Genomic DNA, 141,398 nt, shown 5'->3' on the forward strand with positions numbered 1-141,398 from the left:
GCAATGGGACTCACTCCTGTTCCCTGACACTCACTGACCTCTGGAACACTGCTAGTGTCTTCCACAGTGAAGATTAGTGAAAAATATACATTAAGTTAATCTGCCATTTCTTTGTCCCGGAATAATACCACAGCAGCATTGTTTTCCAGTGGTTCAACATCAACTTTCACCTCCCTTTTACTCTTTATATAACTGATTTTTTTTAAAGTATCCTACTTAATAATATTGGCTAATTTACCCTCATATTTTATCTTTTCCCTTTTTATAGGTTTTTAGTTGGTCTTGTTTGATTTTAAAATCTTCCCAATCATTCAACTTCCCACTCACTTTTGCTACCTTATATGCCCTTTCCTTGGCTTTTATGCAGTCCTTAACTTCCTGTGTCATCCACAGTTGCCTACCCCTGCCATTTGAGAACAACTTCTTCTATGTGACACATCTATCCTGCACCTTGTGAACTATTCCCAGAAACTTCAGCCATCTCTGCTATGCCATCATTCCCAGCAGTATCCTCCTCCAATCCACCTGGGCAAGCTCCTCTCTCATGCCTCTGTAATTCACTTTATTTCACTGTGATACTAATACAAGTGACTTATACTTCTCCCTCTCAAGTTGAACCTACTCAGAGAAAGGCTAGCTTGAGATAAACTTTCCCCAAGTAGTTTCAAACACAAGCTGCTCTAAAAAAACCCATCTCATAGGCATTCAAGAAATTCCCTCTTTTGCAATCTGACACCTACCTGATTTTCCCCATCCCTTTGCATATTGAAATCCTGCCAGTACCTCCAGTTGAACTTTGTCTTTGTTTTCCCCCAGCTGTCAGTCTGTGGTTTTGTATTGCCATGTGCTCCCGCTCTACTCCGGCCCCTGTATTACTGAGTACTCCCGTCTCTCATCCGTTTCCCGTTATTACCTATATTGCTGCCACCTGTGTCTCATTGTGCTCCACCTATCATCTGCCTCACTGTTTATTGCTCCGTGTATTTCAGTCCTGTGTTTTCACCTGTTTGTTGTCAGATTGTACCAGTGAATTTTCCTGAGCCTTTCCAGCATTTGTATCTATACTCTCCATCTGAATATTGACCTTGCCTGTTTCCTGATTTCGGCCCGAAACGTTGTCACTACCTCCTCCCATAGATGCTGTCTGGCCTGCAGAGTTCTACTAGCATTTTGTGTTTTTATTTATTTCCAGCATCTGCAGATTCACTCGTGTTGCTTGTTTCTTGATTTCTGATTTTTGGATTTTTCTGGATGAACTTTGACGCCGACTTTGTTTGCACCTCGTGATTTGGTACTCAGTTGATATCACTGTGTTCACAGTACTGAGTCTATAACTGGAACCCAGCTCCAGTGACTTGACAAGCCCCTCATTACAATTGTGTCATTACCCTCATTACATGCCTTTTCCAGCTCCCTTTGCATTCTCAACCCCACATCTTGGCTCCTATTTGAAGGCCTATATATATATGATTCCCATGTTTTTTTTACCCTCGCAGTTTCTTAACTCCTCCCACAAAGATTGAACATTCTCTGACGTCACTCTTTCTAAAGATGTAGTTCCTCCTCTTATCAACAGAGCTAAACCACTTCCTGTCTGTCCTTTTGATACAAAGTATGTCCTTTGATATTGAGCTCCCAACTATGCGCTTATTTCAGCCATGACTCAATGATGCCCACAACGTCATACCAATAATCTCTAATTGTGCCACGAGTTCATCCACCTTATTCCAAATACTACGTACATTTAAATACAGCACCTGCATTCTTTGCTGTTTTGAATTTTGCCTCTGTGGTACAATTTAACTCTTTGTTCTTTCAACATTTGTACCCAGTCATTGGCTTGTCCCTCCTTACATTCATGTTACACCCATCATCTGCTTGAAAACCTGCTGGCTCATCCTCAGCTCTATCATACTGGTTCCCATCCCCCAGCCATATTAGTTTAAAGCACTCCCAACAGCTCTAGTAAACCTGCCCGCAAGAATATTGTTCCCCCTTGGATTCAAGTGGAACCCATCCCTTTTGTACAAGTCACGCCTGCCCCAGAAGAGGTCCCAATTATCCAGGAATATGAATCCCTGCCCCCTGCTCCAATTCTTCCACCACATTTACCTGCCACCTCATTCTATTCCTATCCTCACTGTCATGTGGCACAGGCAGCAATCCCGAGATCCCTTGAGGTCCCTGCTTCTCAGCTTCCTTCTGTATTCTGTTTTCAGGACCTCCTCCTTATTCTACTAATGTCTGTCTGCTCACACTCCCTTTTCAGGATATTGTGGACACGTACAGAAACATCGCAGACCCTGGCACCTGGGAGGCAAACTACCATCCATGTTTTTTTTCCGCATCCACAGAATTGCCTACCTGTTCCCCTAACTATAGAGTCCCCTATCACTGCTGCCATCCTCTTCCTTTCCCTACTTTCTGAGCCACAGGGCCAGACTCTGTGCCAGAGGCATGGCCACTATTGCTTCCCCCAGGCTGGTCATCCTTTCCCCCTCCCACAACAGTATTCAAAATGGAGTATTTATTGTTGAAGAGGGTGGCCACAGGGGTCCTTTCCACTCTCTGATGTTCTCCCTTTCCTCTACTGACAGTCACACATTTATTTGACCCCTGTAGCCTTGGGGTGACTACCTCCCTGTAGCTCCTGTCTATCACCTCTTCACTTTCCCTAACAAGCCAAAGGTCATTGAGCTGCAGCTTCAGTTTTTTAATACGGTCTCTAAGGAACTGCACTCAATGCACATGGTACAGATGTGGCCATCGGGGAAGCTGGTCATCTCCTGGAAATCCCACATCTGATACTCAGAATAGAACAATAGCCCTGTAGACATAACCCTTGTTAAATAAGAAAATTAAATAAGGAATAACTTACCTACTTACCTTGCCTCCGCCTGTTCTTGCCGAAGCCCTGTTGAGCAAAGCCTTATCACTCTGACTCAGACCACTCGAACGACCACTCCCACAATGACTGCTCCGCTAGATAGTTCCCCTCTTTTATGGAGACTAGGTTTTTAAAGCTCTTCGACAGACTTGTGCAGGAATGCTTCTCCTGCAGCTGCATAGTACATACTCCATCATTACTAATGCCTCCACAATCTCTTCAGCCACCTCCTTCAGAATCCTGGAGTGTAGACATTCTGGTTTGGGTGATTTATTTACCTTCAGACCTTTCAGTTTCCCAAACACCTTCTCACTCATAATGGCAACTTCACACACTTCTGCCCTGACACCCTTGAACTTCCAACATACTGCTGGCATCTTCCACAATGAAGACTGATGCAAAATACTTATTCAGTTCATCTGCTATTTCCTTGTCCCCGATTGCTATATCTCTAGAATCATTTTCCGGCAGTCTATAATCTACATTCACCTCTCTTTTACACTTTATATATCTGAAGGAACTTTTTGTATACTCTTTCGCATTTTTGGCTAGCTTACCTTCGTATTCCATCTTTTCCTTCTTTATGATTTTTAATTGCCTTCGGTTCATTTTAAAAGGTTCTCAGTCTTCTAAATTCCACCAATTTTTGCTACATTATTTGCCCTCTCTTTGGCTTTTATGTTGGCTTTGAATTCTCTTGTCAGCTATGGTTGGACTATCCTGCCTTTAAAATGCTTCTTTGGAATTTATCTATCCTGCACCTTCCAAGTTGCTCCCAGAAGTTCCAGCCATTGCTGCTTTGCCATCATCTCTGCAAGTGTTCCCTTCCAAACAATTATGGCCAACTCTTCTCTCATGCCTCTGTAATTCCCTTTACTCCACTGTAATACTAATATAACTTTCTTTAGCTTCTCCTTTTCAAACTGCAGGGTGAATTTCATCATATTATGATTACTAACCCCCAAGAGTTCCTTTCCCTTATGCTCTCTAATCAATTCCATTATCAATTATCATATTAGGGATCCATTTGCTATTCTTATAATGGTGGGTTAGGAACTGTCCTTGAGCGTGGTGGCTGTTGTATCTTTTGCTCAATGGGAGCAGGAAGAAGAGAGAACATCTGGGATCTTTGATTACGGTAGCTACTTTACTGAGGAAGCAAAAAGTATATAGCGTTCATGGTTGAGAGCCCGTGATGTGCTGACCCGTCTCATCTCTCTACAGTTTATTAAACATAGAAAATAGGTGCAGGAGTAGGCCATTCGGCCCTTTGAGCCTGCACCGCCATTCAGTATGATCATGGCTGATCATCCAACTCAGAACCCTGTACCTGCTTTCTCTCCACACCCCCAATCCCTTTAGCCACAGGGGCCATATCTAACTCCCTCTTAAATATAGCCAATGAACTGGCCTCAACTGTTTCCTGTAGCAGAGAATTCCACAGATTCACCACTCTCTGTATGAAGAAGGTTTTCCTCATCTCGGTCCTAAAAGGCTTCCCCTTTATCCTTAAACTGTGACCCCTCATTATGGACTTCCCCAACATTGGGAACAATCTTCCTGTATCTAGCCTGTCCAATCCCTTTAGAATTTTATACGTTTCAATAAGATCCCCCTTCAATCTTCTAAATTCCAGCGAATATAAGCCTAGTCGATCCAGTCTTTCTTCATATGAAAGTCCTGCCATCCCAGGAATCAATCTGGTGAACCTTCTTTGTACTCCCTCTATGGCAAGAATGTCTTTCCTCAGATTAGGGGACCAAAACTGCACACAATCCTCCAGGTGTGGTCTCACCAAGACCTTGTACAACTGCAGTAGAACCTCCCTGCTCCTGTACTCAAATCCTTTTGCTATGAATGCCAACATACCATTCGCCTTTTTCACCGCCTGCTGTACCTGCATGCCCACTTTCAATTACTGGTGTACAATGACACCCAGGTCTTGTTGCACCTCCCCTTTTCCTAATCGGCCATCATTCAAATAATAATCTGTTTTCCTGTTCTTGCCACCAAAGTGGATAACCTCACATTTATCCACATTAAATTGCATCTGCCCTGAATTTGCCCACTCACCTAACCTATCCAAGTCACCCTGCATCCTCTTAGCATCCTCCTCACAGCTAACACTGCCGTCCAGCTTCATGTCATCCGCAAACTTGGAGATGCTGCATTTAATTCCCTCATCTAAATCATTAATATATATTGTAAACAACTAAGGTCCCAGCACTGAGCCTTGCAGTACCCCACTAGTCACTGCCTGCCATTCTGAAAAGGTCCCATTTATTCCCACTCTTTGCTTCCTGTCTGCCAACCAAATCCCTATCCACATCAACACCATACCCCCAATACCGTGTGCTTTAAGTGTGCACACTAATCTCCTGCGTGGGACCTTGTCAAAAGCCTTTTGAAAATCCAAATATACCACATCCACTGGTTCTCCCCTATCCACTCTACTAGTTACATCCTCAAAAAATTCTATAAGATTCGTCAGACATGATTTTCCTTTCACAAATCCATGCTGACTTTGTCCGATGATTTCACCACTTTCCAAATGTGCTGTTATCACATCTTTGATAACTGACTGTAGCATTTTCCCCACCACCGATGTCAGGCTAACTGGTCTATAATTCCCCGGTTTCCACATTAGCCACCCTCCAATCCTCAGGAACTAATCCAGAATCTAAAGAGTTTTGAAAAATTATCACTAATGCATCCACTATTTCTTGGGCTACTTCCTTAAGCACTCTGGGATGCAGACCAGCTGGCCCTGGGGATTTACCTGCCTTTAATCCCTTCAATTTACCTAACACCACTTCCTTACTAACATGTATTTCTCTCAGTTCCTCCATCTCACTAGACCCTCGGTCCCTTACTATTTCCGGAAGATTATTTATGTCCTCCTTAGTGAAGAGAGAACCAAAGTAGTTATTCAATTGGTCTACCATGTCCTTGTTCCCCATGATCAATTCACCTGTTTCTGACTGTAAGGGACCTACATTTGTCTTAACCAATCTTTTTCTTTTCACGTTTCTATAAAAGCTTAATTGGGGAAACAGCAGTTGCCAAACCAAGTCTAGAATGCATCCAGATAGGATGCTTTCTATGGTGCATTAATAAAAAATTAGTAAGGCATAAAGATACATGACAAATTTATTTAGCCTCTTGAAGCAGAGTCACTAGTGAGTTTTCTTGGCCATGTCATGTATGTGGCTGGATTGGGACAGGTAATTGGTGGTGTTCATTTCTTGGAAGTTGAATCTCTCAACACTCTCAGACTCAGCACTGTTATGTCAACTGAAACGGATCCCAACAAAGAAAACTGGTAGTTGCCTAACTTTGATGTTTATCACCACCTACAAATTGTCTTTGATTCAAAAGCATATCACTGAACAATGTGATCTTGCAGGGTCCAGAGCTCTATAACAGTCTGCTCAGGGTCCTTATGCACTTCAGAATGGAGTCTGTTACAATGGTGGCAGACATTGAACAAATGTTCCACAGCTTCCCAGTGAGAGAGCATCATTAAGACTATCTCTGATTCTTCAGGCTTCATGACCACAAGATTCTGGAGTACTGCATGTGAGTTAATGTATTTGGTGATGGTCCCTCACAAGCTGTGGCAATTTATGGCTGTAAGAGGACTGTTACCATGGGAGAGAAGGAATTTGGGCCTGAAACACAGAGATACATAGAAAAGTTTTTCTGTGTTGATGATTGTCTTTTCTGGTGTAGAAGCAGTCAGTGTGCTGAAAGCAGAGCAAGACATGTTAGCACAGTCTAATCTCAGACAGCATAAGATTGCATCCAAAAGTGCTGAGGTCATGCAATGTTTCCCTTCTGGAGATCTGGTCAAAGGTCTACAGAATCTTGATCTTGGACAGGAACTCCCTCCTATGCAGCGTAGTCTGGGCCTTGGATGGGAGCTCATTACTTACACCCTTACTTTCCAGGTTGCTGATATTGAAAGACCCTTTGTCTTGTGGCATGCTATCGACTATCAACAGCATATTTGACCCTCCTAGATTTGCTGCTCCAGTCAGTATCGAGGGACACTTCATATTTAAAAGAGAGTTGATTTTGGACACTTGTGGATGGATGCTCCACCCCGTCAAACTGGGGTTCCCAATCTGGAGCCCATGGACCTCTTTCTTAGTGATATTGGTCCATGGCATAAAAAAGATTGGGAACTTCTGCCCCAAAGAGAAACATGAGCAGTGGTGTTCTTCCCTTCATGATCTTAAAGATTTGAAGAGTCCATGAACCTACAAAACATTACTATTGTCTACAGCTCAAAAGAAAGAGGTCTGCATCTTCTGTAGTGCATCAGCTAAAGCTATTGTTAATGTTGCATACCTATGATCATAGACACTGCTGGATATAGTGAAGTTGAATTGATCCTGGGTAAGGCAAAGCTTGCTCCCAAACCAGGTCTCACCATAATAAGGCTTGAACTCAGTGCTGCTGTTCTAGCAGATGATGAAGCAGAGATGATATTTGAAGAACCAGACACAGAACTAGATGATGCCGTGTTTTCTTACAGGCAGCAAGGTTGTGCTTGGTTATATATTTAATGAAACATAACAGTATCCAACATTTCAGCCGATTAACCCAGAAGAACCAATGGAACTTATGTTGCTACTGATCTCAACCTGACTGATCATGCCACGAGAGGGCTCCAAGCTAATCAGCTCTCCCTCTCCTCATGGTTAATTTGCCCAGCATTTCTTGTTGATCCGCTGTAAGAACATAGTCAGCAGGAAGCTTTCGACTATGTCCTCAAGTCTCGACTAACATCACTCTTCATCACCGGTCCAACTTGGCAATGCACATTTTGAGCATTTCTCAGCTGGAAGTCACTTACCAGAGCAATTCTCCACACTCACATGCTGCTCATTTCTTTGCAGGAGTAGTCAAACACAGTCTTTGCATATTAGTAAGCAACCTCTCAGCTCAGAGCAACTGAATCAGGCAAAGGTTAGACTCCTTGTTGTTCAAAGACAGATTTATGCAGAGTAAGTACAGTGCATCACAAAGCAGGCATCTCTCCCAAGACATCTCCTTAGTAAACACTGTCCCTTTCTTGACTCTGAGGAGCCAATGCAAGTTAGAGGATGTATTAAGGCACAACTCATTTCAGGGGAAACTCACCCAACCGTCATTCCGAGTATCATTTAACCTTTCTGTTCATTAGACATTACTATGAACAAGTATGTCATCAAGGCCGGCATTTTGCTTAAGGAGCCATACGAACAGAAGGTTTATGGATTGTTGGAGGGAAGTGAACAATCAGTAGCCTGATCTACAGTTGCATGACAATGCAAGACCAGAAGATGGCAGACTTGCCAGCAGATCACTTGAACACTGACCTTGGATTTACATTTCTGGATTTGGATGTGTTGGCCCATGGTCCATCACTGCAAGGAAAACACATGGAGGTCATGCAAATTCTAAACGTTGGGTCATCATTTTTATGTGCTTGAACACATATGCTATTCACATCGAAGTGATGAAATCAATGGCCATGTCAAGTTTCATCAATGTTCTCTGACACATCTTTGCAATCAGGGGACCAGGGAAGTGGTTACCATTCAACTGTAGCACCAATTTCACTGGAGTCTGAGGAGAGCTTCAAATCAATGCCAAAAGCTGCAACAATAAGCATGTGAATAACTACTTCTCTGATCAAAGCCGCACATGGATTTCCAACCCCCCACATGCTTCATATATGGGTGGCTCTTGGGAAAAGATAATTAGCATTATGCATCGGATCCTTGATGCAAAATTCTGTAAAATTGGGTCTTCGAAGCTCATGTGACAACCTGATAACTTTCATGGCCAATGTTACAGCTATTGTAAGCTCCCAACCACTAATTTCAGTCTCTTAAGATCCAGATGAGCCTTGTACTTTGACCCCTACTATGCTTCCTTCACTCTCCTCCTTTTCAGCCAGGTCATTTTAACAATACTGACCTATAATGGCTATAATGGAGGCAAGTCCAGAGTTTGGCCAAAACTTTTTGGCTAAAGTGGTAAAAAGAGTAAATTAGCAATTCCAGAGAAGCCAGATATACAAGCAGGTGATGTCACCTTACCGAAAGACAAGCCAAGAGATATGATTGGACTTCAGGGTTGGTTGCACAAACTTTCCCTAGCCAAGGTAAGAAAATTAGGAAACACGAGTGGCAACGCTTGAAGATGATGTAGTAAGATGGTTTTCAAGACCAGTTTCTGAGATTATCCTTCTTTTGCCAAAAAGTTAATAAAATGATAATTTGACTTTTAGTTTTAATACTGTAGTTAAATGTGACATCCTATGTATGCTAGGCAGGGAATAATCTGGACTCTAGAGATGCAGTTCATTTTGTATGAACATTACTTCCTGTACACAAGCTGTTTTTATTTACATAATTTCCTGCGTAGGTCACTTTCAATTCAAGCACAACTGAAAGACTTTCATCTCCATCCTCTCTTTATATGCCCTTGAAACAGCAATATGTGTGAGTACAAACAAGAGAAAATCTGCAGATGCTGGAAGTCCAAGCAACCCACACAAAATGCTGGAGGAACTCAGCAGGCCAGGCAGTATCTATGGGAAAAAATAAACAGTTAACGTTTCAGGCTGAGACCCTTCATCAGGACAGGGGAAAAAAAGGTGAGAAGTCAGAGCAAGAAGGTGGAGGGAGTGGAGAAATTAGTACAAGGTGGTAGGTGATAGGTGAAACAGGAGGGGGAGGAATGAAGTAAGGGGCTGGGAAGTTGATTGGTGAAAGAGATAAAGGGCTGGCGAAGGGGGCATTGAAAGGAGATCAGTGATAAGGCGAGAGAGGGAATGAGAATGTGGAATGGTGAAGGTGGGGGGGGCAATTAATGAAAGATCAAGAAATTAATGTCTATGCTATCAGGTTGCAGACTAACAAGATGAAATACAAGGTGCTGCTTCTCCAACGTGAGGCCTCATCTGTGAGGAGGCCCTGGAATGACACGTCGTAATGGGAATGGGAAGAAAAATTGAAATGGGAGGCTACTTAGAGATCCCACTTTTTCTGCTAAGTGCTCAGCAAAGTGGCCTCCTAATCTGTGTTGGGTCTCACTGATATACAGGAAGCCTCACCGGGAGCACCAGATATAGTAGATGACCCCCAACAGACTCGCAGGTGAAGTGTTGCCTCACCTGGAAGAACTGTCTGTGGCCCTAAATAGTAGTGAAGGAGGAGATGTAGGGGGCAGGTGTAGCACTTGTTCCTCTTGCAAGGATCAGTGCCAGGAGGGAGATCATTGGGGAAGGACAAATGGATAAGGGAGTTGCATAGGGAGCAATCCCTGCAGAAAGTGGAATGTAGGGTGGAGGGAAACATTGTGCTTGCTGATGGGGCTCCATCCGAGATGGCGGAAGTTACTGAGAATTATGTGCTGGATGCAGACACTAGTGGGGTGGTAGGTGAGGACAAGAGGAACCCCATCTCTGGAGGGGTGGTGGGAGGACAAGGTGAAGGCAGCATTGATGGAGAAAGGAAATCCCCTTTCACTGGAGGAGGAGGACACCTCATTAGTTCTGGAATGAAAAGCCTCATCCTGAGAGCAGATGCCACAAAGATGGAGGAACTGCAAGAAGGGGATGGCATTTTTATAAGTGAAAAATGCGAGTTTTAAGTTTTTGTAATATTGGTAAACATTTAGTAGCTATGTTTTGTTCATCATTATTAAAATAACATTGCATCACGAGTTACTCTTGTTTCTGTGGCTTAATTATGGACTTTTGCATGCGCATTACCTTAGTTAACTCTGAATGTGAGAATAATTGACACTCTTAGCATATTCAGGCATGTGATGATTTTGTATTGGATTTAATATGTATTTTACTCAACTTTCTGCAATTTCATATTACAGATTATCAGAAACCCTAAAGAAAGCTTCCATACCAGGTGATTTTTGATAAGTTGTTTAACTTGTTGCATAGCTGTGTAGAGATGCATTGCGAGGGCAGTAGAAATATAAACATTTGGTGCATGCACTAGTTATATCAAAAAAAAAAATTGGTGTTCAATTTCTACATGTAACCAAGGACTGAATCTTAATTTCCAAAATGAATAGAATTGCAAATACGAATCACATCTGCATCTGAATTTGGTTTACATGGAAATAGGGAGAATGATGACCAATTTAATAACAAGATTAAATTATTTAATTAAAGAGCAAGTTTCAAGTAACTAATTAAGTAACAAGTCTTTTTAATATGTTATTACCTCCCTCTCTCCAACACTTGTATTCTCTCTATGGGTCCCCATAGTCTTAACCTTGCCAGCTTCTTGTGGCCCTGTCGCAGAATTATCCAGTTAATGCATCTCTAGCCTAATCATGCTGGCTGATTGTACATCTCTCAGCTGCACTTCAAAGTTTAGTTCAAAGTAAATTTATTATTAAAGTATGCATATATCACCATGTACTATATTGAGATTCATTTTCTTGCAGGTATTCACAGTAGAACAAGAGAATCAATGAAAGCCTACACGCGAAGACTGACAAACAACCAATGTGTAAAAGACAAACTGTGCAAATAAATAAATTAAAATAATACTGAGAACTTGTGTTCCAGAGTCCTTGAAAGTGAGTCCATAAGTTGTGGAATCAGTTCAGTGTTGAGGTGATTGAAGTTATCCACACTGGTTCAGGAGCCTGATGGTTGAACCTGGTGGTGTGGGACTTCTGCAATGGCAGTAGTGAGAAGAGAGCATGGCCTGGCTAGTGGGGGCCTTTGATGATGGACACTGCTTTGTTGTAACAGCGCTCTTTGTAGATATGCTCATTGGTGGGGAGGGCTTTTCCTGGGATAGGCTGTGCTGTACACACTACTTTCTGTAGGCTTTTTTGAAGCAGGTTTAATATGTTGTGATATTTGTTAACTTTACAGCAGCAGTACAATGAAATGCATGATAAAGATAGAGAAAACCTGAATTACAGTATGTCTAATAGTTCAAAGATTCATTTTATTAACGTACAGTATGCAGAATACTTCTGAGATTCATCTTCTCCAGATAGCTATAAAATACAGAAAAACCACAGAAGTGGTTGAAAGGCATCTTATCTCCACCCTCCCCCACACAAAAAGAAAAATAAACAAATACTCAACCCCCAACCCCTCCCTCACACAAAAACTAACAGATTACCCACAGGGAGAAACAAGACCAAATCCCCACCCCACCAGAAAGAATGAGTGAGAACATTAAAAAAAAATAGAACTGAAAGAGGCCAAAGTGAGCTACAGTTAGTTTGAAAATAATAATAGTTAAAATTATAATAAAAGTTAAAATAACTAACTTCAAACTAATAATAAGTTAAAATAAATAATACAAAACAAATAGAAATAAAAAAGTAGTGAGGTAGTGTTCATAGGTTTAATGTTCATTTAGAAAATCAGGGACAAAAGGTGTACTGAATCAGTGAGTGCATGCCTTCAGGCTTCTTTACCACTTTCCCGATAGTACAATGTTCCTGGATATTGGTCTTCCTTATCAGTTCTTGATGCACCAAGTTAGGATATCCTCCACTGTGTATCCAGAAAAGTCTGACAAAGTTTTAAATAACATGCCAATTCTGTTAAAAACTTCTATGAAAGAAATGCTGCTGTGCCTTCTTTGAAATGGCACTTACATTCTAGTCCCAGGACAGATTCTCTAATATAGATAGATGGATAATTTATTGATCCCAAAGGGAATTACAGTCACAGTAGCATTACAAGTGCACAGATACACAATATACAAATATTAGAAGAGAATTAAGAATAAAAAAATAAGTTACTTCAAACAATCTAACAGGAAGGGTCATCACTTCCCTGGCTATAGGTTGACTCATTATAGAGCCTAATGGCCGAGGGTAAGAATGACCTCATATAGCGCTCTTTGGAGCAGCGCATCTGTCTTAATTTGTTACTAAAAAGAGTTCCTCTGTTCAGCCAAGGTGGCATGTGGAGGATGAGAAACATTGTCCAGAATTGCCATTATTTTCCATAGGGGCCTTTGTTCTACCACAGCCTCTAGAGTGTCCAGTTTGACTCCTATATCAGAGCCAGTTGGCATCACCCGAATTGACGCCATTGCCGCAGCACATCTCTGCATAGAAGATTGTACTGTCAACAGCAGACTGGTAGAACTTGCGAAAGAGGGTGATATGATAATGCCAAGGAAATTTAATGTTACGGATTCCACTTTTGAACTCCTAATGAGGACCGGCTTACAGAACCCCCCCCCCCATTTCAGCCTCCTGTAATCAATGATCAACTCTTCACCCTAACCCTAACCCTGATATTAAAAGATATTAAATATTAAGAGAGAATATTAAAATATTAAATATTTAAATATTAAAAGAGCTGATACTAAAAGAGAAGTAGTTGCTGTGGCAAGACTCAACCAGATTTTGAACCTCCCTCCCAAATGCTGATTTGTCATTTTAAAACTTAAGGTTAAAGATACAGGGATGTTCTCTATGGAAATCTCTTAAGTTTCACAGTACTAAACCACATGATGCATGAGGCAGTGTTCAATAAAACAAAAATAAAATCTGTGGCTATTACTCACCACTATGTGTAAATTGAGCACATCTACACATAGGTCTGCCACAGGAAAGCAGCATCCATTATTAAGGATGCTCACCATCCAGGCCACGTTTTCTTCTCACTGCTGCCATCAGAAAATTACAGGAGCCTAAGGACCCACACCTCCAGGTTTAGGAACTGTTACTACCCCTCAACCATCAGGCTCCTGAACCCAAGGAGACAACTTCACTCACCCCATCAATAAACTTCCCACAACCTATGGACTCACTTGATATTTATTGCATATTTATGTATTTATTATGATTAATATTTTTAATTTCTCTATTTTTGAATTTGCACACTTCACTTTTTCTCTTGCACAAAAGCCCCTTTGATGCAAATCAAGAATATATACAAAATGAGATACAACACAATCACCATTGGGGAAAGTATGATTTATTTATTTACCATCAAAACTTTGATAAAGTAAATGTCAGTGAAGTCAGAGTTATAATTATCTTGTGACTTTTAAAATGAATTAATCTAATCGCTGCAGTTCAGCACAAACTATTCATTTTATTTGAGGTATTTCATCCAAAAGTACACAAGGACCGACAAAGTGACACCTGATATTAGCCATGAGTTTTACTATTTGCATCATTAGAACAGAAGAACATAGTCAATCAAGAGCTGATAGTTTAGAGTAGGAGTCTTTTGCACTGTTATAATATTGCCAAGTAAATTGAACTTGAAAGAGGTGTTGTTATTTATCCAGTGATTCAGTCCAAGTAATTAACTTCAGATTTATAAAACAATAGGTGGTTTTATTGAAAACTGTATTTGTTTATGAAATAGATAAATATGAAATGTAATTTACAATGTCTATTTAGAATAATGAATTATACAGAATTTACAAAAATAAAAGGATCCAACATTTTATACTCATCTACAGATTTGTACAATGGTCTAAATAAATATAAAATTACAAATGATGTAATTATATAAAAATAATAAAATAGAAATCCAGGGGTATATTAATATACATACTTATATACATCACGATGCAATTATTTTTGATTGATCCAAAGATTGCAGATGCATCACTTGTGAACTCTGTTTGCTCTTAGCTTTTCCAATGTTCTCTTTAATGGGGAAGAATGGAGTAAAGAGACATTTTCAGTAAATAAAATCCAGAAGTTTAAAAACTACATGTACTTATAACATTGCATAGCACTATACATATTTTAAAAAATACTTTCCCATTGAGGTTTTGGAAATTCCCATTTCAGAAACAAGGCTTAGTTGATGGAGCACAAGTTTCTCCTGGGCCTCTATTCATGATGTTATACAAGTAACGGTTACTGAGCCAGTTATACAGTGCAGAAATACACCCCTCAGCCCAAATGGACCATGCCAAAAAGGATGCCATATCCAAGCTAGTCCTGTTTGCCAGCACGGAGCATATAATCTTCTGGACATTTCCAATCTACATACCTGTTCAACTGGTTTAAAAGTTGTCTCTGTACCTCTATAACTTAGTCCCTCAAGTCCTGACAACAGCCTTGTAAATCTTCTTTGTACTCTTTCCAGTTTAATAACATCTTTCCCTTGGCAGGGCAACCAAAACAGAACATGATACTCCACCAGCACCATAACCTCCCAAATTTTACACTTAACGTCTTACATGCTCTTGGCCATTCTCCTGCCCGTCATCCCTATTCAACTTCCTATCACTGACTTCTGCATCATTTTTCATCTTCTCATTAGCCTTCCGGATTCTTGGGACACCACCCACTACCCTCCCCCCCCCCACCAATCTAGTTTTAAACCCACTCTGATCGCGCTAGCAGATCTGCCTGTGAATTGTGAAATGAAATATCAGCCATATTTTTGTTTATGGAAACTACCTGATACCCTTCAGCTCTGTAAAACTGTTCCAGCTGCTACCATCCAGGAAACTCTTCAACATAAAAGCCAGGACCAAGAGGCTCCAGGACAACTTCTTCCACCACATTATCAGACTGCTTAATTTATGCTGATGCAACTGTATTTCTATGTTATATTGACTGTCCTGTTGTACATACTATTATAAATTACTATAAGTTGCACATTTAGATGGAGACGTAACCTAAAGAATTTTACTCATGTATAATGAAGGATACAAGTAATAAAGTCAATTCAATTCAAAGCTTAAAGATCAATAATCTACTAGAGAAAAAGAAAAGTCAGGAAAAGTGTAGATTTTGGGGTGGAAATGTTTTAAATTACGCCAAACCAAGAGGCCTCAGCATTAAAGGTTGTTGGTTTCATCAGCATGATCAGGCAAATGTTAATCTTACCTCCACAATACCAGATAAAGTGAAGAGATCAAAGCCAGATAGTCAATTTCCCTAGCAAGCCCTTGAGGAAACCCAACAACACAGCAAGACTTCCCAGAAACTTCAGAAGAACATGTCCATTTACTTTCAGATTTACCACTAATCACTCTGATGTTAAATGATTCAATGAAAACTAATTTTATGGAGGAATCTCTAGCCCTCGAATTTACAAAGGATGGCCAGAGGGATAGCAACACTGGTCTCATTACTAAAATAGTTTGTATCGTGGCCACAAATCAGAGTTGATAAGGCAACATCCAGGCATTCATTTTATGACTTGCCATCTAATAATATTAATAGGTAGTGGAAGCCCAAATAAGGTAACTTACAGGTGACTCTTGTGTTAGGGTCTGGGGGGGAGAGAGAAGTTATTAGTTGTGTTCCTAGAAGATAGTCTGTAATCTGAAACCACATGATTTATATTTGGGTTAAGAAATACAACTTCTAAAACACACACAAATTTCATCAGTGAATTTTATTTCATACCTCAGATGTATTGGGAGTGATTTATGAATTCTGAAGGTGAATTTCCATTACTTGAGCTACAATATTATACTATAAATATCTAGCAATCACATAATGAGAAATGTAAACAATGGAGCAAGATAGTTTGAAGCACCATTAAAGAAAGTTATTCGGATGGATGGTAAACAATGTTAAAACCAAAGTAAGCAAGGCATATAACAAGCAAACCATCCCAATGTCTCCAATAACAAAGGATGAAGTGGTGGGAAGATTAGTATTACTAAACTTTATTATAATACCTTTGAATTTATTTTTATTTAGAAGCAAAAATGGACAGGCAGAAAAATTACCTTCTGAAATTCTTTTGCTTTTTCTCGATTTCTAGCACAAACTGTTTGTCTGTTCACTTCCCTTTTCTTGTTTTTCACTTCTTCAAGCTGACTGTAGAGACTGAAGAGAAAATATTGTTTATAGAAGGGTAAATGCAAACTGGCAAATGTAATTGCATTGTTTTTCCAGGTATTCAAAAACAATTGTATATCTAGAGTTCCTAATTTGGAACTTAGTATGCAGGTGAAAATAGTAGCTTTAATTGTACCAGGGCCAGGACTGGCATTTTGCATTTGCCTGCAAGTTACACTACATAGCAAAAATGCTTCCTCCTAACCCACCAAATACATATGTTAACTTAGAGATATGAAGTTATCTTTCTACTGCTGAAGATCCTCTCCCACATCTAGATAGATAGATAGATACTTTATTCATCCCCATGGGGAAATTCAACATTTTTTCCAATGTCCCATACACTTATTGTAGCAAAACTTATTACATACAATACTTAACTCAGTATAAATCTAGTATCTCCATGCCCACTTTTTCATTGGCTTAAGCCCAGAAACAACCCTCCTACCTCTCTTGCTAGTCTGCTGCCAAAGCCAATGTCAGCCTGACAACCTCTTAACAAAAATCAGCACATTAGTAATCGTCTTGATTTAAATTTGACAGGTTTCAAGACAAACTCATTCTTACAGGTTTCCTTAACAGCGCCTTCCTGTTTACTAATAACTCATTTTTCCAAGAATCTACTGACAATAAAATACAACTAGTAGAAACCTTGTTTATCCTTTTCCGAATCCTTTTTATTAACCTTAAATATACGGATAGAGGAGCGGAGTTATTGACATTATTGATTGTATCCGATGTAATATAATAGCCCAGCTTTGTTTAGTTCTGTTTAATTTTTTTTGTTTTCTAATTTGGGTTTTTTCTTTACATGTTTTCATTTTTTCCTACCATGTTTAATTACATTAAGAGTTTGGGAGACTTAGTATATTTCTGTTATCTATAGCTTTTACTCGTATATATTGTTTACCAACAATGTAATCCAAATCTCTCTGTACTATTATCGTTATTATGCTTATGTTTTTGAAAATTAATAAAAAGATTAAAAGAGAAAGAAACCTTGTTTTGAGCAATAATACATCATAGAAAAATGAACTTGCATTAAACCTTTCATTGGACATACCCAATTCAAAGTACATTTATTATCAAAGTACATATACATTATACAACCTTGAGAGTCATCTCCTTACAGGCAGCCACAAAACAAAGAAACCCAAAAGAACCAATTTTTAAAAATATGTCAAACACCCAATGGGCAAAAAGAAGAAAATTGTGTAAACAATAAAAGCAAGCAGAAAGCATTCAGAACTGAAGTTTTACGAAAGCCACGAAGCCAGGCATCACTGCAGCCTCAGTTCATTGCAGAGCTGAGTAAATGTCACAGGGCCAGACAGAACAGCCACTCATTACTGCAGCTAGAGCAGGCCGCAGACCCCAGTTAAGTGCAGAACTGAGTAAATGTCATGGATCAGAGAGTAGAACCAGGCAGAACCAGACTGTCCCTCACCTCCAATCTCAACACTTTGACCTTTTCAATCTGGCCCAGTGTTTAAATCACTCAAACATTGAGTTGCCATTTGTTCTTGGACAGCTCTGGGGCCGTGCTTTGGCCTGGAGCTTAAATCAATCAGACATCAGGACGTTCCTCGCTCCTGCCTGCACTAGCCTCTGCCATGCCTCATCTCTCCTTCTATTGCTAGTGGTAATCATTATTAATAAAGTATTGTTCATAAGGCATTTAGTAGTTTTCTTTGTTTTGTATTTTGCTGACTAAGTAATCGCTGGGCATCACCAGTGCCATCTTAAACTGGAACAATTTAAACCATCCAACACATTCAGCTATTTCCTTACCTCTTCGTACTTTTCTTTTAAGTGTTATTTAAGGGCACTTCATCAGCTGAACTTTTGGTCACTTGATATACCTTTTGGTAAGTGTGTGGCAAATTTAACACTTTTATAATCTGAACTTTAATCTTGGAAACACAAGCTGATAATAGTGAAAAACTACAATTTGAATTAAATCTAGTCAAATTTCAGGCCTTTTAAGGTTTCCATGTATGTCTAACCATTAGTATATAATCCAATCCAAAGATATTAAGTGAAATGCTATGTGGCAGATATGTCTCAACTCTAATTGAAACTAAGTTTTTTTATCCTACTGTACCGGAGTGTTCTTTGTCGCATCTCGGCTTCTACAGCTTTCCTGTCCTCTGGAGTGGTGACTTTTACTTCTCCCACCATCTTCAAATGAGTTGCCACTGATGATGATGATGATGCTGTTTAGTACACAAATGAAACAATTTAATATAACCATTTATGAAGGAATAGTAAAAAATTAGTCAGTACAGTTCTTACCAAAACCAGGAGATTGCCCTTGCTCATGACTAATTAGTCTAGCATATAGTTCAGACTTCACTATTCCAGATTTTTCTTTCTTTTTCAAGTCTTCCATGCGTTTTGCAGAATTTGTGAGAAATTTCTGTTTTCTCTTCAAAATTGCTTCATTCAAAATCTTAGCAGATGGTTCAAACTCAAATATCATAACTGTGAAAAGTTAATATCATGAACAATGAATATTTCATCTTGAAAACTGAATCATATTTAAAAGATAATGATTGTTTAAAAAACTAGCTTCATTCATCACATGCACATCCAAACATGCAGTGAAATGCATTTACATCAGCGTCAGACTGGGGATGTGATGCTTCTGGCACCAACATAGCATGCCCACAACTTAATTAACCCTATCCTGTACATCTTTTTGTTATGTGGGAGGAAAACGGAGGAAACCCACATGGTCACGGAAACTACAAACCCTTTACAGACAGCTGTGAGAATTGGACTTCCAATTGCCGATGCTATAAAGCGTAACGCTAACTGCTACATTGCCATGCTGCTCGGATTTAAGATGTCTGAATGCATTTTCCTCCAAGCTATTTTAAGAGGGATTAAATAATTGAAAGTAATGGTCCAGTAGCTGTAAATTAAGTCGAAAGATTGTGGAATTTCTTGTGAAAATTTTTTACTATTTTAAGAAACAAAATGTGATTTATTTCTATCTGTTCTTAGAAGTGTAATCTAGAGGTCTTTACAATCACACTCTATGGGAACAAATATGATTGGAATACTTCTAGAAGTGCAAGTAGCAGAACGAGTTACTATGGTCACAGGTAGTAGTCTGAGGCACAAATTCTGCAGTGCTGTGGTCTACCAGTAACTGGTGTTGGAATATTGGAATCTAAAAGTGATAAAGGCATAGTTCCCGCTCCCAATAGATGACGTACAAAATGAGTGGTTATCAAGATGAAAATAAGGATTTTATGATGGCGTGGCCAGAAGCCCAGCTCAAGTTAAACAAGCAATCAAGGTTGCAGACAGACTGATTTGATCCAAAAGGGTGAACGGGGGACAGGAGAACCATTACAGAAATATAAACTTTCTAAATTCTTTTGCTGTTTGATAAATTAAATGACACCATGTAAAACTTCCGTGAATAAATGAGAGTTGAGCAAACCATGTTCAATGATTACAGAACTAACATTCCTAAAACAATTCCCTTTACCTTCAGATTTTCGTGATTCAGAACTTGTGTTCACGGGAATTACAGGCTGCATTCCACTTGTCTGCATAAAAAAAAACAATTAATACTCACATCCGTTAATAACAAGATAAAATCATAAAATGGGATCAAATTCTAACCAGTTTCTCTGCATACTCTGTTGCATTAGGCCACAGAAATTTGTTAATGTAATTATGATGGCCATTCAGAACATTGACCTGCATCTCTACATTAAGTAGATCATAGCTGATCTGCACCCACATTGCAATATCAGCAAGTATTTTGAGTACAATTAAATCATATGCCCATTTTTCTTAAAATAAAGTCCAAATATATGGAGATAAAGATACAAAAACACAAATGGAACCTAAATGACAGATTTTTTTTTTAAAAAAGGTGCTGCTTCATTTTCAGCGATTTTCTTTTATTTCAGATTTTTAATATCTGCAGTTTTGTGTTTTTCTATTTGAGAAACTGGTATGCAGGCCTCTTGAGAGGCAATGTAATTAGGAAAAAACACTTCTACTGTTTGCTTTTCAAAGTAACACCACACTCAGCAAAAAAGATCTACTTAACTTTTCAGAATGGAATGTATAAAAATTGAGACTAAAATCTAAAATGTGGTGATTTAAAAAAAGTACAAACATAGCCAAATTTGAAAAGTACGAAACGAAAAGCAGCCGAGAAGATACAAAATTTAAAGGTGACTATCAAGTATGAAGGAAGGAAGTTAATGGTTTTAAGGATGACAGGAAGTTTTTGGGGATACTAGAAAACTACTATCAGACAAGATTTGAGATAACAGAAACCCTAAATTGGCTGAAAGGAAGAAATGTTATGAATGAAATACATAACATCTCGAAAGAAAACATTTTAAATGTTAGTTAAGTAAAATCTAATCATTTACAGGAAAGTAGACAAGTAATAATGGAGGTTCAACAAGATACAAGACAGGGTTTTATGAGACTGCACTTACTCCTGAGCATCGAATGACTATGATATCTTTATTATAGTAAAAAAAAAGAAATAACTTGGATAAATTGCTCCCTTTTTGGTTTCTCTCTCACTCGGACATGTTTTGAAATCAGTTTTTGAAATTGATGTAATTACCAACAAACAGAAATGAGGTATCATAAATTTCATAAGGGAGTACTAAAGTTGACATGACTGAAGTTTTTAAGTGACAGACAAAAGTCAAATGGAAAAAAAGTTAAGTAGAGGAATTTAACAAAGGAAAATCCTTATCACAATACCACATAGGGGACAAGAAAAAAGTAGAATGAAAAGATATTGCAAATAAAGAAAATGCAAATGTTATAAATCTGAAATAAAGGAAACATTGGAAATACTCAGATCAGGCAGCTGTTGTTTTAAAGGAAACCATTAACATTCAAGGCCTAAGACCTTTTTGTCAGTGAAAACTAGAAAAGATAATCCATTAACCGCAATGGTGGTGGGGTAGAATTGAGCACTGGGGAACTTAATGTTTACTCTGTGGAGGGGAAGCAAATGAAGACGGAAGGGCAAAATGTATTGGTTCAAAATGGACAAAACATTACGGAGGCATCTGTGTTAAAAGACTAATTACTTATTACAGCAGATATGAAAGAGATGGAAAGACTGGAAAAAATAGAGCCAGTGTAGGAAGTTGAGAAAAAGTACAGTTGAACTGTCTGTGTAAACCTGTTGGCTTGTATTGGATGTTATAGCTAACCTATCCTGAGATGGGGAGAAACTTGCATAGCCAGATACAATATCATGATTATGCTGGTGGAGGGAAAATGATTGAGCCTTTATTTGAAGAATGTCTGATACCTTGTCTGGTATGTGAATACAAATAAAGGGGTTACTTATCTGTAGGAAAGATTAGCAGGTAAGGACTACTGAATTTGAAACTTGTCAGAGTGGCAGAGGGCAAAGTGCTATGGTTCCAAGGGGGTAAGGATTAGGCAGGGGTAAGAAGATGGAATTAAGATAAGAAGAAAAAGCTTTGGATGAGCCAGAGCATGCTAAATAACCTAGCATGTTCAGACAGTCTTGCTTGTGGACCTTGTGCAGGAGGTAGAAGTGAACTTAGTTGGACTGGTCACAAGGTTGTGGAGCATTCTAACAGTCTGAAACAGTAGCACTTTACAGAATGAGCCTCAGCACTTGCAACATTTCAGATTCTCTTATTAACTAGCTGCTTTACCCAACACTGCTTGGATATTGGCAATAATGTCTGCATTTAGGTACTTCCATGCAATTGGGATTTTTATAACATTTCATGTAAATGAAATAATCCAAATATATATAATTATTCAATGAATAATATTAATAGGTTAAAATTAGGCAGTTTAAATTATTAACAACTCAAAATAAATTTATACAAAATTGTCATTTAATATAATTCTCTTTAAATAGTTATGTACCTATGCACAATATGCAAATTTACTTTCAATGTTCAAGTGCATCAGAATATTGCAATTTGTGCTTTGGAATCAGGTGTGAAAATGTACAGATAATTTTTATCTCCAGTTCTGGAGGAAACTGCATATAGATGACGACTGGAAAAGCATTTTCAAGATTAAAGCGAACAATTTTCAGTTACTGCCCTTGCATCTTGTTAATACTCATGGCAAAGCTATGCTGTATAAAGAACTTAAGTTGGTTGAAAAGGAAAAAAAAATCAGGTGGGGTAACTGGTATCTAAGGGATGATAGCATCTTCCCCAACAGCATTACTAATTTTTGGGTCCTAATTATATGTGGTAGTAAATTTTGAATTGATAATCTTGCGCCATTACAGAGCATGGTGGATCAAAATTCAATAAGAAAATACATAGCCTTGTTACACAAACAGTTGTTCTGGAGTTTCCAAAGGTGGTCTTTAATCATGGCCTGAACTACGCAATTTTTAGTAGTAAAGTTGCTCTTTCATGCAGCCATTGATAATCAGTGTTGAATAAGATTTGGGAAAATAGCTTCATTAGATCATGAAGTGATAATAATTTGAACAGTTTTACTCAAAATCATACCTTTGAGTCCTTGTGTTTTGTTTCTCCATTTGCTAATAAGAGTAAATGCAGAAAAAATTCTAGCAAACTGATCACCTATCAAATATATTTACATTGCTTTTCAAGTGCAATGGCTTAGCATGTTCCTAAAAACATGGTTTAATATAGACTTTCTAAAATTTTTACCTTTGCAGTTCCTTGACAAATGTTACATTTGGAATTTCCACAACTTTAAGTTCAAGTACATTAATGTATACAGTATCACACAAAATGCTGGAGGAACTCAACAGGCAAGACAGCATCTATGGAAAAAAGTACAATCGACGTTTCAGGCCAAGACCTGAAACGTCAACTGTACATTTTTTGCATAGATACTTACTGGCCTGCTGAGTTCCTCCAGCATTTTGTGTGTGTTGCTTGGATTTCCAGCATCTACAGATTTTCTCTTGTTTATGTATACAGTATACAGTAGCTAGACTCTGCTCTCATTCACACATATGCCCCAGATCGCAAAAGCAGCAGTTTGTTTAGTTGGCTTAAAAATGCATTCTCAGAAGGGAAATTACAGGCTGCAATCAATTGCAGTTTAGAAGAGTATCTAGTAGTTTTGTGAGCTGTCTGCAGGTTGTCGCCGGCACCATCTTGCCAACTGTCAATTTTAAATGTAATGTCAAGGTCAAGTGTGCAGTTTTCCCCTGCCTAACATGTTGAAGCAATAACTAATGAAGCTACAAGTGGGGAAATTTTGCCAAAAGTAGATTTTTCCATTCCACTAGAACAGTAAATCGTACTGGTGTTCTACAGAAACTCAGTCACAAATTATTTGTTCATTGTGATTTAATAAAAGTACTTCAGTTAGGTCCACCCGAACATTAAGTAGCTCAAAAATTAATATAAAAATAAAACATAAATTTTCAATGGAGGGTATTAAAATTAAGCCTTCTTTGGGCAATGTAGGGCCTCCTCTTTTATTCTTCCCCATAGAAACTTTATGGATTACAAATTACAGCAGGAGATAGAAAAGGCATGTCAGAAGGGCAATGTCATGATAATCGTTGGGGATTTTAACATGAAAGTGGATTGGGAAAACCAGGCCAGTATTGGACCTCAAGAAAGAGAACTTTGTAGAATGTCTAAGGGATGGCTTTTTAAGAATGGCTTGTTGTTCAGCCCACTAGGGGATCAGCTGTGCTGGTTTGGGTGTTGTGCAATGATCCAGAGGTGATAAGAGAGCTTAAGGTTAAGGAACCCTTAGGGAACAGTGATCACAATATGATCGAGTTCACCTTGAAATTTGAGAAGGAGAAACTAAATTCCAATGCATTGGTATTTCAGTGAAATAAATGGCATGAGAGGGGGAACTGGCCAAAGTTGACTGGAAAGGGACACTAGCAGGAATCTCAACAGAGCAGAAATGGCTGGAGTTTCTGCGAAAAATGAGGGAAGTGCAAGACAGATATATTCCAAATAGAAGAAACTTTGACAAGTGAAGTCAGAGCCAAAGTAAAAGCAAAACAGGGCACAAAAGGAAGCCAAAGCTAGTGGGAAGATAGAGGATTGGGAAGCTTTTTAAAACTTGCAAAAGGAAACTAAGGAGGTCATTAAGGAAAAGAATTATGAAAGGAAGCTGTCAATTAATATCAAAGAAGATATCAAAAGCTTTTTTTTTTAAAAAGTATACAAAGGGTAAAAGATAGTTATGGGGAGATATAGGACCAATAGAAAATGATGTTGGAGATAGTGTAATGAGAGATGCAGAGATGGCAGAGGAACTGAATGTGTATTTTGCATCAGTCTTCACAGTGGAAGACATCTGCAAAATACCAGACATTCAAGAGTGTCAGGGAAGTGAAGTATGTGCAGTGAAAATTATGACTGAGAAGGTGCTCAGGAAGCTTAATGGTCCGAGGGTGGATAAATCTCCTTGACCTCTTGGAATGCACCCTCCGGTTCTGAAGTATTTGGAGAGATTGCGGAGGCATTAGCAATGATCTTTCAAGATTCTGGTATCATACCGGATGATTGGAAAATTACAAATGTTACTCCACTATTTAAGAAAGGTGGGAGGCAGCAGGAATGAAACTACTGACCTGTTAGCCTGATATCAGTGGTTGGGAAGTTGTTGGAATTGATTGTTACGGATGAGATTACGGTGTATCTGGAGGCACATGACAAGATAGGACAAAGCCAGCATGGTTTCCTCCCTGACAAAGCTACTGCAATTTTATGAGGAAATTACAAGCAGGGATGTAGTAGATGTGGTGTACTTGGATTTTCAGAAGGCCTTTGACAAGGTGCCGCACATGAGGCTGCTTAGCAAGATAAGGGCCCGTGGAATTACAGGTAAGTTACTAGCGTGGGTGGAGCATTGGCTGATCAGCAGAAAACAGAGTGGGAATAAAGGGATCCTATTCTGGCTGGCTGCCAGCTACCAGTGGAGTTCCACAGGGGTTGGGGGTGGGACAGCTGCTTTTTACGATGTATGTCAATGATCTTGACTATGGGATTAATGGATTTGTGGCTAAATTTGCCTATGATACAAAGATAGGTGGAGCAGCGGATATTGTTGAGGAAACAGAGAGCCTCCAGAGAGACTTAGATAGTTTAGGGGAATGGGCAAAGAAGTGGCAAATGAAATACAATGTTGGAAAGTATGTGGTCATGCACTTTGGCGGAAGAAATAAACAGGCAGACTATTATATATGGGGAGAGAATTCAAAATGCAGAGATGCAAAGGGACTTGGAGTCCTTGTGCAAGATACCCTAAAGGTTAACCTGCAGATTGAGTCAGTTGTGAAGAAGGTGAATGCAATGTTGGCATTCATTTCTAGAGGTATAGAATATAAGAGCAGGGATGTGATGTTGAGGCTCTATAAGGCACTCACGAGACCACACTTGGAGTGTTGTGTGCAGTTTTGGGCTCCTTATTTTAGAAAGGATGTACTGACATTGGAAAGGGTTCAGAGAAGAATCACAAGAATGATTCCAGGAGTGAAAGGGTTACCATATTAGGAATATCTGGCAGCTAGCTCTTGGGCTATATTCTCTGAAGTTCAGGAGAATGAGGAGGGATCTCAGAAACATTCTTTATGTTAAAAGACCTGAACAGATTAGATATGGCAAAGTTATTTTCCATGGTAGGGGAGTCTAGGACAAGAGGGCATGACGTCAGGGTTGAAGGGCGTCCATTTAGACCAAAGATGCACAGAAATTACTTTAGTCAGAGGTTAGTAAATCTGAAATTTGTTGCCACGAGTGCCTGTGGAGGCCAAGTCATTGGGTGCAATTAAGAGATAGATAGGTCTTGATTAGCCAAGGCATCAAAGGGTTTGGAGAGAAGACAGGGGAGTGGGGATGACTGGAAGAATTGGATCAGCCCATGATTGAATGGCAGAGCAGACTTGACAGGCCAAATGGCCTACTTCTACTCTTGTATCTTAAACAGTAGAGTGTAAGGTTTTATGTTAAGCCTAACATTTATGTAAAATTTCAGATTTTGGGTTTGTTTTGTCATTGAGGTTGGCCATGGACACACCGGCACCTTCCAATTTATTTAAAGCAATAAGATAGCGTGTGTCATCCACCTTACCAATAGGTAATGCTTGGCTTGCTGAGCTCATCTAGCAGTTTGTTTGTTGCTCCAGATTCTAACATTTGCAGTCTTGCATCTTTATAGTTAGCAGTGTTTGTTTTGTAAAAAATTAAGCAGACTATTTAACACTGTAACATTGGCAAGGTAGATGGAGGGGGATTAATTTACAAACACAGCTACGAATTCCGTTAAATACCAAACTGTTTTAGCTGGAATGACTGAATTTTCATACTAATTCACGATTATGTAGAAGAATAGTGACGTCCAAAAATAGGTGGTAGACAAAACACTTGAACCTCACCCAACTCACCTACTTCTGTTTCAAACACATGCAAGGAAGCTGACTAACCCTCTCTCAGGACAAGGCATACATTTAACTAGCATAGTCTATTCAGCACAGAATACAAAAGCAAAAATAGAAAATTAATTTCTTACTAAATAAATCAAAATATTAGCACTGTACTTAGCACAATATTATATCTTATATAATGTTTCTTTGTCACGGTTATACAAATGTTCCATTTAAAACACCATTAGAAAGATCCAATAATACTGTATATAGGTAGCACACTTCACGGTGTTTATTCTTCATAGTGGGTGGAGCTAGATGGCACTCAATGGCAAATTCTTCAAGTTCAGCTGTGGAAACAGCTCAAGTTCGACTTTTATTTTCTCTTGTTTTCCTTTTCAAGGGCGATGGGGTTCTGTCATAGACCCTGAACTGGAGCTAAACTCAAATTTTGATTCTTTGTGGCATTTCCAGAGCTTACTGACTGGCTGTTTTTCAATATCCCAATGATGTGACCTAGAAGACAAGCTTTTGCGAGGTTTTGCGACCTTGGGGAATAAGCTGACTCTACGACTCTGCTGCTGACTAAAGCATCATGGGAGGGGGCTCTGTACTTGGCAAATCACGCACTCACTCTCTCTCATTGGTGGGGAACAGTTTGTTGCTAATTCTCAAGTCAGCGAGCTCAGGAAGAAAAAAGTGATGTGGCAGAACCTAACACCGTAAATCAGAGTCGTTTTATGTATCCTTCTCGCTGGATGACACCTCTCTGCCTCTTAAGGAGAGAGACAGAGCACATATGGTATGCGGAATTGTTGGGTGAATGATTAGTTTTTGCTGTATTGCAGATCATGATCTTTATTGGGGGCTCTGCTATTGCTTGCTTGGTAGGTGGAGGGCGCTGATACTTTTTTTGCTAAAGTAGTGGGGGAAGTAGGGGGAACTTTTGAGTTCTAATATTTTTACTATCACTTATTCTTTGGGGCACTTCTGTTTTCATGGATGTCTGCGAAGAACAAGAATTTCAGGTTGTATATTGTATACATTCTGATATTCAATGGAACTATTGAATTTATCCAATACCAGATCCAACAGACCTGCACACAACAGTTATCCAAAACTGGATTATATTAAAATTGATTTGTCATATATTGCCAAACTGCTGTGCACAAAGTTGTAGCCTAATATTTAAATCAATATCACAACCACCAAAATTTAATGTCTTGGTGAGAAAGGGAGACATGTTGGAAATCAAAGCTGTGAAAATAAAGATGTATTTGATATTTTACCTGAGAAGATGCTTGTATTTCATTTAAATTATCTTCAGTAGTCATATTTTCAGCTCCAAACTCTAGACCTAGTTCATCATCTAATAATGTTGACTCATTCAGTGTTAGCTGTGTCAGTTCTGGTTCTTCCATAATTCCAACATCTGATTCTGTCCCCTAAGACAGTACATACATATATATTTGCATAAATATTTAGCGATATCTGACAATTTTGAATGTGTATCAAAGAAAAATACAGTAAACTTAATACAATTTTTTTTTTTTTTTTAAATGTGGCATAGCAAGTAATTCCAGCACACATTTCTCATCTCTAATTTCCTCAGAACATGGTGTACCACTACTGTCTACGTGATGAAATTAATTCCCAAAATACTGTTGAGTACACAGAATTCTGGATAATGAATGAGAGTTGACAAGATAGAACAAGGATTGACTTATTTTTGCTTTTCTAGCTAACAAACATAACAAAATGTGGAAGACTACCTTCAAACAAAAACACTGGATTATGCAAAACATGGAGCATTGGTCTGCCAGTGGGAGAGAATGAATGATGTATGGAACACAACCAAGCAGCCACTGTGGAATTTAGTATAGATCTAAATATAAAATGTTTCCACACTCTCTGACCTGTGATTTGAAAGACTAGTGAATTCAACAGTACAGAAATTGAAGATGATGACTGGCAACAATGTCAAATGATACTTTAAGCACAATGATTTTTTTTCCCCATTTTGTTGCTGCACACTGGCATGGGCCTCCCAAAATGAATTTTAATTTTATTTAATCATTAGCAACTTTCCTCACATGGCCTCGTACTGGAAAGGAGGCAACTGAGAAAACAACTGAAACAGTTTGGGTCTAGGACAATGCCCTTTCAAACTCCCACAGCAATGTCTTAGGACTGAACTTCACCAACAATCACTCCTTATATGGGATGTAGCTCCAGTTAGTAAATAGTTTCACTTGTAAAAGAATGAGACTATTTTGATGCCATATTCATGCAAGTGTTGCTTTAATGTCAAGAGCAGTCACTCTCTTTTGCCTCTGGAATTCATCTCTTCCCCATGCTTGGACCAAGTCAGTCATGTTTGAAGAAAAATGTGATTCTGGAGAATGCTATGCTGAGCATCAGTGAGCAGATGATTGGAGAAGTGCACTTAGATAGAACTGTCATTGATCTCTCCAATCCCTTCGCTCATGATTAATATTAGGATGATGCAGTAGTGATTAATCAAATTAGATTTGTCCTGCTTTCTTGTTCACATCTAAGCAATTTTATTCACAGCATGGATGCAGAATTGAAACTGCGCCACAGTTAAAACATACAAGGAATGGCAGAATATTGCCTTCTCTAAACTTGAATGATGTTTGACATTCAATAATCTCAAAGTCTTATCGATTTCAGCTTTGCTTAAAACAAACATCCAAATTACTTCAAAGACCGAATTTAAATCCCCCCTTAAAATAATAAATTTTATGCCACGCATCATCTTTGTAAGATAAGAGGAAAATAAGCACTGCTGTGTTTTCCCTGGGCAGTACATCTATTAAAACACTTATCAATAGTTGTAGCAGGAGACTAGCACATTTTATGTTAATTTTGCATAACAATGGATCTAATCAAATTCTTAAAAATTTTGACTGAATTCAAGCCTATTAGTCTGTCAATGTTTACCTGGTTAATATCACAAGACAATACACTTTTAGACCCTTATGAATTTTTTTTTGTGCACGATCCTTTGGTTTTTAAATAGAGTATTTTGCAGCAGTTAATTTTCATTTTACTCAAACCTTGGAGAACAGTGAGCCCCAAGAAAAGGTCTCACTATTCAAATTAATGTAGTAAATTTAACAGGGAAAGTTTGTCATACTATTTTCTGAACACATTTTGTTTAGGTTATCTTGGCACCTCAGTAAGAATGTCCATTTCTACAGTACTAATAATAATTGGCTTGTATTGACACTAAAGCAACAAATGTGGCTTCTTAAGTTTCTCAAGTTTCTTCTACTGTTCAATTAGATTATGGACTATTGCACTTTAATTCCTCTTTCTAACTTTCCACTTGTTTGGGTAATTTCACACATTAGAAATTGTGTGGATGATCTCACCACTTAAATGAAAAATTTGTTTCAATCTTTTCAATTTCTGTTAGTACAGAAGTTTGAGGACCTCTTTGTTCTTTGATTTTCATATAGTAATTGTGAGGATTTCAGGCCCAATTAAGCCAAAAGTAAGCAAATGGAATTATCATAGGTAGGCATCTTGGTTCAAATTGAAAGTGAGATCCATACTTATTCTATGTTTAATAATGACCAACATTTAAGGGTTGCCATATTCTGTGACGCTTTCCGAGAGCATTAAAAAAATGAGTTAGGGAACAACTTAATTGACATTATAAATTACTAACATTGATTGATCACAGGAAGAACCCAGCATGAAATGAGGAATCATGGCCCAATGTAATATCCTCTCAGCTTCACTAAATGTCAGTGATAAATGGATGTTATATTCCAACTCCCCCTCCCCAAGAGACAAGGCATCAGAGACCACATGACTCCAGTGGCATCCAATGCATCAGAGGCAGAGAAAAGAGCAGACTGTTATTCCGGTAATAAGAGACAACTAGCAACCAAGATTAAGGCAGGAGAAAGGACATCTTGTGATAATTCAGTGGGGCTTTAGTAAAACCACATCTGGAGCATTATGTGCACTCATCTCCTTAATATGAACTTCCCTCAGAAACATTATAAAATTCCATAGACCAATTCCTTGTATGACAGGACTAATTGCTCCTCAAAGGGGAGGATGGTCTTTAATGGGTGGGAGGATCTTTAATTATCATGGCAACTTTTTTGAGGCAGCAAGAGATGCAGATTCCATGGAGGGGAGGCTGGTTTCCACGATGTGCTGAGCTGCATCCAAAACTCTCTCCAACCTTTCCTTATTGTCAACATATTCTAATCCACAACTCCACCAATTTCTGTGTTATCTACAAACGTATGAATCAGTCTATCCAAATTTTTGTCCAAATCATTTGTATACATCATACACAGCATAGGTCCCAAAATTGATCCTTGTGGAACACCACTGGTCATAGGCCTACAGCTAGAATAACACCACTCCATCACCACTGTTTCTTTTCTATGGCCAAGACAATTTTGAATCATATCTCCCAATTTCCCATATACCCCAGTTACCTTATTCTTCTGGATTATTTTACCGACATGGGAAGCTTTACTGAGGCAAACGTACAAAAGATCAATTGCTTTACCTTCAATCATCTTCAACTTCTCAAAAATAAAACCTCAATCAAGCTTCGAAACATAGAAAACCTACAGCACAATACAGGCCCTTCAGCCCACAAAGTTGTGCCAAACATGTCCCTACCTTATAAGTTACTAGGCTTACCTATAGCCCTTATTTTACTAAACTCCATGTACCTATCTAAAAGCCTCTTAAAAGACCCTATCGTATCCGCCTCTACCACCGTTATCGGCAGCCCATTCCACGCACTCACCACTCTCTGCGTAAAAAACTTACCCCTGACATCTCTTCTGTACATAGTCCCCAGCACCTTAAACCTGTGTCCTCTTGTGGCAAACATTTCAGCACTGGGAAAAAGCCTCTGACCATCCACACGATCAATGACTCTCATCATCTTATACACCCCTATCAGGTTACCTCTCATCCTCCTTCGCTCCAAGGAGAAAATGCCGAGTTCACTCAACTTATTCTCATAAGGCATGCTCCCCAATCCAGGCAACATCCTTGTAAATCTCCTCTGCACCCTTTCTACACCATATGCCTTCTTAACCACAGAGTCAACCTGCGCAGCTGCTTTGAGCGTCCTATGGACTCGGACCCCAAGATCCCTCTGATCCTCCACACTGCTAAGAGTCTTACCATTAATACTATATTCTGCCAAAACAAACCACTTTACACTTATCTGGGTTGAACTCCATCTGCCACTTCTCAGCCCAGTTTTGCATTCTATCAATGTCCCGCTGTAACCTCTGACAGCTCTCCACACGATCCACAACACCTCCAACCTTTGTGTCATCAGCAAACCTACTAACCCATCCCTCCACTTCCTCATCCAGGTCATTTATAAAAATCACGAAGAGTAAGGGTCCCAGAACAGATCCCTGAGGCACTCCACTGGTGACTGACCTCCATGCAGAATATGACCCATTTACAACCACTCTTTGCCTTCTGTGGGCAAGCCAGTTCTGCATCCACAAAGCAATTTCCCCTTGGATCCCATGCCTCCTTACTTTCTCAGTAAGCCTTGCATGGGATACCTTATCAAATGCCTTGCTGAAATCCATATACACTACATCTACTGCTCTTCCTTCATCAATGTGCTTAGTCACAATCAAAAAATTCAACCAGGCTCATAAAGGCACAGCCTGTCCATTACAAAACCCCGCTGACTACTCCTAATCATATTTTACCTCTCCAAATGTTCATAAATCCTGCCTCTCAGGATCTTCTCCATCAACTTACCAACCACTGAGGTAAGACTCACTGATCTATAATTTCCTGGGCTATCTCTACTCCCTTTCTTGAGTAAAGGAACAACATTCGCACCCCTCCAATCCTCTCCCATCTCCATTGATGAGGCAAAGATCATCGCCAGAGGCTCAGCAATCTCCTCCCTCGCCTCCCACAGTAGCCTGGGGTACATTTCGTCCAGTCCCAGTGACTTATCCAACTTGATGCTTTCCAACAGCTCCAGCACATCCTCTTTCTTAATATCTACATGCTCAAGCTTTTCAGTCCATTGCAAGTCATCACTACAATCACCAAGATCCTTTTCCATAGTGAATACTGATGTAAAGTATTCATTAAGTACCTGTGCTATTTCCTCCAGTTCCATACACACTTTCCCCACTGTCACACTTGATAGGCCCTATTCTTTCACATCTTATCCTCTTGCTCTTCACATACTTGTAGAATGCCTTGGGGGTTTCCTTAATTCTGCCCGCCAAGGCCTTCTCATGGCCCCTCCTGGCTCTCCTAATTTCCTTCTTAAGCTCCTTCCTAGTAGCCTTATAATCTTCTAGATCTGTAACATTACCAAGCTCTCTGAACCTTCTGTAAGCTTTTCTTTTCTTCTTGACTAGATTTATTATAGCCTTTGTATACCAGGGTTCCTGTACCCTACCATAACTTCCCTGTCTCATTGGAACGTACCTATACAGGACTCTACACAAATATCCCCTGAATATTTGCCACATTTCTTCTGTACTTTGCTCTGAGAACATCTGTTTCCAATTTAAGCCTCCAATTTCCTGCCTGATAGCCTCATAATTCCCCTGGGGAATTCTGTTCTGTAATTTGGTGCAATTTACTATAAATACAATTGTCTTCTTCTGATAACATTAACTTAGAAACTTCAGTACACAGACTTTCTAGAGTGACTTTGTCATCTGAATTTATTGTTTTGGTGAAGGTAACTATCTGTTTTTTTAGACTTGAAATCCTCCAGCCATTTTTCATCTTGGTTAGGCACTTTAAACTCACTCACAGTAGTCAATGTTCCATTTAGTCGGAAGAATGAATCAGCATGCTCTTGAGAATTTTCTCCATCACCAACTCGCAATTTTTCAATAGCTGGTTCACAGTTAGATGATTGGTTTATGGAATCCACAGTCAATGAATCGGCAACTACCCTTCCAGCTCTTGACAGGTCAGATGGAACATACTCAGTATTTGTTGAATTTTCATTATGAAATTCCTGCTCTAAATTTTCACTAGAACGATCGGTATTTGGATTGTATTCTCCTGGAGTGATTTCCAGATGTACAGGTTGAAAAAAATTCAAATTACTATTTCCTGCAAAATGAAATACATATTTTAGTCACAAGAAAAAAAATGACCTCAATACAAGGCACTGCCAAATCATCTTGCACATTTCCTCTACTTACAGAACAAAAAGAGTATGTTGTATTTATTGAAGCTGAATTTTAATAAATATTTTGCAAACATTTTGCCATTTTCCTGCACTCAGGAGTAATTTACAACAGCCATTTAGTCTACCAGCAAATCAATGGGACATGAGGAAACCAAAGCGCCTAACAAAAGTGAAAGGAATTGAATGCAACAAAAGTACAAATAACATACAAGATCTTGAAACAATTTAAAATATTTTACACTTAATATTAAAATCAGAAATGGCAGAATATAAAGATACCAAAAAACTTGCTAAAAATTTAGTCTTTCAAAAAAAATTCTAAGGCCTCTGATAATTTGCTGTCATTTGCATAATGTATGTCACCACTCCCAAAAATGGCCCATTACTTCAGTTAAAATAAAACTGAACACTCCTTATGAATGCAAGAAGTCCAATAGACCAGAGAAGTTAAAAAGTTGCTCCCTAAAAATTTGGGACTTCTGAATTTATACAGGCATGATGAAAGAACTAATGTTGCAGGCACTTGTGCTGAACCACTATCACCATCCAATATCACATTTTCAGTTTCAAAGTAAATTTATTATCCAAGTACAAATATGCTACTATACACTACCTAAGATTCATTTCCTTGCAGGGATTTACAGGTAATAAATATAATAGAATTTGACAAAAAAATCTATACATAACAGACTGGCAAGCAACCAATATGCACAAGATGACAACCTAAGGAAATAAAAATAACATTGGACACACAAGTTACATAGAGTCCTTGAAAGTGAGTCTGTAGGTCATAGAATTAGTTCAGAGTAGTGGTGAATGAAATTATCCATGCCAGTTCAGGAGCCTGATGGTTATATGGTAGTAACTGTTCCTCAACCTCGTAGAGTGGGACCCAAGGCTTCTGTACCTCCTACCCAGCGATAGTAACAAGAAGAGAGCATGTTCTCAATAGTAGGGGTCTTTAATGATAGATGCTACTTTGTGGCAGCACTCCCTGTAAATGTACTCCATGGAGAGAGGGCTTTGCCTGTGAAGGACTCAACTGTAACCACTACTTTTACATTCTTGGGCATCCGTGTTTCCATACCTGACTGATGCAACCAATTAGAAAAAAAAATCTGAAGATGCTGGAAATCAAAGTAATACGTTCAAAATGCTGGAGGAACTCAGCAGGCCAGGGTGCATCAATGGAAAAGAGTAAACAGTCAACTTTTCAGGCCAACACCCTTCATCAGGGCAGGACGGGAAAGGAAGAGAAGTCAGAGTAAGAAGATGGGGGGAGGGGAGAAAGAAGTACAAGTAGCGATGATAGGTGAAACTGGGAGAGGGTGAGGAGTGACTTCCCAATTCTTTCTTCACCTCTCGCCCTCTCCTGGTTTCACCTATCACCTACTACTTGTACTTCTACCTCCCTTCCCCTCACGTTCTTAGTCTGACTTCTCCCCTTTCTTTCCAGTCCAGATGAAGAGTGCAAGCCCGAAATGTCGACTGTTTACTCTTTTCCATAGATGCTGCTTGGCCTGCTGTGTTCCACCAGCATTTTGGGGGTATAATTTATGTTAGCTAATGTTTTCTTTGTGAATGTTCTGCCCCTTAATGCTGTGTGTATCTACTGCTATTGCAAGTTTTTAAAATTGCACCACTGCATGCATGTGCCCTGTAAATTGGACAATAAACTTGACTTTGACATATTAACAAGACATTTCCACTTTCTTCATTTAGAGCCAAGATACTCACCCTCATAGTACTGCTGAATGTGGTTCTCCACTTGATCTATATCTGAGGCTGTTATGCCAGAGGCTGGAGTGGATACAGCACTGCTGCTAGAAGACTCTTTGTCTGAAGTTGCAGTTGGGATAGAATGGTGATTTTCTGAGGTGCTGTCACTACTTGGGAAATTTGAATTCTAGATTTATTAAAATAAAATCAAAAATCCTCAGCTTTTCTACCTTTTCAAAGTTTGTTTTAATATATAGACAATGTTGTGTTTTGAGCCTCAAGTAAATGGATTTTGTACTCTATGAATAAAACATCACATCCAGCTAATTGTAGAGCCAAGACAGCTATTGATAATGTCAACTCTATGCTATAGTTGGTTTTCAGGGCTTCCAGCATTTCTCATATCTTAGGAGAAGTACATAAAAATGAAGTTGGTAAAACTGCAGTTTATAAAATTTAGAAAATCTACAGTATTCCCTTGTCATGGCAGTTTGAGTAACGGAAATTTGCAATTACAGAATTCTCTAATCACTACCAAAAGATTTGAGATATAACCAGAATACCCCTACCACACACCTGCAGAGGCATCACTGTTTGGAGAAAAAACTTCCTGTAGGAGCATTTCTTTACTTACAAAGTGGGATTGATTTGAAAAAAGATTCACATTATAGAAAATCTTGGCAAGATAAGTTTTTTTTAAAAAAAGGAATTCAACTCTTCTGTAAAACAGGGATCCACTGCAAGTAATTTTAAAATTAAAACACTAAGGTAATGTTTAAAGCAAATAAAGGTCCTTGCAGGACAACAGCAGTTTGAAAAATAACTTGGAACATTACTCATATTGAAGATTTCACAGTGATGTCCTTTTGAAGTCTCAAAACAATTTAAATAACATAGTGTTACTCTAATTACAAGACTGTAGCCATCTCAAGAAGTTTAACCATCCTGCTTTCTCTGAAAGGAACCATACGTCCTCATACAGCTGTCAGATTCTCCAGTCTTCTAAGCTGAACCACCCACATAGATTCCAGAAATTAGTACAATATCAAACTGTAACTTGATCAATACACATTAGCATATTAATACTGTATCTTCAAAAGCTATGATGTATAATAGCTAATTCTAGAAACATTAAATCCTCAAAATACTCAGCAGATCAGGTGCAGCTATAGAGGAAGAAAACTGTGCTATGTTGAACTAGCCAATATATAAAAAAAAGAACATTAGAGAACTAATGTGGTACAAAGCTGGTATTGCCTATAGATCCAAATTTCTAGATTTTCCTCTCATTGTTCTTAAAATGAGTGTGTGCACAATTCCATAATCGATAGCAATGATTTCCAAGTCAACGAAACTCAAGGATTATTGATTTTTTATTAATGAGATAAAAATTGGGTGTTAATATCTTAATGTTGATTACTGTGCTAGGCTCATCTATAATACCAACATCTAAAGATTTTACCCCTACAATTGCTTATGGGAAAATACATATACCTTCTCAGTGTTAAATCTTTACTTCAAAAATATAAAAAAAACAAAAAATTCCTTATTATATTTCTTGTTACGTGACTCTCATCAGTGAAACTTCCATTAAGAGTATTTTTTCTTCACCACTACAGTTTAACCAGGTTATATGTAGCTCTTGGCAGCAATTGGTTGGTATATTTTTCCCTCTATCTTGCACTAAGATTGCCTTCCACATTGGGAAGATTCAAGAGGGAAAAAAGGTACCGCAGATTTGTTACTTAGAAGTGACTTACCATCTACAAACTTCAATATGCTTCAGTGTAGATACAAATTTTGTTGTCATTAACTATACAATGAAACTATACAATAATCCAACACAGCTAAGACTTTAATGGTGCTGGACATATTTACAATTTTAAGATGTCACTAAGTACTGTAATACATTCTCCTTTGTAGTGGGTAAGATTCAGAGGAGTATGGGCCCTGGTAAAAGACTGAGAGGAACGAAAGCCCTAGTGAGAGTCACAGAAGAGCAGAGTAGCCAGCAAGAAATGCAAATGCATGAACCTTAATTTTACTGCAAATTACTAAGTGGATAAATAAAGATTGATGACGTAACCTCAAGTTCAAAATTACTCAGTACCTTGCTGGATGTCAGAGATAATGAAGAACTGTAAATGCTAAAGTCAGATCTGCACTCTAAAGGCTGAAATTCAAAATTTGAATCCTGTTGACAATTATGTTGCTCAAGAGAGAGGTTGGGGAATTCCAGGTTCGAAATGTCACAACCAGTTGCGGAATCTGTAACAAAAAATAAAATAATAATAAATTCCTTATTCAAAACAACAGAAATGAAACATGTGAGTGATAACTGCTCCAAGGTGAATATAAACTTCCCAAACCACACAAGTTTCTGTTCGAACTCAGTGGGTCAGGCAGCAGATCAGGGCTCATTTCCTTTCACAGCGGCTGCCTGGCTTGCTGAATTCCCAAGTGTCTTGTATATTGCACATATTCTAACATCTGTAGTCACTTGCTCTCCAAGGCATCATGAAAATTGACTTGTGTCACAACAGGGTTAATTAATTAAACAAGCAAGCATTCTCCATTGACTAGACAAATAATCTAAAGTTGATTAAGTCCTAGCATAACACTATAAAAATACAAAAACAAGGAGAATGCTATTCAGCCCTACATGCTTGCTCCATTATTCACCAAGATCAATGCAGTTCTTTCACCTTAAGTCCATTTTCCTGCACTAATTTCCATTTCCTTCACAAGCAAAAAATTGTTTTCTTTATTGAAAATATTCAGCAACTGAACCTTCACAGTTCCCTTTCGCAGAGAATTCCAAAGATTCTCACTTCAGTCCCCTGAATGAGAACGTTCTTTCATCTCTAGACAACCAAATGAAACACCTCACCTCCATCTATCCTGTCAACTCCATTAAGAATTTTGTATGCTTCAATGAGATCACTTCTCATTCTTCTGGAGAGAGTATAGGACATATAGGTCAATGTGAATCTCTCCTTTAGAGAGAACTTCTCCCCATTCCATGAATCAACCTGTTGAACTCTCACTGAACTTCCCTTTCATAGGTGTGCTCTTCCATGGGTAGGAAGACCAGATCTGTACATAATATTCCAGATTCTATGAATTCCATGATTATTACCCTTATACTCTTACAATAAAGGCCAAATTGATCCTGTAATTGCAGTGACATTCAGGTCATAAATTTAAAAAGTACTCTACCTCACTATCTTTGACTACTGAAGGTGCCAACCTCCATTTTTCACATTATATTCTATCACACCCTTGTCTCTGCACTTAGCCATATCATCTTCACAACCTACACGTAGCTTTGCATCAACAAACAGGGATAAACCACATTTGATACCCTCCAAATCACTGTTATAGACTACTGAGACTTCCCGTGTCAGAGCCTCCCAATCCAAAAAAAAAGTTCATTCACATTCCACTTTACCTAATAAATCTGTAATAAATTTGCTAAACAGCCTCTTGTGTTAAAAGTCCTTCATAAAGTTAAAGTATACTTCAGCCACTGGGGGTGGGGGGGGGGAAGCATTTTTCTATTTCACTAGTTATAACCTCAAAGAAAGAAACGTGCCAAACGGATTTTTTCTTCCATTCATGCAAGCTCTGCCCAACCTTAATAGATTATAGTATATTCCCTATTACTGATATCAGCTCTCTCCTTTCTTTCCTGTATGGTATTCATTTGATAGCTTCCAATATGTGGTAACCATTACAGAATTAATAGAATTTTGGAAGATGTTATCTGAACATTCACTATATCCATAACTGCCTCTTTCAAAACCTTGGGATTCAAGTCATCAGAGCATATTTCAGTCCCATTTTCTCCAATAATGTATATTTAGCACAATTTAATGAATTTTTCAGCAAGTCTCACTCAGAATTGGTGTGCCAACATAAAGGTATAATTTCTACAGAAAATATGCACGAGATGCAAGAATAGGATTGCAACAAATTGACGAACAGTGAGAGGATATACATCAAACATAAACCCATCAACAACCTCAGGTAACATTGGAGTTGGATCTGTTTAATTCTTAGATTAGACTTTGTTATTTCCTTTCAAGTTTAACAATTATCTGCTTGCATTTTGTATAATTACTTATATGCAAATAACTGCTTATTATGCTTCCTAGTGATCATAAGTATATGCAAGTTCAATGCATTCCCTAGTGGTAATGCACTGTATGATTCTGAAAGCTTCTTTGTTCTGCATTATATGAATAAGAGCCCTCTCATTTGTTTACTCTTATCTGCAAATTTGAATGGAATTTTCCTCAGTTCTGTGGTATAAAAAAAACCTGCTCCATGCTGGGTGCCATCTTGGCTTTTTGTTTCTCTTTTCACTTAGCAGGCCTCTATCACTGTTCTCTTCCAATTTTTCTTTGTTCTATCAACACAAACATTCATGAAGCAACAGGTTTTGCCTCTTTTCTGACTTCTGAAAGAACCTTGGATTAATATATCAGAATCCAATATTAGGATTGATTTGACTGCAACAAACTATAATGCTTAAAAAAGATCAAAACAACAATACTAAGAAATAGAAAAATAGCAGCAAAATGGTTACAAAACATTCGAGTGAGGTGTGACAAATTCTGTAAAATAAGTTTAAGACTGAGAAATAAAGTATTATATTTTGGTCGTACAAAGGAATATTAAAAAGACAAGCTTGGAAAAGGATACTGAAGAGGCAAATTCATTTTTAACAACTCTATAACTAAAAAGTATGGTAGGGTATATATTTTTTCATCTGTATTCACCAAAAGAAGAGGATATGGAAGATGGCCAGTTCAGGAAAGGGTATGTCGTATTCATAGTCAGAACAACACAACATGGATAAAGGTCCTTCAGTCCAATAAGTCCATGCTTACCATGGTGCCCACACAGCTAAACCTAATTTCCTGCACGTCTCCAAGCCAAACCCTTCCATTTAATTAAACAATTGTTTCTTAAATTGTGCTGTTGTACCTGCCTCAACCACTGCATCTGATAGTTCATTCCATATACTCAGCACTACGAGGGTGAAAAGGTTCCTTTTAATCTTTCTGCTCTCACCCTAAACGTATACTTCCTACATTGGGGAAAATACTTTAAATCCACATTATCGATACTTGTGATAATCTTAAATATTTTTATAAGGTTATTCCTCATTCTAAGTTCTAAAAAACATGAGCTTTGCAACATGAGCTTTACCCCTCATGTTTGTGAAGGGTGTAAGAAATAAAGTCAATTCAATTAAGGAAAAAGCTACGTCCAAACACCATACCATTAGGCTATCTACCTCCTTCCAGTACTCCACCTCATGATTATTTGAGATCAAGCTGCTACGGTGGCGTCACCTATAAAATTGTAGATGGAGCTGGAGCAGAAATTGGCCACAGTAATGAGTGTATAAGGAGTACAAGAGATCAAGGACACAGCCCTGCAGGCCCCTGGTACTAAGGATAACTGTGGAGATATTGTTGCTTATACTGAGTGTGGTCTGTTCGTAAGGAAGTCAAGGATCCAGTTACACAAGTTTGTGGCTGACACGAAAAATGGTGGTGTTGGGAAGACTGTCTAAGACTTCAATATGATAACAATCAAATGAAAAGTTATGCAGTGTTGGCAGATGGAATGTAATCTTCATAAGTTCAAGGTGATGCATTTTTGGGAAATCAGATAGGAATAGGCCATATTGTAATTAGTAATCCACTAAGAAATGTTAATAAATAGGAGTACCTCAGGATTCAAGTCCATAGTTCTCTGAAATTGGCATTGCACGTAGATAGGGCCATGAATAACCTCTCAACTTTTATATTCTATGCCCAATTTCATAAAGTGGGATTAGAATATAGAAGTTGAGAGGATATGTTGCAACATTACAAAACACTGGCTAGATCTCACTTGGAGTATTCTGTGTATTTATGGTCACATTATAGGAAAAAAGTGATTCCACTGTGGAGAGGAAGAGAGCATAGAGGAGATTTGCCTTGATTGGATGACAAATTGTGGGGTGAAACTGGATATGCTAGGCTTGTTTTCCCTGGTTCAAAAGAGGCTAATGACTGAAGTATATAAGATTTACAAGAGGCATTGTTATGATAATAATATATTTTACTTGTGGTAGGGATTTCAAACACAAAAGGTCCAAGATGGCAGCGTGACGCTGCTTGCAGCGGCCACTCCGGAGCTGATTATCTGTTATTTGTGAAGTGGGGTGCTGTGCACAATCATAATCGGATGAAAATGGACGTGGAAGCACGGAGGAACATCTGGAAATCTCCAGGAAGACCTTCTTCGTTGCTGCTGCTGCTGTGAGGTCCGGGTCTCTGCTGAGAAGAACAGGCCCCCAGTCCTCGGGGTTGCGTTGCTGATGGCCATTGGTGGGGGCGTCTTAATACACTCGGCAGAGGAGGGTGCTCGGAGAAGTTGTGCCGGAGGGGATGGTCGGAGGCTCAGAGGTTCGATGGACTCGGAGTCCGCTGCGGTCAGGTCACTTTCAGTGTCTGCGAGGCTGGGTTCGACTGAGCTTTCATTGTGTGCTGCGTCTGCAAGGCCGAGTCGGGTGGCGCCATGGAAGTCCATAGCAGGGGTATTCCCTTCTGCCACTGCATGGGATGATGAGTCTATCGGGACCCTGAGGACTTGTGGAAACTGTGTGGTGGTTTCTTTCGAACTTATAGTCTTTTAACATCTTTGGACTATTTTTACCATGCCCATGGTCTGTTTTTTTTAAATCAAATTATGGTATTGTTTGCACTGTTGTAACTATATGTTGTAACTATGTGGTTTTGTGTAGGTCTTATAGCTTTAGTTTTTGGTCTTGTTTGTCTGGTGGGATTGGAGCTCCTTTCCAGGGAACGCGCTAAGACGGTAGTGCGATATTAATATGCAGCAGCCGCTCCAGACTCTGGATTGGGGATTGCCAAACGTTACGTGGATTTTCTGGTGTAGTCTGTTTTGTCATGTGCTTTTGTGATATCATTCTGGAGGAACGTTGTCTCATTTTTTAAACTGCATTGCATTTGTGGTTTCTAAATGACAACAAACTGAATCTGAAAAGGGTATAGATTTAAGGCAGAGTTTAAAGGGGATCTGAGGCGATTTTGTTTTTAAAACGGACTGGAAATCACTGACAGATCAAGTGGTGCAAATAGATTTAAGAGACATGTAGACAGGCACTTGATTAGATATGGCATAGAGAGATGCAGTCCAAATGCAAGCAAATGGGATTAGTGTAGAAGGGCAAAAAGGCCACCATTGATGTGATGGGCTGAAGGTCCTGCTTCTATGCTGGATGGCCAGGAGTCTATAATTTGTGCATTTCTGAAGATTTATGCTAAAGCTTAAAATTATACAGCACTGATACCTTTATGAATGCATTGCAGAATCTGATTATATGATAAAGTTAAGGAAGATGCATGAGAACATGTAGTCCAAACAATAAAACTTTTACTATGGCACTTAACATAATTACCTCTAGACTGAAACACTTGGCTGAATTCAGCCTGCTGCTAATGGTCCGCACTCGAATGCACACAACTGAACCAAATATGGTGTGACAGACAAGCTAGTTTCGGCTTTCAGAAATTACGTATTTGGTGATGTGTACAAAGGTCTCAGTGACATAGAACAGTATAGTTCAGACTTTTGTGGCCCACAATGTTGTGCCGACCTTTTAACCTACTAAGATTAACCTAACACTTCCCTCCCACACAGCCCTCTGTATTTTTTTCCACCCATGTGCTGAAGGGTCTCTTTAATGTCCCTAATGAATCTGCTTCCATCACCACCCCTGGCAGCACATTCCTTGCACCTACTACTCTGAGTATAAAAAACCTACTTCTGACATCTCCCCCTATACTTTACCCCAGTCAGCTTAGAGTTATGCCCCATCAAATTAGCCATTTCAGCTCTGACAAAGTCTCTGGCAGTCCACTATTATCTACAGTAAACCTCATATCATCCTATATACCTCTATCAAGTTACTCCTCATATACTTTGCTCCAAAGGAAAAAAGAAAAGCTCTAAATCATTAAATTTATCCACATAAAATATGCCTTCTAATCCAGGCAACACCCTGGCAAATTTTCTCTGCACCCTCTGAAGCCTCTACATACTTCCTACAATGAGGCAACAAAAACTGAACACAATACTCCAAGTCTAACCACAGTTAAAGAGTTGCAACAATACCTCACGGCTCTTGAGCTTAATCCCTCGAATAGTAAAGGCCAACACACCATATGTCTTAACCATCCTATCACTGCAGCTTTGAGGGATCTACAGACATGAAACCCTCTGTTCGTCCACACTAAGAATCCTGTCATTAACCTTGTACTCTGCCTTCAAGTTTGATTTTCAAAAGTGTATCACTTTACTTTTTCAGGTTCAACTCCTGCCACCTCAGCCAGCTCTGCATCTGAAAACTGCTCCTGTGTAATCCATGACAACCTTCTACACTATTCACAACTCCACCAACTTCTTGTGTCATCTGTAAACTTACAGAGCCACTCTTCCACTTCCTCATCCAAGACATTGAGAAAAATCACAACAGCAGGAATTCCAGAATAGAATTGTGGAACATCATGTGTCACCAATCTCCAGGAAAAATACACTCCATCTACTATCACTGTCTGCTATGTGGGCAAGTCAATTCTGAATTCAACGAGTAAGCCTCAGGTCACTCCTCCTCAAAGATCCACCAGCCTTTTACAGAAAGCAAGGCTGGCAGTAGAATCCTGTCAACCGTCAAAGTCAAGAAGCATATCAACGTTTTAAAGTGACTCTGATATTCAACTTTTAAAATTTTAGTGATAATTATAAAATTTAAGAATTGTAGGTTAAAAACTAGAAACACTAAAATCATGTGACTGCAGTGATTTGAAACAAGTAAAAATAAAAGTTTTCCACTAAATGAAGACTCAAATACATGGAGTCTCCAATCCTGATGTCAAGGTTAAGATTTCTTAGCACACCCAGGCTCCACCATTGGTCTCAGTATGGGGGACAGTAATAGAACGAACAGTTGGTGTGCTGACATTTTACTTAGTTCAGAACAGCTAAACATTGGAGAAGGCATATGAAAGCCTGATTGGGTTAAATGCAGGTCCTGAAGACAAAGACATGATTGATTCCACTGATATTTGACTTGCCCACTATAGCATGCCATCTTAATTTTGCTTAAAGTCTGATGGGTTTTTAATGACATTTTATTGGTTTGTTATGCATTTTCAAATAAAACTTGATACTTACCTTGACATTTTCCACCTGAATCCAGTAATTTGCTTAGATCTTGGGTATACTTCTCAATTAGTTTTTCAATACTGCTTTCCTTAGAAGTATTTTTTTCCTCATTAGTGGTAAAAGCATTACTTTGGGCCTTCATTGTATACTGGTATTCAGGAAATGAAGGTGGCAAGTTTGATATGCATAAAGGTGAAGTAGGAGTTGACTGCCTACTAGGAATGTTGTCAATGGTACATTGATAGTCACCTGTTGAAAATAAAGTAATATGAATAGTATTCTAATAACTCACTAAATTTCAGTATGGACATAACACATTTTGGATTACAAAAGCCACTTAGAAAGATAGAAATTACCTTAAAAAAGGCTGAATATTCAGAAATGCTATTTAGGATTTAAGGCCTAGCAACAGAAACACAGAAAACCTACAGCACAATACAGGCCCTTCAGCCCACAAAGCTGTGCCAAACATGCCCCTACCTTAGAAATTACCAAGGGCTACCCATAGCCCTCTATTTTTCTGAGCTCCATGTACCTGTCCAGGAGTCTCTTACAAAACCCTATCGCATCTGCCTTCACCACCATCGCTGGCAGCCCATTCCACACACTCACCACTCTCTGCGTTTAAAAAAAAAAGCTTACCCCGACATCTCCTCGTACCTATGTCCAAGCACATTAAAACTGTGCCGTCTTGTGCTAGCCATTTCAGCCATCGGAAAAAGCCTCTGACTATCCACACAATCAATGCCTCTCATCATCTTATACACCTCTATCAGGTTACCTCTCATCCTCTGTCGCTCCAAGGAAATAAGGCTGAGTTCACTCAAACCTATTCTCATTAGGCATGTTCCCCAATCAAGGCAACATCCTTGGAAATCTCCCCTGCACCCTTTCTATGGTTTCCACATCCTTCCTATAGTAAGGCAACCAGAACTAAGCATAGTACTCCAAGTAGGGTCTGACCAGAGTCCTATATAGCTGCAACATTACCTCTCGGCCTAAACTCAATCCCACGATTGATGAAGGCCAATTGTGGGATTGCATTCTTAACCACAGAGTCAACCTGTGCAGCAGCTTTGAGAGTTCTATGGACCCCAAGATCCCTTTGATCGTCCACACTGTCAAGAGTCTTACCATTAATGCTATTTTTCTGCCATCATATTTGACCTACCAAAATTAACCACCTCACACTTATCTGGGTTGAACTCCATAAGCCACTTCTCAGCCCAGTTTTGCATCCTATCAATGTCCTACTGTAACCTCTGACTGCCCTCCACACTATCCACACTATCTCCAACCTTTGTGTCCTCAGCAAACTTACTAACCCGTCCATCCACTTCCTCATCTAGGTCATTTATAAAAATCACTAAGAGTAGGAGTCCCAGAACAAATCCTGCACTTATATTGTTGAATACTAGAAGAAACCAGATACTAAAAAAAAACATATACAAACCTGAATTTAAGGGACCAGCAGTTGTTTGTTCATGCAGAGGAAAACTTCCAGTGGACAATGTTGTGGTAGATGTTTGATCTACTTCACAGGTTTTTTCAACAGCATTAAAACTGCACGTGTCCCTTGAATAGTGAGGAAATACCTACATGCCCAAAAGTTAAAACCACAATGATAGTATTAAAAACAAAACAGAATACCTTGTTGCAAATAACCGTAACCACAGATTTCAGAAAAAGAATCATTACTTCCATTTTGATTTTTTTGCGATGTAGGCTTCACTGGCAAGATCAACATTCACCACACATTAATCATTGCCCTCAGAAAAGTGGTGTGGTGAACAAGTGCTCCAATCCATTTTCCAAAGGCAACCACACAATGTTGCTGTGTAGAGTATGCTAGAATTTAGATCCAGTGATGTTAATTTCTACTCTGATTAATCACTTTGTTGATGAAAATAAAATGATTGGATGGCAACTAACTGAAATGGCCAGTGAACAAGACAGTTCTAGGCTTGTACTTTATAGTTATCCCAGTCTATGGAACAGTGCCTCAAAAGGAGCTGATTGAAGAATGAAACATGAGATTTAATGAGTCACTTCCACATCATCATCATCATCTTTGGAATGGAAAGCACCGAGAGCATGAAATAATCTGCTTTTCCCCCAAATCATATGACATACAGTAACTTGAAAAAGTATTCAACCCCACAACTAATTTCACATTTAACTGTCTCATTTTCTAAATTTAATATATTGCAGTAGGATTTTTGAGCTAATCTACAAAACATTATGCATCATGTCAAATCAAAAAGAAAAACTCTATAACCTGTCAATCTACTAAAAATTTAAAAAACACAATTGAAGCTGAAAAAGTATTCATCCCTTTTGTAATTACTATGCTAACTTTCCTCAGGTGCATTACTGTATGTTATCTTACAACTCACCCAATTTGTTAATGTATCAAATTGTACCCCCTCTGTACGGTTCCAACAGTGTGGTACATCTTCAACACACCAAACCAAAATAAAGACAAAAGAGCATTCGAGGCAAGTTGGGGAAGTGGTAATAGAGAAGTATAATTCTGGGGAAGGGTACATGACCTTCTCAAAAGCACTGAACAAACCTCGGAGCTCAGTGCAGTCCATTGTGGAAAGAGGGGAAAATATGAAACCACAGCCACACTGCAAGGTCAAGATGCTCCTCCAAACTTAGTCACTGCAGAAGAAAGGCACTTTCAGGAGGGGTTACTGTGATGCCAACAGTCACTTCGAGTGAGCTGCAGAAGTCAGTGGCAACTGGAGATGAAGTTCATGGCTCCACAATCTCCAAGGCCTTGCACGAAGGGTATTTATGGAAAAGTAGCAAGGAAGCAGCCCTGGCTAATAATAAAAACAAAATATCCTTGCCCATTCAGGACATTACAAAGATGTGGAAGAAGGACTAAAGTGGAACTTTCTGACCTCCACACTAAGTGGTACCTGTGGTGTAAATCTAATAACGGACATCAGTTTGGTAACATCATCCGTACTATAAAGTATGGTGGAGGTAGCATCACACTGTGGGAATGCTTTTCAGCAGCAGGGACTGGAAATCTGATCAGGATTGAAGGGAAGATGAATGCTGCAAAATACAGAGATCCTGGCTAAAAACCTGCTGGCCTCTGCCAGAAAGCTTAAACTAGGGAGGACTAAGTCTTCCAGCAGGACAACAATCCAAAGCGCACAGCCAGAGCAACTATGGAGTGGTTTCAAATAAAGAAAATTGATGCCTTTGAGTCAGAGTCCTGACCTTACCCAATCAAACAACTCTGGCAAAACCTCAAGATTGCTGGCCACCACCAGTCCAACTAACCTGGCAATTTTGCAAGGAGGAATATACAACACTTTGTGCAAAGCTAAAAAAGATTTATCCAAAAAATACTTCTCGCAAGCTGCTATAGCTGCGAGAAGTGGTTAAACTAAGTACTGAACAAAGGGGGGAAAATTAATTTTGAACTACTGACGTTTTCACTTACTGAAATTTTTGTTTTTCTTCCTTTACAATTTTCCCTGTTTTTATGTCGGAGGGTGGAAGGAGGAGCACGTTTTTCACAAATAAAAATTCTCAGCTAAATTGATCAAAATCCTTGGTTTGTAATACTCATTTCAGTGAACAAAAGGTTGGGGGCTGAATACTTTCACAAGGCACTACACTTCATTTGAGAAATTCACTGAAAATACTGTTTTGTAGAATCCATATTTAACAAGGAAAATCACATCAAAGTGATTCACAGGAAAATGTGCAAAATTTGATGAGATACCACTTAAGATACTGAAGCCAATAACAAAAATATGGTTGTAACAGTAGGTTTTAAAGAAACACTTGGAGATATTGTCTGAAGGCATACTGATGATTGCAAGACATCCAATTCCATTTAAAACTCCTCAGCAAATAAAGCTGTCTGTGCCTGCATGCAACAAGAGCTAGACACCATGGGCTAGAAAATGGTAATTAAGATTTGTGCCATTTATAATTGACCAACCCCAATACAGGTAAATTTATTCGCCAATCATTAACATCCTTTGACATTGCCTTTAGTCAATCACACAAGAGCAACTTTGTAGGTCAGCACTGACCATAAACGTAACTGGACTAGCCACATAAATACCAGGCTGCAAAAGCAGGATGGAAGCTAGGTATCTTGCAGTGAATAACTCACTTCCTAATACCATCACCATCTCCAAGCTACAAGAGAGGAGTGCAGATGAATAAAACTTCACTCAAGCATGACACAACCCAGGCAAACAGTCCACTTGATTAGTATGCAATCAACTGTATACTACCCTAAATTGCTAATGCCTGTATAAAAGACACATTAGTTTCTCATTTTGGCAGCTTCAACATTTCCTAAACCAAATACCTCTTACCAAAAACATGGCGAGCAAGCCCATTGGAACATTATCACTGACAGATTCACCTGCAAGTCACACACCATTTTGACTTGGAAGTATATTGCTGTTCATCAACACTACAGCCAAATCCTAGAAATCCCTCGGGATTCCACCGGGATTAATGATGAAAATGCCACATCATTTGACATTATTAGCATAAGGAGGACTGCATGATTTCAAAGCAATGGCTCAGCATTACCTTCTAAAGGTAAACTATGAATGGTCAATGAATGCCAGCCTTTCCATCAGTTCAGATCCCCAAAAAACAAGTGAATTGCAAGAAAATTTAGGTACAGAATCCCAGATTTGTTTTGATGAAAGATATTGACATAATACTGTCCAGCCTGTGAGTGTATCCAATATTTTCCATTTTTATTTCAGACCTTAAAGCTTCGGCAGCTTATGGCAGATACCAATGACAGAGCAATTCAAAGCAGGAATACTTGAAGTCAGAATTACAAGTCAGAAAACTCACAAGGGGAATGCTAGGTTGAAGGTGTCTATACATGGAAGGATGGATGAGATGATGTGGAAATTTTAAAACAACGAAGTAATTCATAATAAGTTAAGCCGCCACTCAACTAGGAGTCAATGTAGTTTGCAAGTACAGAGACAGAAGAATAGGAAACACACTGAAATTTTGACATCTGGCTAGTTAGTGTTCGTGTGGGATCGTCAGAAATGGGTGGTCTTAGATGGGCTCAGATGAGTGATCCAAAGTTTATCTTGAGTTCAGATATGCAGCAAAATTGCATTATCATCTGGCTCAGGCATGGAGAGCTGCCAGAAAGACCATTTCAATGCACACAAATAATTTTTTTTTCTGAGAACCAAAATACTAAGACTTCTGGATTCCTCATAATTAGGACACTATACAGATGCTTACATGTACATGGTAATCCAAACTGTCCGTTTAATCAAGTTCTAGAATAACATTAACTTATCTGTTATTTTAGTAAACAATATTGCAAAAGTAGGTTAAAATGTTGGGATCAGATGAATATTTTAAACATACAAAAAAATCAAAACAATTTCAAAAAGCGAGCAGTGACTTAGTCTTACTTTAAGTTGTAATCATACTTTGAGGCTCACACTAACACTGAGTACTTGATTTAATAAACCATTTAAAAGCCTGTGCTTCCAACTTAAACTTTATTTAAAATCACAAATTTCCAAGTATACTTAAGTGACTGCAGCTACCATAGAAATTACTTGTACTGACGTCATTATTTACTTTAAAATTCTGTATGGAAGATTTGAATGCCAAATTAGAAATAAGATGACATCTAACTAAAATTATAATAACCATGCAACAAAATGCTACTTCTAAAAGTGGATTGAAAGAAAATCTGCCCCAAAAAGTTCCATACATTTTACTTGTGAATAAATTTCCACAAAAATGTTATAAAAAATGCTAGTCACGGTCACCTATATCCAGATCAGTAATTTCAAGATTTCTGAGCTGCTTACACTAATTAGAGCCAGAGTCATAGTGCTGACTTGAGGGACAGATTTTGAATGGTTGATTGAGATGGAGAAATAACAAAATAACATAGCATAAAGCAATGAATTATATATTAAGAGAAACATATAAATGAGCCAATTATAAACTACTGAGCTCAGTTCAAGTGTAGTGAATATCACTGAAGGTATCTTTAAATACCCTTAAGTGCTTACATCATTGCTCAGTATAAAAGTCTCAGTTAAACAACACATGCATACATATAACGCATTCCATGCAAACTACAATCCACAAAAGCCACACAAAAGCATTCAGTACATTTGCAAAAACATACAAAACATTGAGCTCAGTTCAAGTGTAGTGAACATCAGAATTTTGGAAATCAGTGTGAATGTTTACATCATTGCTCAGCAGACAGACACAGACACACACACACACAGACACACACACACACACACACACACACACACACACACACACACACACACACACACACACACACACACAGAGTTCTGCTTCTCTGGGCACTGCACCAATCATTCATTATTTAGTTCAAATAATGATCAGATTTGGCTATTTTTCATCACTGACCCACTGAACATCTCAGTAGATCTCAGAAGAAAAACCACACAGAACAAAATGCTTTTGAAAAATAGAACATTCGTCCAAGGCAAGACAGCTTCTCTCTATAAATTGTTAATTTTTGTGTTTAGTTTTTCATTAAAGACAAGACAGCAATTTAAAAATCTTATGTTTAAGAATGCCAGTAGTATCTTCAGGACACATGATACCCATTTTGCAGCCAATGAACTACTCCAAGTATGACCACTGCTCATTGGGGTAACATGACAGGATTGAAGGATTATGTTTCATTCTTTCAACAAGCTGGTCAGAAGCAGCCAAGGTGAGGAGAAAAATACTTAATCACTTCAATCCACAGACCCAATTTCAAGGAAATAGTATGAAGAAAAAATATCACTCCCCTGTATGCCTAAAGGACAGAAACACATTACTGCCAACCCCAGAGAGTGGCTTGTTTCAGTGTATCCTTTACCACAAAACTGAACCTCTGAACTGTGCAAACTGAGTCACAATCTACAATATTCCTAGCTATCTCTACAAGAAAAGGCAGGCAGCAACATAAGGCACCATTATCCCCCTGCAGCAAATTGCCTTTTCCTACATTATTATAGTGCTTCACAAGTACTTGGTTAGTAGTAGTCTATCTGGAATATGGCAAGGTATTATTGACACACACCCATGTAGATGCTCTGGTATTCGCTTAGCACTCAGCATGCATTTCTAGGAATGACCACTTAAGGAATCAGCACTAGTAGGAGCTCTTCTGGCATTATATGGAAGTGCTAGATTGATAGATCTGCTGTACTAGGCAGAAGACCTTACATTCCCTTTTGTGTGTATTCATATGTATGCATGTATGAGAATTAAACTAAAGAGCAATGACTGGAATCTTCAGGTAACCCTGTCCTCCACACTGCTACACCAGGAATTTGGTACAATCAAAGCCCTCTCGTGGTATTCTCCCTGCAATGAAATGTTCCGTATCACTATATGGAGAGGTTACCTGTGAGGGCTGGTATTGGGTGATCTTTGAATACAGTGCTGCAACCTGGACAAAAATCTACATCCTGCCTGGCATGGTGAATGCATTAATTACAAAAATAGACTATAAACTCTACTTGTAAAATGACATACAACAAAAACTGTATATGGCTTTCTTTGTGTTCATGCTTGCATCTAATTTCTTCTTGTCACTTCTTTAAGCATTGTACACTTAAATGTTTGCAAGGCTTTTCCACTGAGCTTAGCCCCTTAATGTCATGTGTTTCCAGCAGCATGATGTTCTTCTTGATTCAGGTCCCTGGGAACAGCCATGGATCAAGGAGTCCTCTGTAATGCACCTGTTTCAGACAAACTCAACAAGAGCCCTTTCACCCTTTCAAGATCCAGTCCATAAAGGTGATGATGATCCTACGGTCATCACAAATGTCGAGGGTAATTCAAGCTGCAGGTGAGACACTAAGATAAATCAGAAGGGTAGGGTTTCTCACTGCCAGTCAAGCAAGGTGCCAAACTGACACTGTGAGTGTAGATGATTGCAGAAGATGAGCATTGGCAACACCGGCTCCAACTGCTGCACAACCATCTAGATCCAATAGTTTTTCTTAATCACAATCCATTTTTGGAAGTGATGAAAGCTGCTGTTACTCCACTTTGTTTAGCTACACATTTCTCACCAGAACAGAGATTACTCCAAGAACACAATGCCAGTGACAACTATACATGAAAAAAATCTGAGCTATGCAATCAAACATAGGATATAACAACTTCCATCATATTGACAACAAAAGAAAATGTATTTTTTGTTGAAATCACTCCCAGCAATGGCCTGCATAGCCAGCGTGCAGACTTGAGCCTCACATCTTAATGTGGGCAGACCCCCCTCACAGTCATGGGATATCATCCTTACAGAATAATACTTTGCCATAGGAGTAACAGTGGAGGGCAGGATTTCCTCTAGATTGCTGGCACAGCAGTGCACAGTCCAAGAGAAGACCTTTTTCAAATTACACAGGGTACATACCCCTAAATTCCAGGCCCATGATCTTTGTTACAAACTAGCATTATGTATTGTTTATGCTTAGAATAATCAGTTTATTGATCATTAACCCAATCTAACACTGCACAGAACTGCAAGGATTATAGTCATTCATAGTCATACAAGTGTCAGGAGAGAGATTAGTGGGGAGAGATGAACGGATAAGGGAATCACGAAGAAAGCAATCTCTGCAGAAAGCAGAGATTGGAGTGGGGGGAGGGGTGGTAAAGATGTGTTTGGTCATAGGGTCCTGTTGAAGGTGGTAGAAGTTACAGAGAATGATGTGCTAGATGCAGAGGCCCATGGGACAGCACTTAGCCCTGCAAGTGGAAGTGTAACTCCTGCTCACTCACATCCTCCCTTACCTCCATTCACAGCCCAAACACTCCTTCCAGGTGAGGCAAACTTCACCTGCAAATCTGTTGGAGTTGTTTACTGTATCCCGTGCTCCCGATGTGGGTTCTTTCTACATTGGTGAGACCCATCGTAGACTGCAACACTGCTCTGCTGAGCACCTTTACTACATCGGCAACAAGCAGGATTTCCAGCAGCTTATCATTTTAATTCCAATTCCCATTCCGTTCCAACGTCAGTTCACGGCCTCCTCTATACCACGATGGGGTGACTCTCAGATTGGAGGAATAAACCTTCATTTTGTGGGTAGCCTCCAACTTGATGACATGAATACTGATTTATCTAACATTTGGTAATTTTCCCCCTCCCTCTTCTTCCATTCCCCACTCTGGCTCACCTCTCCTCCTAATCCGCTTACCCCCTCCCTCCAGTGCTCCTCCTCTTTCCCTTTTTGCCATAGTCCACTCTCCTCTAACAGATTCCTTTTTCAGCTCTTTACCTTTTCCACCTAGCACCTCCCACTTTCTCACTTCATCTCCCCCTCCCTTATTTACCTGGCTTTCACTATCACCTTCTAGCTTGCAATTCTGCCCCTCCCCCCACCTTGTTTTCCTGGCTTCTTCCCCCTTCCTTTCCAATCCTGAATGAGGATCTTCACCCAAAACATTGTCTGTATATTCCTTTCCATAGATGCTGCCTCACCTGCTGAGTACCTCCAGTATTTTGTGTGTGTTACTTTGGATTTCCAGTATTTGCAGATTTTCTTGTTTTTGAGATTAAATTTCTTTCTTTTTCAGGTTACTAATAATAGGTAATAAATGCAACTGGCACTATCACACTTTTTTAAACGAGCTTCATTTTGACATATTACTGCAGCAATCTGAGACTGAACATCATGAGTCCACTCTCAAGCAAAATTTAGGTAAGGTTCATAATAAAAAGCTTAACTTATTGCATTTAAAGACAACACTCTGCAACATTACTGAAAAAGGGGCAGAAATTAACTTCAATAAATTAGCTCATTCTGTGCTTTCATTTACAATTTGCTAATTATTAAAAGTTAAGCAAAAATCGAGTATTACTCTCGTATGCTTTATGTCAGAAAGAATAATACAAATATCTAGAACAGATTTCAAAACTCCAAAGTGGTGACGATATGGATAATAAAGTAATTACTTACCATACAATTTATGTTACATGGTAATGAAGCTGGGTCACTGTATTCAAGCCCATTACTTTCCATTTTGGCAAGACAACTTGGTAACTTTGAAAGAGAAGCTGAAGACATTACAAAGAGGCTCAATTTATAACCAAACACATGATAAATGAATAATTCTAGTGCAAACAATAGTATACTTTTTGGTCTATCATGATCATCAGTGTTATTTTATTAGCTCTACCATGCAGTACAGATCATAAAACAACATTGCATAATACAGGCTCTTTGGCCCACAATATATTGTGCCAACCTAAATAAACTTATTCCACGATCAATTTAATGCTCATCTCCTACACAGCCCATAACCCTCCATTTTTCTTACATCCATGTGCCTATCTGTCTTCCTATTGTATCCTATACATCCCTCTACCACCACTACAGCAGTGTTCCAATCACCTACCACCTGTCCGTGTATCCAAAAAAAAAACTACCTCTGACATCTCCCCTAAACTTTCTTTCACTTCACCTTTAACAGATGTCCTCTGGTATTGACCGCCGCCACTATGGAGAAAAAGATCCTGGCTGTCCATCATCTACACTTCTCAATCTTATACATCTCTACCAAGTTACTTTTTCTCCATCACTCTAAAGAGAAAAGCACTCGCTTGCCAACCTTTCCTTATAAGACAGTTTATCTAATCCTGGCATCGTACAATTATATCCTCTCTAAAGCTTCCACATCCTTCTTATAATAAAGTGAACATAACTGAACACGTTGCTCCTACTGTGGTCGAACCAGAGTTTTATACAGCTACAACATACCCTTGTGGCTCTTGAACTCAGTCCCCCCTGGCTAATGAAGGCCAGCACACCATAAGCATTCTTAACCACCCTGTCAACTTGTGCAACAACTCTGAGGGATCTATGGATTTGGACCCCACAGTCCCTCTGTTCCTCTACATGGCCAAGGATCCTGCCATTAACCTTGTAATCTGCCTTCAAGTTTGAGCTCCAAAAAGTGCATCATTTCACACTTTTCTGGATTGAACTTCATCTGTCGCTTCTCTGCACCATCTACAACCCTACAGTAACCTACAACAACCTTTCACACTATCCACAACACCTCAAACCTTTGTCACATTCAAACTTACTGGGGGGGGGGGGGGGGGGGGGAGGAGGGGGGAACAAAATGAAGAGCAGTGGTTCCAGAAATTATCTCTGTGGAACACCACTAGTCTGCCAGAAGTTCGCTGATGACACGGCCATAGTGGGGTGTGTCAGGAATGGACAGGAGGAGGAGTATAGGAAACTGATACAGGACTTTGTGATATGGTGCAACTCAAACTACCTGCGTCTCAATATCACCAAGACCAAGGAGATGGTGGTGGACTTTAGGAGATCTAGGCCTCATATGGAGCCAGTGATCATTAATGGAGAATGTGTGGAGCAGGTTAAGACCTACAAGTATCTGGGAGTACAGTTAGACGAGAAGCTAGACTGGACTGCCAACACAGATGCCTTGTGCAGGAAGGCACAGAGTCGACTGTACTTCCTAAGAAGGTTGGCGTCATTCAATGTCTGTAGTGAGATGCTGAAGATGTTCTATAGGTCAGTTGTGGAGAGCGCCCTCTTCTTTGTGGTGGCGTGTTGGGGAGGAAGCATTAAGAAGAGGGACGCCTCACGTCTTAATAAGCTGGTAAGGAAGGCGGGCTCTGTCGTGGGCAAAGTACTGGAGGGTTTAACATCGGTAGCTGAGCGAAGGGCGCTGAGTAGGCTACGGTCAATTATGGATAACTCTGAACATCCTCTACATAGCACCATCCAGAGACAGAGAAGCAGTTTCAGCGACAGGTTACTATCGATGCAATGCTCCTCAGACAGGATGAAGAGGTCAATACTCCCCAATGCCATTAGGCTTTACAATTCTACCGCCAGGACTTAAGAACTTTTTAAAAGCTATTATTAATGCTTTTTGAGATAGTGATTTAGATGCATATCATATTTTTTTACTGAGTTAAGTATTGTATGTACCGTAGATTCCGGATTTTAAGCCGCTACTTTTTTCCCACATTTTGAACAGCTTTGAACTTTGCGGCCTATAATCCAGAGCGGCTAATACATGGTTTTTTTCATGCCGCCTCGTAAACATTTTGCCTCATAACAGTAGACCAATAAAATTGATGAGTAGTTCACAGAGGTCCAATGAAATTGTACGATAAATCAAGCGCACTTTCACAATTAAATTATTGTAAATCAGTCATTTGTACTCACCCTCATCAACATGGAAAACACTCGAAGCATTGTGCTGCCTTATGGCAGTTACTTAGTTTATAATATTTTCGCTTAGTAATTCATTTTCTAGTTAAAGTTAGAAGAGTTTTAACTATATTTGTTTTCTGTACTACATCGCGGGATGCTATGACGTCACACCCAGTTTCGCGGTGTCTTGTGGGAAAATGCCGGTTTGCGATGAAACGGGACGGAGGGAGGGAGCGCATTACGCGAGCGGCTTTGGATCTGAGCGAACGCTGCTTTTAAGTTAAAGGTGATCAATAACTTTTCCTGGTAGGGTGCAGTATATATATTTTTTACCAGTCGTTAGGAGATATTGGAATGTTGTTCAGTAAAGAAGTATACGCAACATATATTTAAAAGTAGCCGCGTTACGGGCACGGTTCGAAAAAAGCATTTGCAATATGTATTTGTTTTTGTTACCATATGGATTTAATTAAAAGTTAAAAAAATCCTCACGTGTAATATCTTTCTGTGTAAATATCTCATATTACAACGTGGGACACCTGCGGCCGAAAATCCGGTGCGGCCTTTACAATTAAAAAATTGATTTTATTTCTAAAATTAGAGCCAGCGGCTTTTAATCAGGTGCGCTCTGTAGTCCGGAATCTACGGTAATTAGTTTTGCTACAACAAGTGTATGGGACATTGGAAAAAAAAAGTTGAATTTCCCCATGGGGATGAATAAAGTATCTATCTATCTGATCTCCAGGCAGAATATATTCCATCTATAACCACCTGTGCCTTCTGTGGGCAAACCAATTCCAATTCCACACAGCCAAGCATACATAGATTCCATGCCTCATGACTTGCTGGATCAGCCCACCAGAGGGATTTTTGTCAAATGTCTTACTAAAATCCATAAACACCACATCCAACACTCTACCTTCAATTTTATTTGTAATTCCTTGAAAAAAGTAGTTAGGTTCATGAGGCACCACTTGCCCCTCACAAAACCACATTGACTGTCACCAATAAGGTCATGCTTTGCCAAATGCTCATAAGAATTCTCTTCATTAGTTTGCCCACCACTGACACAAGACTCACTAGTCTATAATTCCCAGGATTATCCCCATGATGTTTCTTGTACAACAGAACAAGATCTGTCATCCTCCAATCCTCTGGTACCACACCTGGGAGCTTGAGAGTCAGGGAGGACATATAGGTCATCATCAGTGCCCCAGCAATCTCTTTCCTCGATTTCCTTAGGGTATATCCCATCCAGCTCCAAGGATTTAGACATCCTAATATTTTTCCATAAATTCCAACGCTGCCCATTTCTTAAACTCAAGATGGTTCAGTACAGTAGCCTATTCTACACTGACCTCAAACGCATCAAAGTCCCCCTCTCTGGTCAACATGCAGTGAAGTATTCACTGAGGACCTCCCAACTTCCTTTCCTTCCAGGTGCATTTCCCCCTTTACCTAAGTATCCTTCCCTCACTCTAGTTATTCTCCTATTTTTCCATGTACATTGGAGTTTTTCTTAATCCTACACGCCAAGGCCTTCCCACATCTCCTTTTAGCTCCAAGTCCCTGCTATCTTACAATTCAAGAGCCCTGCCCAATTATTGCCTCTTAAACCTAAAGTATGTTTCCTTGATCCTCTTAACCTAATGCTCCACCTCTCGTCAACTAATAAGATAGGAAGTGTAGATGATCATGAAGCTACAACTATTAGAGTGTTAACACTAGTGGGAGGTATGTTTAATGGAGATTATGGGGAGTTCAAGACCACAGACAAATGTGAAAGGAATGATGAGAATGCTTTAAAAAGTACACTACAGAATTAGAAACATATGGATATTAGTAAGAGTAGTAGTGGTATGGGGAAAATAGAATAGAATGAGAGATAATGCAAAGTTTATGAAGATGGAATTAGGACTGATCAAGGATGTGACTGCCAAGTTTAAAATTCATCTTGATCTTAAATATTACACACTTTGATTCAATTTATAGTTACCAAGAGAAAATAAGCTTGTGGGTAGGGACCCAGTGTAGGATAAAAGACTTTCAACTTCATACAGAACCAGGTATCAGATCAGCAAATCTGACAATTTATGGACAGAATGAAAGAGTTGGACAGGAGGTGAAATGGAATTCAAAAATTTTTACATGAAAGCTTTAGGGTTTTAATTAATTACACATACAAGTACCCTCACAAAATTGTTTACCTTGCACTGGAAGACTGCCAGTTTCCATGTTAAGTTTCTCTCGCCAAGTCATTCTGCCTGTTCGAATAGATTCTGCAGTACTATTTGGCACACTAGAATTTTGACTGCTGTGTGTGGATATGTTGGACAAATCCAATTCCATTACTTCAGAGGAACGAGGAGGATCCATTATACTTGGTAGTAATTCTTTAACGACTGATTTACAGCAGTCATTTGACTTTGTCATCCTGTCAACTATCAAAGAGCAAACTACTTCAATTAAGGCCATAAATTAAGCTGTCAAAAAAGTGAAGCAGCATTTTAAGTGTAACAAGCCAAAAAGGAAACAGAAGAGAAGGCAAGTAGCAAATTATCACCCAAAAAAGTGTAAGAAACAAGTTAAACCCCTCACTGTCTATCTAAAATTAGCCAGTCTCAGACCTTACCGACATAATTTGTTGAAACGATCAAGCAATTAAGAGGTAACAAAACATCTGGCTAAAGCTATTCTTCACTCGTTTCTGCAAAAACAAAGGCTAAAAATAGTGCCCCCAACACTTAAACTATCCCCTATTCATAATTCCTGCTCAAGGTTGCATCTAAAGTGATCATTATCCTCAAGGTTGATCTCTTAACTGCAGTTTAACTTTAATTTGAAAGCTGAGTTTTATTTAAATTCAATATGTTTGGTCAAATCTTTGATTGTATCAGAAGGTGGAAACAATCAGCAGCATGACAAATCTTTGATAAAAAGTTGTATCTATTCTACCTGGTTGGGGAAATGGTACCACAAATATACAACTGGCCAGTAATTGAGAGTGCATTAACAAACAAGGAATCAAAATAGTCACAATACAAAAGCAACTAAGATTAAATAATACACAAATGCATGATACTAAAGCAAAATTATACTTTAAGTTAACCATAGAAAACTCTGAACATGCTATAAAACAATCAGAAAGATACAATATGGAAACACTATTATTCATCAACTACTTACACTAATCAAACATTAACACCATTTTCTTTATTCTCTTCACAGTTTTTATTCACTCCCTCCAAATTCTACCATTCATCTCACCAAGGAACATTTAGGGGCAAATTAACTTACTCAAATATCTTTAGGAGCACCCATAGAAAACTGTGTGGTCATAGGGAGTATGTGCAAACTCCATATAGATGCTACCCAAGGTCAAGATTGAATCTGGGTTTCTGGCAGAGAGACAGGGGGCTGTACTAGCTATGCCTGATAAATTCTAGCATTTGGAAATAATGTTTTGCAAAAAGTTAGTCGGTGATTCCTTCTTCTAAAAAATACTATCCATCTTGTAAAATATGTGGTCATGCCCCATTATCACAAGAAAGGAATTTTAAAAAAATCTTACCATACATAGACAGTCTGTCACTTTTAGGTGATTCCACCTCCTGAATGGAACTTAATTCATGCTGGTCAATTAATCCACAAAGCCCCAACCTCGTCTTTGTTACAGGTGGTTTAGAACGCTTGTAATGTTGAGTTTCTCTTATAACAGCTTCAACATTGGAACATTCTGTAGAGCAACTACCTTTGAAATATAGGATAACTTAATAAAAACATTTTTTCAAATCCAATTTGTTAGACAAAAATGTTCAGATGCTTAATTTGCATTTCATCCATCATTTTAAACAAACCTCCCCAATACATGCAACATGCTCAGAGGCCATACTCAAAATTCTTTCACAACCATACACCTACTTTTCACAGATCTTCTACCAATCTTCCTCTGCTGCATCACACTGCACTCCAATATCCCGTGGAGGCCCCAGTTACATTGTCAGGAACACAGGACATGCCATGTTGTTCACAAGTCTGACTGGAGGAAATTACCAGGCAGATAGAGTAAAAGATTCAAGGATGTGCTCAAAGCTCCCTTGAAATGAATGCAATATCCCCATTGACTTCTAGGAATTTTCTGGTCTACGAATAAAATAATAAGGATTCTACCCAGCCACCCACCGTGTTAATCCCCACCTGCACTACCTCTACAACAGATTGCAATTCCCACATTTACCTCATTAGCCATTTCAAAAAGATTAACAAAACTCAAGAGGAAATAATTTGTTCTCAACCCAGAGGGACTGTCTAATGTGGTGGCTTGGGATACATGTAGGAAGGAAAATTGATTCACTATCACATATTATTTAGCCATACATCAAATTCAAAGCCACAAAATAATAGCTGCCATTTTTCTGAGCATGTTTAAAGTCAAAACTAACTAAAAACAGACAAATATAATGGGTGAAATGGTAACTTTATAAAAGCTTCCATATTTATTGTTTAAGGGTCCCCAATCTAAAATCTAATTATTTTTTTAAAATTCAAACACACAAATACAGCTACACAATTTACAGTTAAAATTACCAGCTTGTTCTGTTTTGAAATCATAATACCAAAAAGGCAATAATGCTTCATTTATTTGAACTGATGGTGCTGAACCTTTGTCCTGCTCTTCATCGTTGAAATCAGGATTCTTATTGGTTGATCCAGTATTAAAATTCTCAAAGGAGCACATCGGGTACGGCATGAGAGGAAGCTGCTTAACATTTTCACTTGTGGGCATTACCTCCTGTATGGCCAGGTGTCCAGACTAGAAAGAAGAATATTTAGAAGTTATGCCTCAACAAGCACATTTTAACCCCTTTGATCTGCTACTTTAAAAAAAACACAAAAATCCAAACTGAATTACAATACTAAATATACAACCATACGCACTAATTGAAAAAAAAAACTTTACAGAAATAACAAAATGTGTTGAAGCTGAAAAACTAAAATTTTAGAAACAGTTATCTTAGATCAGTTTATGCCACAGAGCACATATCCAGTAAGAGCTTGGGCTACACCACCAGTAAAAGTTATGGTCTGGTGAATAACCGGCTTCTCAGAGGAAATATTCCAAATTGATGAATCAAGGGAAATACTAAAGTGCAAAAACACTATTCCTGAAGGTTGAGTAGGGCTAAGCTCTGATGTATCCATACAGATTGAAGGCGTTTATGCTAGAGCCATACTTGACACAGGTTCTCAAGTTACTTTGCTTTACAGATCCTTCTAAATGAGGCATTTAGCATTCATGCCACTCAGTGTCCTTGAGATTTGGGGGCCAAGTACTGATGAGTACCCGTACGATGGTCACTTGTCATTGAAACTGAGAGGTTTCAGAAGCAAATGTTGGAATAACCAAAATCATTGACACACCAGCAGTGGTCTGTCTGGTTCCGGTTGAAAAGATGAAGCTTCCATTCTTGTGGGAACAAATACTCCCATTATGAGAAGGCTTGTGGGAGCACAGAAAAGAAATGAAGAGAATTTTTTGAAGACCTTGTCCATTCACCCAATGTTCAGAACTGCTTTTGAGAAGGTACATGTTCCTCCTAAGCTGAATGATGAACAGAAACAAGGAACTGTACGGTACACCCAGTCTAAACCTGTCACATTACATCCTGGAGGAGTAGCTAGAGTGACAGAGGATACCCCTTTCTGAGAGAGGTCTCACCGGTTAGCAGCAGTGGAGGTTGAAGATGTTTAGCAGCACCTGCGTAAACTGAAGGTACCCCAGTTCAGTCATAGGGCAGGGGGACCTGAGCTGCTGGAAGGTATGACAAGGGAGGCATCCCCTCGTAGACAGGAAAGGTCACAAGGAGGCTGAAGCTAGAGAAACTGAAGATGCAATAAGCAGGTCTCAGAGAGTCAGGAACTCCTTAGCTGGACTGGCAGAGGATGAACCTGAGAAACATCAGTTCCCATGATGAGATACATTACTTCCATTTACAAATGGATTGGGGGTCCTGAAATCACAAAATTCATTTGAATGTTGTATTATTAATAATGGTTTTAATAAGTTCCTAAGTCATGAGGGCATTACTATTTAATCTAATGTTGGGAAGAGTGCTTTGGTTAAAGGAGCTATGTTGTCCAACTTAGGAATGTATCCCAGCCAACCAGATTGTGGCATGTGTGAAAAGGTTATAGAAAGCTGTAGGGAAGAGTTTTCTAAAGGACAGTAGTCTGGTTTGGGGTCCTTTGGCGGGAGCTGCGGAAGGGAAGATGCCACAGAACACCATTGGAAGGAGAGCCCCCATTGCAAGAAGTACTTTGTGCAGACAAATGGCCCCAAGGAGGAAGGGCTAATACTTCTGAGAGAAAGCCAATTTGTTTGAGATGTCTTAGAGAGTTCACAAAGTGGCAGGTGCTTTCACACAGACAGTGGATCTAGCGCGCGAGTGAAGAGATACACCCCCAACTACACCAGAATAAGCTCCAACATTTATGTGCAATGGATTTGTTTAACTGTAATGGGCCTTTTTATTTTTCTTTACTTTTTCTGCAACTTTTTCTTAAAGTCGAAAATTTGGTAAATCTACTTTATAATTTTATGCTGGTGTACGGGCAGTATTTACACAACATTCATTCAAATCAAGGTTCCTTCATTCGGAATTTCACGACATTCCTGTATGGTTGAACCCCAAGTCATACCGGCCCTAAACACAAGTTGTTTATGAAAGACTGCCTTCTCACCATTGAGTCACGTGGCTGTTAGCAGAATTAGCTAACGAGCCAAGTTTGTGTGAGCCCTGGTAAGAGGGTTCCACATCTATCACTAAAAACAAAAGTAGTGCATATAAGACTACTTTGTTAGTGTAGCATATGGAATTAGTAGAGCAATGATCGACTATCTGTTGGGTTGGGTGACAGCTTAAATATTTCTCTACTCATACCTTATGGGGTCTGTAGGTCTCTTAGTGAAAATGTCTGCCAAATAGGATTGATAGCTGAATTCTTTCGGAATTTGGACTCATCTGTAAACGTTAATATATTGTGCAAGCCCAAGAAATGTTATGCGTCTTGGATATTGTGAGATTAAGGAATGAGATAACAAGGAGAGACCACGGAAATGTTTAACTGATCTACGAGACTGCCAATGGACACATGTGCTGTTTGAATGGAAAAATGATCAGTACTGGACCACAAAGGATTTGTCTATCTGTTGATGACTCTGCATTTGTGAATTTGAGAGCTGCCTTTCAAACCTCTGTTGGAATTTCACCTGGACCTGAATTGAGGTTGGTGCCCGAGACCAAAAGATGGTTTCACCAGTCAGAATTGGACTTCCTCTGACAGCAATCAAGTGATGACTAGAAACCTTAGCCCAGAAATCTTTGACTTGCTATGTGTGGTTTATTTGTGCTATCTATTTTATGATAATAAACGAGGCTCAAGTTTCTTTGCTGTGCTTGTACACTTATTACATCTCCTGGACACTCAAATAATTGGTTCTGATCAACCCAGCCTGCTACAGTTAGCTGGAAGAGTTTTCTAGGTAGAAAGGGAGAATCTACCTGCTTAAATAGTGGGCACTGCAGCTAAATGTACTGTGGAAGATCAACAAGGAAGTTATCCAGCATTTAAAGAGTAGGTGGTTACAGTATAACCTCTTTTTAGTGAGGGCACCCGTAGCTATATATAATCTGATAGGGCTTAAGATCTTTGGAGTTCAGCAAATCCAATACCAGCACAGACTGAAGCAAAGTGCCAAGGTGGAACAATCAAGACAATCAATCAAGTCACTTTTATTGTCATTTCAACCATAACTGCTGGTATGGTACATAGTAAAAATGAGACAACGTGTACATGGTGTTACATGACACAGTACAAAAACTAGACTGAACTACGTAAAAAAAACCAACACAGAGAAAGCTACACTAGACTACAGACCTACACAGTACCGCATAAAGTGCACAAAAACAGTGCTGGCATTACAATAAATAATAAACAGGACAATAGGGCAAGGTGTCAGTCAGGGCTTCGAGTATTGAGGAGTCTGATGGCTTGGGGGAAGAAACGGTTACATAGTCTGGTCATGATAGCCCGAATGCTTCCGAGCCTTTTCCCAGATGGCAGGAGGGAGAAGAGATTGTATGAGGGGTGCATGGGGTCCTTCATAATGCTGTTTCCTTTGCGGATGCAGCGTGTAGTGTAAACGTCTGTGATGGCGGGAAGAGAGACCCCGATGATCTTCTCAGCTGACCTCACTATCCGCTGCAGGGTCTTGCGATCTGAGATGGTGCAATTTCCGAACCAGGCAGTGATGCAGCTGCTCAGGATGCTCTCAATACAACCCCTGTAAAATGTGATGAGGATGGGGGGTGGGAGATGGACTTTCCTCAGCCTTCGCAGGAAGTAGAGACGCTGCTGGGCTTTCTTTGCAATGGAGCTGGTGTTGAGGGACCAGGTGAGATTCTCTGTCAGGCGAACACCAAGAAATTTGGTGCTCTTTACGATCTCTACCAAGGAGCCATTGATGTTCAGCGGGGAGTGGTCGCTCCGTGCCCTCCTGAAGTCAACAACCATCTCTTTTGTTCATATTAAGATAGGTTGTTGGCTCTGCACCAGTCCATTAGCCTCTGTAAGCTGACTCGTCATTCTTGCTGATGAGACCTACCATGGTCGTGTCATCGGCGAACTTGATGATATAGTTTGAGCTGTGTGTTGCAGCACAGTCGTGGGTCAGCAGAGTGGAACAGTAGTGGACTGAGCACGCAGCCCTGGGGAGACCCCATGCTCAGTGTGATGGTGTTGGAGATGCTGCTCCCGATCCGGACTGACTGAGGTCTCCCAGTCAGAAAGTCTAGGATCCAGCTGCAGAGGGAGGTGTTCAGGCCCAGTAGGTTCAGCTTTCCAATCAGTTTCTGAGGGATGATTGTGTTGAATGCTGAACTGAAGTCTATGAACAGCATCCGAACGTATGTATCTTTTTTGTCCAGGTGGGTTAGGGCCAGGTGGAGGGTGGTGGAAATGGCATCATCCGTTGAGCGGTTGGGACAGAATGCAAACTGCAGGGGGTCCAGTGAGGGGGGCAGCAGGGTCTTGATGTGCCTCATGACGAGCCTCTCGAAACACTTCATGATGATGGATGTGAGTGCAACGGGACAGCAGTCATTTCTTCGTCATGGGGACGATGGTGGTGGCCTTGAAGCACGTTGGAACAGTGGCGCTGCTCAGGGAGATGTTGAAGATGTCAGTGAGAACATCTGCTAGCTGGTCTGCACATCCTCTGAGCATTCTACCAGGGATGTTGTCTGGTCCAGCAGCCTTCCGTGGGTTGACCCTGCACAGAGTTCTTCTCATGTTGGCCACGGTGAGACACAGCACCTGGACATTTGTAGGAGGGGTGGACTTCCTCGCCGCCACGTCATTTTCCACCTCAAACTGGGCGTAGAAGTTATTCAGCGCAGCTGGGAGGGAGGCATCACCTGCACAGGCATTGGTAATGGTAATGTAATTGGTGATGTCCTGGATACCCTTCCACATGCGCCGCGTGTCGCCGCTGTCCTGGAAGTGGCTGTGGATTCGCTGGGCATGTGCACGCTTTGCCCCTCTGATGGCTCGGGACAGTTTGGCCCTTGCTGTTGTTAGAGCTGCCTTGTTGCCTGCTCTGAAGGCGGAGTCGCAGGACCTCAGCAGCGCACGCACCTCTGTGGTCATCCATGGCTTCTGGTTAGCGCGTATAGTGATGGTCTTGGACAGAGTAACATCATCAATGCACTTGCTGATGTAGCTGGTCACTGATGCTGTGTACTCCTCCAAGTTGGTAGAGTCGCCATTGGTTGCAGCCTTCCTGAACATGTGCAGTCAGCGTGCTCAAAGCAGTCTTGCAGAGCAGAGATGGCTCCTGCTGGCCAGGTTTTCACCTGCTTCTGAATTGGTCTGGAGTGCCTGACGAGCGGTCTGTATGCTGGGATTAGCATAACAGAGATGTGGTCTGAGTAACCGAGGTGGGGACGGGGCTCTGCCCGGTACACGTCGGGGATGTTTGTATAAACTAGGTCCAACACGTTCTCTCCCCTCATTGTAAGTCTACATACTGATGGAATTTGGGGAGCACTGACTTAAGGTTTGCGTGGTTAAAATCACCGGCGACATTAAACAGACCATCAGGGTGTGCGTTCTGCAGTTGGCTAATAGCCCCGTACAGTTCACAGAGCGCCTCCTTAGCATTAGCACTGGGGGGAATGTAGACACCGAATATAAGGACAGAGGTGAATTCCTGTGGCGAGTAAAATGGTCTGCATCTAACAGCCACAAACTCCACTAGCGATGAGCAGTGTCTGGAAACCAGCACAGAGTTCTTACACCATTCCGTGTTGATGTAAATACACACACCACCACCGCGAGTCTTACCAGAGATAACTGCATCTCTGTCTGCACGAAACAAGGTGAGCCCGTCTAGCTGAAATCCCATCAGTGAGCCATGTCTCTGTGAAGACATATGCGGAGCAAACTCTGTACTCCCGCCGAGTCTTACTTTGGAGTCGGATGTAGTCCATTTTATTGTCCAGGGAGTGGACATTGGAGAGCAGAATGGACAGGAGAGCCGGCCAGCTAGGGTTTGCTTTTAGCCTGGCACGGACCCCTGCCCATTTGCCTCGCTTCTGCTTCCTCGCACATCGCTTTTGACGTCTCCGGAGACCAGCATCAGGCAAGTCCGAGGAATGTAGGCCTGTTACCCTCAGCAAGCTGAAGTCGTGTAATTCAGCCAGCAGATCTTTGTGAAGGTTTGTTTTTGGGTGATCTCTGTACTGTAGTAGTATCTGGCGATGGTAGATAGCCGCTCTGTTATCCATGTGCCCTAATCAAAAATTGTGTATCAACTTAAAATAGAAAATTAAATTAAAGTAACACCAGGTCTGAAAGGCTGCTGCTGCCATGCCGCGCCGCCTCATGGGAATATGATTTAATCCTGTAGGAGAATCAAGTAGTACAAGTCATGGTTTAAAATAAGTAGTTACTCACTTCAGACAGTCAAGGTGAAATTTTCCCCCTCAGTTAATTGTGAGACGAGGGAAGTCTATTCCTCAAACAGCAGTCGATAGCGTTTTTGAACATTCTTAAGAAGGTGAAAAGTTACAAGGAGTAGGCAGGAATACGAATTTGACGTTACAATCCATATTTTATTTTAAAGGAGAAAGATAAATAACCAACCGTTGCTCCTAATTTGTATGATTATATGTACATTTTGAAGTCCCTAGTAGATCCATCTCATCAGCAAATATTAGTCAATTCAATTCCTAACATTCACCAATGCCCAATTTGTGGTAAACCACAATGACCTTTCCATGAAGGCAGTTGAATGTAGCAGCAAGAAGCCATGATAAAGCAGAAGGCTAGGACATCAAAGGAAAGGCACTCAAGTTTTTGTACAAAGGAACATGGCTGTCATCTTTGGACAACAATCATTCCAACCCAAGTGACCAGAAAGTGAACTGAACCCCACAAATACTATGGCTACTATAGTTTAGAGGGACAGGAGATGAGTTGCTTACTACAGGAGGGCAAGTCTAAGACATGGGATCCTGTAGTAAGCAACTCACCTCCTGTCCCTCTAAAGCTTTTCCACCATCCATAAAGCACATGGCAAAACTGAGTGGGATTGTGATCTGTAACACCACAAAGAAGCTTCAAGTTGAATTTGTAGGCAAATACATGCAAATGCAGTTTAATGTGGATAAATATAAAGTTATTCACTTTGGTAGAGAAAGTAGGAGGGTAGAGTTGTTTTTTTTTAACCACTTCAGTAGGGAGAACAAAAAGGGAAAAACTTCCCCCCTTCCCCTACATACAAATACACAAGTCACTGAAAATAAACAGACAATAAATTCAGTAAATTCATTCTTGTGGCATTGTGCGCACAGAAGGAATGTAGCCAAGGAGATTGCAAGACCCCATGTGAAGAGAGATCTGGACATCTAAAGCAGCATTAGGAACTTAGAAGTGCAAGAGGGAATCCGATTGAAATTTACAAAACTCAGTTAGAAGACTGAATACGGGGTGAATGCCTCCCTGGTTAAGTTGCCAGGGACAAACCGTCACATTCAGAGTATTTTAGGGTAAACGCTATTATGATTTTAACTATTAATTTCTTCACCCAGAGAATAGTGAACGTAGAATTCACAACAACAGAAGGAAATGGAGGCCAAGTCCCTGGATACACTTAAGCAGGAGTTACATAGATTTCTAAAAACAAAAGATCTGGAAAACAGGAATAGATGATTATATTCAACTGTAGAGCAGGCTCAAAATAGCTTAATACCACTCTTATTTTGTATGTTACCATGTAAGTCAGAGGCATGATGGTATACACTCCATTTGCATGGATGAGTACAGTTCCAATATGCAAAATACTCATCAGCAAAGACAAAGCAACCCACTTGACTGGCACACATCCACTCCTCTAAACATTTGCCCCTTCAACTGGCTCACCCTGACTGCAGTGACCCTAAAATTACTAAACTAGGTCATCTTGGTGGCATTCATCATACCTGCAGCTTTTACCACCAAGGACAAAGTGCAAGCACATGGGAACACCAATGCTTGCAGGTCCCACTATAAGTCACATACCATTTTTATTTGGAACGTATTCATTCCTTGAATAATGCTGGATTTAAATCCAGACATACATTACAAGTGCCTGAAGATAGCTCTTCAGCACTTTTGAGAGTATTAGACATAGGTAATAAATGCCTCACCAGTGACAACTACATGTGGGATCAGCAAAGAGTGAATGCAAAATAATTAACTGAACTCACCAGAAATAAATCCAGAGTGTGTATTGAAAATGATTTCTTAAATTTATTGAAATGTTGAGTCCAGAAAACTAACTTATTAAGCTGAAAATGAGCTGCTCTTTTAGCTTACAATTAGTTTCAGTGGAGTAGTACAATATGTCAAGGAAGTGTTTGCACATATGCATGAGGGTGGGTAGATATCATCATTCAAGTGATAATGGAACAGACAGTTAAAAGGGTTGGAATCAAACTTGCTGACTGGCTTCCTAAACTGCTCCATTGAAGTGTAGCACAAGCTCAAAGAACAGCAATTCATCTAATTAGGCAAAATACGATCTTGAAGTCAAGAGTTCAACAATTTTAGATACTCAGCATTCCAATATTTCATTTTACAAATTTTCTACAATTACACCATCTCCTCCTCCTCCATGAAAACATTATGCTATCACTCCTGTCATTTACCCCATCAGACCATCTCCTCTGTACTGTCTTCCACAAAGTTGTTACCCAATCTGCAACTGGACTTCCCAATGTACAGCTCATTGGTGGGCTGGAAGCTAAAAGGATAGTGATCCATTTCCTGCACTTGCACTAAATTGAAAATACAATCCATAAATGTGACAAGCTCATTCTAACTCATTCTGATTTCTATGTTTAGCCCCAACACAATTCCATCAAATCTCAACACAAGTTCAGGGAAGAATATCTTCCGACCAGGTACATTACAACCTTCCAGACTTAGCTTCAAGTTCAACAGTTTCAGATAATATATACTTTTAAGTGTTTATTAGAGATTTCTAGCATTAACAACACACTACACATTCACGACAAATCTGAATTTATACCACTTCCTGACTGACCTTATGCTCATTACCACCTTCCTATCACTTGTCATTTTACTTTACTTTGTACTGCCTTTCAGCCCTCAGATCTTTGCTTATACAGCTCCCCCATATTATTAGCTGCACTTATAAAATCCTGTTTAATTCCAACTTTTCCCAGTTGTATACCAAATGTGAACTGTTTCTCTCACCATATGTGCTGCAAGTCCTGCTGAGTACTTATACTTGTTTCCAATGCATTACTCCAAACACCCCAGTATAAGCTCCACACTTGGGAAGTCATAAATCACCTACCTACATAAATATATTAGTTTGCACTACAATCACATTCTTCACTCTGTACATGGAAACCACTTTGAGATGAGCAACATGTACCTGATTTCCAGTCCATTTCTTCTCCATGCCTTGATATTGTTGTTGCTGCATCTGGTCCATTAATTGGTTTTGTCTACAAATGAATTCTTGTTGTAATTTCTGTGTGGCAAGCAGATCTTGCCTCTGCCTCCATAGTTGTTGCTGCAATCCTTTTAAGTGTTCTTGCTGGAAAGAAAGATCCACTGATGAAGTGGATACTCTTTCCTGATTCCTTAGTATGTCAATAGGGCTAGTCAAGGGTAGCGAGCACACTGACTGCAATCTTTCCTCTGCAATTTCTGTTGTTCCTGGTTGTGTTTGTATGGCCTTCAATTGATCCTCCATTAAACCCACATGACTCAGGACTTGCTCTGACTCAACTGCATCTAAAATCGTCAGGCAAGGTTCTAATACTTCCACACCATTTACTTCAAAACCATGCCTTTCAGATCTTAAAAGATCAGGGTGATGCTTGCTTTCTCCATGCACAACTAAGGGGCTGTGATTAACATTGATATGGGCTCTGGGTTCATTATGGCAATTCTGAGCAGGGAGGCAGCTTGCAGAAGTGGAATCAGAAGGCAATCCTTTTTCCAACAGATATTCATTTAATTGTTTCCTGGTTTCTTCCACTGATGTTTTACGTAACCTTAAAATAAAACTGATTTGTGAAATAAGGCCTTAATACAACAATACTGATTGCTTTCTTACAGAAAAGATACAAATGTAAACAAACCCAAAGGCAAGCTCCCGAATAAAAATATATCATTATTCTCATGAAGAACATTTAAAATTCACTTGTAAAAACTCGATTACATCTTATAATTATAATGATAGAATGTTTTTCCTTTTTTCAATTGAAGTTTTAAAAATGAAAATCATAAAATAACTGGTGTTAGAAATCTAAAATAAAAACAACACAGGAAATAGTCAGCAAGTCAGAATGTATCTGTGGGAAGACAAATTAGTATTTTAGGTTATACCCAGTGAAATACACATGATTATTTAATCTAACTCAGATAGATAGGCTGCTGTGATGAAATGTCAGTACAATTGTCGAGTCCAAGTCTGAACTGCATTGTTTATTTATCAATCCTTCTTTAGATGGTTTGCAATAAAACAGATAATTTCATCAATAACTGCAACAATCATCAACACATTTACATTGAGCTTTTCACCTGTTTTGCTCAATAAGGTGCTGTAGATACTGATGGATTTCATCTTCTGGAGAAACTTCACTTGACACAATGCTCTTGGAGTGTTTCAACTGCAAAGAACAAAATAAGCCAAGCAATTTTCAGCAACTAGCCTAAACATGACAACACATCCATATCAAGCTTTGATCCACATTTATTTCCCTATTTCCATTTCCATTTTACTAATTTTCACATGGTTAAGGCAATGATCCAGAGATTATTGCCCTAATGGCTCTGCTTTTCATTTTTGCCCTGAGCTCTTCACAATCCTTCAGAAGAATTGCTTTCCTTATTGTACCTGTGGCCTTAGTGCATACATGGACTATGAACACTGAATCCTGGCCCATCCTATTCCAAGCTCTTCTTCAGTCCAGAAGAGATGTCCTTAATGCTAGCATTATGTGGACAATACAGTGATTTACTCTCCTTGGTGCAAGGCACAGTATCTATTCCCATGTTGAGCCCTACAAATACCGCATTTCTCTTCGCTCCTCACACTTGAATAGCTTCCTGTACCATGGTGTTATAGAAGTTTACACATCCTATCCGCAGTCCTCGCCCTGAACCAGACATGAACATCCTGTCTCTTAGACAAGGGCAATATAATTAGCAATCTGAAATTAGCAAACTATTTAATTGCTTGCTTTTAAATAAAATGCCATACTAAATGCATGTCAGATGGTAGGTTTACCTCTCACCTTCTATAATGAAAATGTTTATTTAATGACAAGATGAAGTAAGGCTACAAATTTCAGGTTATTAAACGCTTTACTTGCTTCAGCATTCATACACATGGGTGCTCTAAATATCTCAATGAGAATCGCAGATTACTGTCAATCCTTTTTTCTCTAGACATTTCAAAAAAATGTTCTACCTGTTCATCCTCCTGCCAGGTTTGCCTTTCAGAATCACTAATCAGTCTTTCTGGTAGTTGTGCTGCTCCTTGCAGCTGTTGTAACTGAGATATTCGCAAATTAGCTTCAAGGTCATGCTTTTGATGTTCAGACTGCCACAGCAAAGCCAACTGTTCTTGCTTCTGCTGCTCCAAGTCACGCAACTGATGAACAAAAATCAAAGCAACCAAATTTTAAACAATTTAATTTCGCCTTTTATCCTATATCAGCTTCAAGAAAAGCTTATTGGATGATGCAGCAAGATAGAAAAGGAATGCAGAAGCCCTTCATAAATCTGTAATTCAGGAGCTTTGTGCCTACAAGAAGAGTTTTATTACATCTTCACCACACAATATGATACCTGATGCTATCAATGCAATTTAGGGGTGGCATGCACTGTTCACACTAACATGCATAAATTCTAGCCTCATGTTCCACCAGAAACACCAATTCTAGTCTCATTCCAAGACCAAGGAGATGGTGGTGGACTTTAGGAGATCTAGGCCTCATATGGAGCCAGTGATCATTAATGGAGAATGTGTGGAGCAGGTTAAGACCTACAAGTATCTGGGAGTACAGTTGGACGAGAAGCTAGACTGGACTGCCAACACAGATGCCTTGTGCAGGAAGGCACAGAGTCGACTGTACTTCCTTAGAAGGTTGGCGTCATTCAATGTCTGCAGTGAGATGCTGATGATGTTCTATAGGTCAGTTGTTGAGAGCGCCCTCTTCTTTGTGGTGGCGTGTTGGGGAGGAAGCATTAAGAAGAAGGACGCCTCACGTCTTAATAAGCTGATAAGGAAGGCGGGCTCTGTCGTGGGCAAAGTACTGGAGAGTTTAACATCGGTAGCTGAGCGAAGGGCGCTGAGTAGGCTACGGTCAATTATGGAAAACCCTGAACATCCTCTACATAGCACCATCCAGAGACAGAGAAGCAGTTTCAGCGACAGGTTACTGTCGATGCAATGCTCCTCAGACAGGATGAAGAGGTCAATACTCCCCAATGCCATTAGGCTTTACAATTCAACTGCCAGGACTTAAGAACTTTTTTTTTTTTTAAAGCTATTATTAATGCTTTTTGAGTTAGTGATTTAGATGCATGTCATATTATTACTGAGTTAAGTATTGTATGTAATGAGTTTTTGCTACAACAAGTGTATGGGACATTGGAAAAAAATGTTGAATTTCCCCATGGGGATGAATAAAGTATCTATCTATCTAGATAGATAGATAGATAGATAGATAGATAGATAGATACTTTATTCATCCCCATGGGGAAATTCAGCATTTTTTTTCCAATGTCCCATACACTTGTTGTAGCAAAAACTCATTACATACAATACAATACTTAACTCAGTAATAATATGATATGCATCTAAATCACTAGCTCAAAAAGCATTAATCTATCTATCTATCTATCCAACATCCCTCAAGTAAAATAATCCAACAATAAGATTTAAGAATAGACAGACTACCTCATGAATCAGAAAGAATTTACAGAGGTAATTTACTGAAAGGGAAATCTGTTCCCTTTTGCAAAGGTTTTGGAAAAACAAAATCTATAAAACTAAAAAGACCCAGCCACCAGCTGATTTATCAATAGCATACCAGGATAACAGTTAAATTTCTGTTTAGACGCAATACCGACAATACTGCCCAATGTAATATTGATCTCAAAGGTTTCTTTCAGCTTTTCTTCCCCACCCCCCCCCCCCCCCAACCAATTCCTCAGCTAGATTGCAAGTGTAGTTAAATATTAGTGACTTGCCCAGGTGAACAATTCACAAAATCACCGAGTTTATTCTAAACTGATCGCAATTTATTTCTGATTACATGTATCTACAAATATGGCAATCATGCAAGAAAATGGCATTGACGTATATGATCAGCCATGACTTTGATGGCTTACTCCTGCACCTAACTCTTATGTTTCTTGTTTTATTACCGTAGATTCCGGACTACAGAGCGCACCTGATTAAAAGCCGCTGGCTCTAATTTTAGAAATAAAATCAATTTTTTACTTGTACAGGCCGCACCGGATTTTAGGCCGCACCGGATTTTCGGCCGCAGGTGTCCCACGTTGTAATATGAAATATTTACACAGAAAGATATTACACGTGAGGATTTTTTAACTTTTAATTAAATCCATATGGTAACAAACAAATATATATTGCAAATGCTTTTTTTCAAACCGTGCCTATAATACGGCTACTTTTAAATATACATACGTATCGGTAACACAAATTACGTTGCATATACTTTTTTACTGAACAGCACGAACAACATTCCAATATCTCCTAGCGACTGGTAAAAATATATATACTGCAGCCTACCAGGAAAAGTTATTGATCGCCTTTAACTTAAAAGCAGCGTTTTCGCTCGGGTCTAATGAGCTCGGGTCTAATGAGCTCGCGTAACGCGATCGGGTCTAATGAGCTCGCGTAACGCGATCGGGTCTAATGAGCTCGGCTAATGTGCTCGGGTCTGATGAGCTCGCGTAACGCGATCGGGTCTAATCGGGTCTAATGAGCTCGGCTAATGTGCTCGGGTCTGATGAGCTCGCGTAACGCGATCGGGTCTAATGAGCTCGGCTAATGTGCTCGGGTCTGATGAGCTCGCGTAACGCGATCGGGTCTAATGAGCTCGGCTAATGTGCTCGGGTCTGATGAGCTCGCGTAACGCGATCGGGTCTAATGAGCTCGGCTAATGTGCTCGGGTCTGATGAGCTCGCGTAACGCGATCGGGTCTAATGAGCTCGGCTAATGTGCTCGGGTCTGATGTGCTCGGGTCTGATGAGCTCGCGTAACGCGATCGGGTCTAATCGGGTCTAATGAGCTCGGCTAATGTGCTCGGGTCTGATGAGCTCGCGTAACGCGATCGGGTCTAATGAGCTCGGCTAATGTGCTCGGGTCTGATGAGCTCGCGTAACGCGATCGGGTCTAATCGGGTCTAATGAGCTCGGCTAATGTGCTCGGGTCTGATGAGCTCGCGTAACGCGATCGGGTCTAATGAGCTCGGCTAATGTGCTCGGGTCTGATGAGCTCGCGTAACGCGATCGGGTCTAATGAGCTCGGCTAATGTGCTCGGGTCTGATGAGCTCGCGTAACGCGATCGGGTCTAATCAGGTCTAATGAGCTCGGCTAATGTGCTCGGGTCTGATGTGCTCGCGTAATGCCCCCACCTTCCCGTTTATCGCAAACCGGTATTTTTCCCACAAGACGCGGCGAAACCGGGTGTGACGTCATAGCATCCCGGGATGTAGTACAGAAAACAAATATAGTTAAAACACTTCTAACTTTAACTAACAAATGAATTACTAAGCGAAAATATTATAAACTAAGTAACTGCCATAAAGGCAGCACAATGCTTTTCTTCGAGTGTTTTCCATGTTGATGAGGGTGAGTACAAATGACTGATTTACAATAATTTAATTGTGAAAGTGCGCTTGATTTATCGTACAATTTCATTGGACCTCTGTGAACTACTCATCAATTTTATTGGTCTACTGTTACGAGGCAAAATGTTTACGAGGCGGCATGAAAAAAAACCATGTATTAGCCGCTCTGGATTAAAGGCCGCAGAGTTCAAAGCTGTTCAAAATGTGGGAAAAAAGTAGCGGCTTATAATCCGGAATCTACGGTAATTGGAAGTGACATGCTAATATTCATAAGCAGCAAAATCAAGTCTACACAGTGAACTCAGGAATAAACTTATACCCTTCTTAAAATCTAAAGAAATGATTCACCGCACTATCAAAAAAAATGGACACTGGATAAATTAAAAATCCACTCACAAAATAGTACAGCATGTATCAGTATTAAATGCTATCTTGTAAACAAGTTCTACTTTTCTGAGGATAAGAGATATAGAACAAAGAAAATGCACAAAAATACAATCCTTGAACTTAACAAATGCTCATATTGTGTTTGCACAAACATACCTGCTTTATTCGGTCAACATCAGATCGAATTCTATTTGCTTGCTCCTTTGGATGGAACAAAGTGGTATTTCCAGCTACTATGGTTTCTTCAGAAGTTTCTCTTTGATCTAAGAGTGCACAAGAACTTGAATTATGTTTTGAACATATCCCACACCTGGCTCATATGAGAGAATGAAGAGGCAAAAGATAGGAATTACAGAAAGGTAATCAGAGGCAGATGCCTGGGTGACTGTCAAGTGAGGGAAAAGGAATAGGCAGTCAGTGCAGAATACCCTTGTGGTCATTCCCCTCATTAGTAAGTATACCACTACGTATAGAGTTGGGTGGAAGACTGCTGGGATTTAAACTTGAGTTGCAGTGAAGGAGGGGGAACCAGAGCACCAGAACAGATTGTGGAATGGTTGCAGAGAAAGATGTTATGTATTATACATACAATACAATATCAGGAATCAAAAAGCTGAGCATGTTCTGAGCTGCATATATTTAAATGCAAGGAGTTTCATTTAAATAAAGCAAATTAGTGAGGGTTTCAGAAGGGGCAGGAGCAGCTCAATATTTCAGGGTTCTGTTGTTTTAGACGTGATGCAGTGGAAGGGATGAAAGAGGGAGAGGTGGCATTACTAATTAGGGAAAATATCACAGCAGTGCTGAGTCAGGACAGACTACAGAGCTCATCTAGTGAGGCTTTTGGGTACAGGTCAAGAATATGAAAGGTATCACCACGTTAATAGGTTATTATAGGCCACTCAACAGTCTATGGGATTTAGAGGACCAAATTTCTAGAAAGATTGCAGACTGTTGCAAGAAACAAGGTTGTGATAGGTGATATTAACTTTCTACATACATATTGACTGGGATTCCCATACTGTAAAGGGCTGGATGGAAAAGGTTCTCAAATGTGCTCAGGAAACATTCCTTGATCAGTACATAAAAGTCCCAACTAGACAGAATGTGATATTATATCTCCTATTAGGAGATGGGACAGGACAGATGACAGAAATTTGTGTAGGGGAACATTTTGCTACAATGCCATTAGTTTCAAGGTAATTATGGAAAAGGACAAGTCTCATTCTTGGGTTGAGATTCTAAATTGGAGAAAGCAAATTTTGATGGTATCAGAGAGAACCTGACAAGCGTAGATTGAGATGGGTTGTTTTCTGGCAAAGCTATACCTGTTAAGTGTCAGGCCAACAAAAGTGAAGCTTTGAGTGTACAGTCTGAATGCTCCTGTCAGAATAAAAGGCAAGGTTAACAGGTTTAGGGAACATTTGTTGTCAAGAAATTGAAGCCCTGGTTAAGAAAAAGGAGGTGCACAGCAAGTACAGTGCCTATAAAAAGTATTCAACCCCCTTGCAAGTTTTCATGTTTTATTGTTTTACAACATTGAATCACAGTGAATTTAATTTGGCTTTTTTTGACACTGACCAACAGAAAAAAATTAGAAATATAAAACACAAAATAATTGATTGCACAAGTATTCACCCCCTTCAAGACAGGATTTAGTAGATGCACCTTTGGCAGCAATTACAGCCTTGAGTCTGTGTGGATAGGTCTCTATCAGCTTTGCACATCTGGACACTGCTGTTTTTCTCCATTCTTCTTTACAAAACTGCTCAAGCTTTGTCAGATTGCATGGGGATCATGAGCGAACAGTCCTTTTCAAGTCCAGCACAAATTCTCAATTCGATTGAGGTCTGGACTCTGTCTTGGCCACTCCAAGACATTAACTTTGTTGTTTTTAAAGCCAAATCTACACAGGAATTGTTTATGCTTGGAGTCATTGCCTTGCTGGAAAATAAATCTTCTCTCAAGTCACAGTTCTCTTGCAGACTGCATCAAGTTTTCCTCCAGGATTTCCCTGAATTGTGCTGCATTCATTTTGCCCCCTACCTTTACAAGCCATCCAGGAACTGCAGCAGTGAAGCATCTCCACAGCATGATACTGCCACCACAATGCTTCACGGTAGAGATGGTGTGTTTTTGATGATGTGCGGTGTTCAGTTTACACCGAACATTGCATTTAGTCCGATGGCCAAAAAGCTCAATTTTGGTTTCATTAGACCTTTAAACCTTCTGCCAGCTGACTTCAGGGTCTCCCATATACCTTCTGGCTAACTCTAGCCAAGATTTCATGTGAGTTCCCCCCCCCCCCCCCCCAACAGTGGCTTTCTCTTTGTCATCTTCCCCATAAAGCTGTGACTGGTGAAGCACCTGGGCAACAGTGGTATGTGCAGTCTCTCCCTTCTCAGCCACTGAAGCTTGTAAATCCTCCGGAGTTGTCATAGGTGTCTTGATGGCCTCCCTCACTAGCCACCTTCTTGCATGGTCACTAAGCTTTTGGGACGGCCTGCACCAGGCAGATTTACAGCTGTGCCATATTCTTTCCATTTCTTGATGATTGACTTCACTGTACTCCAAGGGTTATTCAGTGACTTGGAAATTTTCTTGTATCCATTTCCTGACTTGTGCTTTTCAATATCCTTTTTGCTGAGTTGCCTGGAGTGTTCTTTTGTCTTCATGGTGTCGTTTTTGCCAGGATACTGACTCACTAGCAGTTGGACCTTCCAGATACAGGTGTACTTTTACTACAGTCAACTGAAACACTGACTGCAGTCTCCAAAATCAGATCTCAATTTAATGAATTATGTGACTTCTAAAACCAATTGGCTGCATCAGTGATGATCTGGTGTGCCATATTACGGATGGGGGCAGGTGAACACTTATGCAATCAATTATTTTGTATGTTATATTTGTAATTAATTTATATCACTTTGTAGAGATGTTTTCATTTTGACATGAAAGGGATAGTCAGCATGACTTTGTGCATGGTAGGTTGTGGGTAACCAGTCTTGTAGAGTCTTGAGAGCAGGTTAAGAGGGAAGTTAATAAAGGCAGTGGATGTTGTCTACATGGACTTCAGCGTAGCATTTGACAAGGTCCCACATGGGACGTTGGTCAAGATGGTTCAGTCACTTGGCATTCAATATGAGATAGTAAATTAGATTAGACAGCGGCTTTACGGAAGAAGCCAGCGTGTGAAAGTAGATGGTTGCCTGTGACTAGTAATGTGCCACTGGGATCAGTGCTGGGCCCATTGTTGTTTGTCATCTAAATCAACAACCTAAATGATAATGTTGTAAACTCGATCAGTAAATTTGGAGATGACACTAAGATTGGGGGTGTAGTAGGTAGTGAGGAAGACTGTCAAAGCTTGCAGAGAGATATGGACCAAGTGGAAAAATGGCAGATGGAATTTAATGCAGATAGTGTGAAGTGTTACACTTTGGGAGGACCAACCAAGCCAGGCCTTACATGCTGAGAGGTAGGACACCGAGGAGTGTGATAGAACAGAGGAATGTGGGAATATAGGTACATAACTACTTAAAAGTAGTGTCACAGAGAAATAGGGTCATAAAGAAAGCTTTTGGCACATTGGCCTTCATGTCTTGAGTAAAGGAGTTGGATGTTATATTAAAATTGCATAAGACGTTGGTGAGGTGTAATTTGGAGCATGGTATCCACTTTTGGCCACCTAGCTACAAGAAAGATGCAAGAAAGATTGAAAGAGTGCAAAGAAATTTTACAAGGATGCTGCTATGGCTTAAGGATCTGAGTTACAGGGAAAGGGTGAATAGTTTAGGATTTTATTCCCTAGAATGTGGAAGATTGACAGATTTGATAGAGGTATACAAAATTATGAGGGTATAGGTAGAATAAATGCAAGCAGACTTTTTCCATTGAGGTTGAGTGAGACTACAACTAGTGGTCATGGGTTAAGGGTAGAAGGTGAAAAGTTTAATAAAATATGAGCGGGAACTTCTTCACTGAGAGGGTGGTGAGAGTGTGGAATGAGCTGCCAGTGCAAGCAGTCGATTTTAATATTTAGAGAAATTTGGATAGGTACATGGACGAGAGGGACATGCTGGGCTATGGCTTGAGTGCAGATCAATGGGATTAGGCAGATTAATAGTTTGGCACAAACTACATAGGCCCTTCTGTGCTGTAGTGTTCTGAGGACTGCAGCAGTTCAAGGCAGCAACTCACCATCACCTTCTCGAGGACAACTAGGAATGGGGAATTAAATATTTATTCAGCCTCTCATGCCCAAATCACTTCAATGAAAATTTAAATCATACAAAATATCAACATTTTATTGTTAAAGGTAATTATATTCAAACAAGCTTAGATTTAGATCTACATCAATTTAAATTTATTCAGTGTTGGAAGGCTATATTAGGTTTAGATGGAAGCTTTGATGAAGATGAAATCTCAAAAGAATCTTGGAGTTTTTTTTTGAAAAAAGACTTACAATTATTATCAGGGAGCACTGAACATACTTCTGGCCGTTCTTCACTTAAATTTGCATTGCTCGTAGATTCAGCCAAAGTTGTTTGTTTGGATTCTTCAACAGTTATGGAACCAGAGTTAATGGTCACTTCTTCATTTACACTATTAGATTCAGATCTTGTCACACAATGGTCTTTTTGCTTCCTTATCTTGGTAAGGAGTTTCATCAAGGCAGCTTTAGAAGGGCTTGCAGAGGACTGACTAGGCAGAATTAAAGGTGAAACTTGACAGGAAAAAAAAGTGTAAAACTGGTTACAGTGTGTAAACAAATCCTGACTTTTATTCCATTCACTTATTGTATTGAAAATTAAGCAAAAATTGTTCCAAAAATAATACTGGAGTACAAAACAAGAATACGCACATATGGAAGAAATAAACGATCACAACATTAATACTTTTCATTGTTCTTTACTACATTATGTTGTAAGAAAAAGTTTGCAAACCCTTTGCAAATACCTGGTTTTCTGCATTAGTTACTCATAAAATGTGGTCTGATCTTCATCTGTCACAATAATAGACAAACACAATCCGTCTAAGCTAGTAACACACAAATAATTGTACTACTTCTCATCAATACTGAGTACATCATTTAAACAATCACATTTTTTTCAAAAAGTATGTGAACCTCTGGGGTAATAACTGCCACAAAAGCCATTTGGAATCAGGTATTCCAATCAATGAATGGTGAAAGAGGTGAAAAAGAACCCAAGAGCAACAGCAAAAGACCTGCAGAAGTCTCTAGAACTTCCTAAAATCTCTGTTCATATGTCCACAAGAAAAACACTAAACAAGAATGGAAAGATACCACGGCTCTCCAAAGAAAAACATTGCTGCACTTCTTAAGTTTGCAAAAGACTACCTGAATGTTCCACAATGTTTCTGGTACAATGTTCTGTGGACAGACGAGACAAAAATTGAACTTTTTGGCAGAAATGCACACTGCTACATTTGGAGGAAAAAGGGCACTGCACACCAACACCAAAACCTTATCCTAACTGTGAAACATGGTGGAAGGAGCATCATGATTTGAGGATGCTTTGCTCTCGGAGTCTGGACAGCTTGCAATTATTGAGGGAAAAATGAATTCAAAATTGTATCAAGACATTTTACAGGAGAATGTCAGGGTATGGTCCAGTCACCTGATTCATAATAGAAGTTGGATGATGCAACAAGATAATGATCCGAAACACAGAAGTAAATTGACAACAGTGGTTTAAAAAGAAGAATCTTCATGTTTTGGAATGGCAATGTCAGAGTACAGACCTTAATCCAATTGAGATGCTGTGGCATGAACTGAAGAGGGTTGTTCATGCAAGGTATCTCAGAAATATTGATGAACTGAAACAGTTTTGTATGTAGGAATGGTATAAAATTCCCCCTTGGCAAGCCTGATCAGCAGATACAGGAAATGCTTGGTGGCCTCTAATACAGATAAAGCCAAATAAGAACTGTACTCATTCTCTGCCTAGACCTGTTGTGGCCTATCAGACTCCATATCAAATTCCACAACTTTCAGTAACTCACATTTTCTGGCCATATCAGAACAGGTTAGGTCATGCATTTGTTATATTGGGTCAGTTTTTATTCCCACACCACCACAAACCCATCTGATTGGCATGTCCTAAAGCCTTGCATGTCACAACTTTTCCATTTATTTCTGTGTTCCAACTCTCTAGATGACATCACTTCACAGCTTTATGAACAAAGGAATGCATTTTCTCTCCCTAACTGCCCCCAATAATTTACCGACCAGATGACTGTTTACTGCTTACCCTTGGGCAATCTTAGCCTCATCATATCAGAGATATTCCCTTTGTTCTATCCCATAGACCCTACAACTTGATACTTACTTGCTCTACTTCACAGTTCTAACAAAGCTGACCTGATGAGTTATTACAGCAATTTTGTTTGTAGACCACAAGACACAGAAGCAGAATCAGGCCATCTGGCCTATTGAGTCTGCTCCACCATTCAGTCATGGCTGATCCTTTTTTTTTCTACTCCTCTTCCTCAACCCCAGTTCCCGGCCTTCTCCCCATAATCTTTGATGCCATGTCCAGTCAAGGACTTTTCAATCTCTGCCTTAAATACACCCAACGACCTGGCCTCCACAGCTGCATGTGACAATAAATTCTACAAATTCACCACTCTTTGGCTGAAGAAATTTCTCCACATGTTTGAAAGGGCACCCCTCTATCCTGAGGCAGTGCCCTCTTGTCCTAGACTCACCCACCTTGGGAAACATTCTTTCCACATCTACATTGTCTAGTATCTTTCAACACTCGAAAGGTTTCAATGAGATCACCCCCTCAATCCTTCTGAATTCTAGTGAGTACAGACCCAAAGCCATCAAACGTTCCTCGTATGATAATCCTTTCATTCCTGAAATCATCCTTGTGAACCTCCTCCAGAACCTCTCCAATGCCAGCACATCTTTTTTTAAGATGAGGGGCCCAAAAATGTTCACAATACTCAAGGTGAGACCTCACCAGTGCCTTTATAAAGCCTCAGCAATACATCTTTGCTCTTGTATTCTAGACCTCTTGAAATGAATGCTAACATGGCATTTGCCTTCCTCACCACTGACTCAACCTGGCAATTAACCTTCAGGGTTTTCTGCACAAGGACTCCCAAGTCCCTCTGCATCTCAGATTCCTGGATTTTCTCCCCATTTAGAAAATAGTCCACACATTTATTTCTACTACCAAAGTGCATAACCATGCATTTTCTAACATTGTATTTCATTTGCCACTTCCTTGCCCATCCTCCTAACCTGTCCAAGTCCTTCTGCACCCTACCTGTTTCCTCAACACAACCTGCCCCTCCACCAATCATAGAACATAGAATAGTACAGCACAGTACAGGCCCTTTGGTCCACAATGTTGTGTCGACCTTTAAACCCTGCCTCCCATATAACACCCCCCACCTTAAATTCCTCCATATACCTGTCTAGTAGTCTCTTAAATTTCACTAGTGTATCTGCCTCCACCACTGGCTCAGGCAGTGCATTCCATGCACCAACCACTCGGAGTAAAAATACCTTCCTCTAACATCCCCCTTGAACTTCCCACCCCTTACCTTAAAGACATGTCCTACTGTATTGAGCAGTGATGCCCTGGGAAAGAAGCGCTGGCTGTCCACTCTATCGATTCCTCTTAATATCATCTGCAAGCCTGGCAACAAAGCCATCTAATTCCATCATCTAAATCATTGACATAACAGCATAAAAAGAAGTGGTCCCAACACCAACCCCTGCAGAACACCACTAGTCACTGGTAGCCAACCAGAAAAGGATCCTTTTATTCCCACTCGCTGCCTCCTACCAGTCAGCCAATACTCTAACCATGTTAGTAACTTTCCTGTAACACCATGGGCTCTTAACTTGGTAAGCAGCCTCATGTGTGGCACCTTGTCAAAGGCCTTCTGAAAGTCCAAATATACCACATCCACTGTATCCCTTTTATCTATCCTACTTGTAACCTCCTCAAAGAATTCCAACAAGTTTGTCAGTCCACCACCTCATCCTTAACAACTGACTCCAACATCTTCCCAACCACTGAGGTCAGGCTAACTGGTCAATAATTTCCTTTCTGCTGCCTTCCTCCTTTCTTAAAGAGTGGAGTAACATTTGAAATTTTCCAGTCCCCTGGCACCATGCCACAGTCCAATGATTTTTAGAACCATAGAACATTACAGCACAGTACAGGCTCTTCAGCCCTCCATGTTGTGCCAACCCATATAATCCTTAGAAAAAAGTACTAAACCCACACTACCCCATAACTCTCTATTTTTCTTTCATCCATGTGCCTGCCCCAGAGGCTCTTAAATACCCCTAATGTGTTAGCCTCCATCACCATCCTTGGCAAGTCATTCCAGGCACTCACAACCCTCTGTGTAAAAAAAACTTACACCAATGTCTCCCCTAAACTTCCCTCCCTTAATTTTGTACGTATGCCCTCTGGTGTTTGCTATTGGTGCCCTGGGAAACAGGTACTAACCATCCACCCTATCCATGCCTCTCATAATCTTGTAGACCTCTATCAAGTCCCCTCTCATTCTTCTATGCTCCAAAGAGAAAAGTCCCAGCTCTGCTAACCTTGCTTCATCTGACTTGTTCTCCAAGCCAGGCAACATTCTGGTAAATCTTCTCTGCACCTTCTTCATAGCTTCCACATCCTTCCTATAATGAGGTGACCAGAATTTTGTCAGATCATTTCTAATGCCACCACAATCTGTAACACTACCTCTTTCAGAACCCTAGGGTGCAGTTCTTCTGGTCTGGGTGGCATGTACCTTTAGGTCCTTTAGCTTTTTGAGCACCTTCTCTCTTGTAACAGTAACTGCACCCACTTCTCTTCCTTTACACACTGCAACATCAGGCTTACCACTAGTGTCTTCCACGGTGAAGCCTGACGCAAAATACTCATTTAGTTCATCAGCCATCTCCTTGTCCCGTTATTATTTCTCTTGCCTCATTATCTAGCAGTCCTATATCCACTCTCATTTCTCTTTTATTTTTAACATACTTGAACAAACTTTCACTATCCACTTTGATATTATTTGCTAGTTTGCTTTCATTTTTCATCTTTTCCCTTCTTCCCAATCCTCTATCTTCCCACTAATTTTTACTTTGTTATATGCCCTTTCTTCTGTTTTTACAATAGCTTTGACTTCCCTTGTCAGCCACAGTTGTACTATTTTACCATTTGAGTACTTCATTTTTGGAATACACATGTCCTGCACCTTCCTCATTTTCCCCAGAAATGCACACCATTACTGCTCTGCTGACATCCCTGCCAGCAGCTCCTTCCCAATTTACTTTGGCCAACTCCTCTCTCATACCACTGTAACTTCCCTTACTCCACTGAACTACTGCTACATAAGACATTACTTTCTCCCTATCAAATTTCAAGTTGAAGTCAATCATATTGTGATCACTGCTTCCTAAAGGTTCTTTTACCTTACGTTCCCTAATCGCCTCTGGTTCATTACATAACACCCAATCCAGTATATCTGATCTCCTAGTGGGCTCAATGACAAACTGCCCTAAAAAGCTATAGAACATTGCAGCACAGAAACAGGCCTTTTGGCCCTTCTTGGCTATGCCGAAACATTTTTCTGCCTAGTCCCACTGACCTGCACCATATCCCTCCAAACCCCTCTCATCCGTATACCTGTCCAAGTTTTTTTTTTAAATGTCAAAAGTGAGTCTGCATTCACTTCATCTGGCAGCTCATTCCACACTCCCACCACTCTCTGCGTGAAGAAGACCCCCTAATGTTCCCTTTAAACGCCTATCTCTTAGGCATTCAACAAACTCACTTGAGATCCATTACCAACCTGATTTTCCCCAATCAACCTGCATGTTAAAATCTCCCATGACTACCATAACATTGCCCTTTTGACTCATCTTTACTATTACCTGTTGTAACCTGTGTTCCACCTCCCAGCCAATGTTAGGAGGCCTGTATATAACTGCCATCAACAGCCTTTTACCCTTGCAGTTTCTCAACTCAACCTACAACAATTCACCATCTTCCTATCCTATGTCACATCTTTCTACTGATTTGATGGCATTTTTTTTTAAACCAGTAGAGCCACGCCACCCCGTCTACCTTCCTATCCCGCCAATACAACGTGTAAACTTGAACATTCAGTTCCCAACTACAACCATCTTTCAGCCACGATTCAGTGATGGCCACTACATCATTGCAACAAGATCATCTACCTCATTTCTTATACTACGTGCATTTAGATACAACACCTTGAGTACCGTATTTGCTATCCTTTCTGACTCTGCATTGCTAATGATTTGATACTCAGACTGTTAGCTGCAACTAAGTCCCATCACCTGGCCTGCCCTCCCTGACAATCTGACTGCAAGCTATTTTTACTTTTTTACCATCCATCCTTTCCTGAGTCCCTTCACTCCAGTTCCCACCCCCTTGCCAAGTTAGTATAAAACCCTCCCCAACAACTCTAACAAACCTGCCCACAAGAATAATGGTCCCCCTTGGGTTCAGGTACAACCTGTCACTTTTGAGCAGGTCATACCTCCCCAGAAGAGATCCCAATTATCCACGAACCTGAAGCCCTGCTCCCCTGCACCAGCTTCTCAGCCATGTATTTACCTGCCAAATCATCCTGCTTCTACCCTCACTGGTGCATGCCATAGGCAGCAATCCAGAAATTAATACCCTGGAGGTCCTGCTCCTCAGCTTTCTCCCTTGTTCTCTAAATTCTGTTTTCAGTACCTCATTGCTTTTCCTTCCTATGTCATTGGTACCAATATGTACCAAGACATCTGGCTGCTCCCCCTCCCTCTCCAAAATGTTGTAAATGCGATCTGAGACATCCCTGATCCTGGCACCTGGGAGGCAACATACCATCCGGGTGTCCCGCTCATGTCCACAGAATTTCCTGTCTATTTCCCTCACCATCAAGTCCCCTTTCACTACCACTCCCTCCTTCTCTTCTGCACCATGGACCCATGCTTGGTGCCTGTAACCCAGTTGACCAGGCATTCTCTCGGGAGGTCATCCCCCACAAAAGTATCCAAAGCGGTATACTTGTATTTGAGGGGAATGGCCACAGGGGTGCTCTGTTCTAGCTGTCTATTTCCATTTCTCCTGGCGGTCACCCAGCTACTCTCCTCCTGCAACTTCAGGGTGACTACTTTCCTGTAACTTTGATCAATTATATCCTTGCTCTCCCGTATAAGCCGAAGATGATCCAGTTGCTGCTCCAGATCCCAATTTTTAATTCCTACTTCCAATGGTTTTTTTTGCTTTTCACAAGCTGATCAGTTTGTGCTGTTTCAGCATTAGCTTTGTGAAAAGAGGATGATTCCCTCAACATCTTCATTAAGTTACTGAATTTGCATATTAACTGCTGACTACCCTTTCCACAGAATGCCAATAACAATTAGCAGTATAAGAAACATTTCGATTGTGATAATTACTGAGCAGTTACTTGACAGAATAAAATCTGTTTCAAGTTCCAAAGTGATGCAAGATTTTTTAAAAACATTCTTTTGATTTCTACATAATCTATACTTTCCTTTTCACCATTTCTACTCCTCTAATCGAGAAGACATTAACTTAAGATGAATTAATTTCCTTTTTGAAATTCTCAGTTGTTTCACTTTGGTTTAGAATATATCATGTTTGCCCCATTTTTCATCACTGTCCCATGCCGCCCAAGCTATACCCCTTTCTGGCTAACATTCCCAGCACCTTTGAATGTATTCCATTTTTTTTTTAAATAACATCTAAATGTGTATGAAGAAATCATGTCACAAGGTGTTTGGCACAGGCAAAATCCCTGCCAGAACACTATAAATTATTTCATTCAAGTATTTTAGAGTGTTATGTACCCCTAGGGTTCATTTATTCTGTGGACTGTCACTTTAAAATGCCAGGAGAATGAGACTGACTTTTGGACATTTGGAGTTCTGCTGACTGCAGAGTTGCTTGGTTACCATGATGGAGAGAGGTGGAGTTATTTGATGGACAATCAATGTTATGGTTTCTCTGCAACACACACAAAATGCTGATGGAACGCAACAGGTCAGGCAGCATCTATAGGGAAAAGCACTGTCGATGTTTCAGGCCAAGACCCTTCGTCAGGACTAACTGAAAGGAAAGATAGTATTTGATTTGAAAGTAGGAGGGGGAAGGAGAATATGCGAAATGATAGGAGAAGACTGGAGGGGGTGGGGTGAAGCTGAGAGCCGGAAAGGTGATTGGCAAAAGGGCTACAGAGCTAGAAAGGTGGTCTGCAGCTTGCTTACTTTTTACAAGGACAGACACAGACACACAGAGACACAAGCTCAGAGTTAAGATGGATTCGGTCAATGGAAGACAACAGTGAGTCGGTCACTGGTTTAAACTTTCAGTAGCCCAAAAGGGCTGAGTTGAGATCAAACCTGAGTATTGATAAATGACTCTCACAGGTTTGCTGCAACTAGAAGTTTGCAGAGAAGAGAGGAGAGATAAGTTTGAAACAGAAGAAACCTAGTGACAAAGAGATCACTGTTTAGACCCTCTCCAAGTAGCCCATGAGGGTGAGTTTGTTTCCGTTCCAACAGAAAAGTGTGTTTGTCATTTAGTTAATCCACAGGAGTGAGTTCTCTGGTGAGGGGAAAACCTTTGGGAATACCACATGTGTGTTTACCCCTTTGTCTGGGTGTGGTACTTCAACTGAAGAAAGGCACCCATGGCAAATCACTGTTGGAGTTATTTTGCATGTCGTGGAACTGGATAAGTGGCCATCACATTGTGTGATTGGAGTAACCTTGTGGAATACACCGGTGTGTCGACCCTTGCCTGGGCGGTGGTTCCCTTGAAGGTGGTCCCCTTTGTGATAAGCTACTGTTGGTGATAATCCATACGTGGATTCTGTTTGAGCATCCTGTGGCCACCACTTTGAGATGTCCTGTAGCTGAATTCCAGTGTAGTACCACTTGTGTTGAAAGGAGATTCGTTGAAGATCACTGTCGGTGATATTTCGTGCATGGAGTGCAACAACTTCAGAGATAAAACCTACTGCTCTTGTTATTTTGCATTGCTGTCGTGGAATACGCGAAATATCGACGCAAGTGCCTTCTCACAACATTCGCCTTTGGATTACAAACATCTCGCATTAACTAACTTGTGCATCTGAACTGAACTTTTCTTACACACCATCGTAAGACTATATCACTTACCACCTGAGCTTGAAGTAGTTTGGGGATTTATATATTTAGACCATAAGACAAAGGAATAGAAGTCGGACATTCGGCCCATCAAGTCTGCTCCGCCATTTTATCGTGAGCTGATCCATTCTCCCATTTAGTCCCACTCCCCCGCCTTTTCACCATAACCTTTGATGCCCTGGCTACTCAGATACCTATCAATCTCTGCCTTAAATACACCCAATGACTTAGCCTCCACTGCCGCTGTGGCAACAAATTCCACAGATTCACCACCCTCTGGCTAAAAAAATTTCTTCGCATCTCTGTTCTGAATGGGTGCCCCTCAATCCTTAAGTCATGCCCTTTCTTACTAGTGCCACATCCACTCTGTCCATGCCTTTCAACATTCAAAATGTTTCTATAAAGTCCCCCCTCATTCTTCTAAACTCCAAGGAGTACAGTCCAAGAGCGGTCAAACGTTCCTCATGTTAACCCTCTCATTTCCAGAATCATTCCAATGAATCTTCTCTGAACCCTCTCCAACGTCAGCACATCCTTGCTTAAATAAGGAGCCCAAAACTGCACAGTACTCCAAGTGAGGTCTTACCAGTGCCTTATAGAGCCTCAACATCACATCCCTGCTCCTATACTCTATTTCTCTAACATTGCATTCGCCTTCTTCACCACTGACTCAACCTGGAGATTAACCTTAAGGGCATCCTGCACGAGGACTCCCAAGTCCTGTTGCATCTCAGAACGTTGAATTCTCTCCCTATTTAAATAATAGTCTGCCCGTTTATTTCTTCTACCAAAGTGCATGACCATATATTTTCCAACATTGTATTTCATTTGCCACCTCTTTGCCCATTCTACCAATCTATCCAAGTCTCTCTGCAGACTGTCTGTTTCCTCAGCACTACCAGCCCCTCCACCTATCTTTGTAGTATCAGCAAACTTAGCCACAAAGCCATCTATTCCATAATCCAAATAGTTGATATACAACGTAAAAAGAAGCGGCCCCAACACCGACCACTGTGGAACACCACTGGTAACTGGCAGCCAACCAGAATGGGATCCCTTTATTCTCACTGTTTCCTGCCAATCAGCCAATGCTCTATCTATGTATGTAACTTTCCCGTAATTCTATGGGCTCTTATCTTGTTTAGCAGCCTCATGTACGGCACCTTGTTAAAGGCCTTCTGAAATTTAAACCAATATATGCATAACAACGTTAACTCTTTATTTACCTGGTCTAAGTTACTATATGACATAGTTACTAATAAAATAGTGTTTTGTTAACAGCAAAACCAGACTCCAGGTGCGTTCTATTGCTGCTAATATTTTTACAATGTTGCATTACGTAACAAGAGATAATATTCATATTAATAGGATTTGGTGTAGTACAGTCTTTCATTGATTCTAAGGAACAACATTAAATGCTGGAGGAACTCAGCAGGCCAGACATCATCTATGGAAAAGAGTACAGTCGACGTTTCGAGCCGAGAACCTAACGTCAACTATACTCTTTTCCATAGGTATTTCCTCCAGCATTGTGCTGTGTTGCTTGAATTTCCAGCATCTGCAGATTTTCTCTTACTTTTCATTGATTCTATTATGATTCTTGGATTTACTGAGTATGCCCTCAAGAAAATGAATTTCAGGGTTGTATATAGTGACATACATCTTCTCTGATAACAAATTTACTTTGAACTTTGATTTATTACCTTCTGTTTTTCTAAAGTGTTTTATCTCAGATTCTTCTTGATCACCTTTTGCAGATTGCTGCTCTTGAAATCCTTCTAGTTCCACAGAGAGATCCAAGTCTTCATCCTGCGTTTCAACAGATGGGGCTGGTAAAGGTTCAGGCTCAAGACGTAATAACACATCACCTTTGATTTCTGAGTAAAATAAAGGAAAAATTACTAAACATGATAATCTGTCACAAATTACTTAACATTTGACTTGGAGTTTGCATACAGACAGAAAGTATCATTCATGACAATCATTGCATGAGATAAAAAGCACGAACTAGTTAGAGCACTGAAGTGAACAAAGTAAAAGATCTATATAGCTAAAATATTTGAAATGATTTTCAACAACAAAATAAAGTATATTGAAAGGAAAGATTTAGAAATTGATTTTACGGCCTATACGCAAGTCTATTATTTCTAAAATTATGAAACAAACAAAAGTTGTACATCATACAAGGCACAAGGTTCGACAAAAACAAGTGCAATACCAAAGTTATATAGCTTTGTATTCTGAATTATTTATATAGCATCGTAAATGGAGCAAAAGATCTCATTTCATTCATTTTTCAATCTTTTGATTGATTTTCCAATAAAGAATATACAAATCAAAGAAGTTTAGCAAACAGATAATACAAAAGACATAAACAGCAGTAAAAAAGTATATATTGTCAAAATCAGATAGGTAAAATGTTATGCTGTTATATATACACAATATAATCGAAAAATCTACAACTCCTCATAACAATCGTAAAAAAAAATTGGAAATTTTATTTAATAAACACCACTAACTAAACTAAAACAAAAAAAAGGAAAAGAAAGATTGGGCAGTCCATTTGAGGATAAAATTAGAAAAAAGAGAGGAAAAAAAAACCCAAAATTCTTCATTATAGTAATAAACAAAACTGACAAGACCAAGCAGAGCAAATGTTTATTCAGAAGATGTAGGAGGTGCCTTGGTGATGAAAGAAATTTGATCAGAAAATTCCATTACACTGAACCTATGCAGCAATTTCAGGACTGCACCAACTCAAATTATTATAAAAATCCTTCTTCAAAACACTGTAAATGGAAAAACTTGCAAATGTAGACCTATACCAGATTAACTGTCTTTTTTTTTCCTCTCTGTACACAGTTCAACATCAATACATGTAGAAAGTCCATGCAGTCATTATCCACACATTCTTAGTGGCAAGATAGGACAATAGACAGGTTAAAAAAAAGTGTGTATGCTTTTCTTTATCTGCTGACATACAGAATACAAGAACAGGGAAGTAATGCTAGAATTGCAGACAATAGCAGCCAGACCACAGGAGTATTGCATACCATTCTAATCAATAAAAAAGATGTAATTGTACTTAAGGGAGCACGGAGGTGAGTTATGAGGATGTTGCTGTGAAAAAAAAGACTGAGATAAACTAGGTCTTTAGAACAGAAGCAGTTGAAGTCAGATACTGCTGAGGTACACAAGACTATGAAAGGCCTAAATAAATGCAAATGACAGGGAAAATAAAATTTAAATTAACTGGTAAAACATTAAACATGGGGGGGGGACGAAAGTTCCATTAAAAAAACCCTCATCACTTACAAAAATCTTTCGATGAGTACTTGAAGATCCATGACCTGTGGGATTGTAGACCCATTTCTGGAAGGCTGAACTTAGCCTGCCTTGCTCCTTTTTGACTAGTGTATGTATGGGCCAAACTGCCTTAGTATTTTATTTGTTAATCTTCCACGCTTCTGTAGAACTTCCTATAATTTTTCTCTGCATGAGGTTGGATAGTGGGAGGAGGAAGAAAAGCTAGAAAAAAAATTATCCCCCAATCCTTCCTGTTGTGATATTTTCTCACCAGAGAGGAAAGATGATTAGTTTTAGGTCATCTTTGGTTGGGAATAGGCTTAACAATATCACACTTCTCATCTTTGGTGAAAATCCCAAGCAGTTACAATGTGCAAGCCTTACTTACCGTATATAAATATCAGCATCCTACACACACACTGAACTTGCAGTCAATAGGTAGACCTTATGCTTGGGTTGGGGGAAATAGCAAGAAATACCAAGGTTTTTTCATGCAGCCAATTAGAAGTTCAAAGTTGCTTGGAAATGCAAGAATCATTTATTGGTTTCTAAAATTGAACTAAGCATCTTCTCTTTCACACACCACTCTACATGTTTTTGTACTAACAGACAAATTCTTCAGGGAAAGAAATTTTCCTAATTGGATGGTCTAATGGCCTAACTGCCTGCTGCAGTAGCTTAGTCAGCACTTACCAAATTTACAAAGGGCATCACAGGTGCCCCTCAGGGCTGTGTCCTAAGTGCCCTCCTTTACTCTCTATACACCCATAACTGTGTCGCCACCCACAGCTCAAACGTGCTAATCAAATTTGCTGATGATACTACTCTGATTGGCCTAATCTCAAATAATAGTGAGGCAGCCTAGAGAGAAGAAGTCATCACCCTGACACAGTGTGTCAAGAAAACAACCTCTTCCTCAATGGTGCAAAAACTAAGGAGCTGGTTGTAGACAAGAGGAGGAATAGAGACGGGCAAACCCCTATTGACATCAATGGATCTGGGGTTGAGAGGGCTAACAGCTTTAAGTTCCTCGGCATAATTGTCACTGAGGATCTCACATGGTCTGTGCATACCAGCTGTGTGGTGAAAAGGCACAAAAGCACTTCTTTCTCCTCAGACGGCTGAAGTTTGGTATGGGCCCCCAAATCCTAAGAACTTTCTAAAGGGGCACAATAATGTAAAGATTTTTACTCATGTACGTGAAGGATGCAAGTAATAAAGTCAATACAATATACAAGGATTACCAGTGATACCAACACAGGATGATTTTATTTTCAAAATAAAGTTATTTCTAGTATTAATAGTTCATACACATCAAAATAACACCCAAAGTATTCCTCCTGAGGTACTGTATGATCAAAATTTTGCACATTATTTCTTCAAACCCAGAAATCAAGAGTTCAAGTTATGCACGTTTTGCTTTACCACCTTGCAATTTTCATCCATCCTACAGACCCCCACCCCATCCCAACTCCATGAATTTACAATGTAACAGCTGTCTACACGTCTTTATCTGATAAAATTTGTATCTTTCACATTTCAAATTGTCATGTTTAGTTGTTTTTACTAAGAATTTGTATCCCTTTTTAAAAGTAGAATGCAAGTGCTCATACACAAAACTTTCCAGAACTATATTTCACATCTTTCCACTAAATTCCCAATAATTCTTTTAATTGTTTCACAGCAGTAACTTTCAAACTAACCATACTTAATTATTCTTGAACTTACTTTTATCGTCAGCATACATATCCTCAAATGCAATTTCCATCTCTTTCTGCCGATCCTTGTTTATCTCCACTCGTCTATATGGTGGCTCAAACAGCTTCTGTGGCATTTGAGACACTGCCTGCCTTCTACGGGTTAAGTCTGCAAGCTGCATTTGTTCCAGCTCCTTGATCAGTTTCTCTTTATCCTACAAGAATAGATGAATGAATACTTTTGAATACATATTGATGCACTTCACACTATTCAATAATATCACAAATGTGTGAAATGCAACAATATTTTTTAACAACTACTTATGCAAAAAATGTAGTAATGAGGCTAATGTTAGTTACAGCAAGTTGTCAGTTCCCACTTATCTCTTTTAACTGGGATATCAAACTGAAATTAAATTTAATTTGGACAAAAATTTTAAATTATGCAGTACATTTACTAGCACTCCTTGCTTATGATCTATGCACATGAAGAACAGCAATTACTTATTCAGTAGTAGAATATACAGTACAGGCAGTTCCCAGGTTACGAACGAGTTCCGTTCCCGAGTCCGTCTTTAAGTCGGATTTGTACGTAAGTCGGAACAAGTACATCCAGTATTATTTAGTGTCAGTTAGTCAAACGTTTGTCTTAGTATATATTCTACTTTTCTAAGCATATAAAACACTTAAGAAACATATGTATTCCAATAATTAATCCACTGCATTCCTTAGTAATAATTGTAGCTTTCATCCGGGCAGGGCCTTTCACGTGCTCCATTATTCTCACTTTATCAGTTATCCTTTAAAATTGTTCCAATCGTTGATCAACTATAGCCTAACGCTTTTCCAATGACCAGTCGCGTTTCACCTCTTTCCAAATGCTTTATTATTTCCACTTTATTTACAATTGTGATCGCTTCCCATCAATGGAACAGAAACACTGTGGTGGTGGGTCCCGAGCTGTGCCGGCTCCTGAGGTCCGCTGGGTCCTAAGGACCACCGCACTGAATTCCCCAGGTCCTAAATTCCACCACACTGAGACAGGTTAAATGGGACAAGTGGAGGCTGTGCTGGGTTTGGGTATTTGATCCTCCACAATATTCCACATGGGAAGTTAAACTGGAGGTGGCAGTGTGTTTTTTTTTTTACGAGGTCGAGTTGCGAGCTCAACATCAACCTGGCATGGATGGTATGGGAGTCACTGGATCGACATCAACGTGGCACGGGAGCAGTATGTCACTTAATCAAACTCCGGAACCTCTGTTCTTGAGCCCGGCGCTGATCTCATTGCTCCACCAGCCGACCGGAATGGGGGTGGGGGAGATCAGGGTGAATCTTACTAAGTAAAATTTAAGCCCAACACAAAGTTAAAGTCAAACACTCACAGTGTCCACAGTGTCAATGGCAATGACTTAAAATGGCGGACGGCATTCTCCTTCCTCGGTTCGTAAGTACAAGTTGTCCGTAAGTCAGACTTTCGTAACTCGGGGACTACCTATATAGCTGTGATACAACTTCACATTTGGCTCCGTAATTTGCTTTGAGTGCCCAGAGTTATACACCAGAGTCCAAGTTTCCAGTTGCATATCAAATAACTACATTGCTCATGGTTTGTAAAATACAACTTAGTTACACAAGTGTCACTGAAGATTAACATCAGGAATCTTGTGCCCAATTGATCACAAGATATTAGTTAATAATTTGCATTACGGTGTGAATACCATACAACCCTTTTAACTGTCAGATTACATCTTTCGAAATAAACTTATTGGTAATACATTGTTCAACACTTGCTCCCTCATTTAAGGGGATGCCTTGATTACCTGTATCAAATGAACTAATTGGAGAGCACAATTGCCTCTCAATCTAGCTTTCTCAAGCTGCTCTTGTTTTTCCATCTCAGCTTCTTGTTTCAATTCCTCTAAACGCTTTTCTTCCTTTTCAGCAGTCAATCGAGCACTAACCTATTAAAAGGGATTGCTTTAGTCAAATAAAACACACGACACAGTAAATTTCCATTGCCAGTTGAGAAAATTATGTTTAGGTAAAAGTTAGGATATTGTGCAACAGGTTATATCCAATGATGTTTATATTATAGAAAATAGATAACAAATTATAGGCAAGACAACAGAAATAGTACAGATGAACTGCTATTATAAAAGTCTCATGAATGATATGAAGGCTTTATAGAGCACTGGTGAGGCCTCACCTCGAGTACTATGAACAGTTTTGGGCCCCTCATCTTAGGAAAGATGTACTAGCATTGGAGAGGGACCAGAGAAGGATCGCAAGGATGATTCCGGGAATGAAAGGGTTATTATTAAAGGAATGTTTGATGGCTCTGAGTCTGTTTTCGCTGGAATTCAGAAGGATGAGGAGGGATCTCATTGAAACCTTTCAAATCTTGAAAGGCCTAGACAGAGTAGGTGTGGAAAGGTTGTTAACCATGGTAGGAGAGTCTAGGACAGAGGGCAAAGCATCAAGACAGAGGGGCGCCCTTTCAAAACAGGGGAATTTCTTTAGCCAATGGGTGGTGAATTTGTGGAATTTGTTGCCACATGCAGCTGTGCAGGCCAGCTTGTTGGGTGTATTTAAGGCAGAGATTGATAGATTCTTGATTGGACATGGCATCAAAGGTTACTGGGAGAAGGCCAGAAATGGGGGTTGAGGAGGAGGGAAAAAAAGGACCAGCCATGACTGAATGGCAGAACAAACCTGATGGGCCAGATGGCCTAATTCTGCTCCTATGTCTTATGATCTTATGATCAAACATTGCAGAGCTCCATAAATTTAAGACTGGTATGGAAAGAGAGGAAAAGAAACTAAGGAATTGTATTTATTAATTACAACAAAAATTAAAAATTATACAGCCATCAGCAAAAGAAGTGCAGCCTTCTGAGATAAAGGTAAAAGATAATAAACAACCAATTCTTCTGAACAGAGAGGCCATGAAACATTTAACAATAGGAGAGGTGTGTGCTAAGAAATCTGCATAAAAGATATGGAAATTAATAATTAGAATAAACAATTTTAATCATGGGGCAGAGGTGACAAATGGATTAGGAAGAATATTAATAACCTCAAACCAGTGAACCATCAAAAGTAATTAGCTCAACATAACAGACATGGGAATGGAGCATCTCCAAATTACTGCAAGAGCAAATGGCAAATTTAGTAATAAAGAATGAAACAAAACAGATAATACAAACAAAAATTACAAAAATGAAGGGAAACATTAAGGCCAGCGATCACAGTATTATTCCTTTTCATCCACTTACCTACTTTCTCCCTCATCTATTTCCTGCCAATTTGTGCTCCCTCCCTCCCTATCCCCCCCTCCATCATTTTATTCAGGCTTTTGCCTCTTTTCTTTCCGGTCCTAATAAAGGGTCTCAGCCCAAAATATCACTTATTCATTTCCCTCCATAGATGCTGCCTGACCTGCTTAGGTCCTCTACCATTTTCAATGACAAGATTACGACAGCATAAGGAAATGACAGAAAAGGTGTCATTTAAACACTTTTTCGTCTAAGGTTGGTGCTTCGATGAGAGATAGTGCTTCTATTGTGTCCACTAAAAGCACATTCCTGTCTTACTATAATTTCCCTTTATCACCTACTTACTATAATTCCTGCCTTACTATAATTTCCCTCAATCCTACTCCAGATCAGGCATGGGGAGTGAACCACTGATCTCAATGGAAATTCCAGATGTGAATGTAGAGACATAGGGGAAAGCATGTTATTTTTCAATGATAATTTTAGTTTAAGGGTCAAAAATATTTTCTTCAACTCTAATATCTTTCTGAATACTGTAACTATTAAAATCACCAGTCATTTTCACAGAAGGCAAAGCACAGTTCCCAGTTTTACCCTTTGTCAGAAGCTGAAAAGGGAATACTGGCTACAGAGCTTTTACACAATGTTATGGAAGGCTTTCACCATCACAAGAATGCACAGGGCCATTTGAATAAATTTTCTGCATCCAACTCAGTTATGCGCAAGTTGCTTTTTTCAACAGGGGTTTGGTCCAGCAAGATCAACTAAAGTACATCCTGCTTAAAAACACTGCAGTTTTCATTAGATATGAATTTGATAGAGTTGATTGGCCATATTTATTTAATATGTTGCAGCATTTTAATTTTAGTTCAAAATTTATATCATGGATTAAGTTAATATATTATAAACCTTTGGCTTCGGTTTTTACCAATAATCAAAGATCTCCTTTTTTTCCAGTTATTCTGTGGTACGAGGCAAGACTGTCCTTTAAGTCCTTTACTATTTGACATTGTTTTGGAACCTTTAGCTATTGCCATTCGTGAATCACCTAATATTTTGGGTATTACCCATGGGGAAGGAACTTATAAGTTATCATTATATGCTGATGATCTGTTACTATACATATCTGACCCTGAGAGATCTATTCCTGCTATTTTGTCCTTGCTTGCTCAGTTTAGTAGCTTTTCTGGTTACAAACTGAATTTTAATAAGAGTGAATTATTTCCATTAAATATGCAAGTTCCAACTTATAAACACTTACCATTTAAAGTTGTCACAGATCATTTTACTTATTTGGGTATTAAAATTACCAAGAAACATAAGGATTTATTTAAAGTTAATTTTTTTTTACCTTTAATTGACCAAATTAAGCAACTTGTTACCAGGTGGTCTCCATTATCTTTGTCATTAGTTGGTCAAATTAATGCTATTAAGATGATAGTGTCACCCAAAATTTTATATTTATTCCAAACATTACCAATTTTTATTCGTAAATCTTTTTTTGATATTATTGACTCTAAAATATTTTCGTATGTGTGGCAGAATAAAAGTCCTAGACTTAGCAAAAAATATTTACGGAAGCCTAAGAAGGAGGGTGGTTTGGCTTTGCCAAACCTGAGATTTTACTATTGGGCAGTCAATATTCGATATTTAATATTTTGGACACAAGAATCGATTACAGCATTTTGCCCACAATGGGTAAATTTGGAATGTAAATCTGTACAAGACTTTTCATGGTTTTCAATTTTAGGGTCTTCACTTCCTTTTTCTTTTATCTAAATTGAATAAACAAATAACTAATCCTACAGTTAAACATACATTGCGAATATGGTTTCAATTTCGTAATTTTTTTGGCTTGAATAAGTTTATCTTATCAAGCCCTATTAAATCTAACTTTTCTTTTCAGCCCTCTTTTATGGATCAAGCCTTTGTATTATGGAAAACAAAAGGTATAACATGTTTTCGTGATCTATTTTTAGATAATAGTTTTATGTCCTTTGAACAGCTATCTAATAAATATAATTTATCTAAAACTCATTTTTTAAGATATTTGCAAGTTAGAAATTTCTTGAATAATATGTTACTGTAGCGATGTGCTACACACAGCGCTGAAATAACGACACACAGTCGATAAGTCATTTCGAGACTAGTTTATTCAAACTTCGCGGTTCTGGCACTTAAATCCCAAGCGCCCGCCCTCTCCGGGCAGAAATGACGTCGGAGGTACATTACTAAAGTCTCCCCCTGCGCGCTGGTTCGCCTGCGCAGAAAGTGGGTCGCCACATAACCCCCCCCCCCAACCGGCGATACACCCCCCCAATGTCCACAGTCTGGAACAGCCTCCGTTTGGGAGGTCTGCCTCTGCGCCGCGGTGCCTGAACCTCGACCGGCTGCGCCGTCCACATGGGCTGGTTTGAGTCGGTCCACCATGAAAACCTCCTCTTTCCCCACAATGTCCAGAACGTACGTGGACCCGTTGTTGTTGATCACCTTGAACAGCCCCTCGTACGGCCGCTGTAGCGGCGCCCGGTGTCCGCCCCTTCGTACAAACGCAAACTTACAGTTTTGCAGGTCTTTGGGTACATGGGTCGGGGTCCATCCGTGCTGTGAAGTTGGTACGGGGGCCAGGTTGCCGAGCCTTTCGCGTAGCCTGTCCGGGACTGCTGTGGGTTCTTCCTCTTGCCCCCTTGGGGCTGGTATGAACTCTCCCGGGACGGCCAGGGGCGTGCCGTACACCAACTCGGCCGACGAGGCGTGCAGATCCTCTTTGGGCGTTGTACGAATTCCAAGCAGGACCCAGGGAAGCTCGTCCACCCAGTTAGGTCCTCTCAGGCGGGTCATGAGAGCCGACTTCAAGTGACAGTGGAAGCGTTCCACCAGTCCGTTCGACTGTGGGTGGTAGGCAGTTGTGTGGTGCAGCTGCGTTCCCAACAGGCTGGCCACAGCCGACCACAGGCTGGAGGTGAACTGGGCGCCTCTGTCGGAGGTAATGTGGGCCGGTACCCCGAAGTGTGCTACCCAGGTTGCGATCAGTGCTTGGGCGCAGGAATCGGCAGATGTGTCGGTGAGCGGGACCTCCTCTGGCCACCTCGTGAACCGATCTACCATCGTTAGGAGGTACCGCGCTCCTCAGGACACTGGTAGGGGGCCCACGACATCCACATGAATGTGATCGAACCTCCGGTGGGTGGGTTCGGACTGCTGTGGCGGGGCTTTAGTGTGCCGCTGCACCTTGGCTGTTTGGCACTGCGCACACGTTCTGGCCCATTCACTGACTTGCTTGCGAAGTCCGTGCCACGCGAACTTGCTGGAGACCAGCCAGACGGTTGTCCTGATAGATGGGTGCGCCAAACCGTGTATCGAGTCGAAAACCCGCCACCTCCAGGCTGCCGGGACGATGGGGCGAGGTTGGCCGGTAGCCACGTCGCACAGGAGGGTCCTCTCACTTGGGCCTACAAGAAAGTCCTGCAGCTGCAAATCCGAGACTGCGGTGCTGTAGCTGGGCATCTCGTCGTCTGCCTGCTGCGTCTCCGCCAGCGCTGCATAGTCCACCCCCAAGGACAGGGCCTAGACAGCTGGTCTGGAGAGTGCGTCCGCCACGACGTTGTCCTTCCCTGAGACATGCTGGATGTCCGTCGTGTACTCCGAGATGTAGGACAGATGTCGCTGCTGGCAAGCCGACCAGGGATCGGACACCTTCGTGAACGCGAAGGTCAACGGTTCGTGGTCCGTGAACGCGGCGAACGGCCTGCCTTCTAAGAAGTACCTGAAATGCCGGATCGCCAGGTATAGCGCCAACAGCTCCCGGTCGAAAGCACTGTACTTGAGTTCGGGTGGTCGTAGGTGCGTTCTGAAGAATGCCAGGGGTTGCCAGCGCCCCTCGATGAGCTGCTCCAGCACCCCACCGACTGCTGTGTCGGATGCATCCACTGTGAGGGCGGTCAGAATGTCCGTTCTGGGGTGCACCAGCAAGACTTCCTCGGCTTTAACGAAAGTGGCCACAGCCTCCTCGTCCCAAGTAATGTCCTTGCCTTTACCCGACATCAAGGTGTACAAAGGGCGCATGATACGGGCTGCTGAGGGGAGGAAACGGTGGTAGAAGTTCACCATACCAACGATCTCCTGCAGGCCTTTGACTGTGTTGGGCCAGGCAAAGTGGCAGATCGCATCTACCTTGGCGGGCAGAGGTGTTGCCCCGTCTTTGGTAATCCTGTGGCCCAGGAAGTCGATGGTATTGAGACCGAACTGGCACTTGGCCGGGTTGATTGTGAGGCCATATTCACTCAGTTGGGTGTAGAGTTGACGGAGGTGGGACAGATGCTCCTGACGACTGCTGCTGGCTATGAGGATGTCGTCCAAATAGATGAAAACGAAGTCCAAGTCGCGTCCCACCGCTTCCATTAACCGCTGAAACATCTGTGCAGCATTCTTTAGGCCAAACAGCATGCGGAGGAACTCGAAAAGGCCAAAAGGGGTGATGAGTGCCGTTTTGGGGACATCGTCCGGATGCATCGGGATTTGATGGTACCCCCAGACGAGGTCTACCTTGGAGAAGATCCGTGTGCCGTGCAGGTTTGCTGCAAAGTCCTGAATGTGCGGCACAGGGTAGCGGTCTGGTGGTGTAGCCTCGTTCAGCCTGTGGTAGTCGCCGCATGGTCTCCAGTCCCCTATTGCTTTGGGCACCATGTGCAGGGGGGAGGCCCATGGGCTGTTGGACCGCCGTATGATTCCCAATTCCTCCATCCGCTTGAATTCCTCCTTCACCAGGCGGAGCTTTTCCAGGGGGAGCCTTCGTGCGCAAGCGTGGAGGGGTGGTCCCTGGGTCGGAATGTGGTGTTGTACACAGTGTCTGGGCATGGCTGCCGTGAACTGCTGTGCCAGAATCGATGGGAAGTCTGCCAGGATTCTGGTGAATTCGTTGTCCGACAGCGTGATGGAGTCCAGGTGTGGGGCTGGCAACTTGGCTCCACCCAGGGAGAACGTCTGGAAAGTCTCAGCATGTACCAGTCTTTTCCCTTGCAAGTCGACCAGCAGGCTGTGAGCTCGCAAGAAGTCCGCCCCCAGGAGTGGTTGGACCACGGCGGCCAGTGTGAAGTCCCACATGAACCGGCTGGCGCCGAACTGCAGCTGCACTGTGCGGGTGCCATAGGTCCGTATCGTGCTGCCGTTTGCGGCCCTCAGGGTGGGTCCTGGCTTCCTGTTGCAGGTGTCGTACCCCATCGGGGGCAAGACGCAGATCTCCGCTCCGGTTTCGACCAAGAAGTGGCGTCCCGACTGTTTGTCCCAGACGTACAAGAGGCTGTCCTGGTGGCCAGCCGCCATAGTCATTAGCGGCAGCTGGCCCTGGCCCTTGCAGGGCGGGCGACAATGGAGGGCTTTTGTGCCCCAACGCTGGTGGTAGAAACATCACTGTTCACTGTCCTCCTCACTCCTGCCTCTGTGTTGTGTGCGCCCCCCTGCCGGGCCTGGTCTGGTAATCTGACCGACGGACGCCACACTCTCCCTCTTGGCTTTCCACAGCACGTCTGCCCGGGCCGCCACCTTCCGGGGGTCGCCGAAATCTGCGTCGGCCAGCAGCAGATGTATGTCCTCGGGCAGTTGCTCCAGGAACGCTTGCTCGAACATGAGGCAGGGCTTGTGTCCGTCAGCCAGGGAGAGCATCTTGTTCATCAATGCTGACGGCAGTCTGTCTCCCAAACCGTCCAGGTGAAGCAGGCGGGCACCCTGCTCACGCCATGAGAGGCCAAAGGTCCCAATGAGCAGCGCCTTGAATGCTTCATATTTGCCTTCTTCCGGGGGCGAATGTATGAAATCCGCAACCTGGGCAGCCGTCTGCTGGTCAAGGGCGCTCACCACGTGATAGTAACGCTTGGAATCAGAGGATATCTGCCAAATCTGGAACTGGGCTTCTGCTTGGCTAAACCGCACGCGTGGTCGCAGCGTCCAGAAAGTCGGCAGTTTTAGCGAAACTGCGTGAACAGATGAAGAGTCGGTCATCTTTGGTCCAAATCCCGTTTGGACCGTCAGGGTCACCAATGTAGCGATGTGCTACACACAGCGCTGAAATAACGACACGCAGTCGATAAGTCATTTCGAGACTAATTTATTCAAACTTCGTGGTGCTGGCATTTAGGGGTGCTAGCGCCTGCCCTCTCCGGGCAGAAATGACGTCGGAGGTACAGTACTAAAGTCTCCCCCCGCGTGCTGGCTATTTGTGAGCCGGTTTGCCTGCGCAGAAAGTGGGTCGCCACATTACAGTCTTTTCCGAAATTATGTCCAATGGACATTACGGAAAAATTTTTAGCTCTGAATCCTTCCCAGAAGGGTTTAGTAGCCACCATTTATAATATGATCATGAAAATACAGCCAGAAGTATCAGAAAAAAATTAAGAAGGAATGGGAAAAAGAACTTCATTGTCTTATACCCACTGAGCAGTGGGAGAAAAATTTACAATTAGTCAATTCTTCTTCTATTTGTGCTAAACATGCCCTAATACAATTTAAGGTTGTACCTAGGGCTCACATGTCCAAGGATAAACTTGCTCGATTTTATTCTTATGTTAATCCAACCTGTGACAGATGTCATTCTTAAGTTGCTTCAGTGACCCACATGTTTTGGTCTTGCCCTTGTTTGCAAAATTATTGGAAAGATATTTTCAGTATTATTTCAACAGTTCTGAATATCAGATTGCAACCGCATCCTATTACTGCAATTTTCAGTTTACCAATGGTGGATAATAGTTGTTTATCCCCCTCAGCTCGACGGATGATTGCATTTGTTACATTAATGGCTAGAAGATCTATCCTATTGAACTGGAAAGAAATTAATCCTCCAACTATATTTCAGTGGTTTTCTCAAACTATCTCTTGTTTGAGCTTAGAAAAAATTAGAAGTGTTGTCTTTGATTCTTCAGTTAAATTTGAAGAAACTTGGAGACCATTTATCCAACATTTTCATATGAGTTAAAATGACTTTTCCTAAACCCTGCTTCTATTATCCTTAATTATTTGGATGGAGGTACGGAGTTATTGACGCTACTGTGTATATTTGACATAATGCAATGGCCCATGTTGGTTAGGTTTTTTTTCTTTTCTTTTTTGGGGATTTTTTTTTCTTATTTACTCCTTTTTTTGCAATTACTATGAGCTTGGGAGGTTATTACATATGGATTATCATCTATCTGAATGTATACTTAACCTATTAATTATACTTAACTCTCAAACTCCCTGTATTCATGTTTCATTTATGTTTGTTTAAAATTAATAAAAAGATTTTAAAAAAGAAAGATATGAATAATGAACACTTCCATTGTATAGTGCTTGCAATGTCACTATTTATGTATATCCTATTCTTATTCAATATCACTGCTTATAAAAATGAAACCTTTTCTGTTCTCTCCCAAAGTTCCATTCAGTCCCTGAAAAGTCATTTTGCCAATTGGTTATCCTTTATTTTCATCATGGGCAAGTTATTCTGAATTATTATGCTCTCTTATTAGCACAAATAGGAACTTTGCATTTAAATTATTGAAGAAAAACAAAATGTTCTACAGGCATACAGCAACGATAAGAATGAGAGATAAAAATGTGCTGCAGGGGGGTTAAATGGTCTGGGATAAGAAAGGCATTAGAGCATATATGTCAAACTCAAGGCCCGCGGGCCAAATCCGGCCTGCGGTGGAATTATCTATGGCCCGCAAGATAATATCTAATTACTATTAAAGCTGGCCCCAGTAATCGTCTTTGGCGTATGATATGGTTAATGCTGAGTTTATTCAGGTACCAGGTTTTCAGGGTTTTTAGTGTTTATTCGGCAGTCTTGCTCGGCAGTCTTCTTCATAAGAAACAGAATTTGTAAAGTGAAACACTTTGTAGTTATAGCAGAGACTCAGACACATGAGAGCAGGCTGAAAAAACGGAGGCAAAGAAAGCTGCGTTCGCACGCGTCCGACTGATCCGGTCCGCATGAAGCTGCATTTTGCTCAATCCGGCTCGTGACCTAAAATGAGTTTGACACCCCTGCATTAGAGATAACAGAGGGTTTAAAGATTAGACCAAAAAGTAATGTTTCATGATTAAATCAAGGAAAATCTCTCAAAGACGATAATTTTGATAGAATTAATAGATTATCAGTAAGGAATCAAATAGAGAACTCAGGTTAAAAACTCATTACCCTCAGTGTTGTTTGCCACCAAAGAAAAAGATACAATTACAAAATAAATAAGTAAGAACAAAAGATCAGAATAATGGTTTCTACTGAATGAATCAGTTAAAGAAAGTTGAACTCTCAAGTAAGCATAAGCACCAACATGGACCAAATATTTAACTGCAGTGCCTATATTCTCAATTACTATTAAATTGCACTTGCTTGTATACATATTAGATACCTGGTTTGAGTTCATTTCCCTGTTCACACAAGGCTCAGGCAGATGATAGTGTGTGGCAGAGAAGCTGTCAATATCATACATCTTCACTGTTGGGTACTTTGGAACTTCTAGATCCTATAATTTAAAATTATTATATAAGTGCCTCAATAAAGTAATTATACAATTGCAATTAGACATCTACAAAAACATGCATCATACTGTTCAAATTACCTCAAATGTCTTTGCTCCAGTCACTTAAGGACTATAATATCACTTGCAGACAATCCCTATTAAATCAGTTACTGAGCAGGTACAGTTTCAGACCTTTAATAATTTTTTTTTAAAAAAGACACAGGAATCTCTGAATCTACATGCCAGCGATGCTGTTGCAAACAATTTTTTCACTGTGTATCTCACTGTATTTGAGCATATGCCAATAAATTCAAATTGACCCAAGCAGGCCAAGAGGTCAATGCTGATGTTGATGTCATCTTAATCATAAACATTAGTCATGTTACGTGCAATTATCCATCTGCCCTTATTCTCCCTATCCAAGCTCATTTTCAACAATTCTTCTAAACTAATTTAAAAACTGATGTGTTTTATTGTCATGCAACAGTCATATCCATCAAAATACAAGTTCCCCTGGACATTAGGTCTTGTACAATGTTATCTGTAAAAGACCTTCTAAAGTTAAATATTTAATATAACATATGAAAATTTAACAATTAGAAGCTTCCTATTAAATAATTGAGTAACTACTTTTTCTGCTAAATTGATACAGCCATTAGTCTTTGAAAAGGCAAACAAGATGTTCAGCACATTTTCAGTGGTAAACACCACTGATATTACATGCAGAGAGCAAACTGAAAAAAAGATTAAATACAAATGATTTCAATTCTACACAGGTTGAGTTGACAATTTCCAAAGGTGTTGGATAATTCCGCAATCATCAGCACAAGAAACGCAAATTTAAAACTAGCATTTTTTAAATCAATTTTTCAGTGTAACAGTTTGCATTTCCATTTTTCTTAAAACAACAATCTCCTACAATATGTACTGACAAATATATCCAGTTTGTCAGGACCTAGCATTTTTCTTAAAAACTAATAGTATTGTGACTTCAGATTTCATTTGGTACGGATTGTATTTGAATACAAGCTTTTCAGATAGCAAGACAACAAGTTTGCTTCACAATGGACTGTATTTTTAAGTTAATTAAGAAAGATACTTGAAAAAATACTTACAGCAAAGGGGTTGGGTGGAGGTGGTGGAAGATGTGCAATTGTTATTGCCCTTTTTTTCTCAATGAGTAGTGCTTCTTTGCGAGTTTTGATATACCTGAATAAAGAAATTCTCTTGAAATGCAAGCACAAAAGAAGTCTTTTTTTAAAGAATAGTTTAATAATATCAAAATTAAAATTGTTTCTAGAACAAATACTTCAATTACTGATCTTTTTATTACTGTTACACTTGAAACCCATTTCAATGTGAAATATCGAAAGTTAAATCAGCACAGTAGATAATCTGATCAGCAAGAGCTAGAATACACACATTTGACTCCACATGTGTGAAAATACTGTGCCTTAGAAATCGGTTTAAAAATGAAACAAAAGACACTTGCTTAATACTAAAGATGGCAGAGGGATCAAGGGAAGTAATACAATGAAAGCCATTTCTATTGAAAACACCTTGTTAAAAATTCTAATGTTTATTTAGAGATACAGCATGTCTAAAGGCCCTTGCAGCCCAATGAGCACATGCCACCCAATTACACCCATATGATTATTTAACCTAGTAACTGCAGGTCGTTGGACTGTGGATGAAACTGGAACAGCCTGAGGAAAGCCACATGGTCAGAGAGGACATACAAACTTCTTAAAGACAGTGGCAGGAATTAAACCCAAGTTGCTGGTGCTGTACTAGCATTACACTGACCTCTATGCTATCATGACATGATACTGTAGCGGTTAGCACAATGCTATTACACCTCAGGGCACTCCAGAATTCAAAGTTCAATTTCATGTTTTAGGAGTTTGTAAGTTCTCAATACTGTGTGAGCTTCCTCCAGGTGGTCCGGCTTACTCCCATATGTGGTCATAGTAAATTGTCCTGATTAGGACACTGTTAAATAGGTGGGTTGCTGACAGGTGCGCTCATTGGACTGGAAAGGCCAATTCCGCACAGAACCTCTAAAAAAAATCTTTCCTTTTTCAGCAGTTCAGGCATGGTGGGGTGGGAAGGGTCTAAGCACTTCAGTTTGACAAATCATTAGTAGAATTGCAGTACATCATGAGAGACACAGAGAGAGTTTATGTACTCATGGTGGGGGGGGGGGAGAGAAAGTGAACATACACACACCTTTGACAGCACCTGCCTCAAATTCTACCCCGCATGAGGGCTGTGAACGCTGTAGATTTCAAACTGTAACATTCTTAACAAACAGGCCAAGAGCAGCATAGGCATTAGTATCCTAGTCAGAACACTGCTGGAAAGTATAAGCAAGATTTCTGCCAAAGGTAGATGGATGCCTTCTTTACTTCCAAACATTAATGATCACTGCTTCCACCTTCTCCTTACTGTTCATTTCTAAGCCAGCATCATCTGGCCCAAAATAACTTCCATTATTTGTAAAACAAAATCACGCTTTGACTCATCGAGCTGATTATCTACCTACGCCTTCATGCCTTTTGCTAGCTTTCATCTGCTGGACCTCCATTACTTCCCCATAGTCATTTTCATCTGCGTGAAATCCTATCACCTTCAAATGGCAAACTTCCACCACCCCAAATTAATCTGTCCAAACCTCTCTTACATACTGGTTCCTTCCCTAATGAGCCTTTCTGTACTTTAGCAGACTGGAAAGAGTCAAATCTACCATGAACAATGTCTCAGTTTATTCGGAGCATCTGACATTTACATCTTTAACTTTTGTGCAATAATCTGCTAAATAATATTCCAAGCAAACACAAGCGCAGAGTTACAAAGAACTGAACTTGGCTGAAAACCCAGCTTCATTGTCACTGCAGTGATGTACAATAGAATTACCATTAATTCCAACCATATTAAAAAATATGAAAAGCAAGAAATGTTCTGCTAAAATGTGACAAAATATTTCAATGATTGGAGCTCTGGGATTCTCACCCATACCTCTTTACATACCATAATCCTATAGCACAAAGAAATAGGAAAGTCAAAAGTAGGTGGAGAAACATCACTGTGTATTATTCAGTATGTTAATTATCTTAAAAGTTTTTAGTCATAATATTTGAGATTATTACCCAACAGTAAGCAACACATAACATAAGTGTCTATAGAAATGCAGACTTCAATGCACAGCATTTATAGAGGCAAAAGCAAACCTGGTTTGAACTTCATGTTCTTTTTCTCTTTGCTGCTTCAGCTCCCTTAATGCTTCTCTATGTCTTTTCTCAGCCTTTTCTCTGTTAATTGCTGCCTGTTTTGATTGAATTTTCAAGTCTGGCTCCTTCAAAGAAAATATATTTTAAGAAAATAAATACAGAGGAAGACATATACATTCTCTGTGGTGAGAATCAATAAGCAATATACAAAACCAAAGATGAAGATTAAGAAATTAATTTTAATGAAGAATATAACTGAAAAACATCATATACAGATTATATCTACCTGGTAGAAAAATCAGTATAAATGTTAGAAAGCAGTTAGGATTTTAAGAATGATAAAAAGATTGAATGACAGAGAGAAGACAGAATTTATTCCTCAGCCTTCAGTTTCTGAGAAGGCCAAATAATTTGTCCGCAACTTGATAAGTATAGTTCTAATAAACTAAAAAAACACTTGCGTTTGGAAATCTCTTGAAGTTTGAATATCCTTTCTAAGCAAGAAATCCTTTGCAGGTTAGAAAGATTTTGCAAGTTCACAATCCTCCTGTGAGCTTTAAATCTATGTCAACAATTATTAATCCAAATTAAATGTGGATCACTAAACTTAAAATAAACAGTTTTTAAACCCACCATGAGCTGGAAGTATCCCCTCCTTGGAACTGAGGGGGTACACACCATTCAAAATAGCGATTATTTTGAATGGGCTGGCCAGGATGTTGGTGGGGGTGGGGAAAAGAGAAGCTGATCTGGCTGCAGACAGTGCTGATGTCTGCTAATCGGAAGCATCAGTGTTGGTGCACTACAACAATGGTAGATTGTCTCAGACATTTCACTTGCAATCAGAAGATTCTGTTGGCAGTGATAATTCAAGTTGCTGCAGGCCTGCTACCCTTGTCTGGTGGAGGGCCTGATGACATGGGAGCTGTGCAGCCTCAGTTGTAGCAGGGACTAGGTCTCAAGCCTCAGGTTTGCCTGCAGCTGCAGACCAAGTGAGAGACGTAAGTGTTACAACATGGCGTCTGCACTCGGCTGGGGCCTAATCTCGCCCATCGGTGCTGCCCTCCCATGTATGAGCAGTGGAATGACTGGCTGGATTGCATGCACCCACACACAGCCAGGAGAACGCACCATTAATTGTTGGACATTGTTACTCAAGGTCTTGGACTATCTATGTTTTTTTTGAGTGAATGTGCTTCTTTGTTCGTTATTTTGAATAATGCTACTTGCTATTTTGAATGTTTTGCACCTTGGCAAAAGGGAAAGCTGTCTCGTTTAGCTGCACCTATGTACGGTGTGAATGCTAATTAACTTGATTTGTCGACAGATAGAACTTTGCTGTGGAAACTATACAGTAAAGTAAATGTAGACTTTGAATTGTAGGTTGATACAGTCCAGTCTCCCCAAATTGAAGGTACTCATTGATACATGAGTGTATCACAGATAGGGCTTATAGTCTTGACTTGCGTTTAGAGTTTCTGCATGGTATATTCAATGTCATCACAATCCCAAAAAGTGAAATCAAATAGAAAATGAATTACATCACCAAATGAGGAAAAAAATTACCGTAGATTCCGGATTTTAAGCCGCTACTTTTTTCCCACATTTTGAACAGCTTTGAACTTTGCGGCCAATAATCCGATGCGGCTAATGCAAGGTTTTTTTCATGCCGCCTCGTAAACATTTTGCCTCGTAACAGTAGACCAATAAAATTGATGAGTAGTTCACAGAGGTCCAATGAAATTGTACGATAAATCAAGCGCACTTTCACAATTAAATTATTGTAAATCAGTCATTTGTACTCACCCTCATCAACATGGAAAACACTCGAAGCATTGTGCTACCTACCCTCTTAGTTTAAACTATATTTGTTTTCTGTACTACATCGCGGGATGCTATGACGACACACCCGGTTTCGCGGCGTCTTGTGGGAAAAATGCCGTTTGCGATGAAACGGAAAGGAGGGGGGGAGCGGATTCCGCGAGCGGCTTTGGATCTGAGCGAAATCTGCTTTTAAATGCCGTTTGCGATGAAACGGAAAGGAGGGGGGGAGCGGATTCCGCGAGCGGCTTTGGATCCGAGCGAAATCTGCTTTTAAATTAAAGGTATCAATAACTTTTCCTGGTAGGCTGCAGTATATATATTTTTTACCAGTCGTTAGGAGATATTGGAATGTTGTTCAGTAAAGAAGTATACGCAACGTATATTTAAAAGTAGCCGCGTACGGGCACGGTTCGAAAAAAAGCATTTGCAATATGTATTTGTTTTTGTTACCATATGGATTTAATTAAAAGTTAAAAAAATCCTCACGTGTAATATCTTTCTGTGTAAATATCTCATATTACAACGTGGGACACCTGCGGCCGAAAATCCGGTGCGGCCTAAAATCCGGTGCGGCCTTTACATTTAAAAAAATGATTTTATTTCTAAAATTAGTGCCAGCGGCTAAAAATCAGGTGCGCTCTGTAGTCCGGAATCTACGGTAAGTACAGCACAGAAGCAAAGTGGTATCATTGACACATTAAGATTGAGGAGGAGGTGGTAATGCAGGGTCTTCTGAAAAGCATTATGGTGCACAAATTCCTAGGTCCTGATGGCATATAATCACAGAACATTGAAAGCAGCAGTGATGAGATTGCTTGAGCTCGACAAAGATCTTTGTGTCCTCACCGACAAAAGGTAAGATCCCAGAGGCCTGAATAGTAGCAAACTTTGTTCCATATTTCAAGGAAAAGAGAGATAATCATCGATCGGGAGCCTCAGGGCAGTGACAGATAAGCTACTGGAGAGGACAGTGAAGGACAGGATTTATACACAATTGGAAAGGTATGGCCTGTTTAGCAACAGTCAGTGTGGCTATATGCGGGGCAAGTCGCACCTAACAAACTTGTTTTTTTTTTGAGGACGTGATACAGGAACTAGATGAAGATAAGGCAATAGATAATATCTACTATACATGGACTTTAAGACATTTGATAAGGTCCCTCATAGTAGAAAGTAAAGATGAATGGGATCCAGGGTGAATTGCAAGTTTGAATTCAGAACTGGCTTGGCCAGAGAAATCAGAATGGGGGATGAAAGCCTGCTATTCTTGCTGGAGGCCCATGACCAGTGGTGCTCCAAAAGGATCAGTGTAGGGACCCTTGTTGTTTATTATATACTGTATATCAACGATTTGGATGAAAATCAGTTGATAGCAAGTCTACAGATGACACCAAGACTGGAGGAGTTATGGACAGTGTAAAGGTCAAAGAATACAGAGGAATATAGATCAGTTACAGACATGGGCAGAAAAGTGGCAGATGGAGGATGTGCTTTTAATGATAGGAAGGTGAAGTTATTAACACAAGTACAAAAGTGGCAGGTGCCAGGAATAGGCTACTAGGGCTAATCGTGGAATCAGGCAGTATGGTTGATTTTAAATGGTTTTTGATAGACCTATGAATATGAAGAGAATGAAGAGATATGAATGATACAAGAGGACATGTAATATAAATTGACAGAACATCATAGCCAAATGACCTATCCATTGCTATACTGCTGTAAGATTTAGGATAGGCATAAATAATAGCCAAAACTGTGATATGCATTGAAACCAGTCATAGTAGAAAGAATAGAAATTAAGCCTAGGAAAGGAAGTTTCTACTTAAGAGTAGGCCCTCAAGAAAAAAACAAAAACAGTTCCCTAGTAAAACAAAAACATTAGGATTTATTTTTCTGGGGGGAAAATAGATTTGAGATACGTGACCAGACAGAGTGAAGATAATGAAATGGTAACCTTGAGAATGGGCTGCGGTTTGTCAAGGGATTTGGAATACAAGTCATAAATGCAAGTTCCTAATGCATCAGATAAGATATAATACCCCAGTGACTAAAATATCTAAAATATGGAAACTTAGTAGCACAAATTTTAGAAACTGACATTGGTGCATTTATGCAGTTGATTGAATGAGAGCAGGAAAAACTGCTTTGTTGGATTAAGGTTATCAAAAAAAAGGTGAGGAAGTTCATGTGAATCACAAACCTAAAGATCCAAACATTCTCAATACAAATGAAGGATCATTTCCCTGCACAAATGTTGCCTAACCTGCCAAGCTCCTCCGGCATCTCGTTTGATGCACTCTTCATCTCACTCTCACATCTAAACTTGCAAGTAAGGTTCAACAAATTATAACGGAAAGCAATGCGCAGCTAGGTAGATAGCAAAAGGAAATGGACATTTGACCAATTTGATGACAAGTTTTACAAGAGCTGCAAAACAGCAATGTTTCTACTGGCATCAGAATGTTTCTGATGAGACAAATTAGTAGAGCACATCACATGAAATCAAGGTAATCAAGATGCTGGCATGAACACAAAAAAAAATCCAAGAGAGAATGAAAATGTTAGGTTGGGAAACTGGGGTTATTTATCTTGAGTAAAAAGGGGAGATTTGAAAGTGACAAGTGTAGACAAAGAAGTGCTGTTCCTACTGGTTGATGACAAAGAGATTAGAGATTCCAGATTCTGAACTAAACAGTGTCAGGGAACGCGAGTAAAAACCTTTCTCCCCCCCAATGTAGTAAGTGGTAATTAGTTGGAACCCATTGCTTAGAAGGGTGGTAAAAGTGGAGATAATAAATTTGTTGAAAAGGAAAATTAATAGATACTTGAGGAAAATAATTTGTAGAGTTACAGGAATAGAACAGGAGAATGTTTTTGGACCTCCCCTCCATAGACACTGTCTATACTTCATGCGCCTCAGTTAAGCAGCCATCATAATCAAAGAAATTTCTCACTGCAGACATTCTCTCTTCTTCCCTCTCCCATTGGGCAGAAGATGCAAAAGTGCCTCTTCCCCAGGGCACCACTGCTCAAAACAAGAGGACATGGCTTTAAGGTAAGGGTGGGAAGTTCAAGGGGGATAATAGAAGAATGTTTTTTTTTTACTCAGAGTGGCTGGTGCGTGGAATGCACTACCTGAGTCAGTGGTGGAGGCAGTTACACAAGTGAAATTTAAGAAACTACTAGACAAGTATATGGAGGAATTTAAGGTGGGGTGTGTTATATGGGAGGCAGGGTTTAAGTGTTGGCACATTGTGGGCCGAAGGGCCTGTACTGTGCTGTACTATTCTATGTTCTGAAAGCACATACCACTCAAGGACATCTTCTCTCCTGCTGTTGTAAGACCATTGAATAGTCCCTAGTTCTCCTGACCCCTCAATCCACCTCATTATAATTGCACCTGACTGTCTACCTACACTGTACTTTGTCTGTAATTGTAACACATTATTCTGCATTGTTTTACCCTGCATTACCTCTATGCACTGTTGCAATGAATTGATTTGCATGGTGCTCGACAGCAACTCTTTTGAGCCCATCTGCAGAAAACAGCTTAATTTCTACCTTTAATGTCTCTCATTTTCCTTTCCAAGGTGGATGGGGTTCTGTTGAAGACCCTGACCTAGAGCAACGCTCAAACTTCGGTTCTTTGCAGCGGTGGGACCCGCTCCTGGGGCTCGTCGACCACCCGTTTCATCAATTGGTGCCTTTGGGCCTCCAAGGCTTTGCAGGCCTCAGGACAAGCCAATTCTATGCCGGTGCTGCCGACCGAAGCGTTGCTGGAGAAAACAGAACATCGGATCAGCTATCAGGGGTTCTGCACACAGCAAATTGCATGTCCATTTGCTTTCTCTCGTTGGTAGGGGAAGAGCTTGTTGCTAATTCTTGAGTCAGAGAACTCGGTGAGAAAAAAGCGACATGGCAGACTTTAACACCATAAATCAGTGAGTTATTGGTCTCCCCCCTCACTGTGAAAGGAGGAGAACTCTAAACCTTTATTAGGGAGAGAGAGGACCTGTGGTATGTCAAGTTGTCAGATGAACAATTAGTTTTTGTTATACTACAGATCATGGCCCTTCTTGGGGGCTTTGCTATTGATTGACTGGTAGACGGAAGGTTTGGATGCTTTTTCTTGCTCAAGTGGGGGAGGGAAGGGTCATTGCTTTTCTGCTGCTTGTTCATGGGGGGTGGGGACAGGGAGTAGGGAGGCTTTAGAGTTCTAACATTTTTACTGTCACTCATTCTTTGGGGCACTTCTGTTTTCGTGGATGTCTGTGGAAAACAGGAATTCCAGGTTGTATATTGCATACATTCTCTGATATTAAATGATACTATTGAATGATTAAACTATTGATTGGCATGCAAGACAAGCTTTACACTGTATCTCAGTGCGTGTGCAGTAACAAGCCAATTTACCATTCTTGTAAATCTCCTCTGTGCACTTTACTGCTTAATATTTTTCCTAAAGTAGGGTGATCAAAATTCAAAACATTCCAAATGCAGATTCATCAATGTCTTGTATAACTGCAACATAACAACCCAATTTCTACACTCAATGCCCTGACCATTGAAGGCTAGCATGTCAAAAGCCTTCTATTCCACCCTGTCTAACTGCAATGGCAGTTTCATGAAACTCTTGTACTTGTACTCAAAGGTCTCTCCAGTCTACAATATTTCTTGGGCCTTCCAATTCACTATTAAAGTCCTACCTTCATGTCTTCTCAAAATGCAACACCGCATACAAATATGAATTAATCTCCACTTTCCATTCTTCAGGCTACTTCAATTGTCTCCGTAAATCTTGAAAACCATCTTCACATCACCACTTATTTTAGCATTCTCTACAAACTTACTAACCAGGCCTTTATGTTCTCATTCATATTTTTGAGATGTGGGAGTAGTAAAATGCGTGTCTCTTTAGATAGGTCAGCACAAGGAAGAGTGATTAAAATTTTAAGTCCCACATCAAAAAAGCAGGGAGCAGCACTACTCTTAGGTTAACATGTCCTCGTGCATAAAGCTTTCATAAACCAATAGTTCCTTTACAAGCCAACATCTTTTTATTTGCGACTACATAGGGGAAGAAACACATGACTTTAACTACTTATTCTGATTTGAAATAATTGCTTAATGCACTGTATGTATTCACATTCACCAGTCATTCATCAGCATTTCCCACATGATGGAAAACGCCAAAATGTCACACAAACTTCTGCAGACTGCTTGCCAAATTAGCTCTAAATAAAAGACAAAGAAAGTTACTTACATTTTCTTGAGCTTGTCTGTGGCCCTCACCAACTGCTTTTAAACTACTAAGATATAACTTCTCTAGACTCTTTGTTTTTTCGCCTTGTGCCAATTGCCATTCAGTCTTCAACTCGTTTGCCAGTTGCTCAAGTTGTTGATTACGACACTGCTTTACTTTTTCCCGGATCTGCTCAGCAATGAAACGCTCCTGTTCTCTGACCTGCATCATAAATAATGAAGCATAAAAAGTAATCATCTTAGCTACAGTCACAATATATGTCTGTTCATTACAAGAAAACACAACCAAAACTATTAAGCAAAGTGGTATAGTACACTGGAACGCTATTGCATTGGATCATTAGAGAAGATAATTTTCAATTCTATATTTTCTTTCACTTCAGAACCAGCCCAAAAAAACACGTACAATGGAAATACATTTACAACTGCTGCAAAAACAAGAGTTTTGGCAAATCTTGAGCAAGGCACACAGGCAGGGAATAAATACTTGACATTTCAGGGGAAGACCTTTAATTCCCTTCAATAGATACTGCCTCCCTTGCTGAATTCCTCCAGCATTTTGTGTGTGCTACAACTGCTACAAGCTTTACACAATGAAATCTTGCAATTATCAAGCTTTTATCTGGTAGCATAACCAGCCACAAGGTTAATCTTAAGCATCTTTTCACATAGGCTAAAATACAAAATAAGTTTTATTTCAAGTTTATTGTCACTTAACCATACACATGAATATAGTTAAATGAAACAGCATTCCTCTGGGGCCAAGGTACTAAACATAGAACCAACAGTTACACACAGCACATATAGTAAATACAATTATGATGGCAGAAAAAAAAGTTACAAAAAATACTTTAAAAAATAATGTAGCCCAAGTCCCTGTAGAATGATGGTGCATGGATGTTGACCTGGAGACATGTTTCTGCAAGAATAGCCTGCAGCAGTTCCAAATATCACACAGTGCAAAGGCTACCCAGCTTGTCTTCCCAAGAGCAACCACAGGAAGGCAGCACCAACAAAAGGGACTTGCCTTCAAACCGGCATGGAATCCAGCAGCACATGGCTCCAGTGAATAAGCTTAACTGAAAATGGTCATAGACATTGAGTAAGAGCACTAAAGGCAGTTTTTAACTGCTGATTTTCAACCTGGATTTCACAGTCCCATCCTTGCATACTTTATTAAATACAAAACACATAACATTTAAAGAGAAAATTAATATTTTTAATAATCCTAAAAGGCATCATAAAAAGGACCAAATATAGAAATATTGTCATTATTCTCCATTTTATTTGAAAAAATTAGTGATTTCTAACAGATCGGCATCCCTAATTGATCATACCTGTTTTATTCTTAACCTCCTTCGCCTCTCCTGCTCTTCCTTTATCAAAAGTGCTTCTTCATTTGGACTTAAACGAAAGCCACTCAACTTGGCAACTTTTCTTTTCATCTTTCTCATATCTACTGGAAAAATAACTAAAAATAAATTTCTATTTCTCATTTTTTGGATAGTTTATGTACAAAATATCAACCACAGATTGAATGCTTTCACATAACAGATTCAATGGCATTTAGCTTAAAATTTTATTACAACATAGGGCAATCCCTTCAAGAAACAAGGACATATTTCCCTTCAAATGTAATAATTCAGTCTCAATTTTCTTTCATGCAAATCAAAGACAATTTTAAATATTTATCCAAAAGGAGTTAAGCACTCTGTGCAGAGAAGGAAAGGTGTTAAGGACACAACCTTATGAAAATACTGCTGGTGTTTATTTCCTTGTGTTCTACAATATGGTCACCCAATCAGTTACTCTGTTTTTACACAGTAATAGGAATCACGTCATGGGCACCAAATGCAGTACATTAAATTGGAACAAATGCAGGTAAATTGCTGCTTTATGTGGAGAGTGGTTTGTGAGGATGAAAGGAGTTAACACTATTGGTTTTCTATGGTTGAATGGAAAGGGGCTTTGATAAAAAGGGATGACAGTGATCCCTGTGGCATAACTTTTATAAATAGATCTCCAATTTAAAAAATCACCCATTTTTTGCAACTTTCCATTTTCAACTAATGAGCCAATCTCTTTCTCTCCTCCAGAACTAGCAGTAATGAATCACTCTTAACCCCATGCTCTTATGTGTGTAACACTATCCAAAGGCTTCTGAAAATCCAAATATCCTGCTATTACCAAACATTTTCACCAATGGCTGTCATGCTAACTGGCTTAGAGTTTCCAGCCATCTGTCTCCTGTTTATTTGGAACAATGGTATCATATACTCTGGGAACTTCTAAATACAACGAATTTTTCAAAAACAAAGCTTTCTAAACATAAATCTGACTTGGTAGTCAACTAATCAAAACTTCCCATTGGTTCTCAGCAACCTAACTAAAAAGCTCTATTCCCCCCACCCCCACACAATACTGATGGCAGGCCATCAACTGATATGCTGACAAAATAAAATAGAAAATACTGGGGATACTCAAATTACGTAACCTCTGTGAAGAGAGCAGATTTATATCTACCTTCATCAAAGTCTTAAGCATTCCCTCTTCATTGTTGCTGCTAATTGTTGATCTGTTGACTTTTCTTTGGGGGGGGGGGAGAGGGGGCAAGTGCAAAAACATTATCTTCCCCACTAGTATTTTTTCTTACTAATGTGGACATGAAGCACACTAAGTCAACAATCTTGGTCAAATATCATCAGTCAGCACTTATACATTTCATAGCACATGATATGGAGAATAACAAAATGGATTAAAAACAGCACAATGGAATAATTTTCAGGGAAAGAAATATTACAAATTAATCCCAACCTCAATACTCACTTGCATTGGTATTTTAATTTACTTCTTTTCAGTGTATGCACAGATGAAATTAAGATTAGATTTATTTTTGATACTGAGAATTTAAAATATTGTATCTGAAATCAAATCAGCAGATCAACTTATGCAACCATCTTTTTTGAAACACAGAAATGTCAAAGTAGCTTGAGCTGGTGCTTGGAATTCAACACAGGCTAGTAAATTAATAAGGGCTTACAAATAAAAGACAGGCTCAGAAAAAGAGCAAGACAGGGGTTGGTGAGCAAGAATGTGAATGCATACCCCAAAAAAACAGAAAATGTTACAGGGCTGGCAGAACAGAATATTCATTCTTTAAAGCAATTACTATCATACCATTTCTCCCAAAAACTGGAAAAAAGTTCTATATGAGAAACAAAAAGTTGGATCACAGAAAGGGGAAGCTGTGTAATCACTTTACCAAGATCAGAAGGCGCAATCCAGAATGGAAACTTCACAGAATCGTACTTTAGATTTACGTGTAAACTTAAGACTGGAAGCGTTTCTAACAGCCGTCGCTCAAGTTAACCACGGGCTCAGAACTGATCCCCTCGTTCTCTACTCCCTTCTTCCTTTCACTATCATCCTAAGAACGGGGGGGGGGGGGGGATTAGAAAATCATTCGTTCCTTTGATTTTACTGTAAAAAGAGACACCATCCCATCGCCATCACACCGGACAGCATTGTGGACACGCGGCCTCAACATAAGGAATACAGCCTCTGTGTCGCCAGAATTTTTACAGAATAGTCTATAGGAAGCCTACGCGCACAATGCTTTATTAACTTTAGTATACGTCGAAGGACCAACCTCCATCCAGCAAAAAGTCCCCGATTTAAAATTCGAGCCCACCGGTCGCTCGCCGCCATTTAATAACGAACAGGGCTTAATGACATCATTTCCGTGGTTTGAAATAAGCGTGTGTCGCGGGTCCCATAGCAACCGGAAGGATCCAGAACATCCTGTGGAATTAAAAAAACAGGAGTTTTTCTTGAAAGAAATATCCGCTCTCCACCTTGTTAGTGAAAGCAGAGTAAGCATAGGTCATGAATTTACAAGTTGTGGCGGAACCTGCTTCTATATGTTTTCAGGACACCATGGATAATCCGATTTGACTTTTTAATGAATCAATACTGTTTACCACTGCGGTGGTATCATACAGCACAATGGAAGGAATGGAGGTACTACTGCACCATAAAGATAGTACAATTGGCATTATCCTAATACTGCAGAGTGCAGTGAGATTGGTGAAAATGGAATCAAATGGATTTTCCCTCCAGTGAACTTACTTATGCCTACTCTGGCAGCTAAGCCCTTAAGAACTCATCTCCATGTTCTCTGGAGAGAATGGTGAAGACTGATGGAACCAGACAATTTGAACTGTTACATTACCTCCCCACTGATCCACCTCCAGACACTTAACCCTGCAACCAGACTAGACGTTACACCTGCTACTACACCTCCTCCCTCAATACCACTTGGGTCCTAAACAGCAAAGCATGTGCTACCGGACCACGAGGAAATGATATGATTTGGTGATCTGAAACGGTATGAGTCAGCTGCACTTTTCCTCATTCCCTGTCACGCCCACTGTTGAACTTGAATGCACGCAAGGTCATCAGTTGTATAAACGCAGTGATACCCTCGCACCAGAGATCACTGGTTGGCCTTAGGTAAGGGCAAGAAGTGCCGATGCTACTGGCCTGGAGCACAGACAGATGGGCGCCACCTCTAAATCTGTTTAGCACACCGAATGTTCGTGGGGAACCCGGTGCTAAAATATTTGCAGACCTAATTTGGGCTCAGGGTTTCGTAAGTAGGAGAGCAGCTACCTCGCTGTGATCTACTGAAAGTCATCCATCGAGCCAAACTTTTGTCGGCCGATAGATCCTACCTACCTTCAAGGGGGGTGGACATCACGCCCGTCGCGCTCCTCGCTTTGTTGGTCACTCTCTCCATCACCGCGGCCCCGGTACGGGGACCTCCGGCCCTTACCTTGTCCTCTCACTGGTGTGTTGCAAATGATTTTATATGTTCATACGAGGAAAATATGCACTGTGTGTTTAATATCCAAACTTCACTTAAAATGTTATGATGCTATTGACTTATGTGAGTTATAATTGACTTATCACTATATTCATGTGAAGAAAATATGCGCTGTGTGTTTAATATTAAATTCATTAGATAAACTCATTTAGAAACGAAATTGAGTGTATTAGCCACTTATAAGTGACATACAGTTGACTTATCACCTATATTCTGGTCGTGATTAATACCCCCTCCCACATCCCCTGCCCCCATCGGCTGGTCCGCAAGAATATTGTCAATATTAAACCCGCGCAAAAAAAGGTTGGTGACCCCTGCTAAGCAGGAGAGGAGGCACTACAGATGTGAAATGATCAATCATTTATCATCTGGTGCTCCTGGTATAGCTTCCTGTACATAGATGAGACCCATTGCAGATCAGGGAATTGCTTCTTCTTCCAGAACAGCCAGGATCACCCAATGGCCAGCAATTTTAATTCCATTTCCCATTTCCACACTGACATATCTGTCCACTGCCTCTTTTGCCAAGTTGAGGCTAGAAACACATTAGAAGAACAACATTTCATATCCATCTTGGTAGTCTTGAACGAAATGGCATCAGCATCAATTTTTCTAACTTTGGTAACCACACCCTTTTGCTCCCTTCCCCTTTGTTTTTCCTTATCCCCTGGGCCCATTACCCATCTCTTTTCCCCTATCCTGCCCTCATGAACTTCCATCACCTTCACCTTTTTCCCTCTGGTTCCTCGCCTCCTTCCCTTTAGCTCACTGGTAGGTTCACTGTCCTAGCCTATCAGTTTCCATCTCCTTCACTCCTTTGCCTCTTCCACTTATCACCTTTCAGCTTCTCATTTCGTTCCTGCTCCCCACCCCAACCTGCCTATCATCCCCCTCACCTGGATTGACTTATCACCTGCCAGCCCATTGCCATGCCACCCCTCCCCTCTCCAACACCCTTAAATTCTGGCTTCTGCCAGGCCTGATGAAGGGTCTCAGCTCAAAAACGTCAGCTGTTCCTGCCTGACCTGCCGAGTTCCTCCATTTTGTGTGTGTTGCTCTAGATTTCCAGCATATTTTTTTCTTGTGTCTCCAGTTTGAATTGGAAACATACGGCAGGTATAGATGACCTGATTCAAGGGAGTCTCTAAAGCAATATAGAATATGTGGGAGGGAACCTAAGAATGAAATTAGGATGTCACAAAGGGGCCATGACATAGCCTTGGCAGGTAAGATCGAGGAGAATCCCTAGAGAATCTGTATATGGAGAAAGAAGCTAGCCAGGGAAAGAAGAACCAAAGCAATAATCTCTGTGTAGCTCTCTGAGTGAAGTCCTAAATGAATACACCTCATCTGTATGCACCAAGCAAAAGGGCTTGGAACATAGTGGGGTTCATGTGGATATTCTTGAGTGTCAATATTAAGAAGGCCATATTAGATGTCAAGGAATGCATGAGGGTTGACAAGTCCCCATGGGCAGATGACACTTTACCCATGGGAATTGAGGGAGGAGATAGCAGAGATCTTTGCATCTTCTTTAGCCACAGAAATGGTGCCAGAAGATTGAGGATAATTAATTTTGTTTCTTTACAAAGGGCAGTGGGGGTAAGCCAGATAACTACAGGTTATTAAGTCTTCTGTTAGAAGGCTTATTTTATTTAGAGATATATCATGATAACAGGCCTTTCCAGCCCCCCAAGCCTGTTTCACCCAATTACACCCATGTAACAACTTAACCTACAAATGCATATCTTTGAAACCTATGGGGTCACAGAGCGAATGTACAAACTCATTTCAACAACAATGGAATTGACCCTGGGTTGCTGTCACTGTAATAGTGCTGTGCTAACTGCTATGCTACTGTTTTGCTCTATTGGAGGAAGCTATCTGAGAAAATCCCAAGAGATTTGTAAAGGTAAGGGACTGATCAGAAATAACCAGCAGGGTTTTGTGCATGGGAAATCCTAATTTGATTGAGTTCTTAAGGAGGTAACTAAAAAGATGGGCAATCAACATTATCTTTATGAACTTTAGTGAGGCATTAGACAAGTTCCTGCATGATAGGCTTATCCAAAATACATGGTGACCTGGCTAATTGTATCTAAAATTGGCTTAGTGAAGGCAGAGGATAGCAGTGCACTGATTCTTTTTTGATTGGTACTTTGTGTCAGAGGTATACCACGTGGATCATAGCTAGGACCCTTGTTTGTGTTTGTTGTGACTGACTAAATCTGAGCCAAACAGAATGTGAATACAGAAGTCTGTATTCACACAGCAAACTTTCAGGAGCGAGAATCCAAAAGAATCTCACTCCTTTGACATGATGTTTTATACTTCTTCAACACAAAGATAATAGTAAACAATTAACTACAGTTTCATTTACTATAATAATCTATAATCACGTACTTACCTTTATCATTTTGAATTATAGTCAATTAACATTACAGAATTACATATTTACAATGGTGGCACATCCCAAACAGCAGAATCAAATGGTTCCATTTAAAAGTGTTTGAAATATCCTTTATAATATTCTATACCAATGTCTATTCCAAAGCCTCTGAGTACAAACTCCAGACACCAGAGTTGAGGGATGTCTCCATAAATATACAACTATCCCGAAGGTTACATGATTAAATAGATGTCTTGAACTCTTCATGTAAGTGGCAGGGATATATTTTTAACAATGTACCAATAGCAGAAACATTAGTCATAAGTTTAATGCAGGAGTTCTCAACTGGTGTTCCGTGGAGCCCTAAGGTGACATGAGACACCATGATTTTAAAAAATACGTATAGTTTTCTAAACTTTGCATGATGTGCGACGCAAGCGCTCGCCGTGGTGGGCAGTGAACAAGCAGTCCCATTAGCAATCTTGTGAGAGGTCTCTCAGCCCAGTATAGCAATGCACAGTAGGACCGTGGTTATTTGGTTGAGTCCTTCTCAGTCTTTTTATGCAAGATAGGGAAGGCCGTTGATAATTGGTGAACGCTGTATTGCACGGAGGGAGGATGGTAAGCCAATGGGGAGCGTGAAGTGTGTTTTCCGAGCATTGAATGGACTCGCCCAACTTGGGCTGTGATGTCAGTCTCTTCTTAGTAAGAAAATGTTTTTCCAAAGTATTGTATAGAATTGTGCCTTAGGCTATATTTTTATTCATATTGCTTTGGCTTATGGTTTTTAGTAACTTTACTGTTCAACATTGTCAATAAATTTTCATGTTGGAATTAGCATGAATTAAAATCAATTTACGACCTTTATTTAAATTATCTACCGAGCTTACCTTTAGAAAAATTAAATCCCATTTTGGCTTGAGCCATTTATTTAACAAAAATTTATTATGTTTGCCTTATGAGTTTTTAAAATTTATGAAAGGGAAAGAAAAAGATTAATTTCAAGAAAGATAAGCTGAGTTTAACTACCTGTTTTTTTTAAAGAAAGGCTGGCAAAAAATTCATTCTGTAGTCAAATGAACATTGACAATTAATTTTGGATTATTATATCTACAACCTACTGATCACGCTAATGTGCCGTGAGCTCTAGATATTATACTTTTTATGGCGAGATTTCCTGAGACCTGAAAATTATTTCAAGGGAGTGTTCCTCCAAGGTTGAAAAAGGCTGATTTAACATGAAAGGAAGGCATTTTAAAGGGGATTTGATGGGATTTTTTTTACCTAGATTGGTTGATATCTGGAACTTGCTATCAGAGATGGTGGTGGAATCAGATTCAATCACTGGATTTAATAGATATTTAGAAAATAATTTGAATTGGCATGGCATAAGTGGATGCAGACCTAATCCTTATAAATGAGTGTAAATGGGTAAAAAGATCAGAATGGGCCTGGGGGATCAAAGGGTCTTTTTCTGTGCTATGTAACTCCATGGTTCTATAAGTCTATCATGTGTTGATGGCCTTACAGTCATTAGGGTTATGGAAATTCACCCTTACTGCACTCACAAAACACTACCCAAAAATTTGATATACAGAGTGAAGTTTGCTATCACAGAACTTAATGAAAAAAAGTAAATGAATCAACACAATTTTATTTCAATTTGCATTTCTTGACACACGAGCAAATGGCGTGGTCTCACGTTACAAAACGTCAAAATACAGTTTGTTTTCTTTATTTGTATTGATTTCTTACAAAAAAGAATACAGAGCACAGGAGGATCTATATCATATATCAATTACAATATATGTGAATCACACTTATAGTTTCATTACCCTATATTCATGTACATTGAATTGATCGTAGTATGGAAAAGTAATAATTTTATTATTATAAAAAAAATCTAAACACTACTAAGAAAAGCTGTTTGGTAAAGAAAGAAAAAGGAAAAAAAAATCCTTATAATATCGTAAAACATATTATTATCCAACATCTGTACTTGATAACAAATCAAAGATTTTGAAAGTACTTCAAAAAAGGTCCCCACAATGTTATAAAGTCTTCTCTTGATTCAGAAATTGAACAACAAATCTTCTTTAAATTTAGGCAAGACATAACATCGCTTAGCCATTGAGCATGAGTAAGCGGAGCAACATCCTTCCACCTAAGCAACAATGCCCTCCTAGCTTTAAGAGAAATAAAAGCCAAAATGTGCAAATCAGATGTCTCCAAGATAATATATTTTCCTCCAACAGTACCGAATAAGGCAGTCAAAGGGTTTGGTTTAAAATTTACTTTAAAAAGCACAGAAAAAGTTTGAAGTACTTCCTTCCAGTTTTTTTCCAAGACTTGGACATGTCCAGAACATACGAATTAATGAAGCCTCTCCATTGTTACGTTTGTCACAATAGGGAGATATATCCAAATAAAAACAAGACAGCTTATCTTTGGTCATGTGGGCCCTATGGACCACGTTAAATTATAAGAGGGAGTGATGGGAACACAACAATGAGGTATTAACCAATTTAAAAATTTCATTCCAAGTTTCCTCAGAAATTGAAGTCTATAAATCTTGTTCCTAGAGATTTTTAATTTTGTCTAAAGGAATGTTTTTCATTCCCAACAACATACCATAAATATTAAATATTGATCCATTATGAAAAGGTTTCAAATTAAAAATTACGTATAATAAATTCTTATCAGAACTTTTAGGAAATGTATGTAATTGAGACCGCAAAAAGTCTCTAATTTGTAAATCAAAATAAGTGGGTCTTTGGTAAGCTATATTTAGTTGACAACTGCACAAACGAAAAAAGACTTCCTCCAACAAATAGATCCTGAAAGCATTTAATACCCAGTCTATCCCAATCTTTAAAAGTTACATCAGTCATAGAAGGTTTAAAAAAAGTTAGAAAAAATGGGACTTGAAATAGAAAATCTCAATAAACCAAAATATTTTCTAAATTGTACCCAAATCCTCAAAGTATGTTTAACTACAAAACTATCAGTTAGTTTACTTAAAAATAAAGTAATTGATGATCCAAGAAGAAAGATGATAGAAAATTTATTAACAGAGTTAGCTTTTGAAGAAACCCAAACCAGACAGTCCTCTCGGTTAATATAACCAAAACATAAGATTCTGTATATTGACTGCCTGGTAATAAAACCTAAAACTTGGTAAAGCTAAACCTCCATTCTTTTTAGCTTTTTGAAGATGAGCTTTATTTAGTCAAGAATGTTTATTTTTCCATATATATGAAGATATGATAGAATAAAGAGAATCAAAAAAGGATTTAGGAATAAAAACGGGTAAGGCCTGAAAAAGGTATAGAAATTTAGGCAAAATAGTCATTTTAATAGAATTAATTTGGCCAATCAACGATAATGAAAGGGGCGACCATTTTGATAGTGCCCTTTTTACATAACTCAGCAAGGTAAAAAAAATCTTTAAATAAGTAATTCTTAGTAATTGTTACACCCAAATAAGCAAATTGATCTCTTACAATTTTAAAAGGAAGTTTAGTATTAATTGATACTAAAATTATTTAAAGGAAAAAGTTCACTCTTGTGAAAATTTAGTTTATATCCTGAAATCTGACTAAAACAGGAGAGTAAAGAAAGTATGAAAGGTAATGAAGTCTCAACATTAGAAAGGTCATCAGCATAGAGCGAAACTTTGTGAGTAATACCTCTCCTTAAAATATCAGTGATATCATTAGATTCCCAGAAAGCAATAGCTAAGGGTTCTAAAGCCAGATCAAAAAGGAAAGGGCTCAAGGGACGACCTTGTTTAGTTCCACGTTGAAGTTTAAATGGTTTGAAATTCTGAGAGTTAGTAAGAACCCGAGCAGAGGGAGATAAATAAAGTAATTTAATCCATTGTATAAAATCTGGCCCAAAATTAAATTTTTCTATTGTTTTAAATAAGTAATTCCATTCAACCCAATTGAAGGCTTTTTCAGTGTCTAAGGATATCACACATTCTGATATCTCTTTAGAAGGAGAATAAATAACATTTAATAAATGACAAATATTAAAATGGGAAATCAATTTTTAATAAATCCAGTCTGATCATCAGAGATAATAGATGGTAAAATATTTTCAATCCTACGAGCCAGAACTTTGGATAGGAGTCAACATTTAGTGTCAACATTAAGTAAGGAGATTGGTCTATATGACAAACATTCCATTGGGTTCTTATTCTTTTTAAGAATAAGCGAAATAGAGGCTTCATGAAAAGATTGTGGCAATCTACCCAACTTAAAGGAGTCCGAAGGGATTAAATATAAATGAGGTATAAGCAATGAGGAAAAAGCAATGAGGAAAAAGCCTTATAAAATTATCCAGAAAAACCATCGGGACCTGGAACCTTCCCTGAGTGCAATAAACATATAGCCTCGGCAATTTCCTCATTAGAAATAGGTTGATCCAATGGTTCTCGGTTGTCATCAGAAAGTATAGGGATATTTAATTGATCTAAGAAATTATTCATTACAGTATTATCTTTAGGAGAATCAGAACTATAGAGTTTAGAGTAAAATTCTCTAAAGGTATCATTTTTTTCTAAATGGTCAGTTGTCATATCACCATTGGCTTTACAGATTTCTTTAATTTGCTGTTTAACTATAAAGGTTTTTAACTGGTTAGCCAATAATTTACCTGTTTGTCTCCATGAATATAAAATAGACTTTTATCTTTTAGGAGTTGAGTTTCAATTGGATATGTTAAAAGAAGATCATATTTAGTTTTAATTTCAACACGCCTTTTATATAAAGCAGGTTTTGGAGTCAAGGCTATTTTTGATCTAGTTGTTTCAACTGATTAGCTAGTTCAATTCTCTCTATGTTAGCTTTTTACTTAACATTTGCATTATAAGGAATAATTTGACCTCTAATATAAGCCTTAAAGGTATCCCATATAATGACTAGAAGTCTCTTCCTGCGTATTCTCTTAAAAAAAAGAATAATTTGTCTCTTCGAAAATTTTAAAAAATCTTTAACTGATAGCGAAGTTGGGTTAACATGCCAAAATCTGTTTATCTGAAGGAAACCAGGGAGCTTTAAAGATAAAAACACAAGAGCATGATCTGAAACAGCAATCTCTTTATATTCACAGGATCGAACTAATGGAATCAATTGGCTGTCAATTAAAAAAAATCACTCCTGGAATACGTATGATGGACATGGGAAAAAAATGAATACTCCTTATCTATTGGATGTAAGAAATGCCAGACATCAACAATATCACATTTCATTAGAAAAAATTGAATAAACAAGGCTAATTTACTAAGTATTGCTGGCTTAGAAGATGATCGATCTAAAACTGGGTCTAGCCAACAATTAAAATCTCCACCCAAGACCAATGAGTAAAGACTTAAATCAAGAAGAAGCAAAAAAATTTGCTCAAAAAACCCTGGCTCATCTATATTCGGGGCATTTAAATTAGCAAATACCATTAATTTATTATCTAATTTTCCTGATACTATAACAAAACACCCATTGCTATCAGACAAACGAAAGAAACTGTATTATCCATAAAAATTGAAACACCCCTGGACTTATCCTGAAAGAAGGAATGAAATTGTAGTCCTTTCCAACGACTGAAGAGGCGTAAACTATCACATTTACGAACATGAGTTTCTTGTAAAAACAATAATTGGGACCTTAAGTTTTTTAATATAGGTAAATATCTTATTCTGTTTCACAGGGTGGTTTAATCCTTTAACATTAAAACTAAGTAAATTAATAGTATGATCCATTTTTAATACTACTTAAAAGAAAGGTTAGAATAGTAACCAGTGAAATGTATATTAAATCCAAACAATGAACTTTGAGATAAAGTAACCAGGCAACAGATGTGACCAAGGAGATGGTGGTGGACTTTAGGAGATCTAGGCCTCATATGGAGCCAGTGATCATTAATGGAGAATGTGTGGAGCAGGTTAAGACCTACAAGTATCTGGGAGTACAGTTAGACGAGAAGCTAGACTGGACTGCCAACACAGATGCCTTGTGCAGGTAGGCACAGAGTCGACTGTACTTCCTAAGAAGGTTGGCGTCATTCAATGTCTGTAGTGAGATGCTGAAGATGTTCTATAGGTCAGTTGTGGAGAGCGCCCTCTTCTTTGTGGTGGCGTGTTGGGGAGGAAGCATTAAGAAGAGGGACGCCTCACGTCTTAATAAGCTGGTAAGGAAGGCGGGCTCTGTCGTGGGCAAAGTACTGGAGAGTTTAACATCGGTAGCTGAGCGAAGGGCGCTGAGTAGGCTATGGTCAATTATGGATAACTCTGAACATCCTCTACATAGCACCATCCAGAGACAGAGAAGCAGTTTCAGCGACAGGTTACTATCGATGCAATGCTCCTCAGACAGGATGAAGAGGTCAATACTCCCCAATGCCATTAGGCTTTACAATTCTACCGCCAGGACTTAAGAACTTTTTAAAAGCTATTATTAATGCTTTTTGAGATGGTGATTTAGATGCATATCATATTTTTTTTTACTGAGTTAAGTATTGTATGTAATTAGTTCTGCTACAACAAGTGTATGGGACATTGGAAAAAAAGTTGAATTTCCCCATGGGGATGAATAAAGTATCTATCTATCTATCTATCTATCTAAGAGACCAAAACAGCTCCCAGAGAAGAAAACACCCAACCCCCCACCCAACTCCCAAACTGAAAAGGTCAACCAATAGACAGTCGACAGCTAAACCTACTGACATTACCCTCCCAAAAAAAGCCTACTGGTTACCCTGCAAATAAATTTTCAAGGTTAGCTGCGTTCCAACTAGACTAAGTAAAAGAAAATTATTGAAAGAAAAAAACACCTTGAAAAAAATAAGTATAATATAAAATACTAAAAAAACTATCAAAATTCAAACCATATTAACATGCAAGATATTAATTCATTAAAATCTTATTTTCTAAGTAAAGCATTAAAGAGTTCAAGAAGAGAATTAGCTACAAAGGCATATCAAAAGTAAAAGAAGCAATTATTTACATAAAAAGAATTTAAACAGTCAAATTTCTGCATCTAAAAATTCTTGGGCTTCCTGTGTTGAACGAAACAATTTCCGAGACCCATCTCTCAGGATAATTCTGAGCCAAGCAGGAAAACGGAGAGATGGCTTAAAACCTTTGTTATACAGTTCCGACGTAACCTTTTTAAACTTGAAGCGCTCATTCATCACCTCAGGTGAATAATCTTTGATGATTCTGATCTTCTGACCGTTGTAATCAATCATACCTCTTTGGCAGGATTCACGAATTAAAAGTTCCTTTTTTTGAAAATTATGAAGACAGATTATCACAGATCATGGCCTCTCTCCTACAGCAGGTCTGGGCACGAGCGATCTATGCACTCGGTCAATCTTAGGTGGAGCTTTTAAAATTTTAGGGAATAGTTTTGGCAAGTTTGCAAAGAATTCTGTAGGCTGATTACCTTCCATTAGCTCTTCAAGACCCAGAATTCGTAGATTATTTCTTCTACTTCTGTCTTCCAATTTGATAATCTTTTGTCTTAATTTTTCATCAGACTTTGACTGTTTTTCACAAAGCGTTTTCAGATCTTCAATTTTCGCATCCAAAATCGTCAAAGTATCTTTATTCTCCTGTAGTCGTTTATCATGTTCACTTAAGGTTTTTTGAATAGAATCAAATTTTACATCAATTTGTTTAATTTCAGAGCTGAGTTGCTGGAACTTCTGCTGAAATTCGTCAGAAAATTCTTTTTTTATGTTTCCAAAGCGTCTCCATAATAGACTCCAACATTACAGGACAGTCCTCTTCTTTCTTAGTACCTTTGGCAGCCCTCATAACAAAACAATATTACATTTGAAAGCAAGATTCAAAAGCAGGTTGGAAACAGCAAAGTAGGTAATATAGAAGCAGCTTCAAAAAGCTGTTATTCCATCAGCAACCAGTAGGCATCTCCAGTCTGTCTTCTAAGAACATGATTCTTCTTCTTCATGGATCCATTGGACATTGATTGAATTGAGTACCAGCACAAGCATAGCTCTGCCCAGCTGACTAGATTGTGGAACAGCTCTCCAACAAGTTCCCAGATAGTTTGGAGGGTGTTGTGGAATTGACTAGGCTGGTTATAACTTAGTCAAGTTTGGTATATTTTTTTGTATATTTTATGTACTTTGAAACAACTTCATTAATTTCTTCGTCGAAGGATGAAATAGCTCCTGATGAAGGGTTTCGGCCCGAAACGTCGTCACTACCTCCTCCCATAGATGCTGTCTGGCCTGCTGAGTTCTGCCAGCATTTTGTGTTTTCATTAATTTTTTGACCTTTTTAGAGGTCAGTTCACAGCCAACCATAATGAATAAGCCTGGACTTGCATATAAGCCAATGGATTAGAACTTTCTCTCCCCAAAGTACATTAGCAAAAGTACTGACATCTGCATTATGATTACCATACTGACATTTCTCTTTTTTAATCAAAACACTGGGAATTTAAACTTAGTGAATTGAATATAACTCTGTGATATTTGAAATCTTGTTTCCAGATCGATAATTTCTGTCTCTGGATTATTACTCCACGAATACAAAAGCATTGCTACATGACAGCGACTAGAATTTTATCCAGTAGAAAAATTCCTCAAAATATAATGAAAGGAAAGGTGCCTACATATACATACATGCTTCCTAAATAGGCAAAAGCTTTCAACATGAATGCTGTTTTTAATCCGCATCATATACTATAAGTAAATACTCTATTCCTAGTTATCTGGTTGTGTCATCATTATATTTTTGAGTAGATTTGATTTTTTTTACTTTGCTATTGTTTCTACATTTCAACTGTATTCAGTTATAATGTAAAATATTTTAGGATGCCGTATTGTAATAATATAGGAAACAGTGCCATTTGATACTGCTGTTGATATCAGTTTTTGAATAAACCAAAATGCCAATTTTTGTGGAAAGGACATACCTCACCAGTTTTCTATGCTATGAATGAAAGCCTGAAGCCCTTGCTGTATCTAATGTATTCATCTATTTCATGTTGGAATTGGGAGTGAATTGAACTGACAACTGGAAGGTAAGAAGAATCATTGACTTGACATTACTGGTTCTATATGGTTGCAAAAACTTAAGTTTTACCCTTTGCTTCATTGGCCCTGTTACGAAGAATGTTATTGAAACTTCTCTTGCTTGATTGCTCACCACTGGACACAATATTGTTTCAGAATATTATTCTGATTTATTGGTAATGGCTCTACTTTTAACTCTTGTTTTAACCATGTAACAATTACAGCATGGAAACAGGCCATCTCTGCCCTTCTAATCCATGCCGAACGCTTACCTAGTCCCACCGACCTGCACTCAGCCCATAACCCTCCATTCCTTTCCTGTCCATATACCTATCCAATTTTTTTTTTTGTTCCCCTGTTTCCATTGTCTAGATTATATTTAGTCCTATTGTGTTGCCAAGTTTGCAGCTCACATTCAGATGTACTGAGAACTGTTCTCAACATATTTCCTTCCGCTCAACTCAAAGCAGTTTTGGTCATTTGGTTGAATGGTGATGGATAATAACATAACATCACTGGTTGAGGTGGTATACTTTTCTTATGGTTCTGAAGGTCTAAGGAACTTAATGGCTGATCTAATTCTACAATTTAGCATAGAAATAGTGCCGCATATTGTGATGAGTAGTCTTCAGTATGCAGGCAGGAATTTAACATGAGGAGATGGTCATCCTTGACGTGTACTTGTGAAATCCATTTCCAATACTTATTAAATTGGTGGTTAAGTCAACTACCCCATCCACTTATCACCATCATTAAATTTCTTTTACAGTTTGGATTTGTGGGTGGCAGGGTGGAGATATGTCAAAGAGGTGTAAGATGCTCCTTCTCTCTGCTAGCCTGCAGGTCACCCTTGGGCAGGGTGTAGCACCTGCTTAGCTCCCCAATCAGGATCACTTGAAGCTATGGGAGCAGGTGGTGGATGGTCATATGAGCATGCAGCTAAGCAAACAGTCTCTGAAGAGTATTTATATTGGCTGGGATCACTTGCTTTGTAAAGACACTGCCTAGAAGAAAGCAATGGCAAACCACTTCTGTAGAAAAATTTGCCAAGAACTGTTACGTACCCATGGGTATCTTGTACTTGTCACGTGACAGTGGTGTTGAAGCTATACTGGACCTAAGGTAATGGTCTTGTGATGGTGGAGTGACATCATTTTCCCACCAGTAGAGGTCATGTGACAGTTTTTTAACGGTATAAAAGGAGGAACCCTCCCTGTGAGGAGGGGCAGTTTGTGGCTGGATTTGCCATTTTGACTCCATGCTACTGCGTGGTCCAATATTATGACGCGGTTTCGTTGAAAGGTGGAGTTTTATTTTCTGCCTAAAGTTTAAGAGGTCATTGCCGGCAGTTTCTTTGTAATACTGCCAGTTAAAAGTCAGTGGAGAGCGAAGATCAGAGTTCGGGAACTAAAAGATCGAGGAAAGTCGATTTCGACGGTGAAACAGGTTCGACCTTGTTTGATCCTCATTCGGAAGGAATTCGTTGGCTATGCCCGTGTTAACCCCTGCAATAATAGCAGAAAGGGTTGGGTACAGTTTTGCCAAGGAAAGGTCAGTGCCTTTAAGCCGTTTCATTTTCATCTTTGTAAATTCTCCGGGAAAAGTATAGTTCGACTGGGAACCGCAACAACACGACGTGAAAGAGAATTTAAATCATCTAAAAAAGTCTCTCCTTTAATGGACTGTAAGCATTTTGAACTTTCGCAGTACTACTTTGGAGAACTGTTTTTGCAACATCACTTTAAGAACTGTTTTTGCTTTATCCCTTTAAGAACTGTTTAAGCTGCCGCACAGCAGCTGATTTCCGGTTGCGTTAGTTGTTTGTTTACTTTTGGGGGGTTTGTTTTTCAGTGTTTAATAAATGTTTTATTTGTTATAAGAAAACCCTGCCTCACTTATATATTTATTGTTGCTGAATCCGTAACAAAACAATCATGGTCATGGAAAAACTATGATTGCCCACATCATATGACACAGCATGTAACAAATGAACATTGATGTGAATAGGATCAAGCAGGTTATACTGGCTTTTTTACTATCAACTGCATCCAAATGTCTATACAACTCTCTGATAACTCCTCTTATTTACCCCTTGATCATGACCCCACTAAGGAGCACCAGGCCATTGTCTCCTATACCATCACCAACCTTATCAGCTCTGGGGATCTCCCATCCACTGCCACCAACCTCATAGTTCCCACACCCTGCACTTCTCGTTTCTACCTCCTACCCAAGATCCACAAACCTGCCTGTCCAGGTAGACCCATTGTCTCAGCTTGCTCCTGCTCCACTTAACTCATTTCTGCATACCTTGACACTGTCTTATCCCCCCTTGTTCAATCTCTTCCCACCTATGTTCGTGACACTTCTCATGCTTTGAATTTTTTCAATGATTTTAAGTTCCCTGGCCCCCACCGCCTTATTTTCACCATGGACATCCAGTCTCTATATACCTCCATCTCCCACCCGGATGGTCTCAAAACTCTTCACTTCTTTTTGGATTCCAGACCTAACCAATTCCCCTCCACCACCACTCTCCTCCATCTAGCGGAATTAGTTCTTACTCTCAATAATTTCTCCTTTGGCTCCTCCCACTTCCTCCAAACCAAGGGTGTAGCCATGGGCACCCGTATAGGTCCCAGTTATGTCTGCCTTTTTGTTGGCTTTGTGGAACAGTCCATGTTCCAAGTCTATATGGGTATCCGTCCCCCTCTTTTCCTTAACTACAGCGACAACTGTATTGGTGCTGCCTCCTGCACGCATGCTGAGCTCGTTGACTTCATTAACTTTGCCTCCAACTTTCACCCTGCCCTCAAATTTACCTGGTCCATTTCCGACACCTCCTTCCCCTTTCTTGATCTTTCTGTCTCCATCTCTGGAGACGGCTTATCTACTGATATCTACTATAAGACTACAGACTCTCACAGCTACCTGGACTATTCCTCTTCCCACCCTGTCTCTTGCAAAAATGCTATCCCCTTCTCACAATTCCTCCATCTCTGCCGCATCTGCTCTCAGGATGAGGCTTTTCATTCTAGGACGAAGGAGATGTCTTCCTTTTTTAAACAAAGGGGCTTCCCTTCTTCCACCATCAACTCTGCTCTCAAACGCATTTCTCCCATTTCCCGCACATCTGCCCTCACCCCATCTGCCCGCCACCTCACTTGGGATAGGGTTCCCCTTGTCCTCACCTACCACCCCACCAGCCTCCAGATCCAACGTATAATTCTCTGTAACTTCCGCCACCTCCAACGGGATCCCACTACCAAGCACATCTTTCCCTCCCCTCATCTTTCTGCTTTCCGCAGGGATCGCTCCCTACGCGACTCCCTTGTCCACTCATCCCCCCCATCCCTTCCCACCAATCTCCCTCCTGGCACTTATCCTTGTAAGCAGAACAAGTGCTACACCTGCCCTTACACTTCCTCCCTCACCACCATTCAGGGCCCTAGACAGTCCTTCCAGGTGAGGCGACACTTGACCTGTGAGTCAGCTGGTGTGGTACACTGTGTCCGGTGCTCCCGGTGTGGCCTTTTATATATTGGTGAGACCCGATGCAGACTGGGAGACTGTTTCGCTGAACACCTACGCTCGGTCCGCCAGAGAATGCAGGATCTCCCAGTGGCCACACATTTTAATTCCACGTCCCATTCCCATTCTGATATGTCTATCCATGGCCTCTTCTACTGTCAAAATGAATCCAAACTCAGGTTGGAGGAACAACACCTTATATACTGGCTGGGTAGCCTCCAACCTGATGGCATTAACATTGACTTCTCTAACTTCCATTAACGCCCCTCCTCCCCTTCTTACCCCATCCCTGACATATTTAGTTGTTTGCCTGTTCTCCATCTCCCTCTGGTGCTTCCCCCCTCCTTTCTTTCTCCCGAGGCCTCCCATCCCATGATCCTTTCCCTTCTCCAGCTCTGTATCACTTTCGCCAATCACCTTTCCAGCTCTTAGCTTCATCCCACCCCCTCCAGTCTTCTCCTAACATTTCGCATTTCCCCCTCCCCCCACTACTTTCAAAGCTCTTCCTATCTTTCCTTTCGGTTAGTCCTGACGAAGGGCCTGGGCCCGAAACGTCGACAGTGCTTCTCCTTCTAGATGCTGCCTGGCCTGCTGTGTTCCACCAGCATTTTGTGTGTGTTTTTTGAATTTCCAGCATCTGCAGATTTCCTCGTGTTTGCTCCAAATATCTATGTTCAGATGTCAAGAGTTCAGCAGCTTGATCACTAATGTTATCTCTGAGTGGTAGTTGGAGTCATCAGATTGATAGCCTACACATCCAGCATCACAGCCCAAATCGAAGATAATTTAACCAAAAAAGTCCCCTTTTTTAAAAGACAAAAATATTAATTGCGCAAGGAATGAACTAAGGCAAACTAATGTTAAATAAAAATTCTGATGAAAGTTCATTGACTTGGATACTAATTCTGTTTTACTCTCCATAGCTGCTGCCTGACCTGCAAGGCATTGTTAGTATTTTCTGTATTTCAAATTTACAGCATTGGTGGTATTAAAATTTTGTTTCCTGTAATAACACTGACTCTTGTTCCTCCAGTGACCACTGTTCACAGGAGGAAACAATATTTCAGTTTGTGTTTTCCCAAGCTGCTGTTATTCGATTACAATTCACTGTAAAACAAAAATCAAACATTAATTGGAGTGGAAAGGAGAAGTGTGCATTTTACAAGAAAAAATGCAGAGGTAAACTGAATACAGCATGTGTGTAAGGAACAATCGGATTAAACTTTAAAAAGAATGGCTTCTGATGAAATGTCAGTGTGAAATCCATCTCCAATAATTGGTAGTTAAGCCAACAACCCTATCCACTTATCATCATCATTAAGTTTCTTTTACAGTTGGGAATACTGCTAAAAACAAAGTTCGGCACTCAAAGCTTCCTATTTTTTCATATCAGTTACTTGGAGCAGCAATTCAAAATCCAGTTAAAGCTAATTAATTAGTGTATTGTTCTTGAAAAGTGTGTCTCTGTAGTGTCACTGTCAAAGCTATGCAGAGCACAGTATGATGATGTTCTCTATAGTTTTAGCAGGGCTGCTGTAGTCATATTCTGCAGAACTCCTGATATGCCATTTGTGCATCAAGTGGCTGTGATGCCAATATCCTGTAAAACTGCTTTAGAGTCTTCTTCATTGTATGCAGCAGTTCAAACCAGAAGGATTTACTATTGAACAGAGATTAATTTATCACTCCAGATGGCAGTTTCATTAAATCATAATCTTCAAGTATAATAAAAGGTGATGAACTTGAAGCATGGGTCAGTGCATGGAAGAATGATGTTATGGCCATTACAGAGACTAGGCTATCACAAGGGCGAGAATGGCTGCTGGATATTCTGGAGCTTAGATGTTTCAAAAGGAACAGGAAGGAAGGTAAAAGAATTGGGCAAATGTGATTGCTAATGAGGGATAGTGTCACTGCTGAGAAAGGAAGAATATTGTGGAGGGATAGTCTAATAATTCAGTGTGGGTGGAAGTCAGAAACAGGAAGGGAGCAATTGGGAGTATTCTATTGATGCCTCAATAGCAACAGAGACACCGGGGGACAGATCAGAAGGTAGAGTTTGGAAAGGTGCAAAAATAACAGTGTTGTCATGGGGAACATTAACTTCCCTAATATTGATTGATACTTCTTTATTGCAAAAGGTTTTGATGGGGAGGAATTTGCTAGGTGTTTCCAGGAAGGACTCAAAATGTAGACAGGCTGAGTAGAGAAGAAATCATATTGGATATGGTACTTGACAATTAGTAGAGCTAATAGGACTTGATGTTTCAATCCCTATGATAAGGCAGCACTCTTGATATTGGCAGTTGGTTTGGAGTGGTGACAAGGAGGGTAGGTACCTCATTTGAGCCATCAGGTGGGCACCCTTCTTCTTTGACATTTCATTGATAAGTCCACAATGTCTCCAGAGGGCTCAACGGTGCTACCTGGCGTCCCAGCTACACCCACCTCAGTTCCATAAACTCCTGTCTTCATCTTGCAGCCCAGTTGTTGTCTTTCCTTTTAATCCAAATCCAATTACTGCTTTCTTCTGCTGCATTTGACAAGGACTTGATTGCTTGTTTGAGTGAATAACCCCTCACCCCCATCTTCCTCAAAAGACCGGTTGTAGATGTAGCCACGAATCCCCTGCATCCCACTTCTACAGGGAAAAACTTGGTCTTCCAGTTATTCTGGACAGCTCCAGTTGCCAGTTCGGGGTACTTGGTCTTTTTCCTCTCATAAGCTTCTTCAACACCATCTTCCCATGGTACAGTCAATTCCGCGACATATGCTAGCTTGGCTGTTGTGAACCACAGGACCACGCCTGGTCAGAGTGTTGTAGCCGCAATGTCTGGGGGAAACACGAGCTTTTTTTCCAAGTCCACGTCCATTTTCCAATCCTGAGCAACCTGCAAAATGCTTACCTCTTTTGATATTATATGGTGCTCTGGAGGCTGGCCTGCTGATACAAACCGTGTGATGTGAACATTTCTTGCCGATGTTTGTGGGAGAACACTTGTGGAGATTCGCCTCTGTTCCAGGATTGATGTCGGCTGAGAACTTGGTTATGCCCCTGGCTGAGGCTCATGGTGCATCCTGTTAAAATGTGCCTTAGTGATCCAGGTGCTTGACAAAGAGAGCAAGTGGGGTCTTCTCCCCACCACTGGTTCACGTTCTGGGGTGTGGTTAGGAAGTCATAAGTGGCTCTGATGACAAAACTTAGCCGAGATCCCTCCATCTCCCAGATGTCACGCCAGCTGAGTTTCCTCTTTTACAGGCTCTCCCAATTAGTCCATTGGCCCTGCTTGGCCACTGAGACGGCCCTGGCGTGTTGCTCTGCCTCCTCCTGTCTTCTCACCTCCTCCACCACGAGCCGTCTCTTCTGCACTGATGTTGCCTTGTGCCATTGAGGAGCCCTTGGGACGAGCCCAAGCCCGGCTCTCCCAAATTGGACTTGGCCAACCACATCCCTGAAGCGAAGAGCAGACTTTGCACTTGAATGGCTTCAGATGGGGTCCACTTCCTCCCGTTGCCACACGGGGGAGGGGGGGGCGCTGTTCGAATAACAGTATCTTCAGATTCAGTGAGGGTCATAACCAACATTACTTTGGTGCATTTGACTTGCAATTGATAATTCTAATTTGCCATTCCCGTACAGTCCAACCGGACTTAAGCATCGTGGAAGTCCAAGCCACTGTTTCACATGTGTGCTGATCACTCTTTCAAGCTTTTCCACCTTGTTGATCGGGATTTCATACACTGTTAAAGGCCACGTGAGTCTTGGGAGTATACTGAACTGGAAGCACCACAGCTTGAGTTGTCCTGGCAGCAAGATCTTGTTGATGCGAGCTATGTACATGATGGTATCCTTTCTGAGTTGTTTAAGCTGCTTGGTGTCCTTGAGATTGGCATC

General features: G+C 40.0%; 1 protein-coding gene and 1 non-coding gene across 7 annotated transcripts; both read right to left on the reverse strand.

The window, feature by feature from the left end:
* Window positions 1–13,852: 13,852 nt before the first annotated feature.
* On the reverse strand, window positions 13,853–121,404 carry cep295 (centrosomal protein 295). 6 transcript variants are annotated; one of them, XM_073043337.1, is made up of 29 exons: window positions 121,306–121,404; window positions 118,994–119,115; window positions 117,658–117,858; window positions 110,571–110,695; window positions 108,456–108,549; window positions 107,230–107,343; window positions 97,388–97,528; window positions 95,596–95,779; window positions 92,265–92,438; window positions 81,829–82,089; window positions 77,520–77,626; window positions 73,561–73,743; window positions 72,669–72,757; window positions 71,512–72,139; window positions 62,094–62,319; window positions 61,078–61,257; window positions 59,714–59,947; window positions 55,269–55,366; window positions 46,724–46,865; window positions 45,280–45,519; window positions 38,132–38,289; window positions 36,040–36,208; window positions 33,916–34,223; window positions 28,385–28,540; window positions 20,223–20,283; window positions 19,016–19,204; window positions 18,825–18,936; window positions 16,609–16,708; window positions 13,853–14,557 (listed from the first exon to the last, which is right to left on the reverse strand). In XM_073043337.1, the coding sequence occupies exons 2-29, from the start codon at window positions 119,108–119,110 to the stop codon at window positions 14,516–14,518; spliced, it is 4,833 nt and encodes a 1,610-aa protein (XP_072899438.1). In that variant the 5' UTR covers window positions 119,111–119,115; window positions 121,306–121,404; the 3' UTR covers window positions 13,853–14,515. The 6 variants fall into 6 exon arrangements, with proteins under 6 accessions (XP_072899438.1, XP_072899439.1, XP_072899436.1 ...); XM_073043338.1 differs by having other exon boundaries at window positions 62,169–62,319; window positions 71,512–72,151; XM_073043335.1 differs by having other exon boundaries at window positions 71,512–72,151.
* LOC140727163 (small nucleolar RNA U2-19) lies at window positions 51,634–51,706 on the reverse strand. Its single transcript, XR_012098804.1, has one exon. It is a non-coding gene; the product is annotated as a small nucleolar RNA U2-19 (small nucleolar RNA).
* Window positions 121,405–141,398: the final 19,994 nt, after the last annotated feature.

The sequence above is a fragment of the Hemitrygon akajei genome, chromosome 4 (genome assembly GCF_048418815.1).
Source record: "Hemitrygon akajei chromosome 4, sHemAka1.3, whole genome shotgun sequence".
NCBI classification, from domain to species: Eukaryota; Metazoa; Chordata; class Chondrichthyes; order Myliobatiformes; family Dasyatidae; genus Hemitrygon; species Hemitrygon akajei.

Excerpts from the sequence above, each read along its gene's own strand:
- cep295 (XM_073043335.1), bottom strand. The coding sequence starts at position 119,110 with ATGAGAAAGATGAAAAGAAAAGTTGCCAAGTTGAGTGGCTTTCGTTTA. Across the intron at positions 59,948-61,077 it reads TGACAGACTGTCTATGTATG|TTGACAGGATGACAAAGTCA; the intron begins GTAAGATTTTTT and ends GCTCTTTGATAG. Across the intron at positions 36,209-38,131 it reads TATCTCTGACATCCAGCAAG|AATTCAAATTTCCCAAGTAG; the intron begins GTACTGAGTAAT and ends TAATAAATCTAG.